Here is a 144,179-nt window from a genome sequence, read left to right on the forward strand (position 1 = left end):
TAAGATTTTTGATTTATGATTGAGAAATAATTTATAATCAATTAATTCAATAATTTGTGACTAAACAGTATAAAATGACGTTCTTAATATATTTTTAATTAATTATTTTATAAATAAAATTTAGTTAATATCTAACTTTTGAAGTTTTAGACATGTTACCAACCCATACAAATACGAACCGTCGCATCTGGTTGACATGCTTTGGCAACCAACCCGCCCTCAACTACCCAGGAGCCATTAATTCAAACCCTAGCTTTTCAACTCCGATTCGCGAAATACAGAAGCCAGAACAATCAGGTCAGTTATACATATGTTTTTTCGACTAATTTGAGATTAAAGAGGATGAAATTCGAAAAAGAACACCAGACATGCTGGTCATGTTTGGCCGTACTTATTTTCTAGGGTGCAGCAAGAAAAGCTCAAGCAGGGATCAGGCAGGGGCGGAGCTAGAAATTTTTTTCAGTGCGGGCATAAATTTTTTATCAAGACAAACATTTTTTTCCAATTTTCTCCCAAAGTGCAGGTTTTCCAATGGCCAATGTCCATGGATATCCAGCATAGAGTATATCCAACTTGCATGGCCAACTTTTCTTTTCCCAAATGCCTGCACTCAACCATACATGGCTCTGCCCCTGGGATCAGGGATGGTGCTGGACGAATATTATTCTTTTTGAAGTCTTGAACTATAATTCAAAATTTTATTATTTTTAGCATTAATTTTTGGTTGTGCTAATGTAAATAGTAAAGTAGACTTCTTTACACCATGCAGTTTCTGGATATCCGCGGCTATAAGTTAATTTTGATCATTGACTTGTCTACGAAACCTTCTCAAATCAGAGACAGCACTGTTTTTAGTATTTGGTAGGAATTTTAAATGGCTATTGATGGGAGTTTTCGCCTTGAAGTTGAGCTCCAAAGGTTTCTTTCTCGGTGTCCAAAGCTTGCTTCTGTTCCCTATTTTGATGACTTGCAAAAGAAGGTACTACATTAGTACATCCAGAGCCTTTGTTATTTGTGTTTGTTTGCACATGCTTTTATCTGGTACTTTTAATTCATTACGGGGGTTACAGGTAGAAAAGGTGACAGAAAAAGAGGTGGTGAATGCAGTGGTGGGGTTTTTTCTGCACCCGAATTATACAATCCCATTGGTGGGATGTTTTCGACCAATTGCACAGAATATCGTGGAGCAGGTGGTGTCTTCACTTCATTTGGTGCCAAATTTGAGGTCTGATGATTCGTCAGTGACATTTGATGAGGATAAATTTCTAAGGGAAGTGGAGAATGTGGAGAATGCGGAGGTTGTCAGCATTATTGAATCTTATGTAAGAAGTGGGAAGGGTTTATACCTTCATGAGCTTGCTTGCCTGGCCTTTTGTCGAGCTATTGATTTGGTTCCTTTTCTTCTGGGGTAAGCCAACTTGTTCAGTTTGTTTTTGCTGGCTCTCTGTTCTCTTCGTCTCTCATAAGTTTTCTGTACAATATAACAAATGTGAGTCACACACGAGTGTAAAAGTGAAGCCATGTTCATACTTTAATTTTAATCTAACAAGGGGTATATTTGATTTGTTATACAAACTAAGGATGTTTGAGAAAAGCAGTGGATACACAAGTTTGGAAGAGTAACTAAGTAATCTGTCATGGTAGGAGGAGGAGAAAATGATAAATGGATGGTGATCATGACGGGAGTGTATCTGTTACCAACCTTGAATAAGCAGTTGTGCTGAGTTAACTTTATTATCTGCGGATTAATTCAATTGTATAGGGATTTTATTGCATTCTCATATCACTATTTGTGTGTTATTGTTCTCAATCATCTTATAATTTCTTTTGTAATGCCGAATGGTTTGTGTTTTACTCTATTGCAGGCCAGTGCTGAACTACTTTAAAAGTGCTCCTCCTCCGTTTGAAAGAATTAGATCAAGTGAATCAGCTTCCAAGGCATTATCTATCGCATGTTATTTCTCTACTCTATTTTCCTTTTGTTCGCTAATGATAATTTTTTCTTTACAACAGTTTCTATTCCACTTAAAACATATTTCAATCATCCTCATGACCTAGATTTACTGAAGGGTTCATTCTTCTGATTTCTCCTCCTTCTGATGTTTGGGGAGATAATGAAAAGCGTTTGTGGCTATAACATGGAAATACAATTTTTTTGGAATGCATTGTAAGTTAACAAACACAAGCAGCAGTTATCTGTGTTGGGCATCGACCCTGTTTGCAACTACTATTATTTTAATTTGACTTCCTACTTTTCAGTGATGACTTAACAATCCATATAAACAAGTTGTGATGACTAACATAGTTACCTGGTGGAGGTAAAGCTAAAGTAGGAAATCTGCAGTGCCGATTTGTGTTCAAGTAGGTCATTGACATCAAGTAAATAGCGCTTTTAAATGTTAAAGTAATGAAACTTATACATTTGATATAGAAAAGATTGTACATGCACAAACATGTAGTAAAACATTTAAGTTCGTTAAACTAAAAAAAGAAATCAAATAAATATACAAAGTATTTGATCACCTGTATGTAATAGGCTGTTCAACTTAGCAAGAAAGAATTTACCATCTTTTCAGTATGATGCGATGGACCAAGACATATTATATATTCAGTTTTGCAGAAGTCTAATGCTTGTCACCAAACATTAGCAGTTCTTGCAAACTTATATGTTACACCAGCAAGCATGATGTCCTCGTGGTTCCAGCTATTTATTTTTCATGTTGCCAATTCATGATTCTGTCGCGCATTTTGATAATTACATGAGCTCACTGTCTTCTAGGGATCAACTAAAATATTGAATGTTGTACGAGCATCGTATCGCTTCCTTGCATTAGAGCCTGAGATTTTCACCAGATTGTGGGACTGGTCTTGTTTTCTGGACCTCGTATGGCAATCTGCAAACCTTGACCCAAGCAAGGACACAGAGTTGAGGATGAATGTCTCTGATATAAGATGGTGAGGTATACAAATACTCTTGGTGGTTTTGAAGTTGAGTTTTAAAGCGTCTACGAAGTTTAATCTCAACTCGGGAGTAGCTTTTCAGAGTTGGTTGCGGTATGTTTTCTTTACCTTATTGAAAGTTTGCATTACTTATATTATCAATTCCATTCTCTTTAGAATGAAAGTAACCATACAAAGGTCTGAAGGAGAGGAAGCATGAAAGAAGAAATGGAAATAGTTCAGTTCATGTCTTGAGAATAAAAGTTGCTGATTCTGTAGTTAGCATGCAATAACAAGTATAGGATGTCTCAAACTAAGACACAATTAACTTCATTCTGCTTCTCTAAATTTGTCTATGCTCACTCTCTTCTCCTCCCGACATTTCTTGCATTTTAAAATTTGCAGCTGGCAAGAATTTTGTATGGACGTATCATTGGAGAAAGCAGGATGGTATCTTGAATCTTCTGTAGAAGAAAAGATGGCTTCTTTTGGAAAATGCACTAATATCAATGACAGTCATTATTTAGAGCCTTGCAGCCTTAGTTCCATCTCTGCATCCTACAGAATGCTTCATGAGACTATGCCATCAAATTGTAGCAGAATGCTGGAGACATGGTAATTTTTATAAATATGAAATGTAGCAAAAGGTGATTGCGTTGTTATGCCCCTGTTTGGGCTCCATTAAAAATAGGTTTGAGGAAAATGTATTTTAGTATAGTATTTTTTGGAGAATGCGTGGTTAAAAATTAAGGAAAAATCTGGATTTATGTGTAATATTTTATTGGAGAACCTGTGGTTGAAAATAAGAAAGAGAAAAATGCATTTCCACAAAAATGGAGCCCGAACAGGGGCTATGTTACTATAGAAATGTTGATGATCTCTCATCAAATTTGTGAGAGTTAGTTCCTGAAATGGTGTCCTTTTCCAGTTTGGAATTCGTGGTTTGTTGAGCTTTTTCCTCTACTTCCATTTTCAGCTTTTTGTATGCTGAAGTTGCTTTTATCACACTCACCCCTTTTTTATTATACATTGTTATAATCTGATTCCCTCATTTATTCAGTAATTCTGGAAATCCCTTTATCTTGACATCTGCTGTGAAGAAAAGTTTTGAGATGGTCACGATAGCTGTGAGTCAGAGATGGCCAGTTCTTCTTTATGGTCCTGCTGGTGCCGGGAAAACGGCACTTATTTGCAAGTTGGCCGGGGATCTCGGTAGAAGAGGTACGTTCAAGCTGCCGTTTTTTGTTTTTCCAAATTACTCGTGCTTTTCTTTAAGAATTGGTATTTATTCCACGCTCTGTGCTCTACATATTTTTGTTTGGCGCATCATGCATAGAACACTGTTGGTACTGTTCCATTGCCTTTCCTTCTGCGATGCAAGGACCAAGGGAGTACGTCTTTTGTTTGTTTTCATGCATCCAAACTCTATATATTGTGGATAAAGCTTAGTTTGCTGATGTTTCTTGTTGCATGTTTGACCATTGCAATATGTGTTTCCAGCTGTGCAATTCTTTAGTTGCTGTTGATAAAATTTAGTTATTTCCTCATCAAAAATAGAAGGGTCTAGATATTGGCTCTCTTTCACCATAGAAACTAACCTTTAGAGGATACTATACAGAAATTTCCAGGTTTGTTTGGTTTCCACATGGCAGCATTAGATTGCAGCTACTAGGGCTACTCTACGTTACGCTGATTTCCTTAAGGATGAGTGAAATTTGTCCAAGTCAAGATGGTGGCATAAAAATACTAATCTAGTGCAAATCAGATTACTGTTTTATTTGTTTGTAATACTCAAACTGTATCTTCACGACGTGATCTTGCAACATTGGTGATCAGAGACTCCTTGTTGTGTAATTTTTCACTCTGTGTTTGTGAAAGCAATGACGGTTTAATCTTTAACAGGTGACAAGAATAAATTGAAGCAACACATGCTATATACTCAAAACTAGTCAATGATCTAGATGTGTACATGTCTTTTTGTACTTCCCCTTGTATTCTTTGGGAACGAGGATATATACACATGGTTTTCTAGATATATACCTGGGTATTGGTCGGACTCTTGCCACGCGACTTCCAAATAATAACTGTGATTGTTAAACACGTGACCATGCATGTATATAATAGTCTACCTGGTGATATTTCTGTATTTTGTTGAATTTCTTTTAGCATCCCTGATTGTTTAGGATAGACATGCCCTTCATGCTTTAAAGAGTTGTGGTCCTGTTTTTCTGTTTTTGTGTGGAATTTTTCTGATTTCTACTCCTCCCCTTGACACCAATCCAAAAAGTTCTATATATTCACATGGATGAGCAAATTGATGGGAAAACGTTAGTTGGGAGTTATGTTTCTACAGAACAACCTGGCGAATTCAGATGGCAACCTGGTTCTCTTACTCGGGTTAGTTCCCAATTTAGATAAAATAATAATATTGACTTTGCGCTACCATGTTATAACCTGTTAAAATCACGATTAACAGGCAGTTTCAGATGGTTTTTGGGTTGTCTTTGAGGATGTTGACAAAGCGCCTCCTGACATTCAATCTATCTTATTGCCTTTGTTAGAGGGTGCAACTACATTCTTAACTAGCCATGGGGAGGTATGACTTTTCCTTCTTCACGTTTAATTCCAAGGGGACTCTATATTGTTGTCTTGCATAATTCAGCATTTTGAAGTCTTTCTCCACATAACTTGTCATTTTTTTTGTTATGAAAAAGCTTTTTAGAACTCATGAAGCCAATCTTTCTGTATCAGTTCATCTGTTATTGTCAATTGAAACATAATTATGATATCCTCCAAGTGTGTTTTTGACAAGGTCTTATATTTCGTAAGGGTAGCAATATAAAATCTTTAAAAAGTTCACGAATGGAAAATGAGATTGCTTGTTAACTGTTATTTGGCTTTCAGACCGCTTTTCTTATATTTCAACAGATTTGTGTTTTTGGGTCCCTGATTTGAATTATATTCTAAGCAACTAAGCAATGTAACTAAAATGGGGATCCGACCTAGGATGAATTTAGATATTTCAGGATTAAAATGTAGATTCATAAGATATTTAAGAATATGGATACAGCTGCACTTGAAGTATTCCTAATTTTTTTCAGCTTGATTGGTAAGATATTATATTACTAAATGCAGCTAAAAATGTCAAAAGAAGATACACTTGTTTTTGTTACTTCTTGTTATTACTAAGTGCGCATAAAACAGGTTTCTGTCGACACACAGCCTTTGAACACATGCATTTCTTGAATCTTTTATTTCTCTTGCATGCTTATTCTACTAATTTGATTGTTATTTTGTGCAATGAAAGTCCCCTCGTTTTTCTCCCTCTTTCTACACACACAAAAGCTCTCACTAACGTGCACGTGCACGTGCACCCACTTCTGTGTTCACGTGGCCACTTTACTGTGCACCATGTGTTTCATTTAATGGAAACCAACTGCTACTGTGCATATTTTTTCTTTTTTCCATTCAATGTAAATTTCGAGATGTTTTGATGTCTAGAGTGTTGATGTTATGCAGGGAGTAAGAGTGAACGAAAGCTTTCGGCTATTTGCCACTGTGACAAGCTCAAAATTAGACACATCTCATTTTACTGAAGGTCTATCATGCAATTTTTTTTTATCTTTTTTGATGGTGATGCTGTTATTATTGTCTTTGTTCATAAACTGTTAACAACTTTCTGTTAGAATGTTATTATGCAATTGATAGGACCCTACTTGCAGTGACTGAAATCCCAGCAATTAGATGAACAAAAGGATGCAAAAAACAAAACAATAGAACAATTATAAGGTTGATTTGTATTGCTGTAATTGAAACAAGTACAGGAAAATAACAAACTTAGCTTTTTCTCGAGCCTAATATTCGTGATTAATTACGATCTATCCAACGAGCCTAATATTCATATACTCATCTTGGCTCTATCGAAATCTAAATAATTGACCCGAATAAAATTGGATTTAATGTATATATCATTTTAGTCCCCAACATCTCCAAAAATATAAAATATATAGCACATAAAATAATTAATTTTAGTCTATTACAAATTTGGGACTTTACAATCATTCTGCTCCCTCTCCTATTACATTTATACCCCCGTTTATTCCCCAAGCTACCCCTGATAACTAATTGAAATTGGAACACTCTAGAATATGACATAACAACTTGAATAACTTGGGGGTCTATCAGCAATTTTATCACTGTACAAACTGTTCAAGAAGTATTATGATGCTTGCACTTTGAAATTTGACCTTTTTCCTAGTTGCATTTTAATTAAACCCTCTTATCTGCTTACATTGCTTTACGACTTTACACTACTGGTTACTAATTTATCATGGGATCAATGTCTGTTTTGTTTTTTATAATTTTTAATGGGATTTGATCAGCAAAGCAGATTCGTTGTCAATCATTCGTGTATGGCACTGTGGACTTGCTAAATATTCTAATTGCCTGGTATCAAGAGTTGGAGCCTCTTGCAGAAAAACTCGTAGGTACGTTTAACTTTCATAGTATTCAGAGCAACCATCCTAGATGCATAAGCATTTTATCTTTTTATTTTTTGGTATTACATGTTTTTCGGGGCATGATCTACTTAAGCATTCTATGTTTTTTGTCCTCTATTGCAGAAACATTTGAAAGAGTCAACCAGCTTACTACAGCTCAATTTGGAATAGTCGCTTCTTCAAATCGTCATGGAAGATTCTCATTAAGGTATGTATAATTTGTGTCTATATTCTGAAGTTGTGTTTAAATAATCTCATTAAGCCACATTTGTTGGCAATGGCAGAGATCTTCTCAAACGGTGCAAGAGAATTTCGGGCTTGGGCTTTTCCTTTCATTGGGATGAGCTTTCAACTTATGCACGTGACAATATCTATAAAGAGGTCTGATAAAAGTGGTTGCATTTGTTAGAATTTCTTTTCTGAACGAACTTAGCTTGATGAGATCAGCTTGATTATAAGTTTGATAAGTTTGGTGATTCTGTTTTCAGGGTATAGATATTTTTGCATCCTTCTCAACCTCCGCCGAAAATCGCTTAGCTTGATAAGTTTGGTGATTCTGTTTTCAGGGTATAGATATTTTTGCATCCTTCTCAACCTCCGCTGAAAATCGCTTAGCTATAATGAAGGAGATTGCAAAGTTGTGGTCAGTTTCAATGGCAGAAACATTATATCCGGCTAACTGACCCATTATTCAGGTTCTGCTATTTCAATGATGATATTTATTTTACTCCGCGGCAGAAATAATTTATCACACATTAAAATTCTCCAGGAATTGCTCTCTGATTTCCGAATTGGACGTGTTACCCTTCAAAGCACTGCAATTGCAGCTAATGTGCGTTGGATTTTCTCTATTTCTTCCCTTCCTTTTTCCGAGACATTTATGCTTTTTGTTAAATGTTTCTATCTGCTTTTTACAGTTGCGTTCTCAGAAGAAACCCTTTGTTGAGATCCGTAGTTCTGTACATGTTTCTTGAGAAAATAGCTGGCTCTGTTAAGTATAATCAGCCGGTTCTCTTGGTTGGTGAGACTGGTACTGGAAAGACGACACTTGTACAGAGTCTTGCCACGAGGCTTGGTCAGACACTTACAGTTTTGGTATGTCCGAAGTGTAACTTCTAAAAGTCAGATGAATCTGTATTTGACTACAAATTGCTGTAGACACCCTTTCACATTAATTTTGTTTATGCTCCAGAACTTGAGTCAGCAAAGTGATGTTGCAGATTTGCTAGGAGGGTTCAAACCTATGGATGCCCGGTTTGTATGTGTTCCTCTGTATAAGGAGTTTGAGAACCTTTTTACTATCACGTTTTCCTCCAAGATATAGTTCACCAAAGTACATTATTATTCACGGCTCTTCAACGCCGTCTGCTTGCACATGGATTTACGTAATTCTTTCTTTTATATAGGATAATGAAGTCTTTCTCACTTATTTAAGGAGATTTATGACTGAAAAGAAATGGAAAATGCTATTAAGTGGCTTCCAGAAGGGTGTCCGGAAGATAGTTGAAACAGGAAATTCCAGTCTGGTAAGAAGCGGAAGAGACCCTTGAATGAAGAACTTTTAAAAGCTTGGGAGAATTTTTCAGTGAAGCTTGAAAGAGCTCGTACACAAGTCAATGCATTGGCTGGAATGCTATTTTCATTTGTAGAAGGAGCCTTCATTTCTGCCCTTAAGAATGGTGAATGGATATTGCTGGATGAAGTAATTTTGGCTCCTCCAGAGATTTTGCAGCGAGTTATTGGGGTCCTTGAAGAAGAGAAAGGATCACTGTGTTTGGCTGAGAGGGGTGATGTTGATTATGTGTGTAGGCATCCCAACTTCTGTATATTTGCTTGCATGAATCCTGCAACTGATGCTGGTAAAAGAGACTTGCCATTTTCCTTAAGGAGCAGATTCACAGAATACTTTGTTGACGATGTGTTGGATGATGAAGAATTAATTTTGTTTGTTAATCAATTTATGGCTGATGACCATTCAGATAGAGAGTTGGTTAGTAAGATTGTGCATTTCTATAAAGCAGCAAAAAAGGAATCTGATGAAACGCTGCAGTACAGTTTAAGGTCTCTCTATCGTGCACTGGAATACACTAAAAGGGCACAAAGGTGTTTTGGGGTTGAGAAATCCCTTTATGACGGTTTCTGTATGTTTTTTCTGACTTTATTGGACAAACCTAGTGCTAAGTTGATGCACAGTTTAATATCTTCTATTTTGTTTGGACGGAATATACCTCAAGAAGTCTCATATAAATCGTACTTGAAAGTTAAAGGATCTGATGAAGAATATGTTTTAACAAGTAGTGTTGAGAAGCATCTGGAAAATGTGGCTTGTGCCATTTTTATTGGAAGATATCCAGTCCTTCTACGGGGACCCACGTCTAGTGGAAAGACTAGCCTTGTTAAGTATCTTGCTACGATAACTGGTCATCAATTTGTACGAATAAATAATCATGACCATACTGATCTACAAGAGTACCTAGGTTCTTATATTACCGATGCAAGTGGAAAGCTCATTTTCCATGAGGGTGCCCTTGTTAAGGCTGTTCGAAATGGTTATTGGATTGTTTTAGATGAGCTTAACTTGGCTTCTTCTGATGTGCTTGAAGCATTGAACAGGTTGCTAGATGACAACATGGAACTTTTTGTTCCTGAATTGCGTGAAGTTATTCGTGCGCATCCAGATTTTATGCTGTTTGCGACTCAAAATCCACCCACCATCTATGGAGGGCGCAAAATGCTTTCGCGAGCATTCCGCAACCGTTTTGTAGAGATTCATGTTGATGAAATTCCACAAGAGGAGTTGAGCACGATATTGGAGAAAAGGTGCAAAATTCCCAAAAGCTATGCCAAAAAAATGGTTGATGTCATGAAGGATTTGCAATTTCACAGGCAGAGTAGTAAAGTTTTTGCTGGAAAACACGGGTTCATTACGCCCCGTGACTTGTTCCGATGGGCTGATCGTTTCAAGACATTCGGAAGATCCTATGAAGATCTAGCACGCGATGGTTATTACCTAATGGCGGAGAGGCTGCGAGATGATGGTGAAAAAAAAATTGTTCAAGATGTTCTGGAGAGGCAACTGCGAATCAAGCTTACTGTGGATGACTTATACATGCAAGTTAGGTTCTTTTTGCTTCGGTCCAAAATGCACAATCATCATCTCTCTCTCTCTCTCTCTGGTAATGAATGGCTAGGTTTCAAACTTGACATTTCATGTTGCACATGTTGTGCATATGCTCTAAAGTTTAATTACTAGACATTTCATGTTGTATTTTGTCGTGCATGTTATTGCTAGAAACTTGTGTGCATGGACTTGTTAATGTCATAAATACTACTAAGAGGGTTGACGAATATGGTGGCAAATAATTGTGATATAGATAAATATGTAAAAAGGGTATATGAGCATGTTATCTCTGGTGTATAATTTTTCTAGTTTTATTATGTGCAGCTTCTTCAATCTGAATAGTGCTCTACAGGGTATGTGGTGCAACTAAATGGAACTATTGTTCTATAAATCCAATATTTATGTATTTCATGAGTTACGATTAGCTTCTTAGATAACAATTCATTTTATAATTTATCCAGTGACGGTTGTTGATTGGGTTTTATACAAAGGGTATTGTTCATCAGAATTCATTGTAAGCTCCTTCTGTTAAAAAAAGTAATAAAATATTTGTTATGATTTGATTTAACTACATCTATGAGCATATTTTATGCTGATGACGCAGTTTTATAGAAAACTTTGAGTATATCGTCTCAATGCAGAATTGTAACAAAACCTTTAATCTATGAGACAATGAGATGTTAATATTGAAAGAACAGAAACTTTGCTTTCTCGTGAAATCTAACTTATATTATAGAGAATGCTTTTAGTCAACATAAATAAGCTGTTGAGACGAAACTTTTCTAAAAACCACAGCTAAATTTCCACTGTTCTTTATACCTAGGCAAGTCGCTTCTGTATTGAAGGATACTTAAAGTTAGCATTTTCTTTAATTAAATACATGCTGTAAAAAAATTAAAATAATGTGCTAAAACGTTATTTGTAATACAGGAGCCTGATGGTGGAGACATAGCTTTGACTGGTGGAAAATATTCGGGAGAATCTAAAGATATTGAGAAGTATGTATCTTTTTCGGTACTTGTGTATGTTCCAGGTTCCTTTGCCAATGGATATCGATTTCTCACCATATTTTTGTTTGCATTTCAGAATTATTTGGACAAGAAGTATGTGGAGGATGTACTTTCTAATCGAGCGTTGTTATAGGATGCGGGAACCTGTTCTCCTTGTTGGTGAAACTGGAGGAGAGAAAACGACTGTTGCTCAGTTGTTTAGTATTATTTTGAGTTCCAAATTACACATTTGGAATTGCCATCAGTACACAGAAAGTTCGGACTTTCTTGGGGTTTGTGCTTCTTTTCCTTCGCTGTCTTTGCTTTTCTGGTGATTTTATGTTGCCGCCTCTTTCACTGCTTGTTGACTTCGCCAAGTCCCTGTGACAAAGATTCCTTATGGAACATATGATGATTTTTTGCTGCTTTCAATGGATAGGGTTTCTATCCGGTGCGTGAGAGATCAAGAATTACTTCAGACTTCCAAAATCTGTGTGAGAAGTTGATGCAGTCGAAGACTTTTACGCACTTCCCTGGAGATGCTGTATGTTTTTCTCAACTATAGATTTTTAGTATTATTTTTCACTCTATTGATAATGTTCCTCTCTGGATTTGTTTATCTACAGACAATTTTGACGGATATTAATCAGGTCTCTCTTACTCTTAATAAAATTTCTGTAATCATCAATAGTTACAGACAAGGTCCAGTCTCGCATTCTGATGTCTCTGCACTAGACCTTGATTATGTTGAACAAATAACTATGGAGTTAGCTCAACTTCGTCAGAAGTGGCAGACCATTTTCATGTGGCAAGATGGTCCTCTTGTTGAAGCGATGAAGAACGGTGACCTGTTTATTGTGGATGAGATTTCTTTAGCTGATGACAGCGTACTTGAGAGATTAAACAGTGTTTTGGAACCAGAAAGGAAACTGGTGAGTCTGTGTTATAAGTCCATCCTCTTCATTTTTATGTATTCTTAATAGGACTTCATGATTTTTCTGGGTTCTGTAAAATAGTATTCCGTTGGGATGCCAATCACTTAATTCATAAAAAATAGAAAGTTGGTTGATAATGCGTGTGAATTATAATTTATCTCATCTCAAATAGAATTTCTTTTATTTCTCTCCAGTGATTTTATTGGCCTCTCTTGTAACGGTCTCTTGGATTTTTTTTGCTTCTTCTTATATGACTACCACGGTTGGGCTTTGGTTAAACCTCTTTTTTGTTTATTGTTTTGTCTTGCACAGTTCATAAACGTAACATAACATATGACTGTGTGGGGTTGAAGAGGGCTCTAAGCAGCAGCACCTAGGCACTTGTTCGCTAAGTTGGTCACCCAAACTTGAACACAATTGCATTTCGGAGGCTATTTCTGTGTGTTCAGTTGTAGCCCCTGGTTAATTTGATAAAAAATTTTTTTGATGACCATGGGTGTCCAGCCAGCTCAGGCGCACCTCGACTAATCCCACGGGGCCCTAAAGTTTACAGTCGGGTACCCACCTCAGTGGTCTTGAAAAGATTCGAACTGATGACCATTGGGAAACAAACCCAAGCCTGAACACTGAGCTACCTCTTAGGATTGGTTAATTTGATAATTTTGATTAGGTATCTTTAATAGATGTCCACTGATAGTTCTTTACTGCAATGTATACCAGAAGTTGAACAAGATTGTCACTTGAAGCCAGACTGTTGGTCACCCAATAAGACAAAAATAGCTATGAAACTTGTTCATTGTTAACGGTTTTAATGTTTGGTTTATTTATTTGAAAACACTGGATAACATATAGCTTTTGCACACACTGTTGGATTCTCCCGATTATGATTTGAATTTAATTTGGACTTAAGCTGTTATTACACCTTGGAAGTTGGTCAGTAATTCTATATATGAATTTTTTGCATAAGATCTTTTGTGAGTAATTAGTAATTTCGACATCTGATCGAGTTCTTTTTAACTTGGCATTAATAATAAACCTATATTCATGCCCTAGTATGGAACTTTTGATGATTACATTCAACTGAAAACGAGCTTTATCCATTAAAGTGCACATACACTTGTGCACAACATATATACTAAAATGCATCTATATAAACTCCCTCGCACATACACATGGGTTAACAGTTCTTTTTGCCCAAGATTTCCACTAAATTAGTGTTTTGACCTTGAATTATCACAAAATGTTATCCTTCAACTGGAGCGATCATGCCTGTGCTTCGAAATAATCAAAGACTATATACATAACAGTGTAGAATGGTTTGCCTTTTCTTAAGTATATGTGAATAATGCGTTTTTGGTGTCTTTTGTGAGCTAGAAAAGTGTACTTGAAACTGATGAGTCCCTTAAATGTTAATGTAGTTACTCGTTGAAGTTCTTTTGGGCTTTCCTGTTTGAACATTTGCATAATCTGTCTTCCTGGCTTCTGTTCTACTTTTGTCATGTTCTGCCTCCTCTTTATAATTTTGATAGCCTATATTACAATTTATTTTTTCTTCCTATTCATGTGTGGAAATAAAATTGCTTCATGATTGCTTCATTTTTGTGATAGCTTGCTCTAACCTAAAATATCACCTTCCAATCTTTGTTTAACCTGCTTCTCCAAGTTCAGGATAAGGATCAATATTTATGTTGTATCTTTCAGTTTTAAAGAAATAACTCAAAACAGTCTGGTTTCCTTGATTCCTTGAACTAGTTTTATGACGTTCAGGTTAATCTTCAATAACTTCTATAAACTGTTTTCTGCTCCCTATATTCTAGCATTATCTGATATTTTTTTTCTCAATATCTGCAGTCTTTGGCTGACAAAGGTGGGTCTGATCTTGAGAGTATAATTGCTCATCCAAACTTTTTCCTCCTCGCTACAATGAATCCTGGTGGAGATTATGGGAAGAAGGAACTATCACCTGCTCTTCGGAATAGGTTTACAGAGATATGGGTTCCTTCAGTTAGTGACACAGATGACCTCAAAAGTATTGCTCTGGAGAGGTAAATTTAGTAAACTTTCTTTTGGAAGCAAGTTCGCGATACATGTGTAATTTACATGCATATATGTTATTTCTTAATGATTTTTTTCCTCAATATTCTCCACAGGATTTTAAACCCACAAATTGCTGGTGTTGTGGATCCCATGCTTAATTTCTGGGAGGTACATTCTCATCCAGTTGTTCATAGATGACATTTGTTTTATCCGTTATAATTTGTTCAACAATATGCTTGTAAACTCATAGGATTGTTTCATGGTGAATGCAAGTCCATTAGGTTTATTTGCTAATTATCCAAACTATATGCCATGAAGTTAGGTTCCTTTTTTGTTGGAAGCGACTTCAGAACTTTCCTATTTGGAAAAGTATGTCCAGTAGAAATGGTTGATCAGGGTTTTCTATACTAAAAACATTCAATGCAGAATTTGATCCCTTGGTATTTGTTTGTTTTTCCGAAATCCTTTTTCTAAATTCATGGTGATATGATGGCCTAATGGCCTTCTTGAGTTCCAATTGTATTTAGGTATAGTTTTGTATTATGAATGATAACTAGTGTCATATTTCTCTAATCTTGAGAGGTAGTTGAGTATGGTCAGACCTTGGGTTTGTCCCCCAATGGTTACTAATTTGAGTCCTCTCAGGGCCATTGAGGTGAGTTCTCGACTGTAAACTTCAGGGTCCTGTGGAATTAGTCGAGGTGCGCTTGAGCTGGCCAGACACCTATGGTCATAAAAAAAATAAAAATAAAAATAAAAAATAATTTCTCTTCATACCTTTTGTACTTTGTTAAACAATTATCGTATATTCTTTTTTTGCCATGCAGTGGTTCAAACATTTACAAACAGGAAGAATGCTTACAGTGCGAGACCTCTTGTCTTGGGTATCATTTATCAATGCAACGGAGGGAAGTTTACAAGCTGAACCTGAATTTCTACATTGGGCATTCCTTGTTTTACTAGATGGACTTAGTTTAGGTATATCTCCGTGGTTTTGGCTGCATATTGTGTTTTTACGTATTTGTTAATGTTGTTCTTAATGGTAAAAGAATTTTTTGAGCTTTCTTGCAAGCTATTTGTTAACAACATTTTATTACTTCTTCAGATGAAATTACTTAATTTATAGTTACGTTCTCACAAAAAGCCGATTATCATCTCTAATTTATAGTTACGTTCTCACAAAAAGCCGATTATCATCTCTGTTGCTTTAGTGATGATAAAACTTGTTTTCTCATTTGAAATTTTCTTTGGGTACGTCAAAAAGAGACACACTGGTCAATATAGCGCGTACAAGTTTCATTGTCTTCTTGTGATTGACTTGAGCAGACTTTTTGTGACTTCTAATGAAATAGGTTGTATAACACTAATTTTTATGTCAGTCAGTCTTAACATGTTTCCGAGATCGAGATTGCTTATATAGCCCAGATTTTGCAAGTGTTCCTTCTCTATATTTGAAAATAGAGTTCATCTACATATTGAGGGGCCAGAAATTAAATCTGATACACACCTTGTTCTTTTGATGAGGGAGTAGAGTTACCTCAGAAGCTTTAAAGAGTTATGGAGAGGGACTGTAGTGAAGAATAGGATATTGTTATTTTTCAAGGGACTGTGTCAACTGATAATGAAAGAGATTCTGATTGAGGTTCAATGGGGAGAGAGAATGCAAAAAGGGCTAGGAGTTTGAGTTTTCAACTCAAATCAAAATGTCAGATTTGCAGTACCTAACCTGCCTAAAGATAATTAATCACTCTCTGTTGCTTAGATAGGACTGCATAGGTCTGCCTGAGTTAATTTTTAGATATCATTTCTAAATTGTTTTTATTTATTTACGGTCATTTGTTCATTATATACTGACCTTGCCTCTAAATTTTCTTTGTTGACCTTTCTACTTATGTGCTACATACAAATATTCCAAAAAGTGGCGCAACAGAGTTAAGGATGAAATGCCTTACTTTTCTTCTGGAAAAACTCAAGGTGGTGGTTTGTATATATCAGTCTGAATTTTGTTCCCTAAAAAGAAGAAATTAGATACACAGGCAAACATAAATATAATTTAAATGACATAAAAGCTATATGATATTTCCCTAATGTTTGACTCTTCAGAAAAGAAGAGGAAATTGAATATGTTGGCAAATAAAAAACATCTTACCTGTGCCATATGATACTATTCTTGAGTTGTACCTTTTGTTAGAGCTTATTCAAGTAGGCAGCAAAAAATTTGATTGCTGAATATCTCTTCTGAAAAGAAATAAAATATCATTAGTAAATCTTCCTTGTGAATATCAGTGATAGAGAAATTTTTTAGGAGTAAATATTGTCCTCTGTCAGTGGAGAGTATACGAGCTTTTAAACGTAACCTTACCTTCACATTTCATGCATAGAACCCAACCGAAAGTTGCTACAATGATCTTTGGCTGCACGCATATATTTATCATTCTTTTATTAGTCAATCTTTTGACGCAGCACAAATTTCTCTTTCTTGTTCAGTTGGATGCCTAACATGCATGTTCAGTTTGGCTTTGAAAACAAGCATATTTATAAAGAATATATTGGTGCTTTTGTTTCATTACTACAGGAGTACAAATATACACTCGATTTCTCCGAATTTTCCACTTTAGAATCTTATGGTTGGGCTAGTCTTGGAAGTTCAACAGTCTCAATATCTGCTGACAGCATGCAGCTTGACGACCACTTTGGAATTCATCCTTTCTATATTGAAAGAGGTGTATATTACTGTCTTCATGCTACATAAATCTTCAATGCAGTTCTCGCTAGATGGAATCAAAAGATTATCCACATATTCTTCCTCTTTTTGGTGGAGTAGATTTAGCCCTGTTTGAGCCTCATTCTCTAAAAAGTCATTTTCAACACACACTTCCAATAAAATAATTTTATACTTAAACCTAAAACTTTTTCCTACTTTTTAACAACACATTCTCCAAAACATTCACTATTACAAAATCTATTTTCCAAAATATGGGGCTCAAACAGAGCCTTTTAATCCTTTCTTAGTGAAATAGGATTTGTACAGTTTTATCTTTCGTAATCGTGCTTCTATCTTGCTAGCTTACAGCTTCATATTGTATAAAAAGTTATCTGCTCGTATCTTTTGTAGCATTGTTGCTTATTCTACATTGAAAAGATCCCTTTTCTGTTTTAAAATTGTTAAAACAGTTGATAATGTGAAAAAATATGGATTTAGATTGCCCAAGTCATCTGACTTTTGAGGAATTCAATTTGTTTTCATACTGTATCCTGACTTTTGAAGCATATTTCCAACTTCATGCGTCGTTATGTGTTAGACCGAATGCATTCGACTTATTGGCTAATCCAACCCGGCAGCAAACCACTGAACTTAATTTGCCACATTATTCGCGTATTACTTGCAGAACCTTTTTTAAACTTAGAAGATATGTAGTGTTGTTATTGGTGGTGTTCAGCACTATTCTTTACTCATCACCTAAATAATTGTTGTTGGAAGAAAATGCTCTATAAGTGATAGGGGATATTTTATGAGATTGGTTACTCGTATGTGTGGTTTTATTCAAATATCTCTGATGTGCCTTATCTATTTCTGGAGGAGCAGGGTAGTTGAATATACAACATAATCCTGATCTTGGTTTTTTTGGTCAAACAGAAGTTTTAAATTTTTTTTTGAGACTTTATTCTTTGATACAAAAATTTCAGGACGTGCCTAGTAAAAAATTTTCCTCAGTCCATTCACTATTGTTGCTATAATATATGGCTTCTGTTTTTAGGATGCCGGTTTTGGGAGTTAGTTTCTCAATTGAAGTTGTATGTTCTTTCAAAAAATATCATTTAGTAGTTTTAGGTAGAGGGAAACTTTCTATATTTTAGTTTTATATTGATGATAAATTGAAATACATCATGTCCTCGTTCCTTTGCTTCTTTCTATGTTCTGTTGTATTTTGATGATGAATAAAATTACATCATGCCCTTGTTCGTTTGCTTTTTTTGACTCAAGCAGTTTACGGTACATTAAAGAGACTTTTTAACTGAAACATCTTAAAGTAATTTACATGAATTTTAGTAGTTACAAAAAGTGGACAATGCTTTATTTTGACCTGAATTTATTACACAAGGTCAGGGCAAAAGCTTTCAGAATGTTAGATTATTTTGTTTGCATGAGTTTCGTCTTGAGAGTTAACTAGTACGTTATATCATTTACTGCCTGTTGGTTGATCTTGGTCCCTCATTGTGTGCTTTCCAATAAGCATTGTCTGCACCAGTACGTTATGGAGTATATGCTTGATTGCAAAGATCTTGTTTAATCTTGTGCAGGTGCTGAGACTATTGATGCTAAAGGATTTGAATTCCTTGCACCAACCACTTGTAGAAATGCGTCGCGGGTGCTGCGTGCTATGCAGCTTTCAAAGCCTGGTATTCTTTTTTGCAAGCTAATTATACTTGATTAACAATGATATATTTATGTGCGTGGATTTGTTGTCTGCGTATTCATTTGCGTGCATGTGGTATTTATTAAATAAGAAAGAAAATTCTATGATGAGTTTTCTGACATTTAGAATTTTCATGCTTCCAGTTCTGTTGGAAGGAAGTCCAGGTGTTGGGAAAACAAGTTTATTAAATATTCTGGGCACACCATTGTTCGAATCAACCTATCAGAACAGGTTACTGAGTGACCTCTTCTTAGTTAGTATTCCTTCATTTATTTCATTTCCCACACTGATTTCCTGATATTGTAGCCGCCCTTATATGAATATTGGCATTGCAAGATCTTAGTTGGCCGATTTGGTGCAGACCGACATAATGGACTTATTGGGATCAGATTTGCCAGTTGAGAGTGATGAAGGAATACAGTTTGCTTGGTCTGACGGAATCCTACTTCAGGTTGGAAAATTGTTATTTCTCTTGAAGTATGATTTGATTATGAAATATAATGATTTTCTGTATGTTTTGCAATCAGGCCCTAAAGAAGGGTTCATGGGTTCTGCTGGATGAACTTAATCTTGCTCCACAATCTGTGTTGGAGGTATCACTTTGTATTTGTCACTTGTCAGTACTTGCTATTTATCTTTCATGTAGAAAATATGTTTTGCTTATTATTAAATACTAGTTTTTTTATGCATAGATTTTGACAATTTAATTATGAAAATTAGGGTTTGAATGCTATATTGGACCATCGAGCTGAGGTTTTCATTCCTGAATTGTGTCGTTCTTTCAAGTGTCCAACATCTTTTAGGGTTTTTGCTTGTCAGAATCCTTCTTATCAGGGAGGAGGCCGGAAAGGCCTTCCGAAGTCCTTTCTCAACCGGTTCACCAAGGTATTACTTGTCAGTCATTAGATACACAGGCAGTGCGTCCGAGTTTTAATTCTGTTGTGAATGTTTTCTGGTGAATGTCGATGGCTTAACGATCTTTTCCTTCCAACTGGATTCAGGTTTTCGTTGATGAGCTAGTCGAGGAAGATTATCTTTCCATATGTAGTTCACTTTATCCATCAATACCAAAAGCCATTCTTTTGAAATTGGTATTATTCAATAGAAGATTACATGAAGACACGATGCTGTACCACAAATTTGGTCAAGATGGGTCCCCATGGGAGTTTAATCTGCGAGATGTGATCCGTTCATGTCAAATCATCCAGGGTTGATTATTACTTTATTTATTATAATGATATCAACATGACTTATTCTCTCACACGCTAAATATTTTTCAGGTGCTCTGGAAAAATCAAAACTTGATTGCTTTTTAAGCACTGTTTACCTGCAAAGAATGCGCATACCATCTGATAGAAGTGAAGTCATGAAGTTATATGAACAGGTTTTTGGACTGAACTCATTTATAAATCCACAACCAAGAGTTCAGCTCAATCCTTGTTACTTAACCATCAGAAACGTATCAATTGAGAGGAATCGCTATCAACCTTCTGGAGTATTTAATAATGAGCTTAAAATTTTGCCCAGCATACGTAAAAGCTTGGAAGCTGTAACACAATGTGTAAAGCATAATTGGTTATGCATATTAGTTGGCGCACCATCTTCAGGTAAAACTTCATTGATTAGATTACTCGCTCAGGTCACAGGAAATGTGCTGAATGAATTAAATCTTTCTTCTGCAACTGATATATCTGAACTGCTTGGATGCTTTGAGCAACACAATGCTTTCCGTGGCTTTCGACTTGCCATTGCTCGAGTTGAAAGCTATATAAATGAGTATTGCAGCTTGCAGTTGGAATCTTCCCTTGAGGTATTTTTTCGAAGAAAGGATTTGATTGCACGGTGGCTTGCCTTCTTATCAATTATTGAATATGGTCCTTCCGCTGGGTCTATGGCAACAGACTTTGAGAATCAAAGGATGAGATACTTTGAGTCCATCCCTATTTTAGTTGAGATTATTGAAATTTTAAGGTCGGATCAAGAGAGATATAGGCTGTGTGTCTCGTGGTCTCAGAAGAATCTGGAGAGTACTCTTAATACAATCAAAAAGTTGGAGGAAGATTACCGGAGAAGGAGATATTCTGTGAAGTTTGAATGGGTAACTGGATTACTTATAAAGGCTATAGAGAATGGGGAATGGATTGTTCTGGAGAATGCAAACCTTTGCAACCCAACGGTTCGTATGTTCTATTGTTTGTTGTCCCATAATTATTTTATTATTTATGGTACTATAGCTCTTTTTAGTATTAAAATGTATTCTATTCCAAAGTGTAAGCTGGTCTCTGTTTTGTGCTATCAGGTTCTTGATAGGATTAACTCCTTGGTTGAGCAATCTGGATCAATCACCATTAATGAGTGTGGGGCTGTGGAGGTGAGCCAGTGGTTCTCCATCCCCATTCTCAATTTAGGATGTTCCTCACAGTTAATCCTAGCTATGGTGAAGTTTCCCGAGCAATGCGGAATAGAGGGGTAGAAATATATGTAATGCAAAATTGGTTGCTTGACGAGAAATGCAGTGAAAATCTGGATGAGATTGAATTCAAGGATGTGCAAAGATTTATTACCCTCTCTGGAATCCCAGTTGGTAAGTTGGTTGATATGATGGCCAAAGCCCACATTTTTGCTAAGCATGAAGGAGTCCATCTTAATGTACGCATTACATATCTGGAACTTGCACGCTGGGTACAGCTATTCAAGAGGCTTGTCACAAATGGAAATCAACCCACATGGAGCCTCCAAATTAGTTGGGAGCATACATATCTTTCATCCCTTGGTGAGGGAGAAGGAAAAGATATTATTGCTCAAGCAACTATTTCTTATCTATCAATGTCGGAACTTGGAAGATTTCCTTCTCCTCAAGATGGCTTTTTATGTTTGCCTGGAGGATGGCCAATACCCTTGGAATTGAGGGATTTTGTGTGTTGCTCAAAAGAGGCTAGTGTGAAACAAAATTGTTTGCTTTTGGAGTCCTTGGGAGCTCAGTTTGCATGTCAATCATTTGGAAGTAGCTTGAGCGGTCATCAAAGAGAAAAAAATCTACTTGTTAGAGGCGCTGCAAATATTTACCTCATGGAAGTTAGGTTGCTACGTTCCACTATGTTTCCTAAGGCTTCAAATGATATGCTTGCAAACTGTGGCATGCAAAATGACTATGACTTGGTATTAGCGAAGAAAAAGCTGTCCTTTGCTGCTAATTGGGCATTTGAGCAGGCCACTGAAAGCGATTACTGCCATTATCTTTACTGGTTTGAGTGGCTTGGTTCTCAATTAGAGCCATTTGGTTCATTTTTCAATTGGTTTTCTGGTTTACTAAAAATGGAAATTGAACATCCTATTTGGAATCAGATACTTCATTCATGTAGAAAGCTTATGTCTTTAAGTTCAACTGAGAGAGATGTCATGTCTTTACCCATACTTTCCATGGAATTGGTTGATGCAACTGCATCTGTTGATATGTTAAGTTCCTGCCGTCGACTTCTAATAAACTCAATCAAGTGTATTCCCCTACTGAGACTTAGCTTTCAGCAGTGGAGTCATGAGACTGAGTACAGCTATGGTATCAGAACTCAACGCGTTTTAAGTTAGCTACGAAGGGTGGAAGAAAAAGTGCTTGAATTGATTGTCGAGTCATCTACTTTTGATGTGCTTTTTCAATCATACAATGACCTTCTTGAGCATCATATACTCTTTTGGAATTGTATCATTTCATCTCAGGTAGAAGAATGTTTGCTAGTTATTTGGCGCTCTTTGATGAAAGATGCTGTGAAATTGTGGGAATTTTGCCCAAGAGAAGTAGAAACTTTTCAGGTACTGACATGATCTTCGTTCTTTTGCCTTCCCCTTTGTCCAGTTCCCTTCTTCATCTCTCTGTTACATATGCTAGAGTTATGTTTTGGACTTTGTGTTGTATAGGAGGAAATGAAGAACCTGCAAGGAATTTTATACTTATCTTTTCATTCACAAAAGTCTTTGCTCTTTGCACATGGTGGACATCCGTCTCTGCCTTCGTCAGCTGAGTTGTACGACAAACAGATTCAACTTTCAAAACTTTGTGAATTGGAATGGCCCAGAAAAACGAAGTTTTGGAAGCTTGGTATGCTTTTACTTACTTATCTTCCCTATTCAGAAGAGCAGTTTGTATTAAGATGTTATCCTGGCTTTTTTTTTTTTTTTTTTCCCTCTCTTATTTTGTTATTTCTTTCTGTATTACCTCACATGTTTTCTACAGCTGCAAGTGAACCAAATGAGACGTCAATTTATGCTGCTTTGTCTTGCAATTCGGAACTTCGCTTCCTTGCTGTGCAAGGTAGAATCTTCATTTTCTTCTAAGACTTGTTGCTTTTATTCCAGTATTGGTCCTGTGAATTCTCGTACGCTCTTCTCAGGTGCTAAATATGTTAATTTTAATGGGGTGGACTAGTTAGACTTGTCCTGTGAATTATTGTTCTTTCTTCGCAGGTGCTGTAATATGTTAACTTTAATGGGGGTATTGTTGGACTTGAGAATTTCATAATCCAGTGATTGTAACAATGGCCACAATCTCCTAAAAAATTGATATCTTCAAATCATAATCTCATCAAATATAGGATTGATGACTTATATAGAGGTCGTCTTCATCTGTAGATTATTTGATACTTGGATTTGGTTTGTTATTGCATTCCAACTCGGATTCAGCATTGATCTCATTGTCACTACTATTTATTAGTTTCTTGTTAGATGTGCAATTTGATTTGAGCGGATGTTTACTTTTTTGAAGGTGTTTCCATGTCATCATATATTATTGGCAAAGCAGATGATGGGAATTTCACTATTCCACAGCAGTTGGAAGAAATGTATCAGGTATGCTTCATGATCTTCTGTTCTTATTTACATCAAAATGAAGTTCTTTGACATTTACATACATCATTCTTGTAGATGCTTTGGAGAAGATTGGATTTTGAGAAGCAGAAATTGAAAGACATTGCAGGAACAGCTAAGCAAGCATCTACACACACAGTTTCATCTGTTTGTCGTGTATTCTCTCCTGATATTTTATGTAGAAGATCTGGTGTAGACTGCTGGCTGGAAACACTACATATAACAGATGAGATAGGTTTTTTCCTTGATTTGGGGCTCCTCCAGCATCTAACAAAGATTACTTTCTTCCTTAACTTAATTAAGGGCTACTTGAAATCTTTTCTTCTTTTCTTATTGACTGATTTTCTGGTTGATATAGCAAGATGTTCTTCAACAAATTTCCCTAGAAAATTCTTTTTGTATATTTTAGACCTGTCTGTGACAGTGACATTTTCTTAATATAACAGGTTTTATCTAATCTGTCTGGTCTTCTTGAATCAACTTTGAACTTCTCATCAAGGCCTCCAACTGACCTTATACCTCATCAAAATATTTTGTGGACCCTGGATGCTTGGGAATCAGGTCATGCAGGTTCGTGTTTCTCTATATATCTGGTCACATCATTTTTTACTGGCATCTTTATAATTAGTGTATTCTTGTACACTGCAGCGAATGAAAAAATATCCAGTTCCATTCTTGATATGTGGTTTAGGTGGCATACAACACTGTGGGAACACTGCCCGCTTCTAGCAGAGGTATTGGTCAGACTATAACGTTGATTTACCTCAAGACAAATTTTTGGTTTGTGCTTGCTAGGCTTATTGTTTTGACTTTTATCTACTGGTCATGCAGAACCTCTCTGGGCATGATGGGCTGCCTCACAAGTTTTCTTTGACTTCGAAAATGGCAACAATCGACCAGATGTTGTAAGATTTATTCTAGCAAATTGACTTGATTTTCCACTGGTTCATATTTTATTTACATTTATCTCTTTTGATTATTCAAGTTCTCTCGTGATTTTTTTTCTTGATGTTCTAGTTTTGTATGGTAATATGACAGTCATCAGTTAAGCCCTTCAGAATTTTTGTTCTCTTTTCTCTTTCTTTCTTTTCTTTTCTTTTATTTATTTATTTATTTTTTGTAAAACCTGAAAAAGTTTCACTTACCAGTATAGATTTATTACTTGGAAAATGGTATCCACCTTTTGGGTCGAATTGGTCTCTTGTGCTTGTAACTTTTGGATCAAGCTCATATGTTTTGTCATGTCCAATGAACACCACTCCAAAAAGTGTGCCAGGAGCTATCAAAAGTGATCAATTATTTCCAACAAAGGAAAAGCTAGCTACTTTATCATGAATAGCAAATTGCACAAAGACAACAAAATTTCAGTATAATTATCATATTCAAGCCAACTTGAGACCTTAAAAGGGGGAATTCTAAACTTTTCCCAGTTAAATTCAAGCTAAATTAGGTAACAGTAAATACCGGCATCCATCAAAGTATATCAGCCAAATAATATTAGAAGTACGCAGAAATCTTGATAAACTTTGAAGAGTAAAACGCTGATGAAGAGGAAAAACCACTGTTGGAGGGTAGAGTCAGTTGTGGAAGGCAGTGCCAAGGTGGACAGCACTTGGACACCTTGCTAGCTAACTGTGTCTCGAGAATTCTATATCATTTATGCTCGTCTTTACACAAAGCCCATTCCTGAACCTTCCCTTTCCCCCAAGGTGTAGCCATGTCCAAATCATTATAATCTTAAACCTTGGTTAGCAAATAAGAGATGCCACATCATTTAGTGTTATGCTCATCCACATTGAAGATAGTGCTGTGTTACTTGTTTGTATATTTATGGAGATATAAAATTTTATTGATTTGTAAATCTCAGGCAAAATAGATTCTCTATCAGAGATTATCCACTCCACAGCTTCAAGCTTAGAGTTGCTTCCCGTAGTCTCTGGTAAAGTTCTGAAAATAAGAATCATGCATACGCTTTACTTCTTTCTGCTGCACGATCTCTCTTCCAGCAGGTTTTTTCCCCTTCTTTGACAAGTAATATGCATCTTTAATGGCCAAATCATGAATTTGGCAATTCTAATCTTTCATTTTTCTGTTTTCTCTACCTGTACTTGTAGATTGTTTATGCGCACAAAAAATCTTTCGAGGATGCCAAATTAAAATCAAGTCTGCTTTCCAGTCTATCAAGGAAATAAAGAATACGGTACATATCTTTCCTACCGTTTTTCATTTTAATGTGATATTTGGTTTCAGAAAAAAAGAGAAGTTTGTGATAATTTTTTGTTTTAGTTGCTCAACTCTAAATGGGAACTAGAGGTCGTGTGTTTATCATTATTAAAAAAAAAAAAAAACACTTGATCTATTTGCTTGCTGTATATGTGTTATCCAGTTTCTTGAATCACAAGTGACTTGGATAGCATTTTTCTGTTCCTATTGTTTATTTCGCTGTTTTGATGCTTACTTTCATGTCACAGCAGGAAACTATAAAGGCCCTGGTTTCCCTTCTTGCGTCATCAAACCACCCCATATTCACTTCCTTGATCGATACATTTATTGAGCAATTGCTTGGTGAACTTTATCCTGTACGCTCATCTACTGGTGAGTGCAGATATACCAACTACTAGTGCTTGGAGGTTTTCCAATTTTTGATTTAATTCTCAATTTTATTATTTCTTCACATTTACCTTGTACCTGTAGACATTGTGCGAAGACTCTGATGTGCTTGGTTACAAATTGGGGGTTTACGTTATAATCTTTTGACCTGCTGCGACGATTTGGACCCGACTGTAAAATACTCAATTAAGTATTCTCAATTGATGGAAAAGATTACTTCCCTTGAGGTCGAAATTCAGGTGAATTTTTCAATCAACACACACTTTTATCATGCACGTTCATGTGTGTCAACTATGCACACACGTTTAAGTACATCTGGATTTGAAGTGCTGATATCGTGAGATTGAGACTGTCTATCATTAGCTGGTTTGTGAGTGTATACTCTGAAGTAGTTAGTTAAATCTTAAAAAAGTGAAGGTGGAAATCCGTTATTGCCTCTCTCCAATTTAGAGAGAGATTAGGAAAATCCATTTGCCAATCTCTGTATGGTTGAGGGCATGGCGTTTCCTGATTATCTACTGATGATGCACAGAATAGTTTCATTCTATCTTTGTGATCACTCTACATTTGACTCTGTCTGCTTCTCAAAATGTTCATGCAAAACCTCAATTTGTTCTGATGTTTCATATGTCATGTCACCTACATGCACATGAGCAGCTAAAATGAATGTGAACAAAGGTCACTCTTCTTTATACACACACACACACACATATATATACACACACACACACATGTATATAACACACGTATGTGTAGGAATGTTTTCCTTGTGCTTTATTGGTACTTTATGTATTTTGTCCTTTTTTTCATCAATTTTTGAAATCGTTGGTTATTTGTTTTGATTTTGGGAACCAGTTTTGAAAATATATGTTTATCTTATAAGCTAAAGATTGATTCTGTTGAATATTTATTTATCATTTATAATGTTGTGTGGATGTATTTGTCAAATGTAATTGAACAATATACTAGTAATTTGTTGCCCAAAAATGAAAACTGACTGGGGGCAAGCACTAACTTGTGAATTGCTGGTTGCATGACAAAACTTAAAAGGAGGTTTGCGTTTTCCTTGCAATCATTATGAAGTACAAATCCTTGGGCTTGTAGGTTAATCTAGTCTGGTTAATTCATAGCTCATATTGTTGTTTCTACTCAGATATGTATTAATACTGCATCTTTACAGGTAAGGGAAGAGTGTGTCCATTTAGCAGGAAGTAGTGAGAAAGATGCTAATAATTACAAAGTGAAGTTGTTGGAAAATCTCAATGCTGAGCAGAGAAGGCTGCGAAGAAAGGTTCATGAGCTTCTTTCCAAAGTGTTATACTGAATCTCTTTTTTTGCTTGAAATTATTCTTGGAACCTTGCTACATTTACAATTTGGTGTACATTTTGGTTTGCACTTTGCCACGTGTCATTAACCAATTGGACAGTTTAAATTTTAACTAGATTTTTCATCCAATGCATTGTTGACAACAATGAAGTATCAACCAAAGTGTATAAATTTGATGTAAGTGTCCTTATTCTTGATGTGGCCATCATGTTGGAATCTACGAACACAGCAGATCACTTATGTCATGCCTGTAACTAATATTTTTGGGCATTTTAATATTATGTGGATTTGTGATTCTGGGTTGATGCTCTTTGTTCTCCAGACACTCCTTCCCAGTGTCAGTGGTTCGCTTATTTTCCTTGTTAAGAGCTGGGGGAATGGCACTTGTTTAATCCATAAATGATCTTTGTAGGTTGATAAAGATTTGATAGACAAACTCTGGAACATAAGTTAATTGAAGTCCTGGAGTCATTTACCTGTCTGACATTGTTTAATCCATGTATGATCTTTGTAGGTTGATAAAGATTTGATAGACAAATTCTGGAAGATAAGTTAACTGAAGTCCTTTAGTCATTTTACCTGTCTTACATTTGGTCTAAAATTCATTGATACTTGTGACATTGTTACTTCCAATAAGGAAATGTATGTTTAAAGAGTGAGGATATTAGTTTAAATTCTACTCCTTTTAGAATCTGTTTTCATTCTTTGAGACAATTATTGGAAATGAGATTCTGGATGTGGATATTTAAAACTTCAGGATAAGTATTTATTTTCCTGATGGTTTATAATTTTACACTAATTTTTTTTTTTTTTAATTTTTATTTTATTTTTATCTGTAATAAAATTGTTTTTTAGATTGTTTTTATCTACTTCCATGGGCACTGTTTATAAAATAAAGAAGCTGTTTGCTTATTAGTTAATGACATCAACTATTTGTAAATTGTATTCACATAGACAATTACTCTCATATCACATGAAGACACTTAAATTCTTTTCAGGTTTCATGTTTCTTTGTCCATTCAGTTTACTAAATCTGTTTGCATTGAAAATCGTTTAAATATTTATTATTTTCTTTATACACAAAGGAGATACTTGCACCCACCTAATTTTGTTTGCTCTTATGTCAGATTTCATTCCGCTCCGATCCAGGAAAATATGGGGAGTTGAAGCGTGAGTGTGATGATTTCCGTAAGTTGGTTTCAAGTTCTATTGATTGGATCATGAATGTCAAAAGCATGCGTATAGAAAAGGTTACCGACCAATTAAAAAATTGGCAGGTATAATTTGTTTGCCATCATTTAGATCAGTAAATTGTTTTGTCTTTAGATGCAATAGCGTGCAAAGTGTATAATTTCCTATCTCAAGGTTTCTTTTTCTTTAATGTCCTTGTATCTCAGGTGACAGCTTCGTGCTTTATTGAGCGCTTGTCAAATGTGTACTCTTCGTATGTTGATGTCGTTCAACCTGTTCAAGTTGCAATTTACGAAATGAAATTTGGCTTATCACTGATACTTTCTAGTTTATTGTCCAAAAAGTATCTTGAATATATTGGAGAGCACGATATGGAGATGGTTCTGGTAAATAAGTGATCCATTTTCCTACTTTTTATTTTGTTTTCCCTTAGCCGTTTGCACTTGACACTTGAAGTTTATTGGCAGCGCACAATTTATACTTTCATGAGATTCCCTCGAGGCTGTGCAGCGAGAACTGTTTCTATCAATGTTGACAATAAGCAGGCCAAACTGTCATCCAGTGATATTGAATTGCCAACAAGCATTGGTGCTGTAAATTTGAATTTGCTAGAGAAAATAATTGGTTTCACAAAAAATTCCATTAACAATAGAACGGTTAGTAATTCTGATTGCAATGACTTTCCTTTGTTTTAAAGCCTGGTATGCAACAAGACTTCTATGTTGTCCTTGGCTTCTTGTGAATTGCGTTTGTAATCTTTCTTCTACTACTTTACATTAGGTCTTGACCTCGCAACTTAGAATTTCCATTTATCAGAATGTTCTAGCACAAATCAAACATTCTGTTGCCGATGCACGTTTTCTGGATTATGCTACCTTCAAGGTGAGGACTTACTACATGAAATTTGACCATTCTCTCACATCAGCCATCTTAAAATAACGTTGTACTATAAACTTTGTCAGCTTTTGGATGAGATCTTTGATAAGTTTGCTAGAGAATGGATGCATATGAAACTCAAAGTGAAAGCTAGAGAAGATAACCAAGCACAACAGTTCAAGTTCAAGACACGTGCATTTAAGATCGAGAGCATTATTGAAATTGATATCTCAAACCTAGCAAGTTTGCTTCCAAACGAAAGCTTCTCCGAATGGGAAGAAATGCTTTCTGAAGAACATGTTGAAAAGTTAACATTGCCTAGTCTCATGCCCTGTGTGGTCATGGAAATGTGTACGTGTACGTGGATGTATATTAGGTGTGTATAGCAATATAGTGTGTGACAGTGTCTGTAACTGTGTTTGTAGACCAAAGCTGACGAGGAACATGAAAGTTTGGAGGAAGATTGGGATTCCACAGTGGAATTCAATTTGAATGACTTGGTCCAGGTTCACAATCAGTTATTTGGTTCACTGGACCTTGTTCGAAATGTAAGTTCACTTCAAATTCACCTTACCTGATTCCAGCATAAATTTTTAATAGCTTAGTATAAATTCGCCTGACATGATTCAAACACAAGTTTTACTAGCTTACAGGCTTGTGTTTGGTAGGGATTTTTCTTTAGAATAGGTTTTGTGAAAAAATATATAATTTTTATTTTTTATTTTTTTGTAGAATGTGTGGTTAAAAAGTGGGAAAAGCTATGGGTCCACCTGCAAAATTATTTATTAGGAGAATGTGTGGTTAAAAATGAGTTTTAGAAAATGGGGGCCAAACAAGGGCTAGACAAAGCTCTTAACTGCTGTATACCTGATCTTTCAATATCAATGCACACACACATCAGCACACACTAACATTCTCTAATAATAATTTATCTTGATGCCTGTGAAAGACCTTTCCTCTATAAGATTGTGCTATACTTAACCTTTCAAAAAAAAAGATAGTGCTAAACTTCATAAGAAACTTGTTATTATTTTTAATAAAATTGTATGTGATCAATATTTGTGGCATGCTCTCGTAATTAACTTTTGCTGAGCTATTAAGTAGGAGCAAGTCGAGCTTATCAAATAGCGGAATGAGGGATCTATAGAAAAATACTAGTTAATTCATAAAAGATTAGGACTTCGAATTTTGTTTCTACTTAGATTTTTCTGATCTCAGTGTCGTGTGTGAATTAGCTAAAATCATGGTGTTCCTTGCCCTCTAGATAATGCTGGAAAAGTAAAGAGTTTCTGTTACGCGTCTTGTTGTTGGGACCCTCACAAGTATCTTTCCTTTCTGGAGGAAAGTGATTTATAAGTTCTGTGAAACATATACGTTGTCATTGCTCTTAAGCTTAATGAGCATATTGAATTCTTCAGTCTTTGAGCATGGATGTGCTCATGGTGTTTCCGGAAGGCTCCACAATTGTATGTCTGCCGTACAATAAACTTATTGAAGATAGATTTTACATTCGTTAATCCTGGTTAATTCATAAAAGATTAGGACATCAAATCTTGTTTCTACTTAGATTGTTCTAATCTCAGTGTGATGTGTGTGAATAGCTAAAAATCATGGTGTTCCTTAACCTTTAAATAATGCTGGAAAAGTGAAGAGTTTCTATTACGCATCTTGTTTACGGGACCCTCACAAATATCTTGCCTTTCCGAAGCAAAGTCATTTATAAGTTCTGGGAAACATATACGTCGTCGTTACTCTTAAGCTTAATGAGCATATTGAATTCATCTTCTTTGAGCATGGATGTGCTCAATAGTGTTGCCGAAAGGCTCCACAATTGTATGTCTGCCGTACAATAAACTTATTGAAGATAGATTTTACATTCATTAATTCTGTATTGGACTCATTTAACATGCAATTTCTTAACATTTTTCTGTCATCAATCTGAGCTTTCATTTAAGAAACAATAACTATCATTGCTTTTCCTGTTCAGCCTGGAAATATGCACGTGTCTGATTTGGACAGATTATCTTCCTTCCTTGGCTCATATACTTTGGGAGTTCAAATGATTAAAGGCGTGTCTCCTATTTATCAATTTTTTTAATTTTTTTTTTTTTAATTTTGTTTAGGTAAAATTTCTCATTCCTTTCAATTTCCAGATTTAAAAGGTTTATTCTCCTCTCGTTTCGATGCTAAGGTTACGCCAGAACACTTACTTCGCCTCTGTATAGAGCATGATCACAAGTTTAAATTGTCTCACAAATTAACTCACACGTACAATTTTTACAAGGTTTGTCTTTTGTAAAATGCCTTTGTCTTTTTACATTTGCTTGTTTACACTTGAAAATGATCACTTATTAACTTCTTTTCTCTTTGATTCTTGTTTAGGATCCAAATTCATCCATGATGGTTAAATTGGTGGAGCCTGTTATGATTCTTAAGCGCCGAATTCTCGTGCTTTTGAACGAATGGGATGATCATCCTGCTCTTCAGAAAATCTTGGATGTAATTGAAATGATATTGGCTCTACCATTGAGCACTCCTCTCGCCAAGGTAGATTGTCTACTACAAGCGTAAGGTTTTTGAGATTTAATTTACCTTTTAAAAGCATTTTATGGGTGGAACTAAAATGAGCAAATAATGTGCTGTACATCCTATTGCTTTTTCTGTGATACCAAAAATATAATATATCAGGGTCTTAACCCAATTTATGTTCTTCTATGTTTTCTTTGTTTCTTATGATACTCTTGCTGTCAGACTTTTGAGTCGAAACTAGTTGAAGTTATAATTTTTCTTACCGCCACCTTACTACCTTCCTTCCCTGGTTTCCACCTTGTCAGTTAAAATATATAATCAGAAAACTAAAATCATTATTTGCCAAGGGAACTTAGTATCCTTGAATTTAGCTATCTGCTTGTGCTGATATGATATTTTATGGTTCACAGCAGGATATGCTTGTTGCAATACCTAAATACCTAACTCGTCTTGTTTTCCGTTGAAGGTTCTCTCGGGGTTGCAGTTCCTTCTTAACCGGGTGCAAATTTTACAGGAAACTGTTGCAAAATTCCCTCTCTGGGGTAAGCAATTAACCTTTTACTGCATATGGTTGTCTGTGATGGAATACGAGTAAATCTGTTTCTTATCCTCAAATATTTTCCTTTAGATGAATTGGACCCAATTCTCATGCTGGCGTCCTCATGGCATAAGTTGGAGTTCGAATCTTGGCCTGCTTTGCTGGATGAACTTCAGTTACAGTTTGAGATGAATGCTGCGAAGGTAACATTGGTCTTTTCCTCACATTTTATTTTCCTGCTAGAATATAGATCCTAGTTGAAGAAACCTAATTTTGTCAAACTGACATATTAATACATCCAACATAGATAGGAAGCCTACGGGGTATCTCAAAATGATACAGACACATTCACAATGGTTATAGTTTCAGTGTGCCTGGTATGAATTTGAATTCTATTTGACCGTTGTAAAGTTATCTAGGTTTCAATCTACAGAGTGTATTCCTTGTTGGAGGATCCTTATAATATAAATACACAATTAATATGTGTTCTGAAGAGAGGACTGGGTGCTATACATTATTCTTAATGCTTAAACTAACAATTTGCACAGTTCTATAGTAATGCAATACATTATCTGTAGTGCACAACCAAAGGTAGAACTGGATTGTGTGTTTCTCGATAGACCCCTTTTAATTTTAAATTTTAAGATTTAGTTGATGCAATCAATTGCCTGTTAAATTTTCGATCTTCAGGATTTTTAAATGCAATCAATTGTTTCTCGTGTGATATGCTCCTATCATATGAGTTCTTAACCTTTTACAATTTTATGCGGTTATGGTTTCCATTATATTCTGTTCTTCAACATAGACATGCTGCTGATAATGATATTGATGAATACAATCTATCTACAATTCAAAGGCTTGCATTAACTTTTCTCTACTGAAATTCAGCGTAGTTAATAAAGATTTCTAATCAACTTACTGTCACGAATGTCTAATGAAAAATGAACATGCAGCTTGGAAGAGTTTGTTCAGATGTCCAGCATTGGTGAATTTAAAAAGCGTCTTCAATTACTCCATGCTTTCCATGGACAAATTAGTAATGGTTTGAGCCGGGGGTCTTATTCTCGGTATAGCAGAATATTTTGTGCTTTGGCTACATGTTAAATTAGATACTGGAAAAGCAGTTAATTCTTCATCGGATAAAACTGAAAGCATGCCTTTTCTCATTTTGTATTGTATTAAACTGTTCCACCAATGATTTCGTAAAGTTGAGATGCTAATTTGCATTAAATTATGCAACCCTCACCATGCAGAGAATGTGAAAGTTCTCTACAACACATTTGGCTTCTATGTGCAATTCTTGCCACTGTAAGTTCTCTGTTGCCAACAATTGTGAAATTTATATACATCTTAATAGGTCGCTCGAGTTTTTTATTTTCAGGTTATATCAAAAGTAAATGTTTCTGGTGTTTTCAGAATTTTGGAACGCATCGAAGCTAGTAGAAGAAATATTGAGACCGAGTTGAAAGAAGTCCTTAAATTGTGCCGCTGGGATCGTGTTGAGATCCACTGGAATGCAGAAACCTCTAAAAGAACCAGGCAGAAGCTGAAAAAGATTATACAAAAGTATACTGTAAGTCAATAATGTAACGTGCCAAATCATCATAATTTAATTCGCTACAAATTTTTTTTATATTTATTTTTAAATCCTTTGATTTCTTATGAACGCGTAATAATTATCACTGAATCTCGACACAAGTAACGTGATAAATTGCTTTTACAATTATTGCACGTTCAATTTAAATTTGGTATGCATGGAAAACGGAAGCCACAAATTAATTCAAAATAAATAGGTACTCACAGCATGTATAGTGACTGTCATTCACCAACATTTAAATCTACCCAAGCAGTCATATAAAAAAAAGTGATGTGACGTTGCTTAGACAATACGTTTTCATTAATTTTGGGAATGTCACATAATTTACACAAAGATTATCTTTAACATGAACCAAATAGTAAAAGCATACCCAGTCATTTTTATAAGAATACTAGTAGTGAAATAAAAAATAATAATGTTTAATTCGAAATTTTATTTTAAAATGCAGACTACATATATCCATTTGCATATAAACATATACGAAAATTTATTTATAAATAAATGTTCATTGCAATAAATTTAAAATAAATTAAATTACGTGCTAACTTAGATCTTTAACCAGCGAAACAAGGCACCAACACACCAACGAACCACCACGCTCCGACATAACCCGATCTACCCTGTGAGGTGTAGAGAAAAAGGGTGAGTATATGGGAATATTCAGTAGGATGTAAAAATTTTAATGGTGCAATCCCGAATAAAAATTTTAAACACATGTATCAGAATATCATACCGTCTCATATCTTTAAAATCCGATAAGAGCTCATAACATATCGTATCATATCATATCATTGTACCGGAATGACCATATCATTCATATCATAGAACATCATATCATATCATTAACTTTCATGAGCATAAAATTTATCAACATGTAAGAATAATAATTAAACGAGACAAAAAACTTTGCACCTCAATATCCTACCTCGATTGATTAAAAGAGTTTTCTAGCAAAAAAGAAATAATTCCCACGTTCCACAATCTTTCTCTGATGTCCCGTGTGTATGTACGTTTTTGAATAAATAAAACATATCATAATTTTTATCCATAATATTTATATTATATTCTAAAATCACGTATTTTCCATAAAATGACTCAATGCGTGTCTTTAAATTTTGCACGTTTGAAAGTCGTTTCACAGTCAAACACGACAATTTGCTTAATTTCAAGCCAATGATGGTTGAAACATTGATAGTATAGGACCATGATTGCCGTGTACCATTATTTGCACTTTTAATTGATGAAAGTTGTCAATTTTCCAGAATGTGTGCAGACAAGAATTCAGCATTTCACTCACCAATTTCCCATATTTGTCCTTCACACCAAATCTTATCAAAAGTACACGTTATAAAAGTGAGGCAACAAAAAGGAAAATTCCTATATTCACACATTTTCCAAAATTATATATATATATATATATTCCTACGGGAAGTGGCCAACACTTTAAATTCAAATAGAATCCATACTAATTTATAATAAACTACAACTTCTTTAAACTTCGATATCTTGGGTTTAACTTATTCATATCAACTTTTCCTCAAGACTAACATATGTAATTAATTACGGGCTATCCAACGAGCCCAATATTGATAAATAAAATCTCATTCTATCGATACTTACTTATTTGGCCCAACTAAAATATGAATTTAAAATATATTTCGTTTTAGTCCTCAATTTTCCAAAATATATAAAAATAATAATATACCCTTTTATTCTAAAATTTTCGGGGCGTTACAATCTCCCCTACTTAAAAGAATTTCGTCCTCGAAATTTACCTTGGTTAAACGAAGAGTTCTGGATACTTGGTTTTAAGCTCATTTTCTTTCTCCCAAGTTGGCTCATCGGGTCCATGATTTTGCCATTGGAACTTGACCAGGGGAACTTCTCTATTTCTTAGCCGATGCACTTTTCTATCCAAAATCATCGTCGGAGTTTCTTCATATGACAAGTCCTTTTGTACGTTCAATGTTTGATAACTTATTACATGATTGGGGTCATGAACATATTTTTTGAGCATCGATATATGAAACACGTTATGCACTGCTGCACGTTCAGGTGGTAAGGCAAGTTGGTAAGCTACAACACTAATCCTTTCAAGGATCTCGAAAGGTCCAATAAATCGCGGTCTCAACATTCCCTTCTTGCCAAATCTCAATATACCTTTCATGGGTGCTACTTTAAGGAAAACTTTGTCGCCCACACTAAATTCCAAATCCTTTCTCCTACGATTTGCATAATTTTTCTGTCGGTCTTGTGCTGTCTTTATTCTAGCTCTAACTTTATCAACTACCCCAACTGTTCGTTCAATAATTTCAGGACCCAAAATTCTATTCTCTCCAACCTCATCCCAATGGATAGGGGATCTGCACTTCCTACCATAAAGAGCTTCGTATGGAGCCATACCTATAGTGGCCTGAAAACTATTGTTGTAAGCAAACTCCACTAAAGGCAAGTGTGTCTCCCAACTACCTCCAAGATCCAAAACACATGCCCTCAACATATCTTCCAGAGTTTGGATGGTTCTTTCTGATTGTCCATCTGTCTGAGGATGATAAGCAGTGCTAAACTTCAGTTTCGTCCCCATGGCTATGGAGGATTTTTCAGATTTCATTAGGGAAAATATGTTGGTGGATATGCCCATGATTGAAGGGGATTTTACCTGGTCATCTAATCGGGACCAACTTGTCCTCTCTCGTATTGACAGGCTCTTGATTTGTGGAGAGTGGGAGGGAGAAGATGTGGTTGAAAGTTGAAGGTTTTGGGGAGCGCTTACAGACTTGGTGGGCATCTTATCAAGTCACGCGATCTTCTAGTTATGTGTTGGATCAGAAGTTGAGGGCTTTGAACGGGGATTTAAAGAGATGGAATGAGGAGGTTGTGGGCTATGTGAATTGTTGTAAAATGCAGTGTCTTTCAGACATAGAAGAATTGGATAAGCGGGAGAAGAGCAGAGGGTTGGCTGGGGAGGAGGAGAGACGTAGATTATTAAGAGAAGAGTTGGAGAGGTTGGTGAAGATGGAGGAGATTGGTTGGCGCCAGAAATCTAGGGTCACGTGGTTGAAAGAGGAAGATAAGTGCATTAAGTTTTTTCACAGTCGGTAATTGTAATAGGCACAATAATTCCATTACAGTATTGGAGGTCGATGGGGTTAACCGCAGGATATTGGATTCTAGCTAGCAGCTTGTATCAGAATCTCTATCAGGAGCAGTTTGAGTGGAGGTCAGAGTTGGAGGGATTGAATTTTTCTACATCATGGAGGAGGATGCCGGTTGGTTAGAGAGACCATTTGGGAAGGATGAAGTTAAGGAGGTATAGTGTTTAGTATGAATGATGACAAGGCCCCTGGACCGAACGACTTCTCCTTTTCATTCTACAAGGCCTGTTGGGAAGTGGTGCGAGCGGATATTATGAATGTTCTTATTTTTTTGAACGTGGCAGGTTCCTGAAAAGTTCCAACACTACATTTATTGTGCAATCTCTAAGAAGTCGGGTGCGACTGATATTAAGGACTTTTGCCCTATTAGCCCAGTCAATAGGGTGTATAAGATTATTGCGAAAGATCTGGCTAACAGATTAAAGATGCTGGGGAAAGTAGTATCTAAGTTTCAGAATGCTTTTGTAAAAGGGCGCCTGATTTTGGACTCTGTAGTTATAGCGAATGAATACATTGACTTAAGATTGTGTCTAGAGGTTCCAAGAATGCTGTCTAAGCTCGATATTCAGAAGGCTTGTGATCATGTGAACTGGGGATTCCTGTTGTATATGCTTAGGCGATGTTGCTTTGGGGATTGGGAAAGTAGTATCTAAGTTTTAGAATGCTTTTGTAAAAGGGCGCCTGATTTTGGATTCTGTAGTTATAGTGAATGAATACATGGACTCAAGATTGTGTCTGAAGGTTCCAGGAATGCTATCTAAGCTCGATATTCAGAAGGCTTGTGATCATGTGAACTGGGGATTCCTCTTGTATATGCTTAGGCGATGTGGTTTTGGGGATAAGTGGTGCAAGTGGATTCAGTTTTGTACTTCTACGTTTTCGTTCTCAGTTTTGATCAATGGAACACCTGAGGGTTATTTTCAGAGCAGTGGAGGACTGAGGCAAGGGGATCCATTGTCTCCACTGCTAGTAGAATGGATGAAAAAGCTGTGGAGAGGGTTCGGGGCACTTATTGGTGTCCCATTTGTTATTTGCTCCTATGCTTTGAAGTGGTGTTTGGCTTGAAGATCAATTTGGGGAAATATGAGGCTATTCTAGTAGGAGAGGTCGTTAACGTGGAGGAGTTGGCTGGCATTTTGGGTTGTAAGGTTGCATAGTTTCGCATGTCATACCTAGGGCTCCCGCTAAGGGCATGGTTTAAAAGTACACATTTGGAATGGTATTGTGGAAAGGATGGAGAGGAGGCATATGTATCTCTCTAAGGGAGGCAGACTTACTCCCATTAAATCGACTCTCCAATCTCCCTATTTATTTTTTTCGTTGTTTCCTATTCCAGTTGCAGTGACAAACAGGTTAGAGAGACTTCAAAGGAAATTTCTATGGGCAGGGTTGGGAGAGGAGAGGAAACTTCATTTGGTTAATTGGGGTAGTGTTTGTTTGCCTATGAGGATGGGGGGCCTTGGAGTGAGGAGTCTTATTTTGTTTAATAGTCTTATTGGGTAAGTGGTCGTGGCGGAGTGAAGAGGGAAAGCTTTTGGAGAGAAAATCATTAGGGTGACGTATGGTGTGATGGAGGTGGGTTGGTGTACGGTTGAGGGTCGTGGTTCTTATGGGGTGAGCTTGTGGAGGTATATCTGATGGGGGATGGAGTGATATTCGGGACAAACTGAATTTTGTGGTGGGGAATGGTAATGATATTAGATTTTGGGATGATTGTTGGTGGGATACCAACCACTGAGGGAGCGGTTTCCTTCCTTGTACTGCATTGCTTCAATGCCCTCTGCTATGATGAGTGATGTATTAGTCATTCATAATGGGAGCTATGTTACCGTATATAACAATAAAGATCTTTCCATATTTATATTTTTTATATTCTTAGGGATTGTATAGCATATATAGGATTTAATTTCCTTGTGAAGCCAATTTTCAATTTGTATATATATTGAGAAGAGGGCAGCATGTAAGGGACGGTTTTTCTCAAGAAATCTCAAAAGCTATTTCTTCGTCTTGAATTCTGAATTAATCTAACATCGTATCAGAGCTTGGTACCTGATTCTTGCCGTCAATTCTCCTTGGGCGACTCCATCTGGGTTGTGTTCGGTGCTTCTAGTCGTCGATTCTTGGTGGACGATTCGGCGCTTCTCGTCGCCGGGTTCTAGTTCTGGGACTGGGTTGTGTTGGGCGCTTCTGGTCATCGATTCTTAGTGGGCGATTCGGGGCTTCTGGTCGTCGGGTTCTAGTTCTGGGACACTGTTCGGTTCTTCCCATTCGGATTCCAGTGGGTCTCTGTCGGGTTTTGTTGGGTTTCTTGGCTTCTCTTCCCGGTCGACTCTCTCAGTTGTTTGGGTCTCCTCTTCCGGCGAGGGTTCTTTGGTGTTGTTCGCTGTCTGGTGTGGGTCAGGTGCCTCTGCTCGCTGTCTGGTGTTTAGCTTGAAGGTTGCAGTCGGTTGAATTTAATAATCTGAGGTGTGAGTCGGGTGCCTCTGCTCGCTGTCTAGTGTTTGGCTTGAAGGCTGCAGTGGATTGAATTTAATAATCTACAAGAGTATTTTATTTGTTCAATAATAATATAGTGGGCTATTTATTTCATCATGTCTTCGGATTCATTTCACATTCATTTTACTGGAAAGAATTATTCTTCTTGGGAGTTTCAATGTCAATTATTTGTCAAAGGAAAGGAGTTATGGGGTCATATTGATGGAAGTGATCCCGCCCCTACAGATGCCGATGCTTTGTCTAAGTGGGAAATAAAGGATGCTTGGGTTATGACATGGATTCTTAGCTCGGTTGAGCCTCACATTGTACTCAATCTGAGATCGTATAAAACAGCCACTGACATGTGGAATTACTTGAGCAAGATTTTCAAGCAGGACAATACGGCTCGGCCTTTCCTATTGGAATATGAGATGGCTAATTTTACCCAAGGAGGTCTTTCAATTGAGGATTATTATTCGAGTTTCCAAAATCTCTGGACTGATTATTCGAATATTGTTTATGCTAATATTCCCGCTACAGCTCTTTCTGTTGTTCAAAAAGTGCATGAAACAAGTAAGAGAGACCAATTTTTGATGAAGCTGCGTTCAGATTTTGAGATTGCACGTTCTAATCTGATGAATCGTCATCCGGTACCATCTTTGGATGTATGTTTGAGTGAACTTTTCCTTGAAGAACAACGTATCTTAACTCAAGAAACCTTGGAACAAAGGACTGATGTTGACACTCCGATTCCTGTAGCTTACGCAGCACAAGGGAGGAATAGGAATCGGGACATGCGTAATATCCAGTGCTATAACTGTAAAGTTTTTGGTCATCTTGCTCAGGATTGTCCTAAGAAATCTTGTCATTACTGCAAGAAAGCGGGTCATATTCTCTCAGCTTGTCCCATTCGCCCTGAAAGAAAACACAGCACAGCATATCATGCCTCCACTGGTGCCTATAGTTCTGCTACATTGCATACGGCCTCGCAAGTTGCTCCTAGTCCAAATCCGAACACACTCACTCCTCAAATGGTACAACAAATGATTTTTTCTGCTTTTGGAATCTCAAGTAATCACTCCACTTCTTCTAAGCCATGGTTTTTTTACTCCAGTGCCTCTAATCATATGACTAATACAACTTATCTCCTTTCCAATGTCAAAAAATATGATGGCAATATGAAAATTAATACCGCCGATGGCAATTCTCTGCCTATAAGTGCTATTGGTGATCTTTCCCTGTCCTTACCCAATGTTTTTGTATCTCCTGCTCTTTCTACGAATCTTATCTCTGTTGGTCAATTGGTTGACAATAATTATAATGTCCATTTTTCTCGCTCTAGCTGTGTTGTGCAATATCCAGTGTCCGGGAAGATGATCGCGAAGGGGTCTAAAGTGGGACGGCTATTCCCTTTACATATTTTTCCTTCCCCAGTCATTCCCCGTTTTCCTTTACTTTCCTTAGCATGTAGTACTGATAATACTGGAAATAAAATGTGGCATAAACGTTTAGGCCACCCAAACTCGGATGTACTTCGTACTTTATTTAATTCTGGTTTATTAGGAAATAAAACAAGTTCTTTACTTAATCTTTCGTTGATTATACAACTTGCAAAATTGGCAAAAGTAAAGTTCTACCGTTTCCTTCTCATGCATCTCATGCTTCACAATGTTTTAATATTATCCATAGTGATGTTTGGGGGATTGCCCCTGTTGTTTCTCATGCACACTACAAGTATTTTGTTACTTTCATTGATGAATTTAGTCGCTTCACTTGGGTTTATTTTTTAAGGGCTAAGTCTGAAGTTTTCTTATGCTTTAAGCGCTTTCTTGCTCTTCTTGAGAATCAGTTTTTTGCCACTATTAAAATCCTACGATTTGACTCTGGGGGAGAGTATATGTCTAATGAGTTTCAAGCCTTTCTCCAAAGCAAAGGAATCATGTCTCAGCATTCTTGTCCTTCGACACCGCAACAGAATGGTGTTGCTGAACGAAAAAATCGCCATCTTCTGGATGTGGTACGGACTCTTTTACTTGAATCATCCGTTCCTCCTCGTTTTTTTGTGTGAAGCACTATCTACTGCTGTTCTTCTAATTAATCGTTTATCATCTCCTACATTAAATCATGATTCACCTTACTTTAGGTTGTTTGGTTGTCCTCCATCATATTTTGATCTTTGTACATTTGGTTGTGTATGCTTTGTGCATCTCTCTGCTCATGAATGACATAAACTTACTGCTCAGTCTATTAAATGTGCTTTTCTTGGCTATGCTACCTCACAAAAAGGATATGTTTGTTATGATCCTAATGCTCGTCATATTCATGTCTCGAGAGATGTGGTTTTCTTTGAAAATCAATATTTCTCTCTCTCATGTCGAGCCCCCATCTGCAATATTCTCTCCTTTGTCGAGTTTTTCTGATTCCCCTCCGGTTGTGGAAAGGTTTAAACATGGTTTTGCGCCGTCGTCCACACGAATCTGGTCGTACTCCCTCTATGCCCCCTCGTGATCTCGACTCAACACTTGATCCTGCTACAACTGTCACCAATCTTCATAGATCTACTCGTCCTTCTCGACCTCCTGATTGGTATGGTTTCTCTCCCCCTATTTCCCTCGTAACTACTTTATCATCTATTTCTATTCCCTTTTGCTACAAACAGGCTATGGAACATAAGTGTTGGCGGGATGCAATGCAAGCAGAACTTCATGCCCTTGAGGATAATCATACTTGGGACATTGTTCCTTATCCTTCTACAATCAAGCCTATTGGGAGTAAATGGGTTTTCTAAGTCAAACTTCGGCCTGATGGTTCTTTGGATCGATACAAAGCTAGACTTGTAGCTCTGGCTAACAAACAGGAATATGGGGTTGACTATGAGGAAACATTTGCCCGTGTTGCCAAAATGACCATGGTTCGAACACTCTTGGCTCTTGCTGCCTCCCAATCATGGCAACTACATCAGATGGATGTGAAGAACGTTTTTCTTCATGGTGATCTTCAAGAGGAGATTTATATGAAGGTTCCTTCTGGTTTACCTGCTACTTCTCCTCATGATGTTTGTAAGTTAAGGCGATCTTTGTATGGGCTCAAGCAGGCCCCTCGGGCATGGTTTGAAAAATTTCGTGGTACACTTCTTACATTCGATTTTACACAAAGTCAGTTTGATTCTTCTCTCTTCTTCCACAAGTCTGCGGTAGTCATTCTTCTCCTTTTGGTGTATGTAGATGATATAATTATTACTGGAACTGACTGTAGTGTGATTATTAAACTTCAAAATATGTTGCATGCCACTTTTCATATGAAGGACATGGGTCGCCTCACTTACTTCTTAGGGCTGGAAGTTCATCATCGAGACAATGGCATTTTCTTAAACCAGCTATGTATACTCAAGATCTTATCACATTAGCTGGTTTGGAGGATACCTCTTCGATAAATACTCCTATGGAGGTAAATGTGAAATTCAGAAGAGATGAAGGGGATCTCCTGGATGATCCCACACTCTATCGTCGCTTGGTTGGGAGTCTTATCTATCTGACCACTACTAGACCGGACATCTCATATGCCGTCCATCAAGTGAGCTAGTTTATGTCTTCTCCTCGGCATCTTCACCTTGCTGCAATTCGCCACATTATTCGCTATCTTCACGGGTCACCTTCTCGTAGGTTGTTCTTTCCTACAGGGTCATCTCTTCAGCTTGTTGCTTATAGTGATGCTGATTGGGCTGGTTGCCCGGATACATGTCGTTCTACTACGGGCTGGTGTGTGTTTTTTGGTGATGCATTGATCTCTTGGAAATGTAAGAAACAAGATCATGTCTCTAAGTCCTCTACTGAGGCTGAGTATCGTGCAATGTCTATGGCTTGCTCAGAAATTATATGGTTACACAGTATTCTGGAGGAGCTGGATTTTCCTCTAGCTAATTCTACACCTCTTCAGGCTGATAACACGAGTGCTATCCAAATTGCCAATAATCCTGTCTTTCATGAGCGCACCAAGCACATTGAAATTGATTGTCATTTTATCCGCGATACATTGGAGGGTCGGGTTATATCTCTTCCTTACATTTCTTCTAATCTTCAAGTGGCCGACACTTCACCAAGGCTTTGACTAGACAACGATATCAATTTCTTGTTAGCAAATTGTTGCTGGTTGACTTCCCCGCATCAATTTGAGGGGGGGTGTTACCGTATATAACAATGAAGATCTTTCCATATTTATATTTTTTATATTCTTAGGGATTGTATAGCATATATAGGATTTAATTTCCTTGTAAGGCCAATTTTCGATTTGTATATATATAAGAGATTTTACACAAGAATCACTCAAAGAAAATCACTCAAATCGCCAATCCTTTTTCTCTCTGAAAAAACCCTAGAGTCAAGAGTAAAAATGAAGGGTTCTACTAGACGTTCCAGAAGGCTCCAGTCTTTTAACACAAGTCAGATGAAACGATTTAATCCAACGTGCAGAAATAGTCCACGTGTTGGCCATCCAGTAAAGTGTCAAAGCTTACTAAGTCGTGTTTAATAAAACACGGTTTCATCAAGAAAATCAAATTATGGAAGCATTAAATAGGCGAACAGAGTTCGACTCCAACAATCTCCACCTTGCTGCCAGAATTTGAGCTATTTGTGCAGCTAGGAGCATAATCTTATGTCTTTTTCATTTGCTCCAAGTACCTGTATAAGAATCACAAAGAATCAACAGATAAAATTTTTAAGCAGTTTAAGAATTGGTTTAAAGGAATTACTTTTGTACCCATATCAGATGGATTAAACTGAGTAGAAACTTTTTCAATCTTAATTTCACCTTTCAAGATTATATCTCTTATAAAATGATATTTAACATCAATATGTTTTGATCTATCATGAAACATGAGATTTTTACTTAGGTGAATAGCACTTTGGTTATCAGAAAACAGTACAATTTGGTTATCATTAAAACCCATTTCAGACAATAAACCATTTAATCATATTCCTTCTTTAACACCATCAGTTGCAGCTATATATTCTACCCTAGTAGAGGAAAAAGTCACAACTTTCTGAAGTTGAGATTTCCAACTGATAGCAGTACCACACAGTGTATAAAAGTAAGATGAGGTTGATTTTCTGTTATCTCTATTTCCAGCAAAATCAGAATCAGTATACCCTTTTAAACTTATTCCATTTTTATCTGATTTAAACATTAAGCCTAAATTTAATGATCCCTTAAGATATCTCAATAACCATTTTAAGGCATACCAATGTTCTTCACCAGGGTTACTCATAAACCTACTTAAAATGCTAATACTAAATGCAAGATCGGGTCTGTGCATCACAGAGCCAATTACATTGGCATACGAAATTTTTGACATTCTGGCATATTCATCTTCAGATTTAGGACAAAATTCAGAAGACAATCTAAAATGACTAGCAAGAGGCAGTGTTACAGGCTTACAATCATGCATGTTGAATTTTTTCAAGATTTTAGACACATAGTTACATTGATTTAAAAATAACATATTTTTATCCTTGTTTATCCAAATCTGCATGCCCAATATTCTTTTAGCAGCACCAAGGTCTTTCATATCAAACTCAGAACTTAACTTTGATTTAATATCATCAATTTTTGATTTATCAGAACTAGCCAACAGCATATCATCCACATACAGGAGCAGATATAATGAGTTTTCAACTCCACTACCTTTGCAGTACAAGCAAGTATCATATTGGCTTCTTTTAAATCCAAGTTTCAAGACAAAAGTGTCAAATCTTTTGTACCACTGCATAGGTGCCTGTTTTAGGCCATACAAGGATTTCTTTAACAAACAAACAGTGTTTTCAGGATCATCTTCCTCAAAACCAATTGGTTGTCTCGTGTATATTATCTAATTGATCAAGTTCCCATTTAAATTGTGTAATAAGTGCAAGTAAGCATCTGATAGTAACATACTTAGCAACAAGAGAAAAAATTTCAGTATAGTCCACACCTTCTTTTTGTGTAAAACCCTTTGCTACAAGTCTAGCTTTATATCTAATGTTTTTATCATCACCTTCTCTAGATTTTATTTTATAAATCCACTTGCAATCAATTAATTTCTGTCCTTTGGGCTTATCAACTAGTATCCATATCTTATTTTTAAGGAGTGAAGACATTTCATCTTCGATGGCCATTTTCCAATTTTTTCTTTCTTTACATTTCATGGCTTCTTCAAAAGTGTTAGGCTCATTTTCAGTGAGGTCTTGGTTGGTAAATAAGGATACAAAGGTGTCACTATCAAACCTAGTGGAGGGTCTGATTTGCCTTCTCTCCCTATCTCTTGTGAGTTGATACTCATCAAAGGGAAGAGTTGCAGAATCAGCCTCTTCAACATATTTAGTTTCATCTTCAGTTTCAGGTAAAATAACATGTTCTTCATTTTCATTTTCTTCTGCAGTAATTACAGAAATATTCTGGTTACTTTAGGAAGGTTCCGCCTCAATTTGAACATCTTTTTCAGTCAAAATATTTTCTTTTCCTTCCAGACAGAAAATCAAAAACTCTAAAATCGCCAATCCTTTTTCTCTCTGAAAAAACCCTAGAGTCGAGAGTAAAAATGAAGGGTTCTGCCAGATGTTCTAGAAGGCTCCAGCCTTTTAACACAAGTCAGATGAAACGGTTTAATCCAACGTCCAGAAATAGTCCACGTGTTGGCCATCCAGTAAAGTGTCAAAACTTACTAAGTCGTGTTTCATAAAACACAGTTTCATCAAAAAAAATCATGGAAGCATTAAATAGGCGAACATGGTTCGACTCAAACAATCAACCATTTAATTCTCATGGTCTCAGTAGCACTACTCCCACGAAATTAATTTACACGGATGTTTGGAGTCCATATCATGAAATTGATATTGATGGTTCAAAAAGTATTTTGGCCCTACCCAGATCCATGAACAATATTTATAAGCCAAAAAAATCATTTGTAGTCACTAAGCATCCTCTTCTACCATCCTTAGAACCAACGAGTGTCACTGAAACACTCATTGATTCACAATGGCGTGATGCAATGTCCTCTGAATTAACTGCTTTAATGCGTTAGAATACACGACGACTTGTTCCACCACCGAATGATTGTAATATTGTTGGATGTAAGTGGGTGTTTCGGATTAAGAGGCATGCTGATGGATCTATTGATTGTGCTTGAAGGCCAGACTCCTGGCAAAAGGGTTCAATCAGAGACCAGGTTTGGATTACAAAGAGACATTCAGTCCTGTAGTAAAACCAGTCACCATACGTACTGTGTTAACCCTTGGAAGAGATTTAGGGCTTATATATGGTGTCATGTGCTGTCCCTTTGGATTTGATTGAGCTTGAGCTGGAAATTTCTCACGTTCTCCTACAGTTAAGGCATGTGTTCGAGAGATATCCGCAAGCGTACGAGATCGTTGACAAGTAATAGATTTAGTGAGTTAAGAGTATCGTCCCACTATGTAAATTTAATTGAGTAAACTAGTATTTAAGTAGATTCAAAGTAAATAAATAAAAGTGATTTTTGTGATTTTTAATTATTCTGATATAATCTACGAAAACGTGTAAAATGCGAATTTAATATGTATATGGGAAGAGTGTATTGGATTACAAATCCACCTATTATTATCTATTTCAATTCTTGACTACATAGCTAGTTTCGTTCTTGCATTCTTGACAATCGATAATTCTATTGTAATTAATTTTATTTTTCAAGACAAATTAATTCTATTCTATTCACGACCCGATCTCATTCCTAGTCCGAATTTATATGAATAGAACGCATTCAATTTCATAGTTATTTTAAATATTGCATAGGTGATAAATTTTATTCCTAAAATTTATTGCATGTATGTTAATCATGTAGTGTTCTAAACCTATTGTGAGTTTTTCAGCACTACAACAAACAACCATTTATTTAATTGGTGATCAAGCAATCAAATAATAAAATTAAGCATGCAATATTAATGAATAATTGCAAAAATTCAACTAAGCCATGTATCTTGAATTAAAAACAAATAATAAAGGGTTTCATCTTAATCCAATATATAAAAAGAGTTAGCCAAACATGATGTTGGAATCAGACAAATAAAATTGATAAGATATCACCGCGAAATTGACGAAACATGATTAATTCCAATTATGAACCGATCGTTTTCTGTGTATATCTTTCTGTCTTTTCAGCCCAAACATAGCTTCCAATTCCCCTATGCTTTAGCTTTCTGATGTATGTATATATTAGAAAGTTCCAACCACAAATTCTTTTTTTTTCTGCGTGTAGATGTGGCTATTCCAATGTGTATATATAATATAATTCAGCCAGAGGAGCCACTTTTTTCTGCCAATTTCCTCGACTTGTGGTTGCGTGTGAATGTATATGTACTTATATATATATATATATATATATATACATACCAAATGGGGGGGTATGTTGTTTTAATAGGCTGTTTTGTTTAAACTTTTACCTTTTAATAACTCTAATCCTACTCAATACTCTCCTTAGTTTTCTATAAATCTTTTATCATAATCATATATAAATCCCTTTTTTTTTCTTTTTTCACCACCTATGACATATAAACTTGAACCTGATTTCTTCCTATAAGGTCACCCTTGGCACTCCCTTATAAAATTCTTAGATTAATTTATCCCTTTCCTCAGCATCTTTGGAAAACATCAAAAGGCTCACTCCGGCCAAAAGTTTTCACCTATCTGAGTCACTCAGGATTAACCTAAAAACAGTATGACTTTTAGAAATCAAGTTATGCTTTTATTATATGCATAGGATGAAATGATAAACATAACAAATATTTACTTAACAAAAATATACAAAAACATAAGCATAAAAGAATAAAATATAAATCAGGGATTTATAAATTCATCTTTAAAAAGATTTACAACTAAGGATTTCCCTTTCGGGAAGTCCCTAAAGTTCTAAAATAAACTTAAAAAAGTAAAAGAATACCTTAAATATTCACAAGAGTGTTTCAGCTATACAATATTTTTTGGATTGAGAATTTTTCTAGAGGAAAGGTTTCAAAGGTTTTTTGGATAGCAGAGAATACACAGGTTGTAAACTTCTGCCTAAACCAAATGAAACTCATTCCTTAAATGGAAAAATTTTTGGGAGCAAAAAGTTTAAATTATCCTTGAAAAAGGCACACGTTTCACCGAGAAACTTCTGGCCATTCTAAAATCTAACAAGTGGCAAGGATAATTTCAAAAGTTCCTACGTCTTTTGCTAAGAGTTCAAAAGGTCTACAGTTGGGAATCTTTCTTTTACAAGATTTCTACCAACTTTACAAAAAAGTCTAAGAATTCTATCAATAAAAGAGAAAAAGTATAAAGTTAAATAGTGAACTTTTATCGCCACTTTGAGATAATCTTTCATCTTTTCTTCTTTTCTGCTGGCACATTTGTCTTGTTCTGCATTATTGAAAATCTTTATCATGTATCAAGATTATGGCGTGCTACTGATGAAAATGACATTCCACTGTCTGAATTATTGTATCCTTCGTTCTGTGGATCTTCGTCTTCATCTGAAAGTCTGGAATTACTGGTTTCATTTTTTTCTTTTTGATCTGGACATTCTGTAATTTCTTTCTCTTCTCCATGATTCTTTTTTAGAATTGTCTCAAATGCTTGATTGACTGCTTCTCTAATTTGTTCTTTTAATCCTTCATCATTTTTCTTCTTCTTAATCTTTTTACTTTTTCTGGAAGAAGTTCCTTCATCTTTTTTAGATTGCTTCTGAAATTCTTCAATTTTTTCAAAAATCTTTTCTAAAGAAAAAGTATCTGGATTGGGGTCTTGTACTTCTTGAAGAAATAAACAGTCTTGACTATCTTGGGCCACCATTTTTTCCTTTCCTTTACTAAGCTGAATTTCTTGGGCTTGTGAAAAATCTAGATTATTTGAAAAATGTTCTGGTGGACTATATTTAACTAAGTAATCAGATTTTCCACTCGGCTTTCCTAAAAGATCCCAAATCCCTTTACCTTTTTCTGTAGCAGATTTATCAGTCTGCTGAGTCTATTTATTTAATTTAGTAGAGGAATCAACAGTCCCCTGAGTCTATTGGGCTTTTGGTAAGTCCACAACTTTCAACGGATTTGATAAGTCTTTACCAGCTACCGTTTGGGCTGGACTAGCTATGGACTTCTTGGGCTCCATAGTACCTGTTGAATATTGGACTTTTAAATCAAAAATCTCTTTTTCAAGTTGGACCACTTTCTTTTGGAGTTGGGTTCTTTCTAATGAAAGGTTCTGATTGGCTTCATTGATAACTTTATAATTTCTTTGCATACACTCACAGTGTTGGCAAAAAATATTCTGATCTTTACTTGGAGAGAAGTCTAATGGAGGATCAGAGTAATTCTTTAAAGAAGGAGATAAATAAAAATTTATTCCTATATGCTGTCTTGCTGCATCTAATGCTTCTTGAAAATTTGTAAAACCTTTGTAAAGAGGATCTGAAAAATTTTTAATGCAGCCTAAAACTTCTATTCAAGAATGGAAAATTCCTGGATTTTTACATTTAATAACAACATAGAATTTAAATCTTTGCTTGTTCTGACTAAAATGTTCTGACAATGCATTCATGCATGCAAGAAAATACTTTTGGTCTTTTGGGTTCTTATCATATGAAGTCCATAAATTATCTAAAATACATTTTTCTTCTCTAGATAAAGAAATATGAGGTAAAATTTTGAAAGAAATATTACTATTTGGAAATATTATAAGTTCTTGGTTTCCAAACCTTAACCTGTCTTGTAACATTGGTCTGTTCTGATTAAATAGAGTCTATGGTAAAGAACTTGATGCAAATGAATTCCTAGGTGGAATTCCTGATCTTAAAGACCTTGGTCTTGTCATCTGTATAACAAAATCATGTTAAACAAATTTAGTAATTTCTATCTATTATTATTCTACTAAGTAGATCTGTCGCTTTATTATCACTACCTTTAATATGCTCAAATTCTATATTAATTCCTGTATTTGTAATTCTATCTATAAAGTTTAACCACCTTCTTCTGCTACTTCTTTTTGTTTCTATTTTCATTTTATTAATAAAAGAAACTATGGCTACACAATCTGTTCTTATAGTTATTTCTTTCTTAGATATAACAAATAGTTCAAAACTATCTAATGCATAGTTTATAGCTAATAATTCTGCATCTATGCTACTTAAATTTCCTATTTCCTTATAATTTTCACTATTGTGCCTACAAATTCTTTCTGTACTTTTATCAGTATATTTATTGGGTTTGCATATTAATATAGCTCCCCATCATGTCATACTTCCATCTTTCTCTATAATTAAATATTCTGAATCCAATGGCATAGCCAATTCTGGTAAAGTTTTTATTTTTTCTTTTATTTATTGAACTAATTTTATGTCTTCTTGATTAAAAAAATCTTTGTCCTGTAGGAGATGTCTTTGCATATAAGGGTCCTGTTATTTTTTTCCAAATCTTTTATAAATGGTCTAGCATAATTTACTAATCCTAAAAATTTTTGGATTTGTTTTAAATCTTCTAGTTTGTCTGAAAATTCTAAAGTTTTCTTAGCAATATGGGGTTGTAACTTAATTTTACCTTCTCCTATATTAACTCCTAAGAAATCTATAAATTCTTTAAATAAAATCATTTTCTTTTTACTAATTATTAAACAATGTTTAATAAATTCTAAAAATACTATTTGTAGATGTCCTCTATGTTCTTGTTTATTTTTACGAAATACTAAAATGTCCTTCTGGACAAGTAAAAGTTGTCCATTTAATACTTTCTGGATGCATTTTTACTTGCCAAAATCCTGACTTTAAATCAAATTTACTAAAAATTTTACAGTCTTGTATTTTATTTATTAAAACTGTCTTGTCTGGTATATTATAAGTATCATTTATAGTATTATCATTAAGTCTTTTATAATTAATAACCATTCTACTTTTTCCTCTAACAATTTCTGAATGTTTTCTAATTATAAAGGCTGCTGATCTATGAGGACTTTTTGATTTTCTAATTACTCCTAATTCCAAGAGTTCTTTTATATGTATTTTAAAATCTTTTAAATCTAAATTTGTAGCTTCTATATTCTTAGTTTTAATTATATATTCTGGATTTTTAATTTTTAATTCACATAAAATTTTATCTTTCTCCCAGTATTTTAAAATATTTTCTCCTATTATTTCTATCTTTTCTAATCTAGATATTAAATTTTCTATTTCTTGTTCTATTATTAACATATCATAGATTTTTTCATTATCAATTAATTCTATAATTCCAAAATCTAGATTATCTTCTTCTAAAATTTCATCTTCTAGAATTTCAAAATTTATTTCTTCTAAATTATCTTCTTCTATCAATTGACAGTCTATTTCTTTTTCACACTTACACTTATTACTATTACTATTACCACCACGCTTCTCTATGCACTCTGATGGAAAATAAGTAGTTTGTGTTGGTGTAAATAATGTATGTTTTTGTAAATGTAAAAAATCTTTAGTAATTGTAACACTTCCATTGTCTTTTAATAAAAAATTTAATCCTATAATAAAATCTGTATCTTTAATATTCAAAGATCTAACCCATATGGATTCTTTAGATAAAGTATATTCTATGATTCTACTACAATTTCTCTCAAAACTAATTTTACTATTTGATAGTAATAATTCTGTGTAAGTATAAAGTTCTTCATCCATTTGTTGTGCTTCTATTGGTTTGTCTGAATATATTATATATTGGTTTGGTATTAATTTCTTATTAATTATACAATTACTGCATCCTGAGTCTATTAATCTTAAACATTTTATTTCATATTATTCTATTCTTATGTAACATTTTACCTTAATACTTTTAAGTTTTTCTGGATTACATATTACTTGAACATATTCTTTCTCTTTATATTTTGTACTTTGACTTTGTCCTTCTATTTCTATTGTTTTATCCTTATTATTATATTCTAACATTTCTATTTTATTTATTATAAATTTTTGCATTTCTTCTAAATTTTCTATTCTTTTTCTAAGAACTTTCATTTCTGAAATTTCAATTTTTTCTTCTAGCATTTCTGAGTTAATTTCTTCTTTTTCAATAAGATTCTTTTCTTCTAAACATTTTATGCATACTTGTTTATAACATTCTAAACATTTGGCTCTAAGTTTTATACCAATTACATAAATAACAAACTATATTATCTGCTCCTTTATATTTTTGCCAATTATGTAAGCATTTTATAATTATATTATTCATTAAATTCAATTCTTCTTCTGATTCTGAGTCTTCTTGTAATCTTATATTAGAGAATTCATCTATTATTTCATAATCAGATTCTTTGTTTTCTTCTAAATTTTTATCTTCTATTGATATAATACTATAAATAGATTCTTTGTCTGAAATATATTCATATAATTGTATTAAATCCTCATTAGTACATTCTATTAATGTACTCTTCTTATCATAATTATTTATTCTTTTTGGACAGGTCTTAGATAAATATTCATTACTATTACAGACATAACAATTAAGTCTATTTTTATAAGTTCTTTCTGGTTTAAATTTCCTCACATGTCTTTTTTCATCTAAGTATGGTTTTCTTTTATTAGATTTTCTAAGAAATTATCTTTTCTTAAAAGGTCTTTTATTCTTTCTTTCTTTATTACCATATTTATTTTTTCTTGAATTAGAGGCTCCATAGGTTTGTGGGTAAAAATATCTTTACAGAATTTATAGTTTGTCTTTTTAAGTTGTTTTTGAATTTGTAACTCTACACATTTATCTTCTAAACATTTTATTACATGTTGTATTTTTTGTCCTATACTCCATTGTTTTTCTGGTTCTTCTTTTACCGCTGGTAAATTATTCCATTTATCTGTGATCTCTAATCCTAATGGTCTTGGTAATTTATGAAATAATTTATTACCAATTTCTTGATTGAATGTATTTCCTGATATTGAAGTTAAATAATGGTATTTATTTAAAAAGTTTTAACATATCTTCCTTTAGTCCATTTATAAAGATTAAGTTATTTTAAATCTCTCATAGCTTTTCTTTGTATACTCATATGTTCTGAATTTGGGTATGCTCCTGTTATTAATATCTGTATTTTATTAACAAAATTATAAGGATTGCTTCCCATATTAATTAATTGTTCAAATTCTTCTTTATTTTCTAATTTAAATGCTTCCCACATAACTTTAACACTTTTTCCTAAGAATGTTTCTAAGTATCTATACATATCTAAAGTTTCCATCTCTTGAAAATTTCTAATATAATGTCCTATTATAGTATTTTTTTCATACGTCTATAACATTATTCCATGTCTGAGGATCATGTGTTGTGATATTTAAGATTTGTGCTTTATGGTCTGTTTGGAATTCTATTTTCTTTTCTAAGGGTCTTTCACTTCCTTTTGCTATATATTTTCCTTCTGTATTATTATATAAAGGATAGGCTCCTCTTGGGGGAAATCCTCCACCATAAACTATTGACTCATGTTTAATTGTTTTATCAAAAGGAGTATCACTAAAAATTCTATATGTATTAGAATCTTCCATAAGTTCTTTTGTATAACTTAGATCTGAGTTTTCTGAATCGTTATCTTGTTTAATAATTTCTATTCTTATATTCTGTTCTTGATCATAATATAAATATTCAGATTCTGTAATTGTCTTATTAAGATACATTTGATCTTCTAGTTCTAATAATTCTTTATTGTCTAAATTCATTCCTAACTCTTTTGGATAAATGATTTTATCTAATTTTTCATCTATTAATTCTATATGAACTTGATTTTGAAATGGTTCATTTTGTTCTTCTTCAGGATTAGTTTCTTCTTCAAAATCATTCTGTCTTTGTACCTGATTATAATCTAAAAATCTTAAACTAGTTCTTCCATGAATATCTTTATAAGTTAATGCTTCCTGGGGTGCTATAATCATTTCTTGATTTTCTAAAAATTTATCCATATCCTATTCTAATCCTGCTAATTGTTCTGATGAATATTCTTTAGATTTAACCATATTAATTCCTTTGCTACTCATTAAGTTTACTACTTTATCTATATAAATTTTATATTTTGTTTGGGAATTATTTGAGCATCTTCCTAAAAATCCTATACTTATTAAGAAATTATCTCCACTTTCTACCTGTTCATATCCTTTTGTTTGGATTCCTATTTTAATTTTATCTGAAAAGTCTTTAATAGTTAATAAAAAATCTGGATTACAATAAATTATTCCATTATTATTATTATTCATATCAACTTCTGTACTAGCAATCATACTTTTATCTATATTATTAATTCTTTCATCATATATGGTAACTAAAATCTTACATCCTAAATTTTTTCTCATTAATTCTTTTATTCATATAACTATTAATCCTAAATGCATAAATCTAAAATTTTTCTTTTTTAATTCTCTCTTAGAATTTTCAGATATTAAATTTAACTTTCTTACTTGATTTCCTATACACTGAACAGATACTTCTCTACTATGTCTAAAAAATTGTGTTCTTGTCTAAAAAATTCCTCTATTATATAATATTTCTGGGTTAAGAATTCTTAGTCCATTAGTCTGAAATCTTAAATAATCCTGTTGAAGATCTATAATTTCTTCTATATTTTGATTATATTGGACTGGTCTATTTAAAACTATTTCTATTATATTTCTACTTATACTTGAAGTACTATTTCTAGATGTAGATGCTTCTTCATTTATTGTTCCAGATCTTCCTAAGAAAGGATTGGTATTCATCTTGAAAATTTATATTCCTTAGGTAATTTCTTAGTTACCTTTTCTTTTCCTGTTTCTCTAAAACTTAGATTTTCTAATGTAGTTGTTAAAGCTTTTATATCTTTTTCTACACTTGATGTGGATGCTATTTCTATTTCTTTAGATTTATTAGAATCTAAAATTCTCTTTATCTCTGTTAAATCTATTTTAGATGATATTTTTTCTAATTTAACAAGTCTTTCTAAAATAGTTGAATTTTGATTTTTAATATAATTTAAAGATTCTTTTATATTTTTAATTTCTTGATCTCTAACTATGATATTTTCTTTTATAATTTCTAAATAATTATTTTGCTTTTTATTTTCTAATTCTAAATTTTTTGATAAATTTATGATTAAGTCTACTAAACAATTCTGACTTGGATCTTCTGAAAATAAACTATGTAATTTATGCTTATTGTCTAAATTACACTTAATTATATTATTATCAACTGTTTATACCTTTTTACTGGTATTTCTTAAATCTAAGTCTAAGTATTCAAGGTTCCTATTTGTATCCAGAGTTCTAATATATAAGAGATTTCTATTAAAATATAAATATTTCTATATTCTTCTACTAAAACTCTTTTTACTATATTTTCTCTCAATTCAACAGGTAAATCTCTAACAATTCTTAAAATTTCTAAAATTTCAAGTAAATCTTTACTATATGTTCCTACTATATTATCTTCTTCAAAATAACCACAAATATCTATACTATATTTTATTTGATAAGTTAATTTTTTATTATCTCTTATACCTATAAGTTCTAATATCATATATATATATATATATATATATAGCAAATCTCTTCTTTTACTCAAAAGGAGAGTGAAACTTTATATCAAGCATGGGAAAGGAAAAAAGAATTGCAAGCCTTCTGCCCCCACCACAGTTGTGAAAGATGGCGTATTGTGAATTATTTTTATGAGGGATTATTGCCTAGGGAGCGTCAATTTGTTGAAATGATGTGTAATGGTGAATTTTTGCAAAAAGATCTGGATGATGCTATAGACTACTTAGATGTCTTAGCTGAGATGCCCATTCCTGGACTGGACCTAGTGCCACCGAAAGCACTAATAGGTCACAACCCACTGGAAACCCGAATAGCACAAGTATTTATCATCTTAGGAAGGAAGACAACCTCAGATCAAAGGTAAAAGCTCTCACTAGAGAACTTGAAGCCCTACGTGCTAAGGATTCAAAAACAACTCGACCTGTTTCTCGTGTTGAGTCTTCAGTGCCTTGTTTTATGTGTGGAGGGAGTCATCACCTAGCACAGGAGTGTGCCACTTATGCTAAGATAAGGGGACTTTATGGGGAATATTGTAATGCTCTAGGCTTATATCAAAAGACCTACACCCCTTACTCCGAGACTTACAACCCAGGGTGGCGAAATCATCTCAACTTTAGCTAAAAGTCTGAGAACCAACAACTTGCCTAACCCAATAGAGCTTACAATGCACCCCCATGTCAACTTGAATCTTCTAGGAATTCCTTAAAAGATACTTTACATGCATTTAGTGAGGCACATGGTGATAAACGCAATTTATGTATTTATTTACACCACATGATTAAACTTTTAAGTCGTCAAATTATTAATTTCTATTTAACTTAGGCTAATTTTCTTTTTGTTTTCAGTGAAGGACCCGTTTGAAGCAATTGGAAAGGACGAAGAATAAATTGGCTATTGGATGCAATATTGAAGATCAAATTCAACACTTGGAAAATTGAAGAGGACATTGATTGCACAATTGAGGAACTCAAGGACTACATTGCATTAACTTAAAAGTTTGATGACTTGGAGAAAATAAGTTATTAATTGGGCCTCAGTTTGGAATTAATTAAAGGGAAAAATTCATATGTCGGGTGTATTGTTTACATCAATTCACAAATCAGGTACGAAGTTTAAAAATTCAAAATTCAGGTTTTTGTATAATTAATTGAAAACATTTATTAATTAAATATAATAAAGTCACAGTTGCACGATTAATGGTCACATATTCATAATTATTGGTCATAGATTTACTAATTGGTCATATATCATTGAATTAATTGGTTACAAATTATTTATATATTACAAATCAAAAATTTTGTAGGTCACAAATGTCACAGATAAAAAATTTATAGGTCACAAATTATTTCATTGATCACAGATCCAAAAAATTACAAGTCACAGGGTCACATATGTTCAAATTTATTAGTCACATATTCTAATAGTTGGTCACATGTACCAAATACCCCCACCACCGATCCTGATCCACAACCGATCTTGGTCATAAATCACCACCACGTAATTGTGCTTGCACTACACCATCAATTGCACCACACCAACACTGTCAACAAAACAAACACCAATTCACTAAAAAATCCACCACCACCAATTCAAATTGTGTATAGTTAACACCACCACCACCAATCAGATCGGACAAACACCACCCATATCCCGCACCAATCCATCCACAACCACCGCCGCCACTTCTACGACCATCACCACCACCTTACCATCGCCAACCAACGTCACAACCAACATCACCCAAAAACCAACAACAAGTAGCCACCACCATGGCAAATCATTAACTGCATATCGAAAAAGAGAAAGAGATAACACATTAACACCCAAAAACCCCAAATCCACTCCTCGCCCTAGCACCAATCACCATTTATCGTCATTCGCACCTGTCGCCCTAGCAGCAGTCACTGAATCAGCAGCAGGCGCCGCTACCACAGAGCCTCAACCCACCGCATCCGACATCGCCACTGCTGAAAATCGCGCCGACACTCACAGCGATGGAAGAATTACCACGGCACTCACATTCGCGAGTCCAAGAGAAGAAGGCAACCGCATCGGAGAGGAGGTTTTACTGGCTGCTGTGGCAACTGGAGATGAATGGCGATCGGAGGCCATGGAGTTAGAGAGAGAGAGAGAGAGATTAGTAAGAGAATGAAGATTGGAAGAATGATGAAAATATTAGGGTTGGGGAATTAAATTTGAATATTAGGTGAAAATATAATGCATGATGGTGTAGACGTGCGTGTGGGGTGAAGATAATCATGCAAAGTCCAGTTGGTGCCTTTTCGTGTTCACTATCAGTCATTGTATTGTGTGATGTGATGTGTGTGCTAATAGATTCGGTATCAAAGAAAGGGTTAGAAAGAGATTCAAACACTGGTTGTGGCCTTGCAATGAATCGTCCCCGCTCGTACCGATCTTTGTCCATAAAGCACCAAAAAAATATGGAATTTTGTGAGAAATAACATAATAAAAACCAATGAAATTAAAATAACTAAAAAAATGTAAAAGAGGAACGAAGTCACACTTTTGCTTAAAGATCCTTTGATTATTTGTACCGTCTCCTCGGCAATGGCGCCAAAATTTGATTACGTCTAAAGTATAACGCTGTGATTGTAGTACATCTTTGGGGTGTCGATTCCACAGTGAGATGTAAATTTTCTCAAAGAATCCAACAAATTAGGGTTTTCGTGATTTTATGTGAAGATAACTTGTCAATTGGAATGAAAATTAATTATCAATATGCGACATTAGTGATGCATCCGAATTCCCTCAATTGGATTGGACCATCGACATCAACAATTCATGGCTTTTTACTCAATTAGAGGTTTCCATCACAACCCTATAATCGAAACATTTAACAATGAAGATCAATTAATTTTTAATTGTAATCCTAGGATCTAGACTTTTTCAAACCATTCCCACACACCTTTATTGGATTAGGTTAAGAAACAACCATATACACAATGCATAAGGCAGTAAATAATCCACTAATAAAATTTAATGAAATTGAAATTCAACAATTAGTTTAATTCTACAATAGAGAAAACGTGATTGAGTTTATGAAGAATATAGTAAAAATTAAATCAATTCCAAGCAATTTCATGAAATAAAATCTGGATCTAGAGGTGTTTGACAATAAAAGTACCAATTTGAATGAATAATGATGTGAAGTAGTCAAATCCAATGAGTTCCTCTATAGCTTCACCTAAGAATTTAGTTCTCCATGAATTTTTTGAGCCAAACTTGAGAGAACATTGATAGGAGATGAATAATAAATATTCTGGTGCAGAATAGGGTTAAAAACGAGTGCCAAAACGTGTTTCCATAATAGGTTAGACGAATTAAGTAAACTAAATTTTCAGCCAGAATTTATTTTATGTGTCTGCTTTCAGTATTTTTGCCATAACTTTCTGCAAATCAAAGTGCATTAGAAAGCTAACACAAATGGCTACAATTTTTCTGGAAGTAGCTCTTTCCAAATTCGAATGTTTACTCGGTTAAAAGTGGATCTTAATCTCCGATCGAAAATCTGAAAATCCTTATGCGGTTGGAATTTGATTTGTGAATATATTATGATTTTCCCTTTTTTTTACTTCTAATTGCACCCAATTGACTCCTAGCTTTGTCAAATCATCATTCCATCGCTCTTCTCATCTTTGGATTATTTGCAACTTGGTCCCTAAACTTTCACTTTCTTCCATTTTGGTCTTTTTTCGCTATTTTCTTCTGAATTTCAACTTTTAACCAAAATGAAATCTGAATCAAAGTATAAGCATAATGAGTGCATTTTGGTATCAAATAATCATACGAATGCAATAATTAAGAGGGAAAAATATTATATTTTACACTCTTATCATGAACGTCAAGCTAATGAGGTTAGATCGCTTCCATTTTTTATAAAGAGCATTGTTTGCCGAGGTACTGGCATTGATGATTTCAGGTGATTTCTCTTTCGTAATAATGTAATCAATATCCATCCACTCTAAATGGAGATAAATTATCTCCTTCCATACTTTGTAATTATTATCTTTAATTTGAGAATATCGCAATGAATACCAGAGAAATTATTAGGTTGTGAAACTGTATAATTTTAAAAATGATTATATTAAAATTGAGGCTCAATTGAGTAGATTGCATATTTTACCAATGTAAATCATGCTAAAATTGAATATAATGACATAAAAATTGCCCGTGAACTAAATTTTTAATTCAAGCATATTCAATTATTCCTTATGATAGAATTATCAAATTATGCACTTAATTTATATTTAAGTTAATTATGAAAAAAAAATTGATATTCTATCATAAAGTAAACTTTATAATAAAACTATCAAATTATATACTTATTCGTAATTCCTGTGGACAAATTATTAGATAATTTGATATTTAATTCTAATTAAATTTATAAATATAATAAAAGTTCATGTGGGATAAAATTTATCATATTAAGTACAATAATTGTAATTTTAACAATAATTGTAATTTTAATGTCTTTACTCTTTACGTGATCCTAAGCTTAATATATTATTTTATTTAATTAAAGATGCTGTGGCTAATCCCCCCAAATAAATAAAAATATATAGATCACAAGACATTAACTATTTTATGCATAAACGATTAACTAAATATGAGAGTAAGTCTAATAGCACAATCTTAACTATAATTTTATAATTATACACATAATATTCTCATAAAGAAATCTGCATTTTAATTTCAAATAATAATAATAATAATAATAATAATAATAATAATAATAATAATAATAATAATAATAATAATAGCAGCTAGAAAATTGATTTTCCTAGAATGCTTGCAAAATTTCAAGGCAAAGGTAATGGAACGCTCTGATTAGAAATATTATAGGATCAAGAAAAACGATAAATAACAGATCGAATGTATACCTCTAGCCATTGATATTATTTAGATGCTCCCATTTTGTTCCAGATAATGGCACTTTTAAGCTCTCTTAACACTCCGAATTTGATGGTGCATAATGTGTATAGAGGAAATTTTGCCCATCACCTGTTTTCATAAGTAATTTCAGAAAATACTATGGAATAAATTTTTTTCATATTTTACTTCAAAAATACAGTATTATGGATAAAAAATGGAAGGGGCATACCAATTTCTGAGGTGATTAGATGCCACCAAACATGCCCCTTCCATTTTTTAATCAGTCAATCAATTAGGCTTGATAAACTCGCCCCTTCCCAAAGCAATTCAGCATCTCTCTCAAATTGAGCCTTTAGATCAATCCCAGGAAAACGAAAAACCACAGCAAACGAATCCTTACCCACATTCACAGCACCAACTTTCGGCAGCAAATACATTACGGAATCATTGTTTGATTTTTCGGCACAGGCGTGATTCGAGGTTATCAGCCAATATATAAACCCTAATCACGATTGTGAAATCACCACTCTCAATCAAATCGAAGCTTCCCTTTTTATAGTAATCGTGATGGTGAAGCTCGATATTTATTAACCAAACATAGTTGATGGCATTGAATGTGTGGAGCCTCTTGATGTGAATATTGTAACTGGCATCCCTCAAGATGAGAATGGGTAAGCAATACTTATTGTGCGACGTAGGCTCTGAACATTTACATTACATGTGTATTTTGTCACAACCCGTGGTTTTTTTTATATCACATTTATCGTAAACATGAATGACATTCAGGCAGGGTAACACCCTGCTGCTTTTATGACATTTTTCGCTCTAAGCTGTTGAGATGTACAAGGTAGTCGTAATGTCATAATAACCAGCCATTGCTGAACCATTGGTATATTCCCAAATTCATTTTTAATGGTATTTTTTTTTTTGCTGAATTGCAGGCATGATTGCTGTTTGTTTGTCATAAAGTACGCCAAGTATATCATAACCGAGAAACTCGAAGATATGGCAGTCACTTTTGATCCGTTATATCGAGATCTAACCTGGCATGCCAACTTTTCAAGCACGGTTGTGAGAAGATTATTGAAGCATACGATACGGATTTCGACCTCATGCCACGTAGTGTTGGGCGGGACAGGAAGATGAAAGGTGTGGTGATTGAGTAGTCAAGTAGTAATTTGGGAAGAAGATTACTAAGGGCATGTTTGGTAGTGATTTTTTGACCGTCATTTTACTATTCCAATGATTATATTTGCCTTCTTCTCTCACAGGTAGATCTCACTTTTCTCCTAACGGTCAAAAAATCAATTCTCAAAATCACTCCCAAATAGGCTCTAAATCTGTCGTATTTTGCTGTTTTTAATTTGAATAGTATATGGGTAAAAGATGTCCATCGTTCAAGAATCGTAGCTATGGTCATCTTTTGTAGTGACATTTTCATTTATGGGAAGGCCAATGAACTGCCTTCAATGTTATTTTCGTTCGTGCTATGTGTTTTTTCCATCGTATTACCATATGTCTTTGTTAACTTTCAATTGCATTACAATGGACAAAGTAATCTCTCGTTGTGACTTGTAGCATGATTGCATTCTGTGTTTCTGTTGACAACTTTGTGATGTCACCACAATTGGCTTACTAGTATCCAGTGAATGCAGATTCTCCTGAGAGACATATGTCGTAGCTCAAGGTAAAATTGTGTGAATAGGATGACGATAGCGAGACTAAAATATCTTCATATTGAACTTTTTTCAATCACGGTAACAATATGGTAATGGTATGGTAATTCGGGTAATTCTAGAATGGATGTTTCGATAAAATCATTTATATATTGATTACATTGAATCGAGATATTCAATTTCAAGCATCAAAGACGAAAGCTAGACACATATTATCCAATTCAAATACTACTGTCTGCTCCACGCTTACGCTTTCTCAAATGGCATAACGGAAGTGGTTGCTTATAGGTTTTCTTATTATGGCCCTTCGCTCCACAACATCCACACATTGTTGGAATCAAGCACTCAAGTCTTGCACGACACCTAGAGTTCACATTACAAACACGTTCACATCATCCATTATCTGCAATACAGTTCAGAAAAAATTAAATTTCAGCATTGACGATTCTTTGGTGGCTTAACATTGTTGATGTGCACCATACCAACATCCGATTACATATACTACATGAAATATGAAACTCATCATCAAATATAGCATGAACACTGGCAAAATGAAACTATCGAAGGTGCTATTACAGTGTCTTGTATTACATAGTTATTCGTGGCTTATGGGGTTCCAATTTTGTTGGTATTTTTAACAAAGTGTTTGTTTGATTTTGAGAAATTAAAAACAAGATTTCAAAAAAGAACAAGAACACAGAGTATTTTTCACCCTTAAAGGGTCTGGATGTTCAGTCACAAAGACCTACTCACCCGTTGAGTATCGACTGCACGATTCAGCTCTAAATCTACTAAATCTCCAAGAAATCGTACAAATGTATGAAGAAATTATAGATTTCTTCAAGTTCTCTCTAGCCTCTCTATTTGAAATATGATAACAACAAATCTTACGCAAAGATTTTCTCAACACTCAACTCAGAGAAATCATCACAAAGATGAAGGTTACCAATTTCTGAAAACCCTAATTCACACACAGATAGAACAATCGAGAGAGAAAGACTAATTATCTGCTGAAAATGAAGAGCCCAAACTTAAATACTCAAGACTAATCGTCACAGATCAAAGGCTGCCAAGAAGCCATGTGTACGGCAGAAAAGCTTCCCTTGAGAGAGGCAGAAAACGTTATATACGAAAGAACGTTTTTGATAAATGGGCCGGGTACTAAACCAGTTAAGAGGCCCAGCTCTTTAGAAATAGCAAGGCAGCCCAAATATATAAAAAAACTTCACCTTGCTGAGCTATTTCTTGTTTCAATTAATGGATCTAGAGATTGCACTAGCTTCATTTGCTCCCATAACCTGTAAAAACAAAAATTAGAAATTAGTTTGAATTCTATACATAGCTTAAGATTCTAGTTTATCACTGATTGTTAATCTTATGTGATATTCAGAATCATTAAGTAATTTTTGAACTTGTTTAAGGGAAGAATCTTGGTACCTAAATCAGAGGGATTATATTCTGTAGGGATTTTGACTAAAGAAATCATAGATTTTTCAACCATGTTTCTTACAAAGTGGAATTTTATGTCAACATGCTTTGTTCTATCATGATAGACTGGATTTCTACTCAGATGTATAACACTTTGATTATCAGTAAATATTCTTACAGAATCATTTTGAAAACCAATTTCATTTCATAACCCTCTTAACCAAATACATTCTTTAACAGCATCACATGCAGCAATATATTCTGCCTCTGTTGAAGATAATGCAACTAATTTTTGCAGTTGTGATTTCCAATTGATACAACTATCACACAGAGTAAAAATATAGGATGAAGTAGATCTTCTTTTGTCTAAGTCTTCAGCAAAGTCTGAATCACAATAATCCTTCAGAATTATACCTTCATTGCATCTTTGAAAATTTATTCCTAAATGGCATGATCCTTTTAGATATCTAAGCATCCATTTAACTGCTAACCAATGGGTTTCACCTGGGTTTGTCATGAATCTAGTCAAAATACTTATTCCATGAGCTAGGTCTGGTCTAGTGCATACCACAAGATACATTATGGATCCTATTGCATTAGCATATGGAACATTTTTCATTCTATTAATTTCATCTTAAGTTTTGGGTGACTGATCACACGATAATTTGAAATGATTTGCAAAAGGCAGGGATACAGATTTACATTCAACCATAGAAAATTTATCTAAATTTTTCTTCACATTGTTTCCTTGTTTTAAACATAGCATGTAATTATTTCTGTCCCTTTCTATATCCATTCCTAGGATTCTTTTAGCTTTTCCTAAATCTTTCATTTCAAATTCTGATTTCAGTTTAAACTTAACAGATTCTATTTCAGATTTATCATGGCATGCAAGTAACATGTCATCAACTTATAACAGCAATTAAATGGATTCAGGACCACCAGAGCCCTTAAAGAAAAAACATGAATCATAATTACTTTTCATAAACCCCAAGGTTTTCACATAAGAGTAAAATTTTATATACCGTTGCCTAGGAAAGAAAGAATCATTTTGCTTTTATGTTTCTTTCTTAAAGGCTTGTAAATTCTCTAAAGTATTTGCCAAAAATCCTAAAAGCATACCAAAGGAGGCAATATCATATTTAGGATAGTGTATTATATACAAGTTCGAGCCTCATTCTTCTTTTCATGTTTCCATCTCCTTCTCCTCTTCGATATTTCCAAAATTCAGAACATGCCACTGGATTGAAAAATCAAGAAACGGTAAAAACTATCACTTAACAAGAGAAGACAGATTTTAGGGGTTGTATTTTAAGTGTTTTGACTACAAGAAGCCATATTGCCAAGTTCTCTTCTGATTCTTCACCCAGGGTTTCCTCTCTCTCATATTTACATTTTAGTGGTGATCGAAGGGATAAATCACTTTTTAATCAATCTCTCTTGTGGACCAAAAACTTTTTGTTTTTTTTATTTTTTTTCCAGTTCTTCTGTCCCTGACCAATTTGCATATGACATTTCACAATGACTCATGCTCGAATTTTATTAGGTTTACTACAACACCAATGGACATCAGTTTTGTTAAATTAAGGAAAATTGGCTAATTGGTTCCAAACTTTGTCCATCTTGCATTTTTTGTTCAAATCTTTAAATATTGATTAAACTTGATCCCAATCCTTTGGATTCTTGGCACAGTTGGTCTTTTTGGATGGATGCCCTTTATATAGTCAATTATTTTGGCACGTGGATTGCACCTTCTTTTACGGAAGAATTGCATATGCGGTTTCAACTTTGGTGAATGTAGCAATCATGTCCTTAACTAAATTTATCCCTAATCTTTCAGAAAAGCAACATGAGTCTCTTTTATCAATAAATTTGACCAAGGTATATGACAAGTGATCCAACTCTTAAAATCAAATTCAAGGTGTAGATCTAACAAAATAAAATAATTTGGAAAAATAAATAAAAAAACCTAGACATCTTCTTCATTCAGTCCTTGTACACTCCACCCTACATCACCTCCAAACCACCACCACCACCTCCCAAATTTTGCTATAACAAAGTGTCTTCTTGGCATTACTGTGATTATTTTTTTTTTATTTTTTTTTTTGGGGGGTGGGGGAGTTGTTCTCCCTCATTTCACAAAAATAGGAAGGATTTCTTGGCTTCGCGGGGAAAATAAATACCACCCAAACCTAAATTTGCAAATTTAGAGTTAAACCCTCCCCCTTTCCGCCCTTGGGTTTATAGATTACACTGGGAATTTAGATAGGAAAATTACCCCCCTAAATATGCAAATATCAAGGGATGGCGATTACTACATATAGAGAATGTTTGGTGGGGATTAAAATTAGATTTTTTAGCAGATTGTGACGAAAGTTTTTGAAATGTGTGGTTGATAAGTTGTGGGACCCGTGAAAAATGTGGTTAATATTAATTGTTTGTCGTTGACTTAGATTAAAATTAAATTTTAATTTGAACCAAACATGTTCATAAAACGTAAATCATTTTGTTTAGGATGAGAGCAGCCAGCTGCACAATGATTGAGCGTAGTAAATGATTTTCAATAGGTTGGTTAAAGATGGAGATGAATTTTTTATTTTATGATAAGCAACATTTGTGCCAAAATGAGGGGGTTACTTTTAATCTCTTAAAGGTTGGGGGCAAAAATAGGAAAACTTTTTAGAGACATGATTACTAATTTGCGAAATTTATCCTTAAAAGAAAGTGTAGTTCACCGCCAAAATAATGGTCTTTTTTTTGGATGAATTCATCCATCCAAAATGAACAATTGTGCCATTTGTCGTCCTCAAGTTGTAAATCTCTACCATAAAATACAAAAATTCTCTTGAAATAATAAGGATCGTCATAACTATACCATCAACGTGATATAATAAAGATCGCCAAAAATATTCAAATTCTTAATCATCAATGACAACCAATATGGCTTACCATACATGCATTTATTGCAAGATAATAACATTAATTACAATACAAGGTAACATTGACATCTCCTGAACAAGGGAATTAATACATAAAATAACAAGAGAAAAATTGAAAACAAAATGAAACTACAAAATTCTTATTTCATCACATATCCCACACTATAAACTTCTATTCTGGTAAAGAATAAAAATTTGAGGTGCCTATAGAAAGAGACACAACATGACAAGTAGATATAATTAGCTTCTTATCATATGGCAATTGATTCAGCTGACCACTTCCTTACCTCTTTCTTTGAAAAGATCTTTCCCCTCTCCGAAAAAATAGAAAAAAATAAAATATAACACGAAATTAATCTCGCCGTCCTCAAACATTACTTGCCTCCTTTCCAATGCTTTTTAAGGATTTCCGACAAATAGTTTGTAGGATTAAACAAGCCTTGACTAGAGGAATCACCAAAAAAGCAAAGGTGTTTCTTCACAATAAACAAATGAAAATGGAAGGATTATGTGATAAATTTTCTCAATATTGGAAGTGTATTTGGGGATAGATTTTAATGAAATTCAATATGTTTTTTCTTGCACTTGGATCACCTATTTATAGGCCTTGACAAGTTTTTCACGAAATTGTGCAAAACAAGAATGAAAAGCCACAATTTCAAATAAAAAATTGTCAAAAACTAACCCAACGGTAAGTTTTTATAACCATGCAACCACAAGGCTATATATGGGCTATAGCCATGCAGTCACATGGTTACAGCCTCCATGGCCCTCCCATTCTCGGGAGGGCCTCACGCGACCGCATGGGCTTAATCCATGCGGTCACATGGTTAAGCCCCCCTTATTTTATTTATTTATTTATTCTTTTGATTTTGAACAATAAACAAATAAATTTCCAACAATCCCATACTTGTTCAAAATCTATTTTAATCACATAATCAAATATCAATACTTATGCATAAGAATTAGATATATTTCGATTTAAATATATTCATAGTGTAAATTTCATAAAGTATTATCAGAATTCCAGGTGGCTAATGTGCCTTGAACTAATTATTCTTTGTGACAATACCGATGAAATCACACACACAATTGTTAAGTTTTTCACTAATTCTTCTAACTCGCTTAGTGCTAATATGGCCTTGCACTAATCCTATTTCATTGAACTTTTAAAGAGAGAAAACTTCAACTCTTTAATGAGGCGACACCACCTCGAAATTCACATAGGTGAAGTTCTTCTCGTATGTTTTGTTACTTTTATAGATACTTGTACTCCGTATTGAACTTTATTAAGAGTTTATTTAACTCATTCCTCTAACAGTAACAACCAACACTATTTTCAAAATATAATATTAGATATATTTAATAGTGTTGAATCCATCCACTTATCGAATAACTTCTTGCTACCTATTGAACTTCTATATACTAGTTTAGTATATTTTGGTGAGGTTGCTATTATTGGTGGATCTATTTGAGGAGTTTTAATCCCATTTTACTTGATGTTGATCTCACTAACTCTTTTGTGAGAGGTTTTATAAATGGATCAGCTAAGTTCTCACTAGACTTAACAAATGTAAGAGAAATTACTCCATGTTTGATTAATTTCCTTACATACTCATGTGTCTAGACTTTCATTGTATATTTCGTTATACGCTCAAGCTAGGGTGACTTGTCTATCACACAAGTAGGTATAGAAGAAATATCATTTATATCTAAAGGTGTTTCATATAATAAATCTCTTAGCCACTCAGCTTCTTTCCCGATTTCGGCCAATGCTACAAACTCCGATTCTAGAGTTGAATGAGTAATACAAGTTTGTTTCTTAGACTTCCAAGAAACTGCACCACCTCCAAGAGTGAATATCCAACCTGAAGTAGATTTATTCTCTCCCGCACTTGATATCCAACTTGCGTCGTATATCCTTTCAAGATTTTAGGAAATTTCGTATATTGTAGAACAAGATTTTTTGTTTTCTTTAGGTAACCAAGAACCCTACCGATGGCTTTCCAATGTTCTGAACTTGGATTGCTATTAAACCTACTTAGTTTACTTACAGCAAATGCTACATCAAGTCTTGTACATTGTGATGCATACATAAGACTTCCAATTGCACTTGCGTATTCTATTTGTGCAATTGCTCTACCTTCATTTTTTATCAATTTAATATTTGGATCTATAGAAGTGTTAGCCTTCTTAACATTCAAATGTTTGAATTTGTTTATCACACTCTCAACATAGTTTGATTGGCTTAATGTAAAACCCCCACTATCCCTTTTAACTTTGATACCAAGGATAGTATCAACTTCTCCAAGATCTTTCATTTTGAAAGTAGAGGATAGAAACAATTTTATTTCTTTGATCCCGTCTATATTATTGCTAATGATTAGCATATCACCAACGTATAGACATACTAACATGAATATATTTTCATTCACTTTCGTGTAGAGGCATTTATCTACCAAATTGTGATTAAATCCATTTGACATTATTTTAGAGTCAAATTTCTCATGCCACTTTTTTGGAGCTTGCTTTAGTCCATATAAGAATTTAATTAATTTGCACACTTTGTGTTTATTTCCCAATAGAATGAACCATTCTAGTTGTTCCATATAAACCTCTTCTTCGAGATCTCCATTTAGGAACGTCGTCTTGACGTCCATTTAATGAACATGTAAATCATAAATGGATGTTAACGCAAATAAGATCCTGATCGAGGTTATCCTAGCTATGGGTGCACACATATCAAAGTAATCAATTCCTTTTCTTTGACGATATCTTTTAGCCACTAATCTAGCTTTGTAGGTATTAAGTGATCCATCGAAATTGTATTTCTTCCTAAATACCCACTTGCAACCAATAGCCTTAGATCCTGCTGGCAAGTCAACTATTTTCCAAGTGTTATTTGAAATAATAGAATCAATTTCGTTGTTTATGGCTTCTTTCCAGAGCATGCAATCTCTAGATTGCACTGCTTCCTTATAAGTTTTAGGATCACTTTTCACTTGAAGAACAAAGAGAATTGTTCTTACAACATCCTTCCTATCTCTTTCTACTATGTAAAAAAAAATAAGTTGGGGATCTATTTTATCTTAACCTAAGTTCTTTTCTTTTCTAGTTCTTTTACTTCTTCGAGGTTCAATTTCAACATCCTTTATGGATGTCTCTTCTGGTGAGCTTCTAAAGGTTGAAATATATTTATCATTAATTTTAGATTTTCTAGCTGTCATTACATTCTCGAAGAATTTCACATCTCTTGATTCTATTATAACATCTGTTTCTAGATTTAATAATCTATAGGCTTTGCTGTTGAGAGCATATCCCATAAAAGTACACTTGATACCTCTAGGACCTAACTTGGTTCTCTTAGGATCCATATTCTTACAATATGCAAGGCACCCCCACACTTTTAAATAACTGATATTTGATTTTCTATTTTTTCAAATTTCATATGGAGAAATTTTATTCTTTTTCATAAGAATCCTATTTGTTATATGACAAGCACTAAGTAAGGCTTCACCCCATAGATTAAAGGGTAATTCAGAATTTAACAACATTGAATTTATCATTTCTAAAAGAGTTCTATTCTTTCTTTTTGCTAATCCATTTTGTTCTGGTGTTCTAGGTGCAGAAGATTGATGTATTATTCCATTTTGTTCACAAAATATGTTAAATTCATTAGAAAAATATTCACCACCTCTATCACTTATTAAAGTCTTTAATTTTCTTCCTAATTGATTTTTAACTTCAATCTTATAAGTCTTAAAGGCACTAAAGGCTTCATCTTTATGTTTTAATAAGTACACATAGGTATATGTAGAACAATCATCAATAAAAGTAATAAAATATCTATTAACGCCTCTAGTTAACATTCCATTCTATTCACATATGTCGGAATGAATAAGTTCAAGTAATCTTGTTGTTCTTACTACGCTATGAAATGGCTTCTTAATCATTTTTGATTTAATACATGTTTCACATTTTTCCAAGTTGTCAATTTCACATTATATTAATCCACATTTAATGATTCTTTTCATAGTATTAACTCCTATATGTGCTAATCTACCATACCATAAATTAAATGAATCAGTAACATAAGCAAAAAATTTAACTTTATTTGAGTTATCCTCAATGGTACGTAGTTTGACCATTCCTTCGGTGGAATAGCCACTTCCAACAAAGTTCCCATTATGGGTTAATATAAGCTTTCCAGATTCAAAAATAAATTTAATTACAGGTTTTCCCAAGAGTACACAACTTGCTAAGTTTCTATTCATTTTCGGTACATGCAAGACATTTGTCAAAGTGATCTTCTTTCCCGAAGAGAAAATGAGTTCCACATTTCCTTTGCCAATCACTTTTGATCTTCCTTTATTTCCCATTTGTATCTCTTGATTGTCTTCAATGTCATGATAGGTCATGAAGAGAGACTTATCATAACATACATAAATTGTAGTGCATCTATCATACCACCAGCCCGGAACTTTGCCTTCGATTACCGTGGCGATATTCTCATCAACGAAGTTCACTTGTCCTTCTTTCTTTTGTTGTTTCCTATGTCTATAATCCTTGGCAGTGTCCCGATTTCTTACAAACATAGCAAGGTCTTTTGGCCTTGTTTTTAAACTTTCCTTGATCCTTTATAGGATCAAGAAATTTTCATTTCTTTTTAAACTTGTTGGAGTTGTCCACATTGTCCACGGAATTAGCCTTTGAAGGGCCTTTATAAGAATTTTCAATCTTAACTCTTGCCTTTGATTCTTCCTCAATATGAAGATGTTTTTGTATATCTTCCAAAGAAAAGCCTTCAAAAATGTGAAGAATCATCTTCCTATGTCCTTTCCAAAAACCAGGAAGTTTAGTAATAATTGCTCCCACTTAGAAAGTTTCGAGAAGTTCGATTTTCACTGCTTTCAATTTGTTTACAATTAGTTGTAACTCATGTACTTGAGGCAATAATGGTATATTATCCAAAAATTTGAAATCAAAATACTTAGATATTAAGAACTTTTTCGTACCTTCCTCCTCGGCTTTGTATTTGCTTTCTAACGTGTACCAAATTCTTTTGCCGATATAGTGTTGGTGTAAATATCATAGAGGCGATCATATAGTGCATTTAGAATATGGTCATGACATATCAATTCCTCCTCTTCCCGTTTCTTCCTTTCTACGCAAATTTCTTCGATATCCTTGTTAGTTGCATCGGGAATGGGGCTCCAATTTTGGATCAAGCACATATAATAAGATCTTCAAGGCTATTAATAGAAATTTAAGTTTGTCTTGGCATCTTGTGAAATTTGCACCATCAAATCTGTCCAATCGTACCAGGTCTTGATTCATAATTTTGATAGTAGCAAGTGTAGATTCCGTCTCCATTGCAATAATAGTAACAAATAACGTTTGAGATTTTTGGAAAAATAATGGCAATGGAGAAGAAAATTATAAAAGTATATCAATAAAGGTTTGAACACGAAATTAATCTCGCTATCCTCAAACGTTATTTGCCTCCTTTCCAATGCTTTTTAAGGATTTATAGCAACTAGTTTGTAGGATTAAACAAGTCTTGACAAGAAGAATCACCAAAAAAACAAAGGTATTTTTTCACAATGAACAAGTGAAAATGAAAGGATTATGTGATAAATTTTCTCAATATTAGAAGTATATTTGGGAATAGATTTTAATGAAACTCAATATGTTTTTTCTTGCACTTGGATAATCTATTTATAGGCATTGGCAAGTTTTTCATGAAGTGGTGCAAAACAATGATAAAAAGTCACCAATTTCAAATAAAAAGGGTCAAAAACTAACTTAACGGTAAATTTTTATAACCATGCGATCGCATGGTTACAGCCTCCATGGCCTCCCATTCTCGGGAGGGCCTCATGCGACCTCATGGGCTTAATCCATGCGGTTGCATGGTTAAGCCACCCCCCCTTTTTTTATTTTCTTTTGATCTTGAACAATAAACAAATAAATTTCCAACACACATCAAATGAGCAACTAAAAAAATTGATGCAGTAATTAACTAAAGAATACATGTTCCTCGATGTGGGCACAAGTTGCTTCCAAGCTCCCATTTTCAATTGCCACCCAACCTAAAAATGAGAAAATCAACAAGATATATAACTCAAACCTTTTCGCACAAAAAGGTAAGACAGTGGTCAGAGGTTATTTATTTATTTATTTATTTTTTTTGAAGAAAACCTCGATTGTTTTATCCAGTGAGGATGACAAAAGGAACTGGTCCCAACACAATACATACATCACAACATCCGTATGTCCTGTCAAAGTTTGTAGACACTGCGAAGTTTCAAGGTTCCATACCTGAATACAGAAATCAACAATAAAATAAAGATAACAAATCGTCGAACAAAGTTATGATGTCAAGATATTGTGTGAGAAGAAGAAAAGCTGAGAAGAGAAGATAAGAAGAGAAGCTGAGAAGAGAAGAGAAGAGAAGAAGAGAAGCCGAGAAGGAGCAAGCAGCGCCTAGGCGCCCCGAGTGCAGAACCAAAACAGGAACATGGCGCCTAGGCGCCACTCTTGGGCGCCTAGGCGCCCCGATAGGCTATATATATAGCCAATTTTTCCTCCTTCCCATTCAAGACAAGACCTAGAAAGAAACTTGAGAGAAAATTTGGAGAGAATTTTACAAGATTGAAGGTTGTTCATCTTGGGTATAAATTTAAAGTTATTTTCTTTCTTGGGGATTAACTTGAGGCTTGTTCAAGTAATCCAAATACATTGTTATTCATATATTCCATTGAAATCATTTCTTCCTCATTTTCTTGTTCTTGAAGTGGTTTGGAAATTTTCACATTGTCAACTTTGTTTGATCCTTTGGCTATCTTTGGGAGGTGTTTTCCCAACATATTGCTTTTTCCATTTTTCTTACAATGAAACATAGATAGTAAGAAAAATCCATTTCTCATTTATTTACTTACTCTTATAGAATGGTCCATAGAACCAGAGTACAATCTGTTAGCTCCAACAACTAGGGTAACAACAGCAAGAGTGTGACCCTTAAGTGAGGCAGCGGGCTCAAAACAATTAGTGGCTACAATGAATTTCCATGCCAATATGGTCCCGTCCTAAAGTAAAATAGGTATGCTCAGGAAAATGGGAAAGATGATAGTATGTGGCATACAATTTTTGCACTTCAACACCGTAGGCAACCATCTAACCATGCATCTCAAAGGCACTAGAAACTAGCAAGCCTACGAGGAAACTAGCAAATACTTTTTTCACCCATCAAGATAAACATACATGAAGAAGCTAAAAAATAACGCAACACATCTGAAAATTGAAAGAAATAGGTTTGGCAAACCAAGGAAATTATAATGCTTTCAAAATTTTACCTGCGTACCGGCAAAAAGCATATCATTGCCAATGACACGGGAATATACTTGTCCAACAGGTCCATTTAAACTTAGGTCTGTAGATGTCTGAATGTTCCATTCGCATGGGTCTTTACTTAGCATAAAGCCTGCCGTACCTCCCACATTCACTACCCCAACAACCTGTAGCACAAACCAGAGTACAAGACAAATGAGTAAACAACAGCATTCCCAAGGGATCACCGATTAAATGAGCAAAACAATATATATAACATTTTATGAGGGGTTACAGAAGTACTCTGTGTATTCAATGAGATTTTCCCTTATTACCAACTTCTGTTCCTTGCAGTAACTTTTGCCAACTCTTACGCATATATTAATGTTCAAAACTCATAACAACTTCGTATCCTCTCCAACGTTTATTTCATTAGGAAAACCTCAGGCTTATGAGCATATATTAAATAATTTAATAAAATATTCTTTCATGAAATTATCTCCACAATACGTGATAAAATGCAAGCAAAACAATTTAAAAGAAAAATGATAACTATATAAACAACCTGACCGGGTTGACAGTCATCTTGACTCCCCATGTAAAGCTTATCCAGTCCCATAGGCAAAGCAATCCCGGTAACAACCTGTTGGAGAAATCCTATGGTTAACTGAGAAAGCACAACAACTAATCTTCCACAATCAAAAGTAAATTTGAGAAGTGTTTATAAACGATTTTGCTGTGAGTTCTACGAAATGTGTAGATAAAATTGATTAGAATTTCATAAACACGAGCCAAACACAAGCTTAATACAAAAACATGTATATAATGATAAAATTCTGGGTCCACCAAAATGTAACCTATGTAATAGCATATACTAAATGTAGGGAATTTACTTAAACATGCACAGCGGATTTTAACAAATTTCAATTCTCATTCAGGATTCAGCTTTGTATTTAGATAAAAACTGTGATAAGAAATATACCTTTATTTGTAATTTGCAAACTCCTTCGCGTTATTCCTTTCCAGCAGCTTGAATCTGCCTCCCACAGCTGTCCAATTGTCCAGCCTCCAATGAAATCCACACAGAGAATAGACTGCAACTGCTAGGGTTTCTCTTTTGTGCCAGCAAGAATAATGAAAACCTTATGGAGCTCAAACCCTAGCTATGTATATATATAAACCCAAACGGACCCGGCCTGATCCGATCCAATATTTAATTAATCCAATTAATTAAACCCGGTCCGTGAATTAATTAATCCAATTAATTAATTCAGGAATATAAATAACAAATTCAATTAATTAATTTATCCAACGATTGTTAAATTAACCAATTGACAATTTGCAATCTTCCAATTCTCTTTTGTGTGCGGCCCATTAGGTTCCCTACCACGATGCCTAACGTCGTGAAATATTATTTTGATCTAATCAAAATTAATAAATTAATACACCCTTTTAATTTATCGTCAATTCACACTCGCCGTCCCTGATTGGCATCTAACAATGTGTCAGGGCAATACATGTGACGGGAAATGTCACGTGGTATGACAAAACCAAATTCGTTCGTTTATCGTGAAACTATTATCCTTTTGTTAATACGATCTGATCAATTACGAGATATGGAATTGTGTCAATCTCGATCATTGATTATATCTTTCACTCCACTATTAAGTCAATATAAATCGAAAACTCCTTTTCGACTTATGAGTACACCTTGGCCAATGATTTCATCATCGACTTAATTGAATGAAACGCAGATCATAATCTCCTACTATTTAAGAGTGACGAATCATTTATTGATTAATCACAACCTTCATACGATTCTTGACGTACCCAAACGATGTCGTATTAGCGGCCCCTTTTAGAGCAACATCCAACACCGCGAAAGTATGACTGTCCTCATAAAAGGTACCATGACGACCTCAAGTCAAAGGACCAATTCCACTACCGAACGTTAGAGATTAGCCACTGACACTCAGATAGTTATCCATATGGAATCTCTTAGCGGGTCTCCAATGTTTTGTTCTACAACAAAATATCCACGTGTTCATTTAAGTGTCACCACACTTTAACTCGTGAGATCAACTACTTACTTCACAAGTAAGAAATGCCATACGTGATGGTCTAACTGTATTAACGATATCCGTATCTCGTTATTATTTACGACCATGGTTTATTCAAGATCCAATTATATGTAATTTGTATTTCACAACCACAACTCCTTGTGATTAACAGATTACCTAAAAATTGGATCTTCGGATTCTATTATTTAATATTATTTATTACAAAATTAATTTAAATAAATAATAGATCTCGCCAAAATCAAATGCATTAAATATATTAAAAGCATTTACAACCTAAATCGATTGGATTTAAGGCATAACACTTACACTAAACCCATACTTGACCAGCCGTATTTGATCGAAAACCCAACAAGCTAGACCTTGTTCCGATCCGGTTAGTATTTTTGGACTGGTTCTAGACTTGCCCTAACAGGCTGGGTTTCACGTAAAATTGACGAACTGGATCAACAAAACCCAGCGAGTCTTTGCACAATGGGCTGTTATTTGCAAAATGTGCAGATTTTGAGTCAAAGTCTCAATCCCAAGACCTAAACCTTGTTTAAAGGACACATTGCCACTAGGCCACCTCCATTGCTTTGGTACATAACCAACTAAAATTATATTTAACATCTTATTGGAGATTGTAATTATTTTAAGTAAAAATCTATATGTACAAAACCTTGTACAAAAGGGGTTACTAAATTGTCAAGTAGCGGCCCCTATTGGGATAACCCTTTTGTAACCTATTTCGTACCTGTAGACTGATCTTATTTTAAATATTTATTTTGTCTTCGAAAAAGAATCAACAAAAACATATAGATTTCAAGTCTATTAAATATATTTTGCAAAACATAATGGAAAAAGAATTGAAAAATAGATTAATAAAATGGATTGTGCTATGTGTACACAATGGTGTACACAAAGTATTACACCCCCCTTACATGAAGGGGGCCCACATACAATAAAATATTCTTGGACCATGTGAAGGGATGTAATCTATGTGTACACCATAAGATGTACACATAGAATAATCCTAAGAATATGGATACAACTATAAAAAAACATTTTCAAGAGACTTTTAATTTATAAAAAGTATCTTACGTATGATAGAGAACATATTTAAATTTCAATAGTAAAAAATTTTCTATACTCCAACAATGCCCCTCTATTTTGGCTTTTCATTTTGTTTTTTCCAAGTAATGTTTATTGATTTCTCATGATTTTACACTTTCAACATATCTTTTAATATGTTAACAATACAAACATAAAGTATTGAAATCTATAATTTATTAAATACAATCACTAAAATGTAAAAACAATTAAATAGAAAGTCCCTTTAAACTTATTTTTAAGCATCAACTCTCTAAAATAGAGATCATATTGTATTTAAAAAATATCTGGGGGATGCCCCAAAAGAAATAATTAAAATCTTCTATATGTATTAGATTAATCTTGAAAAAGGAGAAATTTTTTGAAGATCCTGTACTTTAGCTGGGTGCATGACCTGGCTGAATCTGATATGATAAGTACTTTATAAGTTTGATTCAGAGCTCAGCTAAGTAGCTTAATCAATTACATAAAACATTTTAAAACTTCGAAAAAATTCAACTTGATTAAATTAAAAGAAAGGCTAACAACCATACATTAACTTCAAAACCATTATAAACATGATCAGAGCATGCAAGATCAATATTAACACATGGCTGCATTTAGCAACAGGAATTCTAGAGATTGGGTATCAAAAAAGTCCAACAGGGTGAACAAATAGAACTCCTCAAAATCCGATCCCACAACACCAAACATAACTGTAAATCCACCAAAAACTTGAAAAAATAAAATACTAAGAATCTGCACAAAAGAATCCAACTTTGATCAATTCAAAACTATATCAATGATGAATTAAAGAAAAATCCACAAACAATGTTTCAATATTTGAATTAGATTTATTATCCCCCAATGGACTGGTTTGCCATGTCTCTCTCTCTCTCTCTTTATTATATGTTTAAATGGTTCAAGAGTACCTGCTGGTGGCCTTCAAGAGGAGTCAAAAGAGAGAAGCAATCCCCAGTAGACCACTGATGTAAGTACTTACAATTATCTCCAAATTTACAGTTCCCTTGTAACCAATGATTACACAATTTCTCCATCTTCTTAACCACCATATTACTATTGCTACCACTGCCACCCTGCCCTTGCACTCTACCCCCTTGTATTATTAAAATAAGAATTCCGGCTCCACGGCATCCCACTGGGGAAATATATGGAAATAACTTTTTCAAAAGAGTTACTTTTCCAAAACAGCCCTTAGGCAATTTACATACCAAAAATGCCCTCCATTTGAATATTACATAACAAGGCATCATAATATAGAACTTTACTATTTTAGTCCTTAAAATTAAATATTGAATGAAACTTGATAATTTTTATTTGATTTATTTGATTAATATTTTTATTTGATTTTTTTTCGCTCTAAGTAGCCCCCCTAATTGGTATCAGAGCCATAGAAATCATGGAAATTAAAATAAAGAAAATAGATAATTATTGGTGTTTAGAAGAAGAAAAAGGTAGTTATATATTTTTAAAACCTATTTATAATAAATTAAAAATATTGACTTTGACAATAATTAAAAAACTTCCTAAAGAAATAAAGGAACAAATATTAGAAAAATTAATAATAGAAAAAATAAAAGATATTTATACATATGAAAAAATTATTAATATATATGAAGATGAAGAAAATAATTTATATTATAGAGAAAAATACGAGTACAATTAATAATACACAACAAAAATTAAATAAATTACTTTTAAAAATGGATAAAATACAAGAAGAAATAAGAAATATAATGTTAATACCAGAAGGAGTAAGAATATCAAAAAATAGACAATTAACAAAATTAAAATGTGAAAGACTAAGATTTGAGAGCAAATATTTTACTATAGTAAAAGAAGGATTAGAATATCCAGAAACAACTGAGAGAAGATTTGAAAAAATAATAGATAAAAAAGAAGATAAAAGATGTAAATTAACTTATGAATTAGAAATAAGAAAAAATTAATATGTCAATAAGTGAATATATGGAAGAATTAAAATCATTAATAAAAATATTAATAAATGATATACAAGATTTGAGAAATGAAGTAAAAGAAATAAGAAACGATATAAATATATTAAAAATTGAGATTAGAGAATTAAAAGAAAATAATAAAAATGAAGATAAAAAAATAGATAAAAAATTTATAAAAAAAGAGATGACTCGAATAGGAAAGAAACATATAAAAAAAATATAGTGATATAAACAGGAAGTATAGATGATGAATTTAGAAAAAATATATTACCAAAAATGCTAGAAGAGGAAGAAAAATCTAGAGAAAAATCATTAGGAAAATTAGAAGTAGAAGAAAAATAAGATGAGTGAAGAATTAGATGTGTTAATAGAAATTTTTGATCAATTAAACTTAACTGATATAAGTGAATACCAAGTTTTAATGAATACTAGAGGAGGACCTAATCCAACAGGAATTTCTAAACAAGAATTACATGACACAGATGAAAGTTATGCACCTATATTTAATAAACCATATAGACAATTATATGATAAAGTAAGAGATAGACAACCACCTAAAGGAAATAAATATAAAGATAGGTTCGAATTAAATGATAATTATGATAAACCAATTAATCATGGAGGAACAAAACTAGATTTAAAGTGCAAAGTAGCTATTAAAAAGCCTTACTAACTTGGGTATATTCAATGATATTATTCTTTTTATATAACAAAAATGACACATGGGAAAATACTGAAAGAAGAATAGATTTTTTAATAGCATCATTTGAAGAAGATGGTAGAAATTGATGGAAAAGAATAAGCAATGATACAAAATATTAATAAAAAGAAATGTACAAACAAAAACAATCAAATCAGATAGACAAGGTATAGATAAATTAGTAGAATATATTTCAGATGAGTTTCTAGGAGAAAATTGGATAAGAAATGTTGAAAAATAATCAATAAGAGAAAAGGATAATGCTAAAATAAAATTAATAAACTTAACAATATGTGATATGTGTAAAATTAAAGAATATACTTGTGAATTTAAAAATTACTATTATGTTCAAATTTATAGTAATGAAAATCAAGAAGTATATCAAGACATGTATTATAATAAATTACCATGTTCATGGGGAATATATTTTAAAATAGAATTTGAAAAATATGTTAGAGATAATACTGGAATACATAAAACTTTAGATTCAAGAATAAAATTTTTATTTGAAAGACTTGCATATATATGTCAACAAAGACAATTAATGAAAAAATCAGAAAAATTTTAACTAAAATATGTTGTGAAGATATGGAAACCCCTGTGCAATGGGGATGTAATCCTGAAAGAAGAGTTAATAAAAGAAAATATAAAAATAAAAAATTTAGAAATTTTAATAAAAAATAATATAAAACATAGAAGAAGATATTATAAAAGAATAAATAACCCATATAACCAACAAAAAGATAAAAATAAAAATAAAAGCCAATGTAAATGTTGGAATTGTGGAGAAATATGTTATATAAGCTCTGATTGTGATAAAAAGAAAGTTAAAATATTACAAAAAGAATACTTAGAAATAAAAGATGAATTAAGTGAAATATCAGTTATTGAAGAATATTATAATCAAGAAGTATATATAAGTGAAACAGATGATAAATCAGGATCTGAATAAAGAAATTGAAGAAATAGAAAGTAATAATATAAATATACAAGAATATGAAGGAATAAAACGATATGGATTAAAAGTCACTTTTGACAATAACAAGTTTAGAAACTGCAAAAATTATCGTTAGACTTAAAAACAGGAAAATGAGAAGTCTTTGATAGAATTTGGAAAAGAGAAAGAATAGCAATAAATGAATATCACAAAATAGAAAAAATCATTGATGTAAAAACAACTTATGGGCAACATAAATTAAATCTTTTAACAAAAAATACAGTTGATGAACTATTAACAAAGATTAATAAAAAACAAAGTGAAAATATCCAATATGTTTAGGAGGAATACAAATAATGTTTAAATCACTATTTAGAGAAAAAATAGATTCACCATTAACATTAACTTTACATGATGGAAGAATAATAAATCTAAAAGATAGTCATTTAGGAACAATAGAAAGAAATTTAGTGTATCAAAAAATTAAGTTTACATTTTATCCAACATATTGTGTATCATTAAAAGATAGAAATTTTAATGAAATTTTAGGACTACATTTTAATCTTCATAGGGATGATATCATGCAACCAGGTGATCAAATCATGACTATAGAATATAGAGCTTTATACACATTTACCAATTCTAATTATGGGAATATTTATTCCAATAAACCATATATTGAAATTCATAAAGAATGTAAAGATATTAGTAAATTAATAGAACCAAATAAACAAATAAGTTTAATTCCAGAAGAATATGAATTTGGTATAACAAAAAATAAAACTGAAATAACAAAATTAAATTAAGGAGAATGTTCTAATAAACAAAATAATTATTTGATAATACTACAAATATCTTGTGGACACTTATTAAAAATTTCTAGAGAATTTAAACTTTATAGAGTTCAGCCAACCCAGCGTGGTGATAAATGGGAGAAAAAATCAATTCTTAATAATGAAATGAATATAGAAAAATCATTGAACACTTAGAAAAAGATTATGGAGAAAATCTATTATTATTTTGGAAACCATATCACCTAAAAGCCAAAATAGAATTAATAGAAAATGTTATAATAAGAGTTAGACCAATGATGTATACTATAGAAGATACACATGAATTTAAAAATCAGATAAAAGAATTGTTAGAACAAAAACTTATTAAACCTAGTAATAGACCTCATAGTAGTCCAACCTTTATGGTTATGAAACACTCTGAACAAGTTAGAGGAAAAGATAGAATGATTATAAATTATAAAGAATTAAACAAATATAATAAATTTGATGGTTACTTTCTACCAAATAAAAAAGTACTAATAAATCTTGTAAGAGAAAAACAATATTATTCTAAATTTGATTGTAAATCGGGATTTTGGCAAGTAAAAATGGAAAAAGATAGTATACTATATACTGCATTTAGCATACCTCAAGAAAAATATGAATAGTTAGTTATGTCATTTGTTTTGAAAAATGCACCACAGATATATTAAAGAAAGATGGATAATATATTTAAAAAAATTTAATGAATTTCTAATAGTTTATATTGATGATATATTAGTATGTTCTAATAGTAAAGAAGAGTATAGAAATCATTTAATCCAATTTATTAATGAATGTAAAAAAAAAAAAAAAAAAAGGAATTGTACTATCTAAAAAGAAATCTATAATAGAAAAACAAGAGATAGACTTTCTTGGATTATCAATAGATAAAAAAAGGGATAAAATTACAAACTCATATATCTAAAAAGATAGAAAGTTTTTCAAATAAATCAGAATCCAAGAAACAAATTCAAAATTTTTTATGATGTTTAAATTATGCAAAAAGATTTATTGAAAACATTTCTAAGAAAAGACATAAAATCCAAATTTTAATCAGAAAAAAATACTAAGGGATGGAATGAAGAACATACAGAATAGTTAAATCATTAAAAGAAGAATGCAAAAATTTACCAAAATTAAGATTACCAGATGAAAAAGATAATTTGATTGTTAATACTGATGTCTCAGATAAATATTGGGCAGCAATATTAAAAACAGGTCTTAATAAAATTGTAGATACTCAAGTGGAACATTTAACCAAGTAGAGATAAATTATACTACTCATGAAAAAGAATTACTAGCAATTATTGGAGGAATAAAAAATTTCTCATTGTTTTTATTATCCAAGAAATTTATTGTTGAAACTGATAATTCTCAAATTGTAGGATTAGTCAGGAATAAGTTATCCTTAGAACCACAATACAGAAGGTTTCATAGATGGCAAGCTTATTTACATTTTATAATTTTGATATAGTCCATATTAAAGGAGTTAATAATTTTCTTGCAGATTTTCTCAGTAGAAATATAGAATTTGCTGATGGATAAAGTCAAGGTCATGGAGTTATACCAATCTATTACACATATACAAGAAAGGACAAACTTTCTTAAAGAAGAATCTGAAGATATAAGTTCTGGAGCAACCCAGATCTCAGAGATGTTCAACTCAAATATGAAAATATTGTTGAATATCACTACTGAGCATCATAAATATGTCATTGAACTCAAAAATCAAGTTGATGCTATTGCAGCACAACTGAAAAATATACTGTTTGAAACGGATATACCAAAGAGTTCAAAAATGAGTTTTCCAAATCAATACCAAACAGGGACAGTTGGAAGCAGTAGTGGATCCAAACGTGACAACATACCAACTGATAATAAAAGAGATTCCTTTCTGTATCATCAACCAAGAAAGTAATGATACATGAAGATAAAAGAGATACAAAAACAATCAGTATCATAGACCAAGAAGATAAAATCCCTTTAGATCCAAACGAAAAAAAATATGCCGAAATAGTCAACATTGCTTATGAAATAAAAATAAGTGATTCATATTTCATTTCTCTGGGAAATAATGTTTACCCCAAAATTATAGCTATGGAAGGAGGTGACCCTTCATTTATAAAAATCATGAAAGATTATGGATTCATGGATTTGATTTATCTAAGAAAATATTTTATTGAAATCTCAAAGTTTGATGACATATTTGGTAAGGAAGTATCCAGATTTGCCAAGGGAAATAAGATATTTTAAAATTCTATTCAACAGTCCAGAATACGATGGAGTTGTTTTCTATCCAGTTGAACACACAATCTCAATTGGATATGTTGCGCAAATTTCCAAATTGATGTTACAGAGAATAATAGAAAAGTCCCAATAGTGACAAAATCATGGATCAAATATAGAAGAGCACTTGGAATTAAAGCCATCTACAACATTGTCAAAAACATGTTTGATAAAAAATTCTCGTGCCTCTGTCAATATGAAAATTGGATGTTGGTATCCAATGGAAGATATGCAAAATCAAAAATTTAAAAAAAACTATATTACAATATTTGATATACATCAATTTCCAGGATGTCCTACCACTATAAAAGAATCCTGCCAGTTAAGGGAGTGCCCCAACTGCATGTGAAAAATGGAAGAAGAAGACAAAGCACCTTTTTGATAAAGGTGTATGAAGGACAATAATACTATATGTGAAGACATTGAAGATAAAGATGCTCTTTGAAAATTGAACCAACATGTGAAGATGTAGGCCCAAGGAAGAAAATAGAGAGGAAAGAGTGCCTTTGTTGATGTAATCAATGATGTAATAGAGTCTCATAAACTTGTATAAATAGAGACATTGCCATAGAATAAAATCATCTCATCCTATCTTGAATTCTTGAGTTGTAAGCATTAGTCTATTCTTAGTTTGAAAGACCAGTTTTTCTGAAAATCCTTTCATACCAAATAAGAGTCTTGTATCAATCTTGATAGAAATAAAATTCCAATATTTTGATATTAATATGAGTTTCTAGATCTTTTTCCCATAGATTCTTGAAAGATCTAATAGAAAGTTTCCTTCTTATTTTAGCAAAAAGAGAGTTTTTTTTAACAGAAATCTAGAATTTTATTCTTTAGAAATTGATACAGTGAGAGCAAGTAGCTGAAATAGCAACAATTCCGTGAAGGCAGGAGGCCATTGAAGGAAGCAGTTTACAAATTCAGAGCTTGAAGGTCACTCGATTCTAAGCATATAGGTCTGGATCAAACCTAAGATAAAACTATTAAACTTTTGTTAAAATTAGAATGAATCTTTTTAAGATCTTAAAAGAATCGTAGGGACAATTGCATGATGATTATTTTGATAAATGACAGGATATACAGTTGAATAATTAGATAATTTATTAGAAAGAATGTTAGAATAAATAAAGAATATTATATCTCAACTAAAAAAATATAAATTTACCATTTGAAGAATATAGTACTTTAAGTAGAAAATATGAGATGAATGTTGCAGATTATTCTTATTTATTAGATCATAAAATGATTTTATATTCAAATATCCAAAATAGAGTAAACAGAGGATAAAATGTTTAAAAGATTAGGACCTATATTACAATATAGAAAGAATCATTTTATTAAGGATAATATAGACATTTCCATAAAAAAGAATAGTAGCAAGTCAAATAGAAAAATCTCCCATCCCATCGCCCTGACTAATGTCCGCCTCAAATCCCTGTTGAGCCCGCTTTGACGAATGACGATTCCCCATTGTTCACCCCCGATAACTCGGTATGTAGAAACGAACAAGGAAAGCATGAGCACTTGCATTGCCTCCAATGGTAACATAATTTCTGCTGCTTATTATTATTGTATCCACTCGAAGCCGACTAGCCGAGTATGTGATTAGCTCATCTTCCGCCATCCATATCTATAATTGCACTCAGTAACTAGAAATAAAGGAAGAATTTTTATATGGGATTTCAAATTAATGCACAATTATTTGGTACTTTGGATAATAAAATATGAAATTAGGAACCCTAATTTTTGGTCAGAGAGATCGATTTGGACAGTGAAGGAAAGGAAGAAATGGAAGACTGGGAGAGAGAGAGACAGAGGAACCAGGATCTATTTTTTATTAGTCTTTTGGTTTATTTTAGGGTAAGTGTTTCATCGTAAAAAGGTCATTATCTTTCATTTTTTTTTTTTTTTGATATTTTTGCATTTATTTCAACCTTTTTTTTGTGCTGAGCGTTCTTTTTACCCATTTTTAACTTAAAATGATCAAAATACCCGCCTATTTATACAAAACAAAAAACAGAAATTGCACCTATAGGCCCAAATTTTTAAAAACTACAAACGAGTCCAAGTTTCCAGAAAAGTCGTCACCTTCTTCCAGTAAGCTTCCCCCACTCCACCACCGGCTTCAACCTCAAAAACCACCACAAAAAAGCACTAAGGACTGTAAACTGGTAAGAAATGACAATCCAAATAAATAAATAAATAAATCCTTGAAACATCTTTATGCTCTCTCAGTATGGCGGATAAATATCGATTCCAACTCCGGCGAATTAAAGATTTCCCTAACACCATTAAAATGCACGTAGATGTAGGTCGGCACTTCCTCGGTGCCTGGGAGCAAGGCAATTTCTCCGGTATCTTCAATTCTCGTGACGTCGGAGTAGTAGAGCATCCACTATCATCTTCAGATTCCTCTTTGGGTTTTGTGGATATTGATTTTAATAGATCCCGGATATTAACCATTTTTTGCCTTCTGATTCTTTTCCGCATAAACCATGTTTAATACATTAAACCCAGGAAAAATAAGCTAGACTAGGAACAAATTTTTATAAGCTGAGAAAGAAGGGGAAAGTGAGTTTTCTGTGGTGCAAACTGCAAAATGAGTGAATAAACCAAAAGGTAAAGGAAAAGGGAAAGAAATGAAGCAAAATGAAAGATTACTATATAGAGATACTGAAATAGCAATTCAAATGAGAGAGTTCACTTATTTGAGATTGAAGCCGGTAGTGGAGGAGGTGGGAGCTTACTGGAAGAAGGTGACGGGTTTTTTGGAAATTTGGACTCATTAGCAGTTTTTAAAAATTTGGGCCTATAGGTGTAATTTCCTTTTTTTTTTTTGGTCATTTTAAATTAAAAATTGGTGAAAAAGACGTTCAGCGCAAAGAAATGTTGAAATAAGGGCAAAAATGAAAAAAAAAGAAAAAAAAGAAAAGAAGGGACATTTTCCATAATGTGCTTGAAAGGTAGGAACATTTTGTACCAATTATCCAATCCTAATATGTCTATTACGCTCCTGTTTAGTGTAGATTAAAATTAAACTTTTAGTAAATATTAATAAAAATTGATGAAATGTGTGGTTGAAAAGTTTTGGATCCCATAAAATATATGGTAAAAATTAATTTTTGACTTTAATTAGGGATATTTAGTAGATTTTAATCTACACCGAACACGTGCTACATCCAACTTGAACAAAATTTTCTTGTGTGTTTATTTTGTGAATAGGACAAGGGAAAAAAAGGAAAATTATCGAATTTTCTACATGTAATTTAAAAGGCATATTGTTTGAGTTTTGATTAAAAAATGTTAGTAATATGATTTCTGAGTTCATTTTTAATAATCTTGTTTTAATTTCATTTTTTTTTTTTTACGATAATGGTTTTGATCCTTAATTGTATCGAGTTTCTGGAGTGATTTTGATGTACTCACAATTTCCTAGAAGTTTATATTCATCTCAACATATAAACATTTGCAAGAGAGATGCTTACTAATTATACAAAATCATTGTACAATTAGTTTAATTCCAATTAACACCTTTCACAACCCTCGAATCAAAACATTATACGTGGTATGTGGTACTAGTTAAAGCTTGGCAGTGTAAAAGGCTAAACCCATGTTTGATGGTCAAAAATATAGAGAAATAGATATTTTGAATAGTGACTATTTGTTTCTATGAGTGTGTGGTTAAAAAGTAATAAAAAGTTTTGGATTTATGTGTAAAATATTTTATTGTGTAAATGAGTCATTGAAAATAAGTATGAGAAATAAAAAGTTTTGAAATAAAGAGAGTTAAATAGGGGCTAAATTTTAACATACTTCCCTTTTTTTTAGGGCTGTAAGCAAAAACCGCCAAATCGGAAAATCGAATCGAAATCACATTTTAGAAACCGTCGGTTTGTTGCCACGTGGATCCGGTCAACGAAATGGTTTTGACACAAACCAAACCGGTCAAAATGGTTTGGTTTAAGTTTGAGAATTTTAATTGTGGTTTAAAATCAAACCGGATCGGCGAAAAAATATATAAAAATAAAAAAATAAAAAAATGAAATTTTTTGAAAATTCATCTAAATATTTAAAATTCAATAGTTTTGTCAGTTGTGGGTATTTTTGTCAATTTCTATTTTTATAATACAGATATATTATTATTATCCAATAATCATAATTTATATCTAATAATCTCAAGACTAACATAATCTATCAAAAGCCCTTTTCCTCTTTAGAATTTAGATGAACTCCAGCCGACATCCAACATAGTCTTGAGCCACCGACACCACATACTTCTTTTTCATATTTTTCACGCCTCTTCAAAGTTAAATTGAAATCCATTATACCAAATCGGAGACAAAGAGATCTTACACCTTCAGTGATAAATATTTGTTATGAATAAAGTTTCAAATCAATAATTTTTTTGAAGCAAACTAAGGTAAGAATTTGAAATTAAATGCGTTTTGTAACATAATACAAACGTAAACTTGTGTAATTGTTATGTTTAGATACTATAAACAATTGCTTTATTAGTGTGGTTGGTTATTTTCTTTGTTTAATCAGTATCATTTTTTCAAATATGATGATCACGAGGTCTTGTTGGACATCATTATATTTTTTGGCCTTATATCTAGTTTACTAGATTTGTATTGTAATGTTATTGTATCATCATTAGCCTAAAAAATGTGAACAAAAATTAAGAAAAACTATGTTTTAGTTTATTTTAATTTCACATTAATTTAGTTGGTATTTAAATTTATAGTAGATATATTTAGCTCTGTTTGAGCCATATTTTCCCTATCATCATAATGAGAAAATTGATCGTTGGAAAGGAAGCTGGGTCCCACACATAAAATAGCAGGTCAACAAAGGCAGTTGAACTTGTAGGATAACGATCCAAATTTTCATTTTTTTCCCAAAAATTTTGTTCAAACAGGGGCTTATTTTAGTTTAGATTTATTGCTAATGAGATATAAATATATATTGAATTCAATGAATTAATGACATAAAAGTAGACGGGCAAAAAAATATATGGGGAAACCGACGGTTTAAAACCGGGCCAAACCGTTAGGTTTATGTTTGAGTTTTTTTCAAACCGTTTAGGTTTGAGTTTTTCTCAAACCGATTGAAATGGTTTGGTTTGAAAATTTGTCAAAAATCGGTAAAATCGGACTGCTTACACCCCTACTTTTTTTAATACTATTTGATATTATACAATTATACAATACGCCTTATTAATTCGAATTGTGTAAAACTACTCGAAAGGATTATGTGACAGTATATCCAAGAGACATTATATTTTAACAGAGTATCTTATGCATAATAGAGAATGTCTTTAAATTTAGAAAATAATTTAATGTTTTTAATTTTAACTCTTTATTTTTTTAATGAATATTTATTGATTTCTCCTCATATCTTATTTAAAGTAATTTTTTTTATATGTTAGTGACCAATCAATTCAAATGTAATTTGAATAATTTAAATTGTAAAGTATTTAAATTTGAAACTTATTAAATATATTTATTTTAAATTAAGAATAAAAAGTGAATTTGGTTCTCCAAAACTTAGTCTTTATTTTTAAAAAATTAAAAAATAATTTTTAGACATTGACTCTATTTTTTTAGAGATTATTTTGCTCTTAAAGAGACTCTCGAAAATACTCTAAACTTACATAAACTCGATATGAAAATTGATTTTCATTCACAATCATTTTTGTTTTCTAGACTATAAATAGAATGTGTAACTCCTATGGAAACCTAACTAGCATTGAGTAGCAATCGAGTCAATAAAAACTGAGTCAACCATTTCATCAGCTCCTCCACAAGAAAATAGAAAAATAAATATGGGATTAATTACCTAATAGTCACTGAACTTTGCCAAATGTTCCTGGGAGGTCACCGAGCTTCAAAATGTTCTTGGGAGGTCACTGAACTTTGCAAAATATTTCTAAGAGGCCACCAAACTTCAAAATGTTCCTAAGAAGTCACTGTACTTACAAAAAGTTCGTAGGAGGTCACAAAAATTAGTGATGTATGGGGTTACTTTTTGCAAAGTTCAGAGACCTTCTGGGAATATTTTGTAAGGTTTAGTGACCTCTTAGGAACATTTTGAAGTTCTGTGACCTTCTGGGAATATTTTGCAAAGTTCAGTGACCTTCCAAGAATATTTTGAAGTTCAGTAACCTCCTAGGATCATTTGGAAAAGTTCGGTGACTATTGCAGCAATTCATCTCACAATTTACATATAAAATAATTTCAACAAAGTATTAATTTTTCTAATTCTTACTTTGCCCTTCCAAACATATGGAATATTTCTTGTTCCCATTTCTTCTCGTCCCTTCAATCGACTTTTCTTCTCAATTCCTCTCTCAACCAAAGCTAAAATCTACAAATTAAATATAAGAAATTTCAAATACAACAATTTGCTCATCAAACCAGAAATTAACAGTGATATTCAACGTTGAGAAGAAAAAATCTCAAATCATTAGAGCTTTTCAAAAATCTTTGTGTTGTTTTCCTTTTACTTTGAGGTAAATTATATCTTTCTTCTTCAATTATATCTCTCTGTCATCTCTATCCCTCTTGATTCTTGCAATCTCTCTATCCTTCCAATCATCTTATACCTCCGCCTCATTCACATCATCATCAGTATCCTCCATATTTGCAATATTTGCTTCCGACTCCATATTCATCTAAATCTCCCGGTCTTCCTGAATTTTTTTCAACCACCATTTGCTTAGTCTCTACCCTCCTCTCTTCCATCCTCCTTTTCACAGCTTCCTCGAGTGCCATCTCTTCTACCTTAAGCCTCCGCAATTGTATGTCTCTCAGATTTAGGAACAAAAACCAGTTTCAACATCGCAATTCCTGTTGTGTCTTCTTCAGAATCATTCTCGTACTCTTCCTCTTCCTCAACTTCCTCCAGCATTAGTGCTGCCTCATCTTGTTGCCTTTGCAATAGCCTCTCCCTAATCCTTCTTCTCCATTCCTCGAATGCATCCTCATCCTCCAAATCTAATCCTTCTCCTTTCCTCCTTTTGTCCTCTATCTTTGAAATAATCTTTGCCTACCTAATGTGCCTATAGTCTTCCCTTACCTCCTCATGATTATCAATCCTACTCTCAGCCAAACGATGCATTCTAGCATCATCCTTCCACATAAAATAAATCTACTCATGACTCGGGGAGTGCTTTCTCGAGCTCAGGCATCCATTCCATCCTAATATCCCAGTCTTCATCATTATCATCCGCACACCCTGGTGCTTTTCCAGGCCAGAACCTTTTCACTTTTGTCTCCCCACTTTTACCTTTACACTTATCCCTTCACAATTATTGTATCACTAACCCTTGCAGACATGGCTACAGAACAAACGAGCACCCCTACCTAAAAAAATCATCTTAATTTCAAAGACTTTCACAGCAAGAAATTTTAAAATTTTCAAATGTCTTGCTAAAATAGTAAAAACGGGTATGAATTTGACACGATAGAATATAGGAAATTGAATCTTAAATTAATAGAAAAAATTGTAAGAGGATGAAAATATAAACCCGAGAACTTCGAATAGGACAAAGGAAAAAGGAAAAAAAAATATAGATATATTGAGTTACCAAATTTCTGACCGTGAATTAATAGGATGATCTTGGAGAACTGAGTTGGGACTTTTAAAAACTTGAGTTTTATGTGTGATGACTTTTGTGGGTTATAGACTTCTATACGGAGGAGGACCTCAGAGAGTATATTGTATTGAGACTCAAAGACTTACCTTTTTGTAAGAATGGTAAGAAAAGTCGTGGATGGAAACTTTTTTTAGCCCTTGAACACAATTTACATATAAAAATAATTTCAATAAATTATTAATATTGTCATTTCTTATTTTGCCCTTCCAAACCCATGAAAGATTTCTTGTTCCTATTTCTTTTCGTCCCTTCAATCGACTTTTCTTCTCAATTCATCTCTCAACTAAAGCTAAAATCTGCAAATTAAATAGAAGAAATTTCAAATACAACAATTTGCTCATCAATCCACAAATCAACAGTGATATTCAACGTTAAGAAGAAAAAATCTCAAATCATTAGAGCTATTCAAAAATCTCTGTGTTCCTTTCCTTTTACTTTGAGGTAAATTACATCTTTCTTCTTCAATTATATCTCTTTGTCATCTCTATCCCTCTTGATCCTCCTACCCTTCCAATCCTCATAGTCATTCGCCTCATTTACATCATCATCTGTATCCTCCACATCTGAATCTACTGGTCCTCCTAAATTTTTTCAACCACAATTTGCTCAGTCGCCACTCTCCTCTCTTCCATCCTCCTTTTCACAGCTTCCTCGAGTGCCATCTCTTCTACCTCAAGCCTCTCACATTCCACAATTGTATCTCTCTCAGATTCAGAAACAAAAAACCAGTTTCACCATCGCAATTCCTATTGTTTCTTCTTCAGCTGCAGTCTCATACTCCGACTCTGACTTCTCCTCCTCCTCAACTTCCTCTGGCATTAGTGCTGCCTCCTGTTGTTGCCTTTGCAACAACCTCTCCGTTACTTCTTCTCCGTTCCTGGAATGCATCCTCATCCTCCAAAACTATTCCTTCTTCCTTCATCCTTTTGTCCTCTATCGTCGAAACAATCTCAGTTTGCCTAATGCTCCTATGGTGATGCGAACCTGGTTAGCACGGTTGCTATCAAACCCACAGAATATTGACACCGGATCCCAAGAACGCCTAAATAATCAAGGTTTAGGATTTTACCCACAAATAATGAACCAAGCAACCAAAAGTATCTGAAACAATCGACCTCTTGATCACACTATAATTGAATATCACCTGGATTTGTGGATTTGACCTTGAAATAGTGAATTAAGCAACCAAAGGTATATTAAACTAATGACCTCTTAATTACAAGATTTGAGAATCGCCCCCGATTTGTTTGAATGCCACAAGATGATTAAATCTTGATAAGTTCAGTATTTTGAAGCATCATGCCTCGAGAGAGAAAATTCTCCATTCAATAATTCATAAAGCCTATTTATGCTAGAACTATAAAACCCTAGAAAATAATTTAAAAATAGAAATAAACTCCTAAGAATATGGAAAAGCGTAATTTAGAGTCCTGGAATAAAGAAATATCCAAATAACATGGAATCCTACCATAATTAAACTATTTCACGTATTTGGAAAATTTCATCCCAAATTATTACGTTGCCCGGATCATATCATCCACTCTCTCTTCGAAAGGATTCGACCTCGAATCCAAACCTTGATAGTCCAAATTGTAGCCTTTGTTTCCAATTAGATCAAGAACATGAAATGTTTCATTACCCCTCGGATGTAATTTGGATCGTTTTTGAACCCGTGTCATCTTCTTGCATATGTAAATCCAATCTCCTTTATATGGATTAAAATGTGTATGTTTTGACGACTTCCTCCTGCAAGTATAAGATGCTCCAAGATGGATTTCAATTGATTGATCACCATGTTTGTTCCTTGCTCTACTCGACCTAGACAATTTTAGCAATGACATTGCAATTGGATGCATGTTTCTCGGTATATCAATTTTGTAGCTCAACTCCTTGCTTAAGAATTCCTTCTAATGCCCTTGAAACTCCATCACTTCTTTAGGGATTACAAATTCAATGTTCGGTATTGAAGAGGTATTCTGATTGAGGCATTGTTGTTGTTGAGTGTCATCCACCAATTGATATCCAATTTGAGGCTCAATTCTTGGGTCGGGTGGTATTCCAATGAAATTAATTTCTGGATTCAAGTCTTCGTTAACCTGCAAAATAGAATTATCGAAAATGGGGAGGAACTTATTAGTTATCGCCAATGCCTCCTCAATTTTAACCTCATCTTCATGCAAGCTCACTTCCATAACTTCTTTTGTCTCCGAAGACCCTATTCCATTTTTCACTTGTAGCTCCACTTCTAATTTAACTACTTCGCTCTTTTCAATTTCTCATGGTTCTTCTCCCTTTTTCTCGCATTCAATCACCTCACTTTTACTCTTTTGTGCCTTTGGATGATTAATTTGAGAATTTATCAAGTCACGAATCTCCGCCAACTCCCATTTATAATCAAACCCCGTCCTCTTACTTGATGTACTACCCGCACATTTCGCAAAAGATGTTTTACCGCCCTTCAGATACTCAACCCCATAAGATGTTCTCGGCATCTCCCTAAATTCCATTTCTTGCCGATCCCTCCTATAATAGTTTGGTGTATATCGTATCCTCATAATATGCCTAAACTCATCTCAAGTCTCAATACGCATCTCACCATACCTTCGCCTAGATGTCGTCAACTCATCCCACCAAATTAAAGCATGATCCACGAATGAGCTCACAACCAACTTCAACTCTTTTTCCCAGGAATAATCATGACACCCAAACATCCATTCTACTTTTTCTTCCCATGCCACGTACGCCTCGAGATCTTTCCTACTCTTAAATTGTGAAATTTTCATTTTTATGTTTCCCAAACTCCTATTAACACCATCTGCATATGCATCACGAATTTCAATCCTAGGTTTCATTCTACTCACATTTAACACCTCAACACATTGATCCCTATGAATTTTTTTTTTTCAATTTCACATTCAGTCTGTCTAACTTATTTTCCATATCTCCAAGTATCTTCTTAAATCGTTGCATCATCTTCTCCAACATTTTGAATTGATTTTGACTTGAATTTGACTTTTTTGACTCTTTTTTTCACTTCATTTTTCGATTCTCTTTTTTTCTTTTACTCTCTTTTTTGACTCCTTTTCTAACTCTTTTTATACTCACTGGATAGAAAATCTGATTACAAATTTGATAAAACAAACAGAAGTTGTTTTGGATACCAAATCAGTCCAAAGATAACTTTTGAAATTTTAACAAGATTTAAATGGATTAAAGACTCAAACACAATTGAAAAATTACAAGAACATGAGAACGCTAAAAATAACAAAACAAAGCCTCAATAAAAAATGAAAAAAAAAAATATATATAACCTTGATTTTGGAGTCTGTGCTCTGATACCAAATGATGCGAGCTTGGTTAGCACGGTCGCTATCGAACCCACGGGATATTGACACCGGATCCCAAGAACGCCCAAATAATCAAGGTTTAGGATTCTACTCGCAAATAATGAACCAAGCAACAGAAAGTATATGAAACAATCCTCTTGATCACACTATAATTGAATATCACCCCGATTTATGAATTTGACCTCGAAATAGTGAATTAAGCAACGCACCCAATTTGTTTGAATGCCACAAGATGATTAAATCTTGATAAGTTCAGTATTTTGAAGCATGATGCCTCGAGAGAGAAAATTCTCCATTCACTAATTCATAATCAAAGTTGCAGAATACAATGAAAGAAATAAAAGCCTATTTATACTAGAACTATAAAACACTAGAAAAATAATTTAAAAAATAGAAATAAACTCCAAAGAATATGGAAAAACGTAATTTAGAGTCCTAGAATAAAGAAATATCCAAATAACATGGAACCCTACCATAATTAAACTATTTCGCGAATTTGGAAAATTTCATCCGGAATTATTGCCTTGCCCGGATCATATCATATGGCCTTCCCTCACCTCCTCACGATTATCAATCCTACTCTCGACCATATGACATAGTCTTGCATCATCCTTTCGCATAAAATAAGTCTCCTCGTGACTCGGGAATGCTTTCTCGAGCTTTGCCACCCTTTCCATCCTAATATCCCCATCTTCATCATTATCATCCGCCCACTTTGGTGCTTTTTCTAGGCCAGAACCTCTTCACTGTTGTCTGTCCACTTTTACCCTTAGGCTTATCCCTATTCGCAATTATTGTATCACTAACCCTTGTTGTTACAGACATGGCTACAAGAACAAACGAGTACCCCTACCTTAAAAAATCCTCTCAATTTCCAAGATTTTCACAGCAAGAAATTTGAAAATTTTCAAAGGTCTTGCATAAAACAGTAAAAAGGGGTATGAATTTGACACGATAGAATATAGAAAATTGAATCTTAAATTAATAGAAAAAAAATGTAAGAATGATGAAAATATAAACCCGAGAACTTCAAATAGGACAAACAAAGGAAAAAAGGAAACAAAAATGTACAGACATATTGAGTTACCAAATTTCTGACCATGAATTAATAGGAGGATCTTGGAGAATTGAATAGGGACTTAAAAACTTACGTTCTATGTGTGATGACTTTTGTGGGTTATAGACTTCTGTAGGGAGGAGGACCTTGGAGAGTATATTGAATTGAGACTCAAAGACTTACCTTTTTGTGAGAATGGTAGGAAAAGTCTTGGATGGAAACTTGTTTTGCCCTTCCAAACCTGTGAAAGATTTCATGTTCTCATTTCTTTTCGTCCCTTCAATTGACTTTTCTTCTCAATTCCTCTCTCAACTAAAGCTATACTCTGCAAATTAAATAGAAGAAATTTCAAATGCAACAATTTGCTCATCAAACCACAAATTAATAGTGATATTCAACGTTGAGAAGAAAAAATCTCAAATCATTAGAGCTCTTCAAAAATCTCAATGTTGATTTCCTTTTACTTTGAGGTAAATTATATCTTTTTTCTTGAATTATATCTTGACAATTGGTTAAACCGATTCCAATTGAAAATTGTAAAAATAGAAGTTTTACAGAAAAAGAACCGATTTGGTTAGGCGAGGTCCCTATTTTCTCATTAAATTGATTCTAGTTCGATTTTTATGCTTCAAAAATAAATGTTAAGTCTAAATTTTCTTATTTTTTTCACGATTTACATTTTAGCGAATAAAACACTCAATTAATTACTATTTCAATATGAGATTATAAAAAATTATCAAAATTGGATTTTGTAGCAAAAATCGTACCAAAACATTTGGTTCTCGAGTCTATGATTAAGGATCGAACTGATTATAAATTGAAAATCGAATCGATCCGACTAGTATGGGTTGAGTGATTGCAGGTAAAAATATCCACCTCCTACACAATTGCGCATCTCAAAAAATGGCTAGAATACGCATTATTGGTTTAATTTGAAAAATATAAAAATCATAGTTTCTCAATGATCATTAATATTTTGCATATTTCAGAAAAAGGTTAGAAATATTGGTAGTCTGTAATTCTGATATATATCGTTAATGATAAACTTAATTAAACTTTCTAAGTGATGTGATCTGCGTTAGGCCAAAGTCGGTTGAGAAATTAATGTTCCAGTCCAAGAGAGAAAGGGCAATCGAGGCCATTTGGAGTTGATTCAAGCTGTACAATTACCAACTTGAGATTCGGAGTTCAAGAGGTTGAAGTTAGCAAGCCAAGAGTGAGGTTTCATGTGGAGAACGTAGAGCAAAATCACTTGGAGCAAGGTGGATCAATGAACCAAAAATCGGACCCAAGAAGCAAGCTGTGCGTCCGCATAGCTTATTCCTCCATGCAGTCGCATGGAGGCGTGCAAGGAATCCAGATGCCGCATCTTAGCAAGCCATGCGACCGCATATAATCCTACCATGCGATCGCATAGGTAAAAATCCGGACCGAGATTTTTATTTTTTCGCGAGTTTCCCAATTCATTAGAACTCTAGTTTTATTATTTTGGTACCATAAGTTTCACGTTTTCCCTTTTAGAATTAGGTTTTCTAGGTTTCATAAAAATATGAATATTTCATTCTTTGTATTTTCAGACTTGAATTTGAGAATAAAATTCCGTGAGGCTTTGCTTCCAATCCATTGTTCTTAATTGAACAAAAATCGAACTTATTAAGATTCAACATCTTGTGGCGTTCAAAATTTTGGATAAGATTCAATTAATTGTGTAATCAAAACATCCTTCGTATCTCATTATCTTGGGGTTATTTGGTTCATTAATTGTTTGGGTTAAATCCACAATCCGAGTGAGATTTATAAGTTTCGTGATCAAGATGTCAATAGTTTAATATACTATTGGTTGCTTGGTTTGTAAAATTGTGAATTAAATCCTAAACTTTGAGTTTTGGCTTTCTTGGGGTTTGTGTCATTCTTTTGTGGTTTAATAGCGATCTAGCTATCCAGGTTCACATCAGTAAGTGTCAACCGAATCATCGCACTTATACATTAATTAAAAATGTAACGTTATTCATCTGTGTAATCCATACTCCATATCATTTAATTTGACTTTTGAAAGTTTTATGCCCAATCTAAGCAGAAAAAAAATAATAATAATGTCGTTGAGAGGTACAAACATATGAGTTGAAATTAAAAAAACGAAGCAAAATAAAGTTTAATGGCCCTATTAAATTTTCACTAGTAGTTCCATAACCTCCAACATTTTTACTTTAATAGGTTAATATTCAAAATCTAAGAAGTCCCGAAGGCTAAAATGTAATTTAATAATTTTAAAACGTAAATAACAAATTTTTTGTGTACTTGACATAGACGAAAAACTGAAGAGGCTCACAAATTAAAAATGTGAAGCAATTTCAATAAAATAATTGTAACAATTACGCACAATGAAAATTTCATTTATGATCACTGAACTTTCGGATAATTTTCATTTGGACCACTTAACTTTAACCTGATTCAATTAATTAATCAAACTTCAATTTAATTTCAATTTTCATCACACTGTCACCTGTCATCTCAAAATTTGTTGAAAATCCCCTAGTTGGATGCCAATAGACCTCTACTTAATTGCTGGAAGACATGTCAATTTGTCATCATGCAATATTAGTGCTATGAGAAAAAAAGGAGCACACACACATGTTGGAATTTTTTTTTATCGAAAATTGGTTGCGACCAATTTTAAATGATTATTTTAGTGAAATTTGTTATTTGGTGAATGAGAAATTAAGTCAAATGTAAACCGTTTAAATACTGAAAATTATTGGAAAAATCGTATAAAATATTGTGGAATATTCTAAAAATATATGGAGGAAAAAATGTGGCTTTTCGTATGAAAGATCATGACTCTTGGTATGTGTATGATTAATGTCCAATAATTATGAATTCCAATAGATGTGTCTCTCGGTATAGTTGCATCTTTTGACATACCTTTCCAACTATTATATATATAGACCCCATGTGTTTGAATTTTATTCATTCAAGAAAAGTTATAGATATCATATCATTTCATTTCAATTTACACTTTGGTTTTGCCTAAAACATTTGCATCAAAGTCATGGTCATGATCACGGTAGAGAGGAAATTCCATTCGAGTTCGCTGATCAAAGTCATTTGGAGTGCTCCTATGGCTCGACGTGGTCGTTGTATCTTGGGAGATGATTGCCGGAGAACTGTTAGCACCGATGCAGGGCAAATTCATCTTAATGACAAAGTGTCCAACACTTGTCTCGACCAAAAATCCATCATTTGCATCTTCTTTCTTTATTTTCTAATTCCTTTTATTATGATTTGATTTCAGAAAATGATTAACGTTATTTATATGTTTATCCTGCAATGTTTGATCCAAAGAATTATTTGCTTTTGATCATGAGTTGAAAGGGAAGAATCCATATTAAGGTATGTAGTTTCGATGAATTCTTATTTTGTCTTCTCAAATCCTATCTTTGTAATTCGAAATTGCATTTTGATTTCACACAATAAATGACATGATTTTGTGAATATAATATGCATAATATCGGTGTAATTTTCCAACAATCTTAAGATGAATTCTATATTTTCTTGCATCCTATATTCATGTTCAAAGAAATTTTGTTTGTCAAAATTGGAAATTTATTTCTAGCACCTTCTCCGTCGTATGAGTGTCTGTCCAATGTCAAAAGATGTTTGGGCCAAAAGGTTAATTGTAGCCTGTGAATGAGTTCATTGGTTGATCATAAGGTTTATATATATATATGGATTGAAAAACTACGCCAAAATTTTAAACCAAAATTAATTTGGGTAAGAATCAATTTCTGCCTACCCATGTGAACACTGGAATACCTTGCTGAATTATTATGGAATAGCGTGCCTGTTCGCGTTTAAGTTTCTGTAACCGCCTCGATTTCACAGTGGAACGACTTTGTACGTGTTTAAGATGACAAATTGTGAATTTAGTGGTGTCTTGTACATTTTATATGATGCTTTACGTGATATTAAATATATCAGTAATTTCCTTTCCGTAAAAATAACATTGAATATGTTTTGATTGGAATGAATTTGTATGTTTTGCCAATTGCCAAGTTGCCAACTGCTATTGTGTAATTAATGCATGTGTTTTGTTGAAGAAAATAACAATTTCATGCACTAGTGTGTATCTTTTCCAATTGTTGCCATGGTTGAATGGTACCAAAGAATATATATTAAATGCATATATTGACAACTGAACCCGTGACTTTGGCCATACTCTGAACATTTACGATTGTGCATAATTGTTTATTCATACAAATTAATATTGGTTAATGTTCATGGGCCGATGCCGTCATTTTAATGAATATGGTTGTGCATGTACATTTGAAACGTCCATTTCTGTCAATAGCATGAAGGGGTCCTTTATTGCATGTGTTGGGGATACGTTTTGATGTCTCCTTGAAAATTTTGTAACTGCCTCAATTTAAAGTAACCGATTGTTATAAGGATAATGCAAAATAACATGCATGTTTTATACGGATTTGTATAATTGAATGGTAGATGAGGTTACTGTAATTGAAAGGTATGGCTAATGGATGAAATCTGTTTTGACCAAACACTATTTAATTTGTTGATTTTGCAGTTTCATTTGCTAAGTTCTATTTGCTGGTGATCTTAATCCAAAGGGTGTGCCTATATTAAAAGAACTTGTGCCATAAGTTGTCTAAGGAATTTTATTATAATTTTTGAACTGTTTTGGGTATCTTTGCATGTTGAATCCGGAAATTGGAATAATAAGATTTTCATGTTAAATGCAATGAAAATAGTTTTGGTGGCTTTTGATTGGAAAGCATGAATTGACAGTTTTATTTGATGGTAAATTCCTTAAAGAATCGCAAATTTTCATTGGAATAAATACAAAAGCGGATATGGAATGTGACATTATTATGTCGTTTGTATAAATGTGAATTCCAAATAGTGAATTTATTTGGTGAATCCATACAAAAGTTTGGATTTTGGATAGACTTTTGGTTAGCATATGCAAATTCGGTATATGCATATATAGTAAGTTGCAAATACGGTAAGCTGTAAATATGGTAGACTGCAATACAATAAACAACAAATATGGTAGGTTCGCAAATACGGTAAGATGCAAATACGGTAGGTCGCATATACGATAAGTTGCATATACTGTAAGTCACATATACCGTAATTTGCATATACGGTATGCGTCAATCCGATAAGTGACATATATGGTATGAAGTTGTAAATTCGATATATGTCCATGGATTTTGGTTTAACAATTATACAAACCTTGATTAATGATGATAGCCCCAATTAATTTTATGAAATTAAATGAGACGACTTATGAAAAATTATAGTTGCATAAGAGTACGGCAAAAATGTGGTTTTGTCCTAATTATTTTAAAGTAAAAATTGCTTGCCCAATTATTTGGATATAAAAATAGTTTATAGAGCACAAATTATGTCTATAGTTGGCAGTTGTGCCAAATATCCTCAAAAATAATGATTGACAAATGACATTCATTTGTAAATGATAAAAACTATGTTAATGCAAAAATTGTGAAGACTACTATGAAATATTCTAAAATTAATTTCAAGAGATATGTCCTTTTCTAAGGTTGTGACTTTGAAAGCACAACTTATCAATCTATGGTTGCTTTATTCTTTCAACTGTGAATATGGTCAATAAGGTGAGATGTACCTTACTATTTGACGTGAATAATATTATTTGTGAAATATCACAAATGAGAAAGTTACATATATTTGAAGATGCCTAGTCTTCTTCATTGTTGAATTTGACTTCAATTGTGTAACCAATTAAATTGGTATATGCTTTAAAAGCATTGTTGGTCTATGTGATGACTTTGATTACTTTGGATGGTCAAATTAATATGGTTGATTGAAGTACAATTTCGAATGGAAAATCATTTTCATTTATGTGAATCAATGACCACTATTTAGACTTTCACCAAGCATTCGATACGGATATTATTTAAGTGATAAATGAATTGAACTATGAAAGAGTTGATAAACTCTAAGTTCAAGAATAATCCAAAAATGTGGGGGTTATCATAAATGCTTGAGAACTTATGTGGAAAGTTCAAGTCATGTGGGTACAACACTACTACTTGGATATATAATCCTAGTTTAGGAATTGTGGGGGTAACTTAGTTTAAAGTTACACTTTTCTACACCTCTCAAGAAAGTGGAAGAGACATCATATGAGTTATGGAAATGTCATCCTCCTTCCTACCAACACTTAAAAGTATGGGAGTGTTTGGCAAAAGTTGAGGTTCCTAAGCCCAAACAAATAAAGATTGGTCCAAAAATGATTGATTGCATATTTATTGGATACGCCAATAATAGTAGAGCATATCGTTTCCTTGTACACAAATCGATTGTAAACATGGTACCATAATTGAGTCAAGGAATGTGACATTCTTTGAGAATATGTTTCCTTGCAAAGATAAGGAAAATGTAAGTTTAAATAACTGAACATATGAAATTACAAATGGATCTTTAAATGAGGAGAAACTAAGGCGTAGCAAGAGGGCTAGAACATCCACTTCCTTTGGTCCGAATTTTCTAACATATATGATAGAAAATGACCTAAACTCTTCTGAAGAAGCAATGTTTATTCTGGAACATTGCATTGGAAGGAAGCTATCAATACCGAGATAGATTCCAGAATGCAAATTCATATATGGGAATTAGTAGATATACCTCTTGAAAATAAGCCCTAGGGTATAAATGGATTAAAACCTGATTGATCCATTGATAAATATAAGGTTAGATTGGTTACCAAAGGATATAGGCAGGAAGATGGATTTGACTTCTTTACCTACTCACCCGTGACCAGAATCACTTTAATAAGGTTACTAATTGCAACTACGACAATACATAACCTTGAGATTCACCAAATGGATGTGAAAACGGGATTCCTAAACGGTGAGTTAGAAGAAGAGATATACATGGAGCAACCTAAAGGTGTCTCCAAGTGAAAGTCACAAATTTTGTAAACTTGTTGAGTTCTTATATGGACTGAAACAAGCCCTGACACCAAAAGTTTGACAAAACGATGTTGTCAAATAAGTTCAAAATAAATGAATGTGACAAGAGTGTATGCGTGGAAAATACACCAGATGCCTATATATTTGTATGTAGTCAATATGTTGATGATGGGTAATAGTCACGAAGTGGTGCTAAACGCCATGAAAATGCTACGAAGCATTAGGACAGGAAAGACTTAGGTGTGGCAGATGTAATACTAGAGATAAAAATCTCTAGAACATTAAAAGGAATTGTACTTTCCCAATCTCATTTGTTGAGAAAATATTTAAAATGTTTGAAGCATTGACACAAGTCTACACTTTGTCAAAATAAGGGTGAAAGCGTGTCACAACTGAGATATTTACAAGTAATTAGCATTCTAATCTATATTACGAAATGCACTCAATTGGATAATGCTTTTGCTGTGAATAAACTTAGTAGATTCACGAGTAATCCAGGCCATGATTATTGGGTGGCATTGACAGGGGTCCTTAGGTATTTGAAATATACCATGACCTATGGATTACATTTCACAAAATATCCCGCAGTATTGAAAGGATATTGTGATGCGATGATATACACTAAGTCTAAAGTGGATGAAATGGGATAAAAACTGATCATGATGGTTGTTTGGATGTACAAGAACAATTGGAATATTAGAGAATATCCATAAAGTTCAAAATGCATTGCAATGCTTTAATGATGATATTGAATACGCATGTATGAAATCCACTAGTAAATATGATTGACTAGGGTAACGGTTTGTTAGAAATCCTCCAACATTGTTGTTTGGAATTGATATAACTTTAAATAAAGTTAATGAGAAGCATGTAGTTTCATGAGAGGATTTCTTAGTTGGTGACAATGTGTATCTATCAAATGAATCGATCGTTGGCTAGCTAAATTTGAAAATATACTAAGTCATATATAATAGTAAGTCTAGACATGTATGTCGTAGACATAATACCACAAGCAGTTGATCTCATTGGTGTAAACTTGTGGATCCATTTATATATGTTTACCAAGAGATCAAATATATTGCACATCGAAGGGAATAAGATTAAGCCTACTGAGTAAGATCTTTATAACGGTAACCCTACCATGTTGACTGGATATCCCAAGATCTTGGTTTAAAGGGACAACTAAGTTATGGAGATTCTATGAAGCACTTAGGAAACTAATTTTCTAACTCATTCCTATGATAACAAAGTACTTTCTTCAGAGTGGTTGGAGGTTAAGATAAATTTTTAATGATTCCTATATCTTAATTAAGTCAAGTGGAGTAAGGCAGAATACTCTTAATAGGAGATCACCTATGTAAGTGTGAAGTGGAGCCGCTTTAATGAGAATTATTCAAGGTTTGAATTCTCTAAATACTTGCAGAACCAAGATGGGTTCAAGACCAAAATGAACCAAGTCATGAGAACCTTGAACGGTTTATAGAAGACATTGTGTGAGTACTGTTGTCTTGGTTTACACCAATAGCTGATGGTTCAAGAATATCACGTTTATCAATTAGCTAGTAAATCTGATGATATTTCACTATGGAAAGTTCAAAGTCAGAAGCTACCTTACCTGATACAGTGTTTTTTCGCTCTCTCTACCAGTGTCTGCATAGACATTTGCATTAATTTTCATTCATGTGGGGGATTGTTGAAATCTTTTTATCGAAAATTGGTTGTGACCAATTTTAAATGATTATTTAAGTGGAATTCGTTGTTTGGTGAATAAAAAGTTAAGCTAAATGTAAACCGCTTAAATACTGAAAATTATTGGAAAAATCGTATAGAATATTGTGGAATATTCTAGAAATATATGAAGGAAAAAATGTGGCTTTTCGTATGAAGATCATGACTCTTGGTATGGGTATGATTAATGTCCAATAATTATGAGTTCCAATAGATGTGTCTCTTGGTATAGTTGTATCTTTTGACATATATTTCCAACAACTATATATATAGACCCCATGTGTTTGAATTTTATTCATTCAAGAAAAGTCATAGATACCATATCATTTCATTCCAATTTACACTTTGATTTTGTATAAAATATTTGCATCAAAGTCATGGTCATGTTCACGGTAGAGAGGAAATTCCGTTCGAGTTCGCTCGTCAAAGTCATTTGGAATGCTCCTATGGCTCGATGTGGTCGTTGTATCTTGGGATATGATTGCCGAAAAACCGTTAGCACTAACGTGAGGCAAATTCACCTTAAAGACAAAGTGTCCAACACTTGTCTCGACCAAAAATCCGTCATTTGCATCTTCTTTCTTCATTTTCTGATTCCTTTTATTATGATTTGATTTCAGAAAATGATTAACGTTATTTATATGTTTATTCTGCAAGGTTTGATCCAAAGAATTATTTACTTTTGATCATGAGTTGAAAGGGAAGAATCCATATTCAGATATTCGGATTCGATAAATTCTTATTTTGTCTTCTCAAATCCTATCTCTGTAAGTTGAAATTTCGTTTTGATTTCACGCAAATAAACGACATGATTTTGTGAATATAATATGCATAATATCGGTGTAATTTTCCAACAATACACACACACACTATCCCCTTCTAAAATTGCCATAATTCTAATTTTGCTATTTCCGCTTTTCATTCATCATGGGAGATCAATTTAGATGTAGATTTTTGAGAATAACTTTTGTGAAAAGTGAATTATTTAAAGATTGCGTGATTAAATAGTAATTTTATGGGTGTACGTGCAAAAATTATATATTGAAACAATATAAAATTGAAAATTAATTATAAAAAATTAAATTTTAAAAAATATTTATTTAACTTGAATATTTTCATTCCTTGGAAAATAAATTTTCAGTGGCAAAGAGTTAAAAAATAAATTAAATTTTTTTCCATGAGTTGAAGACAGAATCAAGATTCAAAGAAGCCAACATGAGATATAATAGAATTCATGCTCTATCCATAAATGCAGAATTTGAGCTTATACAGCTGTCCGCAATATTTGTACCATGCAAAATGGCAAAGTCCATCTCACAATCTCTCTCTCTCTCTCAAGTTGCTTTTCCTGCTTTCCAAATTTGTTACATTAGAAATTTCCATTTCAGTTTCAATTTCCCTTTTCTTTATCATTTCTCTCACTCTCATAGTGCAGTGCAGTTGCCAGTATGAGCAAGGCAAGTAGTAGCTGTGAAGTAGCCACAAGACCAGATTTCACTTGTCTGGCGCTTGAGCGGCAGAGCTGTCGCCCGTCTATCGCTCGAGCGACAATGGATATTCGGCTCAGGCGTTTCATGTTTTGAAGCGTCTTTGGACATCATCTTTTAAAATTTAAATTAAACAATTAAGGCATATCCCCTTAATATGTTTATGCTTGCTGGTCATGTTCATGAAAATTAAGGAGTCCTTAATTAAGAATATCAAAACATCTACAAGGAACCAATGAGTTTGTTAGCAAACACCTAATACATGGTCATATCGAGTGCAAGAAAATTGATATTGAAGTAAAAAATATGAAATATAGTGGCCCATGAGCATATTAATTTGACGATGAAAAATTGAAGAACAAAAAGAGAAAGGAGTCCCCAAGAAGAGAATAATTGAAAGCAAAGAATAAAATCAATATATTGTTAAAAACATCAATTGATTTAATAATCCATTCTCATTGTCATAGCATGAACCCACAATAATAATAGGAAAAAAAAACATACCTCCAATGGCTTGAGGTTGGCTTCCATGCTATTCCTTTGGCTGCAAAAGATCAAGAAGCATACAATGGAAAACTACTCTCTAACCCAAGCCGTAGAACCGTCCTCTTTTCTGTGGTCGAGATCATGAGGAGAAAAGGGGGCAACTTATATATATAGTATTCAATGGGCCAATATTATATCAATTAGGTTGAAAGTAGGGCCTCCAAATGTTTTAATAAAAAAGTCCATCCCATTATGGGCTCAAAATGACCAATGAAATGCTAGTCCATCAAGAATAAATATAACAATCTCCTACTTGACAACATTTCATTTAATCATTACATAAACGCAAACAAACATCTCGAAACCCAAAAAACCTTGTTCAAAATGTGCTTACCAGTTCAAGCCACTGAATGATATACCGACAGGATATATATCACATGACCAATACTTGAAATCATGTAACATGGACCAATTGAGATGTAAAAGCAGTATGGAAAAGATCAAAAGAGTGATAAACACCTGTTTCCACAAGAACCCCTAAAGATAAATCTGAAAGTCTTTAAAACGATAAGCCTTGCCCAAAATACAGTTGTAGCACATAGCCTAATGACCATACCGACAGGGTATATGACACCAAACATACACTCACAACTGCCAGACTTAAACTAAAAACATATTGTCTCTTATAGATAATACACCTTGTACATAATGCGCGTGACTAACCAAAATGTCTCAATACATATAATCATCACCTTATCCAAAATGCGCGTGACTCAGGCATGAGACTGAACAAAATGTCTCAATACATAAAGTATGCCTTATCCAAAATGCGCGTGACTCAGGCTTTCATTGATATTACAATATTACAAAGACAAAGCAAATACGAGCATATATAATATGGTAAAATAGCAATGATTACAGAACTCCCACTAACTAAATATAACAAAAGACTCTAACAATCCCAAATGAACCACATGCTCTTGAAACAATTTTGGAGCTAAACCTTTAGTTAGTGGGTCAGCTAACATATGTTCTGTCGAAACATGCTCAATACAAATATAGGACTCAGTTATTTTCTCTCTAACAAACAAATACTTAATATCAATATGCTTAGAGCGTGAAGAACTCCTAGTATTTCGAGAGAAAGCAACTGCTGCAGAATTATCACAAAATATCTTCAGCGGCCTCAAAATGGTGTTCACAACACTCAGTCCCAAGATAAAGTTCCGCAACCATATAGCTTGACATGTAGCCTCATAACAAGAAACATACTCTGCCTCCATTGTAGAGGAAGCTACAAGTGACTGCTAGACACTTTTCCAAGATATAGCTCCTTCCGCCATCATAAAAACATAACCTGAAGTAGATCTTCTGTCATCAACACAACCTGCAAAATCGGCATCAAAATATCTAACTACATCAAGAATGTCTGATCGTCAATATGAAAGCATCAGGTCTTTAGTGCCTTGCAAGTACCTAAGTACTTTCTTTATAGCTTTCCAATGAGCCAAACCAGGATCACTCAAGTATCTCCCAAGTACACTGACAATATAAGCTATGTCAGGCCATGTACATACTTGAGTATACATCAAACTACCCACAACTGAAGAATATGAAATTGTTTGCATTTGAGTCCTCTCAATATCATCTTTAGGGCATTGAGACTTAGAAAAACAATCCCAGAACGTCTCTAAATCTATCACGAATAATCTGAATCCCCAAAACATAAGAGGTTTTACCAAGATCCTTCATATCAAAATGAGATGACAACATCCGCTTTGTCTCAAGCAAAAGCTCAATATCATTTGTAGCGAGTAATATATCATCAACACAAAGAACAAGAAAAATATACTTACTCCCAGCAACTCTTAAGTATATGCATTGATCAACAACATTCTCCTTGAAACCGAAAGGGGTGACAATCTCATCAAATTTTAGGTACCATTGTCTCGACGCCTGCTTAAGCCCATAAATAGACTTCTTAAGCTTACACACCATGTGTTCCTTTCCATCTACCTGGAATCCATCTAGTTGCACCATGTACACATCCTCAATTAAATGCCCATTAAGAAAAGTTGTCTTAACATCCATTTGAAGCAACACGAGATCGAAATGTGCCACCAATGCCATAATAATCCAAAAAGAATCATTGGTAGAAATAGGCGAAAGAGTATCCTTATAATCAATGTCTTCTCTTTAATTAAAGCCCTTAGCAACAAGCCTAGCTTTATACCTTTCTACCTGACCTTCAGAATTATACTTGATCTTGAAATTCCATTTATAGCCAATTGGCCTATAGCCACAAGGTAGTTCAACTAAGTCCCATACTCCATTTGACACATTGATGCCATCTCCTCATGCATAGCGCCATCCAAAATGAAGATTTAGGACTATCAATGGTCTCCTTAAAAGAGGTTGGATCAAGAGATGTACGAACATCAAACTCATGCTCCTGCAAATAGACAACATAATCATCAGAAATTGTTGGTCTACAAATTCTCTGTGATCTCCTCAAAATAATATTGTCGGTCCCCATATCAACATCAACCCCAGTGTGAACAACAGGGTCTAGGATAGCAGCATTGGTTCCCTCCATCAATGGTGTTTCAACTACTGGTGGAAGAGTGACCTGAATAGGTATAACAACATGTTCCTCCCTAAACATAACTTCACATGGCGCGGAGCTCCCACTGTCACAAACATCCTCATAGAAAATGGCTCGATCAGATTCAACAATTCTAGTAACATTAGAAGGGCAATATAATCTAAAGCCTCTTGATCCCACACAATAGCCAACAAAATATCCAGTGATGGTCTTAGGATCAAGTTTCTTCTGCTGAGGATTATAAGACTTTATTTCTGCTTTACAGCCCCAAACACGGAAATGATGCAAACTAGGCCTTTTACCTGACCATAACTCATAAGGGATTTTAGGAACTGACTTGCTTGGTACTTGATTCAGAATGTGGGCAGCAGTTTTTAAGGCCTCGCCCCATAGAAAATCAGGCAAAGTGGAATGACTAAGCATACACCGTACCATATCTATAAGAGTACGATTTCTTCTTTCTGCAATACCATTCTGTTGATGAATTTCGGGCATTGTGTACTGAGCCTCAATACCACATGCCTCGAGAAAACTAGCAAAAGGTCCTGAATTTCTACCAGTTTCATCATATCTTCCATAAAACTCACCTCCTCTATCAGATCTTACTGCCTTGATTTTCTTGTTTTTCTGGAGTTCCACGATAGCCTTGAAAGCCTTAAAAGCTTCCAATGAGTCTGACTTTTCTCGTATAAGTTCAATGTAACCATAACGAGAATAATTATTAATAAAGGTAATGAAGTATCTATAATTTCCCAAAGCAGCAGGTGAAATGGGACCACAAATATCAGTATGAATTAAATCCACTATTTCCACCCTTCTACTAATCTTTTGTTTTCTGGTTTTCGCTGGAAGCTTCCCTTTGATACAAGCAACACAAGTTTCAAAATCAGAAAAATCCAAGTCAACTAGTATACCATCTTTAATCAACCTTTCTATTCCTTCTTTAGAAATATGACCTAGCCTTTTATGCCACAACATGGAAGAGTTTTCAATGGATCTGGTACGCTTAGAACCAATTACTGCATTCACAACAGATATACTAGAAGAAATAGAATCTAAAGTAGGAAACAAGTTAATTCTATACAAACCATCATATAATATAGCAGTACCAACCACAACAGAATTATAATAGATTGTAGCCTTTCCATTTCCAAAATGAAAAACATATCCATATTTATCCAAAATAGAAACAGAGACAAGATTTCTTCTAATAGAAGGTATAAAAGCAGTATTAGACAAGTTCAAACCATGCTTAGAAGCTAAAATAAGTTTGACTGTTCCAATATGTTCAACTTTAACCTTCACCCCATCGCCCATGTTTACTACTGACTCTGTGTCAATTGGCCTTCTGAGGTTCCTTAATTCCTGCAAATAATTTGTAGTGTGAATGGTTGCACCTGTATCTAGCCACCAAGTATCAGAAGACACATCGACTAGATTAGATTCAAAACACACTAGTATCGAATGTGTACCTTTCTTATCTAACCATGCCTTAAACTTCCTACAATCAACCTTCTTGTGCCCAAAAATATGATAGAAGTTACACTTGCCCTTGAAACCTTCATTCTTAGCCCCCACTTGGAACACTTATGGTAGCTTGTTGAGGAGGTCTCCCAGATTTCTTCATCTTACTGAAGTTGCTATTAAAGTTGCTACTATTACCTTTGAAAAATCTCTTCTTCCCTTTATCAGTAGTCACCATAAAAGCAGCATGAGACTTTGCCTTTTTCATCATCTCTTCTTCTTGAGTTACAATAGCAGTCATCTCACTCGAGTTCCATTCTTCTTTCGGAGCATTATAAGTAGTCTTGAGTGCATCAAACTGAGATGGCAAGGATTCAAGTACTTGCCATACAAGAAAACTGTTTGCTAACTCAACTTTCATCCCTTTCAGCTTGTTAAAGAAATGAGTAAGCTTCATAAGGTGCTCTCTAACTCCATTGACCCCATCGTAGGTTGTGGTAGTAAGAAGTTTCATCAAAGTTCCCTTTTCTACCTTGTCAAATTTAGTAAATTTCTTCCCAACAGCCTCAAGATACTCTTTGGCATTATTTGTATCAGATATGCTCTGCCTGATAGACTTGTCAATGGTGTACTTCATGATCATAAGGCAAGTCCTATTAGAATGCACCCATTGCTCATAATGAGTCTTTTCAGCTATAGTACTTTCACTAGTGGGTTTGGTAGGCACATCAACCCTCAAAGCTAAATCCAAATTCATAATGGCCTAATTAATAGTGAGAGACTCACGCCAATCCTCATAATTTGTTCCAGTTATACTTTTGATGGCAGATAAAGAGAGAGACATAGCTCCATTGCCATAAGTTGAGGAGAATACAATAAATAATTTATTAAACATATAGAATGACAGAAACATGCACCCCATAAATGTATCCAATATGCAACTTTATGTTCATGCTAGAGTTTTATTCAAAATAACTCTTACGCACTATGCTAGAGCCCAAGACACACTCAAGGCTCTCACACATGACAAAACAAAATAATTAAATACAAGGACTTAAGATGACCCACTATCGAGAGGATAAAATTTGACCACCAAGTGCCAAGCACTTAACTATTATCTTTGTCGTCGTAAACATCTTACCAAATAATGATTTACCGAGAGGGCAAATTCACTATCCGCATGGATCTTAGTAAAATGTGATTTAGCGGAAGCATAAACAATATAACAATCCCGATAATTTATCATAACTAGTCCCACGAGAGGTGAGTACATAACCACTCCAAACCATTGGCATACAACAAAATTATATAATCCACATGGACAAAATATTTATTCTACTCCAAAAAGGAAAGAAAAATAAACAAATAAAATTATCCATTTCTTTTCTCCAAAACAAATATGGAACAATATCACATAATTCATCCATGGACACCTTAAAAAAAACATTTGTCAATTATAATAATAATAGATCTATTATTAAAAAAAAAAAAAAAACTCCCAAATTTGTCTAGCATCAAGTGCACTCAAAACCTAATTGGGTGTTACCACAATTTCCACATTATTGGCTCATGTTTAGTTTTTCTTATTAAATGCTATTACTTTGGATCACTAGGGGGCAGTCTTTGTCCATCTTTTATTTACTTGTCCGCCGAAGGAGTTTCCAAGCGTTTCGTGGTTGTTGAACTTTAACCTCTTCCAGAAAACAAAGCATTATAATTTAAAAAAGCCATTGTCCCGTTTCAAATCTTCATTTTGTCATGATTATATAATCAACAAATTCCAATTAAAGGAAAATTATCAACGAAACCTCCAAAATAATTACCAACAGAGGTATTTTGTAATGTAGAATGTCAGCTGTGAAAATGAGAAGGTTTGCTCTGATACTATTTGTTAAAAACATCAATTGATTTAATAATCCATTCTCATTGTCATAGCATGAACCCACAATAATAATAGAAAAAAAAAAAACATATCTCCAATGGCTTGAGAGTGACTTTCCATGCTATTCCTTTGGCTACAAAAGATCAAGAAGCATACAATGGAAAATTATTTTCTAACCCAAGCCCTAGAACCGTCCTCTTTTCTATGGTCTAGATCATGAGGAGAAAAGGGAGCAACTTATATATATATATATAGTATTCAATGGGCCAATACTATATCAATTGGGTTGAAAGTAGGGCCTCCAAATGTTTTAATAAAAAGCCCAACCCATTATGGGCTCAAAAATGACCAATGAAATACTGGTCCATCAAGAATAAATATAACATATATTATATATTCAGTGGTACCTATTACAATTAATAAGCCCTCTTTATGTCGTTCAAATATTCTTCTAATAAACTAAAAACTTTATCTTATTATTAAAACTAATTTAAATAAATATATTGTAGATCAAATCCTTCTTTAACATCCTAATCTAATTCAACTCTATTTCCAGCACATAGCGATCATTTGACAAGACTTTTAAAATATTAAAAGTTGCTTCTGAAATTAAAAAGATGAGTTTGATCATGTTTAGATAATGTTGAGGAATCGAACCCTGGATGCTGCCAAAATGTGGTTAAAGTCGCATTACTTGATGCAACTCTTTTAGTAGTGGGGTTTAATTTGATGGCGACACTTGGCACTCTCATGGCCATGGGATGAAATTCTAGATGGTTCTATTGTTTTAACTCTTCACTCTATTTTCTGTTTTCGGTCTCGTGAGAGGGTTCTCCACTCTGGTTCTTACTGTAATCTTCAAGTGCCAAAATGAGCGAGGCAAGTGGAAGCGGTGAAGTAGCCGCAAGACCAGATTACGCTGTATGGGACTGCGTGATTCCGTACGTAAAGGAACCGCATGATCGGGCTTCGGTTTCTCTGGTGTGCAAACAGTGGCACAACATTGATTCCCTCACGCGAAAGCATGTCGCTATTTCACTGTGTTATGCCGCCACTCCGGACCTCCTCTTGCGGCGGTTCCCTAACCTCGAGTCGCTCAAGCTCAGGGGACAACCACACTTTGCTAAGTTCTTCCATATTCCTGATGACTGGGGCGGCTATGCTAAGCCCTGGATTGAGGAAATTGTCAAATCTTTCAAAAAAATGAAGGCGCTGCATCTTCGTAGAATGAGAGTTAAGGACTCGGACCTTAAATTGATTGCTGCTACAGCAATTGGAAAGGGTCTTGAAGTGTTGAAACTTGATACTGTCGCTCTCTCCGGTATTAATTTTGTTATGTCCTGGTTTCCTTTCCTATTTTTCACTAATTTTCTTTAAAACTTTAGGTATCACTAACTCTTGATGCACCGTATATATGTATGTATAGACGTGTGTACTCAAGTAACAGATCTATGTTAAGGAAGTCACTCAGATAGTTTAGTTCATCTAGAATCATGTCTAACACGTTTCGAAGCCTTATAAAAAAGTAAAGTTACTTCTACTTTGTAGTTAGACAAGGCTGCAATTCTCTAATTTTATTTATTTTTCTATCATATCTATGTTCTTTCTTGGCATTTCAAGATTAGCAAAATCTTGAATTGAAATTTCCGAGGAAGCAGGATTGTCTTAGATAAAGATAAAAGATAGTACTCATATGTATGATGAATCATTGCATTGATCAATGAATTAGTGTGTCGAAAATGACACATTTATAGTATTTTAGATATCTTGGTGTTTTTAATCCCAAGAAGGCCAATGGAAGGTACAGCAGGGGATTGCAGAGGAATTGGGGTTACTAGATGTAGAAAAAAAAAGAAAGAAAGCATCCAACTTGGAATGATGCAGACCTGTGGAAATAAGAAAATGACTTTAGCCTTATTGGAATGAGGGTCTGTTTTGCTTAGTTGTGAAAACAAGTTTTTGATGATGATGCATTATCGAAAATGATTAATCCCTTTCTGTTCTATCTTTATCTGCTAAAGTTAATGTACTTTGTCCATATCAATAGAAAATACTTGGATAATGCATGTTTCCTGTACTTCTGCTGAACTAAAATCAGACTCAACAAATTTCTCTTCGTATTATTTATTCTCTCTCTTTTCTTGTTATAAATGACTTGCTAATCTGTTGCTTTATCTGATATTATTTTATGCTGCAATATGATTTAAACAATATTATTTTTCCCCTTCTCTTCTTTAACCAAACTTTTCATTATATGAGCCGTGCTTCTGAAAGTTCGACCATAATCTCTAAATAAGATGTATTTCTTCAATAAATTATCATAGAATTATAACCAAGTGAATAAATAACTCGGACAGGTGGCCAAATACATGTCTATGAATATATATTGGTTTTGGAAATAGGGGTTATTGGCCTGAGTATAGTGATAATGAAGCACATATAGATGGATTAGATTATGTCTTTTATCTTTCCTCAAAACCATATGTATGAAGTGAATTTCCCTTAAATATATATATATCCCCTTTTGAAAATGTAATTTGAATGATATGTTGATGTCATTGGTTCCATTTTTTCAAATTTTTTTTTTTACTTCTTTGTAGGAGTTTGAGGACCTTGGATATGGAAGGGAGCGAAATAAGTGAGTATGATGGGAAATGGCTACATGAGCTTGCTCTGAACAATAAAGTTCTAGAAAATTTTAACTTGTTGAGCAACCTTGGAGTCGAATCTGGAGACCTTGAACTGATAGCCAAAAACTGTGCATCTCTTGTCAAGGTGAAAATTTGTACGGATACTGATATTGCTGACCTCGTTGGTTTCTTCTGCAATGCGGCTGCATTAGAAGAGTTTTGGGGGGGCTTTTTTGACATACCACAAGAAGATGGTGTAGGTGATCAAAATGCGCTCGGTGGTAGCATTTCCCCAAAAATCGTGCTCCTTGGGTATTATGCTCTTGGAGAATCAAGAATTACCGATTGTCTTTCATTTTGCTGCTCGACTTAAAAAATTGGATCTGCACTCAGTTCTGCTTGATATGGAAGGTCATTGTCAATTATTGGAAAGGTGTCCCAACTTGGAAATGCTCAAGGTAAAACTTATAAATTGTGTCTCTCCTATTTTGTGTAATCATGCATATGCATTTCCTTCATGTGGATGGAGGGTTCTATGTCCCAATTCTCTCCTGAAATTTAGTGTTTGTTGGTTTTCCTTAGATTGTTGAATGTAATATCTTCTTCGGCAGAATTGGCCATAAGTAATTTTGTAGGCCACACACGTCTTCTTTTTTGATGGATAAAGAAGTAAGAAGCATGGATACAAATATGCAAAAAGTATATGGTGTGAGAGTCACACACTGATACGTGATCTTTTAAAGAGGTAGAACATGAGACGTCGGGGAACATCAATAAACTTATATAAAAGTGAAATCTAATTCAGTAATTTGAATTAAAAAAAATGTCTATTTGTTGATGGATAAAGAAGTAAGAAGCATGGATAAAAATATGCAAAAAGTATATGGTGCGACAGTCACGCACTGATACGTGATCTTTTAAAGAGGTAGAACATGATATGTGGGGGAACATCAATAAACTTATATAAAAGTGAAATCTAATTCAGTAATTTGAATTAAAAAAAATGTCTATTTGTTGTATTAAGATTATTCGAGGTTCAAGATGAACTCTACATTATCCTTTTTTAGTCTCAAATTTACAAAATGGAGCTTTACGTATCCTTGATGATTTGTCGACATGTTTCTTGCATGCAAAAATTGTAAAGAATGTGAATAATAAAGGACGTCATATCGCACACGTGCCCAAGGTGTGTTCGTTGAGTGTTTCTCAAGCTTTTTCAAAATTTAAAAAAATATATAAAAAACAATATATCACATGGAGTGTCTGTAACTATCCTTGAATTTTCGAGAAGTGTCGGCATCTTAGACAGACAAGCCACCTAAGTAGAAGTTCGTGCTTCATGGATAAAATTTTTTTACTGTTGAGAACATTAGATATTACGACCTTATGATGTATGTGGAGAATCAGTCTAGTGTTAGAAATCTTGTCTAAGAATATCAACCATGCAGAATGTGATATATTTCGTGTTCATTAATAAAATTCTTAGGTTAAGTAATTAAACATGATTGTCTTTTTGAACAGGGAAGGGACATGATTGGATATAGAGGATTGGGAGTTGTTGCTCAGAATTTTAAGAAATTGAAAAGTCTATGGTTATGCGGGGATGAGAATTACAACTTAGAAGCCATGACTACAATGATTACACACGGGATTAATTCTTTTGTCACAGGGATTCCTTGAATTGGAATTCTTAGTTTTTACTGCATCCGACCTCACAAATGCATCCCTAGAAAGTGTAGGCACGCACTTGAAAAAGCTTTATAGATTCCGTTTGACATTACTTGAAAATAAAGAGACAATAGCAAAATTTCCGCTTGATAATGGAGTTCGATCATTGTTGATGGGTTATGATAAACTTACTGGCCTTGCTTTGCATCTTCAGCATGGTGTCCTAACATATGTGTGTTTCAGTTATATTGGAAAGTATAGTCAAAAAGTGGGATGCTTTTGAGTTTTGTGGAATCTGATAATGCGAGTAAGGAATTTTTCGAAGGCTTACCTAGCCTCCAAAAGTTAGAATTGAAGAGATGCTCCTTCAGTGAAGGTGCATTAGGAGATGATATACTACGACTACCTTCTTTGAGGTATTTGTGCGTTCAGGGATACATTAAGTCCTTGTTTATTTCATATTATTTACTCATTAAAATAAAAAATATGATTGTTATCCATCACATCAAGTCACCATATTTGAAAATTTATCTATTGTGTGAGGCTTGTAATGACTATATTTTTTATTCTCATTTTTATATTAATGCGGTTCAAACGGGACTTAAATCTGGAGCTGATTGGAATAACGTACATAAGAAGCGTCTAAAATGGATTACTAAGTTCATTTCAACAGCACAAGACTTCGCCATTCCTAATGAAAAAGGAGAGGATGCAACCATTGAGATTGAAGGCCAAATTCTGGCTTATTATTCGCTTGCTGATCGGAGAACAGATTTTTTATCTACAATTGTGGCTTTCATCCCCAAGGTTACAATCGATGAGTAAATGTGCAAACCTTTGAGATCCCTTCATGTAATTAAAACTCCTTACTAGTTGAGATACTTTCTGTTCTGAGTTCAGTGCAATAAGTTTGCTTTCTTAGGTGATAGGAATGTAATTGACCCATTGCCACTCTACCTTTCATTTGTATAGCATTTTGATGTGTTGGAATGTTTGATGTCTGGTAATACTTGGAATTGTGGATTGGTGCAGTAAAATCTTAGCTGCTAATGAACACTTGTGTAGTTTTAACATGTCGAATGAACATTTGTTGTGATCCAATATTTTGTCAATGAAGAAGCACACTGCACCGTATTTTCACAAGTGAACAAAGGCATTCTTACTGTCTTACTTTTCTACTGTATTGGTTAGCATATGCTCTAAAAAAACCTATTGTCCCATAGCTAGTTCTCAATATCATTGCTATTACTCAAACAAGCATGAAACGTATGCTTGGGAAAGGTACTTCCCTTTTGTTTTGGGTTGGTTGTGGGCGAGGAGGGATTTGAACCCCTGACACTGTGGTTCGTTCCAATATACGAGATCTTGTAGCACTTACCAATGAGGCCCTATCGATTAGTATTAATGAAACTATTTTAGTAAAATTTAATTGTCTCAATTCTTGGGGGATTGCACCAAAAATTCTAGTTCCTTTTGGATTTCCTTCAGAAAGAGCATTTTCAAGTTTGAATTTGTTCATTTGGAATCTGAGCGATTCGGGTGAGATCTAACTTTCGATTCATTTGTGGGATCTGGGGGATGGAGAGACAGAAGTTTTGAGAATTCAAGAGGTCACGGCGAGACGAGCCGTTTATCATTACCCCCAAGAGCTCACATCAACGGGAAGGTTTGGCACCTCGATGTCGGCTCTTCGCCATAGGAGGTCAATTTCTGGTTGTTGTGCAAATGAATGAATCTATTTCATTCTAATTCGATTTACGCCCAAATCAATCAATAATATCAGAATCTGACAAATCAGCTTGAACTGGCTTTGGAACATTTCGTTTCTGAGCAGAAGAGCTGTTTGCAAGTAGTATTCGATCAATTACTCCAATTATAGTCCCTCTAGGATGTAAAATATATCTCTTCTCACCATCCCTATAGTGTATGAGACAAATGTATGTTGCTTCTTCCTCTATCCAAGCTCCGTGTCTTTTCCAACCAAGAATGTTGTGAAAATTTTCACGGCAAAGAACTCATTAAAAAATAAAATAAAATAAAAAAATAAAATAAAATTAGAAAAATGTCATCCTCTTCAACTAATTTAATAAAATTGACTTCTTTTTTCTTTTATGATGTTGGTAATTTAATAAAATTAGTTGTGGCAATGAACGGAAGAAAATGGTTTATTTTATATATTTATGAGAACACTAATTATGTTATGCTTGACAAATGAGGATACTATAGGCCAAATATTTTCTCATAAAAACTAGTCATGCGGTATGCCAATGCAATGCACAGACTATGGTATTATGAAAGTATTGCTAGTCTATCGAACATCAATAGGAAGGTAAATTATTTTGAAAGTTCAATAAGTGTGTATATAAATTGACATAATAACTACTGAAATTTTATATTGTCAATGTTCTAGTAAGATTGGGAAAAAAGGGTCTTGGTAGCCAAATTCTTTTCAAGAAAGAAACTAATGAGGATAACATTGATCTTATCAAGCTTGCAAACATTTTACAAAAGAGTGGAAAAATTAGTCGATGGATGATAAAGCGAACGCAATGGAAATATAAATTTGACATCTGCGCAGGTAAGAATTCCCTCAGGAAGCACCTAATACCCATGGTTATTATTTGGCCAAATAAGAGTTTTGAATATTGAATTTTTGGAGAATATGCAGTTAAAAAGTATGGAAATATTTTAGGTTTACGTGCAAATTATTTTATTGTAGAAATGTATGATTTAAAGTGAATATGTAGAAAAAAGAGTTTTGAAATAATTGTTACCAAACATGAACTAAATTATGGTGACTCATTCTATTTAGAAAAGTCTCTACATTTGCATAACCATCTTGACAATGTCTAGACACTTTGTATTAGAATTGAACTTATGTAAACATTATCTATTTTATCTTATGTGACCACATTTTTTGTTTATTGTATCATATTTTAATTACAATGAAGATCTCAAACTTTGATTAACTATCGCGCTTATATCCCATCTTTTTTTTTTTTTCGGTGCATCCTTACCCTCAACATTCCAATAAATAGAACAACTTATTTTTAATGACAAATTTCATCCAAAAAATTCGTTAAATGAATTGAATGACTTGTTTGCCCTTCATATAATAAGCAAAAAAAGGAAAGACAAATACAGAAGTTTAACAAAATATTTAGCTTCATTCAAAACCTATTAGTATATTATTTAGACAGAAACTATCATCAAGGAAATGATTTGTTATTTTAATTGAAAAACAAGGATAAGCATGTGGTGAACAAAAAAAGTTGAGGAGATAAATTCAACAATAAATAAAGGTTGAAACCTTCATAGTATTTAAAACAATAAATAAGAATTATTCTTAACATAATTATTCATACTCTAAAAGAAATTGAATAATGAATTAGGATTTGTTAATATGGAATTTAAAAAAAATCCCTAGTGTTACGCCTCGCTGCACGTGGCTTCAAATGGTTGACCCACTGTACCTATGGACCCACCCTGTCAAGGCTTCCTGTGTAGGTGACAAGGCCCTAGGGTGTTTTCTGAGGCCCTCAATGTTTTGCCACTTGGAAAGAAACAACAACGAAGACAAGAGGCCTAACATAGAGGAGTGGCCGAAGTGATGAGGCCTTGTTCTGAGGCTATGTGGCATTGGCAAATTGACGGCTTGAATAAGAATATTCTACATTTATGTACGATATCTTTTGAAATGATTGATTTGACTTTTGTAATGAATATTAGTGTTTTGTCTTATCAATAGGGTGGTTACAAATTGCAAGAACATTTAATGCACTAGTCAAAGTGATAGCTGCGAGTAGATGTGTCAGTTGAGGAGATGAGGCCACGTGTGTTCTGATCCGAAGCCACCATTTGATTTGTAAAACTATAAATAGTCCCACCTTGTATTAGAATAGGGTAATGCTCAGTAGCGGATCCAGGTAGTGGCGACCTAGGGTGGCCGTCCTAGCTGGATCCCCAGAGTCTTCAATAGTCGTCGGGACGAATTGGAGTTGCAATCTCCAAGTATTTCTGGGTGCTGTTACTGCTGTATATACATAAAATGAATAGGCATGTATACATACACAAAACTCACAGAGAGAAAACTCACCATTTTTTATTTTCTTGGGCTTGGTGATGGGCAGCAGATCCTTGCCATTAGAGAAACTGAAGCCCCAGAACTTAGAAATTGTATCAAATTCAGCCCATAATTCTTTTGTGGTTAATTTTCCTCTCTTAGTAATGATGGGTTCAGGAAATAATTGTATTTTGTGTGTGTATGTGTTCAATTATTGAGATTTGAGAAGATGATAGATACATAAAGAAATGTGTATGACAGTGTCGTAAGTTGCTCTGAGAGAGAGAGAGAGAGAGTGGCTTTTCTTGATTTATAGAGAGAGACGATTACAATCTTTGAGAAAAGAAAAAGACAAAACTTTATTCTCGATTTATGATCGTATGGCAGAGATGAAATCTGATATATCCTATGGCGGATAATTAGGGTAGTGGGGCCCATTGAGAAGATATATTGTCCGTCTATGTTGAAAGAGTGTTCAGCTACTTTTGATTCGATAAAGGTAAAGGTTTGATCAAAACTAAGCCCCATTATTTGAATTTATAATGGGGGAATAATGTTTTTTTGAAGATTATGTGGTTGAAAAGTTTTCGATTTGAGTGTAATATTATTTTATTAAAAATTGTGTGGTTGAAAGTAAGAGAGAGATAAAATAAAATTAAGGGGGTGTTTAAGCCACATTATTTTGGTAATAATGTATTCTTGAATAGTGTATTGATGGAAAATATGTGGTTAAAAAATAAGAAATTTTTTTTGACCCGTGTGTAATATTATTTTATTGAAGAATGTGTAGTTAAAATGATGTCAAATCATTGTTTAAGAAATTATTTTTTTGGAATAATGTGGCTCAAACACCATCTAAATTGAAGAGTTTTAAAGGGGGCCAAATGGGGGCTAAATCGATGTTTTATATGTGAATCCAACTTCTTTATGACTTAAATTAATCTAATCAAAATTTGATCTTGAGAAATACAAGTCCAAAAGGAAGAGCCATAAATGTTCGATTAGCTAAAAACTAAGAATAATGTTATTTGTACATAATGGAGTTATATAATGATTTACATACACACGATGTGTCAAGAAGGGAGGAGAATTTTCTTACAGTCACTGTGAAATATGGAGATTTAATTCACTGGACATTGTGAAAATATTTGCCATTATACTTTAATATTGTTTCTTAATATTTGCTCAATTTAAAAGTTTAGAATTATTGTACTTTCAAATTAGTGTTAAAATATGTAAAATGAGTACCTATATGTGTTTTTTCTTAAAATTTGTTGAAGAAGGATAGAATTATGAAATTTATGAAATTTGATTTTGTGAGAAATTTGAGAATTTCAATGGTCAACAGTCCGTAGTCCGGCCTACGATCAACGGTCCGCCCTAGCTGACATTGGGCCCTGGATTTGCCCATGGTAATGCCACTTCAAATACTAAAATATTAACTTTATTCCCTATAAACAATATACTTCTACTCACTTGAACGATTTATACATAATTATCACAAATTTCTATCATCTTTACATTGTTCGATTGGTTCATATTTTACAATAGTCTCGTTGTTGTCTGGCCGGAGTCCGAACGTGATGCAAACTCGGTTAGCACGATCACTAGCAAACTCATAGGAATTGACAACGGATCCCAAGAACGCCCAAATAATCAAGATTTAGGAATTAACTCGCGAACAATGAACCAAGCAACCGAACGTATATTAAACGGATGACCTCTTGATCACAAGGCTTACGAATATCTTCCGAAATTTTGGATTTGAATTCCAAAATAATGAATTAAGCAACCAAAGGTCTATTAAACGAATGACCTCTTAATTACAATATTTGAGAATCATACCTGATGGTTTTGAACGCCACAAGATTTATTAAATCTTGATAAGTTCGATAAAACCCATGAATGAACAAAGGTAATTTTGAAGCCAAGCTTTAGAGAGAAAATTTCAATATTTCATGATAAAAGTCTTAGAAATACAAGAATGAAACAAAAATCCTATTTATACTAAAACCTAGAATAATATTAAAAAGGAAATAAAATTCTAAAAACCTAATTTAAAAAGGTAAAATACGTTCCCCATATTGTATAATATCATTCCAAATAGAATCCCATGTAGATAAGGAAATTCGCGTGAAAAATTCTGGAATTCTGGAATTCGGTCACAGTGTTTGTCTCTATGTAGATGACATCAGAACATGATCGTCTCGTGTTGTTGAGCCACTCCCACCCCCCTTCTTGTAGCCAAGTCAACCGGTGATCAATCTTAGTGTGTTGGACCCAACTCATGTGGATGCTAGTGGGCCCCGACATCTGTTGGCAGCATTTTTCAAGGTCTACACCTAGTTTACTTACACAATTCTGTCTATGCAACATTTTTTATATTTTCCAATCATATTGCTTCACAATTTTAAATAAAGAAAGAAATTATTGCATTACAAAGAATTTTTAATCATGGAATATAACTGATGGGAATTAGTAGGGATTTTATTATATTTAGTTTCTAATTTTAAGAAGTATTTTAGGAAATACTATTATGGTTGATTTACTAGCTTTTATTAGATAATTATTTCTTAGAATAGAATCTTTATAAACCCTAAATAAAGGGGGGATCTTATGCAATGTAAAAAACAACAATTTGATATATGAAATAAATTGATTTCTTCTTGCTTCAATTTGATTAATTGGATGAAGGGCGAAATTAACTGGGGAAGAAGAAGGTGGGTTGAGGTGGTAAGAAGTGACCGGCATGGCGGTGGATTTTCTGGTTTTTCATTTTTGGTTTGGGGATGAGGTGAGGTGAGGTGAGGTGAGGTGGGATTGGGAAGAAGATGAAGTTTGGCGTAGGTGGATGAGAGGGGGTGCAGATTTTTATTTATTTAACTAATTTGATTGTTTTTTTGAAAAAGTGTAAATTTATCATTTTATCATTTAAAATTAGCCAAAGTCAAATTTTCTGGTCAACTAAAGGGAACATGGACAAAAATCGTCAATTTGTCAAGTGGCTACAAACAATTGAAAGGTCTTGCGAGTGTCACTAACAAAATGTTAGAATAAAAGTTGCAGTTCAGTGAAAAGTTTGAAGCTGAAGCTACCATTTTCCCATTAACTAATGCACTTTGTGTTCCAACTGTGAAAAAAATTATCTTTTTCCAATTCTAAAGTTTTTCTTAATAACAATGCTTCTGTTCAACATTTTCCCTCCACATTTCAAGTGGAAATCTAAGCATAGGGGCATATCTTCTATGATGTAACATGCCGTAATTTTTTCGTGTCTTTTTATAGGATTTTTAGGAATTATTTGGAGATTTTAAGAGTTTTTAATAACAATCATGCTACATGTACATTCTCCTTTACACTAACTTTTACACTCTTATATGTGATAAGATCCACACTCTTGATTTTGAACACATCCATCACATTGCTTCACAGATTTCTTCCACTTAGGGGAGATGTGAACTACCATATCAATCATAATCTACGTATAGCTTAATTCTTTTAATAACTTTTGGGATAGAAAGTCAAATTAAAGAATTATTTACCTCATCCATGATAATATCTATGAGTCGGGCAGGAATTTTTATTCATAAAAAGAAAACCCAATCTCCTGGTCCATAGAGTCAATCCCTGTCATTTTTAGGAGTAAGCATCGGCCTCCTGAGATTGGACAGTAATGCAGCTCAGATGAAAATACCATAGCTTTTTGTAAGAAGCTTCGATTAAGATCCATAAAAGTTTGGACTCGAACTCGATAAGCTTTCTACCGATGTATTATATACCTTAAAGAAACCTATATATCAATCTTGGAACCTTAATTTTTCATGTGTTTAGCTTGTTGGTTATTAGGTATCAACTCAATCCATAGGTTCATTCGAAAACCTTATTTTTGGGATATTTATCTGAAAGCCCAAGAATGACTAATCAAGAGGGGGTAAATTGATTTTTAAAATTTTTTCGAAAATTAATTATATATTTAAACTAATATAATAGCAAATGAGACAATTAAACAAATATGCACAAATTTGAAAGCAAGTAAAGACTAAAAAGATAAATTCAAATAATAAAGGCAATATAAAAGCAATAAGTAAAAGGGAGAGATGATGCAAACGATATAATTGTGGATGTTCAATCGAAAACAATGATCTACGTCCTCCGTTACCAAACTCTCCGGCACAAGCAATGACTTTTTACTATATTGATTGACTTATGGTGCAATTCAACACTTTACAACACTTTCGGTGATTTGCAAATAAGAAGCACCGATCCTTATACAATATTGATCTTTACGGGACTTCAACACGATCCACACTTTATCAAAGTAATTTACAATGAAATCCTCTCTTGATAAATAATACAAAACAAATTAAGTACTAAGAGAGTCTAATACTTCAATGAATATAATAAATGATAGCTCAAGTGTTATATGGAAAATTTGATGAATATGATAATTAAAAATTAGATTCAATCAATCAAAGTGTTTCAATGAAAAGATGAAGAAGAAATAGACGTAATGTAAGTTCAAAAAATCTTCTCAAGAAATATCTATCTTGTAATGAATGATTGTAATAAATTAAGAACTAAGGAAAATGTGAAACTTTGATGAATATGATAATTTTACATATTTAATTTAATCAATCACAGTTTTCAATATGAAGAAGTAGAAAGATTTATGAAATATAAGTGCAGAGATTTTCTTCAAAAATATCTCTCTTTTAAGATTGATAAAAATAAGTGAAGCACAAAGAGAGACGAAAACCTTTGATGAGAGAAATGATTCAAGAAGTTTGATTCAATAATTAAAGTTTTTCTATGAAGAAATAAATGTAAAAACATAAGCTCAAAGAAGATTTTTCACAAATATATTTCACAAGAAAGCTCTCTTAAACTTATCGTCTTGATCTTTCTTTGAGGTCGTCTCTCATGCTCTTGATGTTGATCTTTCTTGACGTTTATCTTTTAAGCTTTCGTCTCTAATGATTTGACTGAATGCTTAACTTCCACTTTGATCTTCATTTCAAGTCCAATATGTAATGGTTGATTGGTTTTAGCATTGAACTATCATTATTCAAAATAAATTGTTACAATCAATATTAATCTTATTTGTTATGATCAAAACATTAAGGATGAAGTCAACCATAGGTCAACAATTTTCCCTTTTTTGATTGTGACAAACAAGATGATTTGCAAGGTAAGATTGAATAATTTATATCAAATTGATAAATGAATATACGTTATAAATTTATCATGTAATTCATATTCTCCCTATCTTTTACAAATCAATAACCATATATTCAAAGCATATCATATTTTCAATTCAACGCGCATGCATAATCATCTCACTTCAGTTTCCCCTTTTGGCATAAGCAAGAAAATATAACATTTAAGATTAAAACACGATCATAGGAAACAATAAAATATTTTCCCATTTAAATCAACCATAGAGAATAGTAATATATTTCCCATTAATCAAGCACAAGATGCCAAGTATATGCAAGTTTAAATAAGAGAATAATCATCACTTTATAATAAAAATATTAATCAAAACATGAGTGATGAAATGATGACAGTATAATCATTTGGGTAAAATATACATACATTCCAACCAATTATGCACACAGAATCAACCAGACATTTAGTATAAATTTAATTTAGCCACATACTTCAAATTCATTGATAATTCCCAAATTTTCTTTAGTGCTTAAGATAAAGCATTTGCAACCAAACAATTTTAAGTAAACTATTTTCATTTAGCATAGTCCTCTTCATTTCTTGCGATGTGCGATTCTTCCCTTTTACAATACCATTTTGTCGATGAGTTCTAGGAGCCAAGAAATAGCCATCAATTTGGAAAAAATCACCAAAATCAATGTTATCAAATTCTCCATCATGATCCCTTCAAACATATAATAGTGCATCTCTTTCATTTTGAACCTTTTTACAAAGATGTTTGAACGATTCAAAGATTTTATGCTTTAGGTTAAAAAATAGGACACAAGTGAATCTAGAAAAGTCATCTACAATGATGAAAGAATAATACTTACCATTTGAGCTTATGATTCTAGATGGTCGACCAAAGTGATTCACGCGAAGAAGTTGAACATGTTTTGTAGTCAAAGAGTATTGCTTAAGTTAGAAAGAACATTTCATTTGTTTTCCAAATTGACATGCATTACAAATTTTCTCTTTCTCAAATTTCAAATATGGAATACCTTTAACAAACAAATATTGGAAATATTTGAAAGTAGGTCCATGCAAACATGACCTAATCTTTTATCCCACAGTCGAGTATCTTTCAAATTTGATAAACACTTTTCTTTACTTTCAAACTCAATGTTTATGACATAAATATCCTTATTTCAGCTTTCTTTAACCATCAACTCTTTTCATATAGTATCCTCAATAAGGCATTTGGAAGAATGGAATTTGATATGATAACATTTATCACACAATTGACTAAAAACTAAATAGGTTATGTTTAATGCTATCTATTAAGAGAACATTTTTCAATAAAGGAGATGGGTGATTACCAATAATTTTAATGATTTTTCTTTTGTCATTATTTTCAAAAGTATCATGACCACCATCCTTCTTTTTGAAGCTCATCAATAAGATTGAACAATTGATATCAAAACATAATAGACCACATTATATATCATAAAACTTGATTTATGCTCAGCCGAATGTCCTTTTGAGAGATTCAGATGTCCGCATAGGAAAAGTTCCAACTTTCTGTCGATCCGAATGATGGAATCCGGATGCCCATTTTCCCATTTTTAATAAAATTTTGAATTTTGTGATCATAAAGGCATAATGCACCGTTTTATCTACCAAAGAACACATAAACATATTAACCACATATTTCAATTTCATCTAGAATTTCCAAACATCTTCGAATATGTGACAGTCTATCAAGAGCTATAGGTTTAGTAAAACTGTTGGTCAATTGATTTTCCATATAGCCAATAAATCAAAGTGGGTGCCTTTGGATGCTAAAAACCTAATGTCTTAAGTGCCACTAAGATATCTAAAAATTTGCTTTTCAGTACAAAGGTGCTATTCTTTACGATTAAAATAAAATATAGCATATAAGCGCATACTAAGCCCCCGTTTGGCCCCATTAGCTTCAATTCTTTCATTTTGAGCTCCATTCTTTCTTTTTGAGAATAGAGCTTGGGTTCCGGTCATGTGATCAAACATCCATTATCTAAAGACCATTTACTCTTTATTTTCCTTAGTACCTACAAATAAAATTAGTTTTCGTTCTTTGGTACCCATACAACTTTGGGTCATTCTTAGTTAGTGTTAGTGGACTTTTTAATCCACTTGTAGTTACCTTCAAAATGCAACATCTTTTTAATTGAACAATTGTAAGTTATATGCCCATTTTTATTACAAAATTACATGTGACATTTGAAATGGGGGGAAGTAGAGGCTTTAACAAAGAAATTTTTAGGAGACTTTTGTTTTAAAACAACTTTGTATCCAATTCCTTCTTTATTAAAAGCACATTTTTGTTCGCCAAGCATTAAATCAAAAATTTTCTTACTTTGAGTAAATTTGTAAACAATTTGAGTCAAATCTAAAATCTTTTCTCGTAAGAAGAATTCTCCTTAATTAAAGCATCATAATTGACTTTTTCTTTTTCAAAATCATTTTTAGTTTCCAAAAGTTTCTTTATCTCTTTCTCCAATAAATAATTTTTCTTCTTGGGAGTAGAGTGTTTGAGAGCAAAATTTTCAAATTCTTCAAGAAGTTCATCATAAGAGGTAGATAATTCATCATATGAACAATTTTCATTTGAATTTACCTCATCATCAATAGCCATGAAGCACATGTTTGCAATTTCCTCTTAAGTTCCATCTTCTTCATGGTCATCATTATCACTCTCATCCCATGTTGATTGAAGTTCTTTCTTTTTGATAAATCTATTCTTTTGTTCAACTTTTCTTTTTCCTTTTGGAATCGATGATTGTTGTGTAAACTTTTCCATTTCTTAACAAGAAGAACTAGATCATCAAGTTTTTCATCATTCACATTTTTGCTTGAAGTGCCTTCATCAACTATTTATTCCAAAGCAATTTGGTGCCTTTCTTCTTTTTTACTTTTCATTTTTTTCTCCTTTATCTCGATGCGATTTAGCTCATATGTCAACAATGTTCTATAGAGCTCTTCCAATGGATATGTGTCGATATCTTTGGTGTTTTCTATCAACATTCTCAATGGGCTCCATTCTTCCGAGAGTGACCTAAGCACTTTAGTCACATGTTCACCATTAGTGAATTTTTGATCAAAGCCTTTGAGGCCATTAAAAATATTAGTAAAATGAGTGATCATATCAACAATCGCTTCATTCTCTTTCATAAAGAAATTTTCAAAATATTTAACTAAGAGATTTATCTTAGTTTCTTTCTTTTTGTTAGTTCCAACATGAGTAATTTCTAAAGGATGCCAAATATCATAAGCGGAATCACATGTACTAATGCGATTAAATTTATTTCTATCTAAAGCACAATACAAAATATTTTTTGCTCTAGCATTTAAAGATAATTTTTGTTTATCTACTTCATCGTACTCCTCTCTAGGTTTTGAGATAATTTGATTGGGCTTACCATCAACTTTAATAACTTTTCTGGGTACATAAGGACCAAATTCAATCACTTCCCAAATATTATAGTCTATTGATTGAATAAATATCATCATTCTAGTATTCCAATAGTTATAATGAGTACCATCAAAGAAAGGAGGACGATTTGAAGAATAACCCTCAAAATTTTGAAAAATGTGGTTAGTCATTGTTCAAGATTGTAGAATCTTAATTTCAAAAGGAGCACCTTGCTCTGATACCAATTGAAAGCCCAAGATTGACTAATTAAAAGGGGGTGAATTTGTTTTTAAAACTTTTTCGAAATTTAATTCTAGATTTAAACCAATATGATAGCAAATGAGACAATTAAACAAATATGCACAAATACGAAAGCAAGTAAAGACTAAAAAGATAAATTGAAATAATAAAGGCAATGTAAAAGCAATAAATAAAAGGGAGAGATGATGTAAACGATATAATCATGGAGGTTCGATCCAAAACAATGATCTACATTCTCCGTTACCAAGATCTCTGACACAAGAAGGCCTTTTCACTATGTTGATTGACTTATGATGCAATCCAACCCTTTACAACGCTTTCGATGACTTATAAATAAGAGCACTGATCCTTATACAATGTTAATTTTTACGGGACTTCAACATGATCCACACGTTATCAAAGTGATTTTACAATGAAATTTTGTCTTGATAAATAATACAAAACAAATTAAGTACTAAGAGAGACTAACACTTCAATGAATAGTAATAAATGATAGCTCAAGTGTTAGATGAAAAACTTTGACGAATATGATAATTAAAAATTAGATTCAATCAATCAAAGTGTTTCAATGAAAAGATGAAGAAGAAATAAATGTAATGTAAGTTCAAAAATCTTCTCAAGAAATACCTCTCTTTTAATAAATGATTGTAATAAATTAAGTACTACGAGGGAAGTTTGAAACTTTGATGAATATGATAATTTTACAAATTTGATTCAATCAATCAAAGTTTTCAATATAAAGAAGTAGAAAGATTTATGTAATATAAGTGCAGAGATCTTCTTAAAAAATGTATCTCTTTTTTAAAATTGGAATAAATAAGTTAAGCACAAAGAGAAATGAAAACCTTTGGTGAGAGAAATGATTCAAGAAGTTTGATTTAATAATCAAAGTTTTTCTATGAAGAAATAAATGAAATGAATGTAACAATATAAGCTCAAAGAATATTTTTCACAAATATTTTTCACAGGAAAGTTCTTTTCTGGTTCTTATGATGAATGAAAGTGAAGTGGTATTTATTGCAATTAAAACGAAAAAGTTCTGCCCAACTAGACGACGCAATCGGATGTCCACTTGTGAACCAGACGACCAAATTAGCCATTGTGTATCAGAAGTCAGAACGGTTAAAAAATTTGATCGCACCATTGACTTTTTTTATATAATTGTGATTTAAATTCAAGTGTGACTTTGAAAAATTAATCTTACTTTTGATTAAAACATTTTATGCAAGTGATAGTGAAAAATAACTTTTCGTGCACAAAATGATTTTGAACTATTGTCATTCATTACTAAAAATCAAAGTGTTATACCTTTACATATGATCTAGAAGGCCTAGTCTTTGATCTTGCTTCGAAGTTTTCTTCAAGTTTGGCTCTTGCCTCTTAAACTTCTTGTCTTGATCTTTCTTTGATGTCATCTCTCATGCTCTTGATTTTGATCTTTCTTGACATTTATCTTTTAAGCTTTCGTCTTGAATGATTTGATTGAATACTTAACTTCCACTTTGCTTTTCATTTCAAGTCCGATATATAATGCTTGATTGATTTTAACATTGAACTATCATCACTCAAAATAAATTGTTACAAACAATATTAATCTTATTTGTTATGATCAAAACATTGATGATGAAGTCAAGTCAACCATTAGTCAACATTATCCCTTGTTGACATAAAAAAATGACTTGATCGATTTTGTCAACTTAAATTATAATTTGTGAAGGTAAATTGCTCAAATAGTAAAAGAGAAGAGTTTTCCTTTTTTATTAACCCAATTTTTTTGAAAGTGCATAGAGTTAATACATTAAATCTACCTTAAGTGGGGACCATTACATTCCTATTTATAGGGAGAATGAGCTCCTTGTTGATCGACCCTTGTCTTGTCAATCAAATCAATTATAGTGATGAGCTCGGAAGGCGTGCCAACGATCTTGTTTTCAATTGGCCATTGAGATTGGCTACTATTAGGTCGTCGTAATGTCAGCCTAATTGCATTATGAAAACATGATGACCTGTGGTACCGGCAGTACTTGCCCTGGTTGTTCATGAATTCTGCTTCCTCTCTTAAGTCCCTGTAATTATCCATATTGTTTCTTGTTGACCTGTGGTACCAACAATACTTACTCTGGTTATTCCCAGTTGAGTTCTTTTTCTGAGGTGGGGATTTGCAGAACGCCTCTTTATCTCCTAATTGTATGAAGATATTTTCTAAAGTAGCATTCCATCGGTGATACTCATGAAACCTCTCTGAATAATATTTAGGTTGCTCTCTGTCCCTCATATCTTTCTTTTTTCCCATGGGTGGATCCTTTATTCGGTTTTTTTTTCTCATTTTGTCTGGCCTGAGGTATTAGGTTCTATCTTAGCTTCTACCTGATATGAGGTTGCTTCCTTCGTACTTACATGCTTTCGGCTCGATTAAGGAATTCGTGGTATGTTTGAGGCTCGTCCTCATGTATGGACCTCCAGAACCTTGTTCTAAGCCTTAGCCTAGAAAGGACTACCATGAGGACGACATCTTTAGAGATTTTCTCAACCTCCATGGATTGCTTGTTGAATCTATTGAGGTAAATTTTAAGTGACTCGAATTTTCCTTGCTTGATGCTCACAAAGTGTTTTTTGGGTGTTGTTTTAGCTTTGGGGCCCATAACTGAGCTAGGACCACCGTGGTGAGGTCGGTCCAATTTTTTATAGACCTTTGATACATTCTCGTGAACCACCTTTGAGCTTTGTCTCCTAATGTTAATCAAAAAGTTTGGCACATGATGACATCACATGCTCCCTGTTGTTCCATCTTCGAAGTGTACTCATCTAGGTGACTAAATGTATCTCCTTCTCCTTCATTCCCAATTAGCTCTGGTATCTTCAATTTTTCAGGTAAAGGTTCGACGAGAATGTCTTCTGTGAAGGGAGAGTGGCGTTTAGTAAGGTATTCCTCAACAATTCCTTTGTTTTTAGCTTTAAAATTAGCAATACGCATCTTCAAGGCGCTCATTTTAGGTTTTACACTTTCTGATGGGTGTTTCAGATTGAGCTCAACGCATTTACTCTTGGGGTGTCAATGCTCCAAAATTCTTGGTGACAAGATCCATTGTTGGGGAAAGACGTCTAACCTCGTAAGTTCGGCTTTTGGAATATTCTTTCCTCGAAAAGTGAAAGGTCTCTTAGTGGGAACTCATCTAGCTCTTTCTCTGGTTGGGGACTCTACCTCAGTATCAGATGAAGGAACGTAAGCCTAGTTTCGTTCCAATCTGCATACTACATTTGTTAGCCTTTCAATAGTTTTTTTCATGATGATCATTTGAGGATCACATGCTTCAATTTGACCTTCCCTCTTCCAAAAGTTATGTAGGGCATTGCTTTTATTAAGATGAGTGTAGGATTGATTCTTGGATGCCGAACTGTGATTCATGATCATATTTCATCGTAGGTTGTCTTCGTGTGGGTTTTTGTAGAGAAATGAAGACGGCTTATAAAAGAGGGCCCTCCTTCAAGCTCCAAACTGTTGACATAAAAAAAATGACTTGGTTGATTTTGTCAACTTAATTGATAATTTGTGAGAGATAAATTGCTAGAATAGTAAAAGAAAAGAATTTTCCTTTTGTATTGACTGAATTTATTTGAAAGTGTGTAGAATAAATAAATTGAGTCTGCTCTGATGGGGGATAATTACATTCCTACTTATAGGGAGAACGAGCTCCTCATTGGCTGACCTCTATCTTATCAATCAAATCATATATAGTGAAGAGCTGAGGAGGCATGCCAACGATCTTGTTTCTGATTGGCCATTGAGATTGGCTACTATCAGGTAATCATGATAACGACACTATTACATTATCAAAATATGATGAGTTGCAATTGTATAAAGAGCTCTTGCGGCTGATTGGTGGAATATGAGGCATTGACGATATTTTTGCCATATGTCCTTCATTGATTGGTAGGCTAGGCGACTTGGCAGTATAACAGAAAATCTATAATTATTATGCTTTTTGGCTTTACGATGGTCATGAGGCCGAGCTGATCTTGCCAGTCCGACCTAAACTTTAAGAGTGGGCTAGTCGTTATGAAGATATCATATTCTATTGAGGCTAGATTTTGGTCTCCAACAACCTCAATGGACTCTATTATAATGTCATTTAACCCTAAATAAGATCTACACAGTGATTCTTTATCACTTATGATTTCATTTTTATATGTATGAAATGTGGACGAAAATCTAGAATGCTAGGTAGTAGTCCAAACTACAATGCAACACAATAGTCATTAATGTGCTCTTGTATGACTATGTAAGATGCACAATTAATGTTATTGATGAGTGATATTTGACTCATTAGATCAATGTCATTTAAGCTTGTTATTTTTTAATTCTTATGAGTTATGGATATTTTAACATACGATTTTAATTATTGTTTTGTAGATTGGATGAAGTGGTAAAAAGAAGGGATAGAAGATGCCAAGAAAAGAAGAGGCAAACGAAAAAGAAAACGAGGAAGAAACAGAACTCAGCTTGAGGCGCCCAGTCGAAACAGTAAAATGAAGCAGAATGTTGGGTGTTACAGTGCCTAGCGAAGTAGCAAGAAGAACAGAAATGCAGGCGCTACAGTGCCAACATGCATTATCATCGTGGCACTAGTGATGGACGTCCTCGTGCCGTCGGCTTGAGAAGAGGAAAACCCAGTTTTTAAAATAGATTCTTGGCCCAACCCGGTTCAAACTCTTCCCTAACTTCTAAACACTATAAATTCTAACCAAAAGACCTAATTTAAAGAAGATTTTTGGTGAGGAAAAATAAAGAGATGGCTGAGTAAAAATTGAAGAAAGCCAACCATCGAGAATTGAAGAAATCAAGCAAAGAAGTGTGGAAATCATCAAGGAGAACTCAATTAAAGCTTCAAAAAGTTTTTTTCTTTCCCTTCTTCCTTATATTTTCTATTTTAAATTGTATAGACCTTATAAATTTCTTCATGAACTAAACAATTTATCTAGGGCTTGATGTAGCCGAACTTGAGATTTTGGTTGATGATTTTATAATTATTTCGTTTGATTTTCCGGCATATATTTAATTGTGTCATTATTTTAATGCTTTCAATTAATTGGCCGCTGATTGAATGAATAGGTTCTAGTCAATTCTGACACTCAAGAGAGGGGAATTTAGGCACGGTCATAGGATTGCCACGACGTATATTTTATGGATTTCGAGAGAAAGTATAAAATCTATGAGGCTTACTCCATAAAAGAATCGTGGCTTTTGTAAATTCTAGATTTTAATTTCGAATAGAGATATTGAAATTGGAATCTAGGATTAATTTCTATCTGATACTCGAGAGAAGGGAGAGAAATAAATTAGGATTATTGCTTTTAAATATGGGAAAATTAATTAAAATAATTGGAAATCATTGAATCATAATTGAGAGTTAGATGAAATCATTCCTTAGGCTTTCTCAGCTTGAAATTTGCATTCATCAAATTTATCACAACAAATCACGTCAATTTAGTATAAAACATTCATTCGTCTAGATAAAATAAAAGCTAAATCATTATAGTATTTAGTAGAAATTAAATTACAATCCTTACGGGTTCGACACTCTACTTCCAATATTTTATTACAAAACTTGACACCATATACTTTCGGTAATTTCATGTTGAACAAAACACGTGACAGTTATCGTTGTTCTATGACATAGAGTATTTCATGATGTTGCTAAAGTGTTCACGTATCGTTTACCATGATCCTTCAATTAGAAAATTAGAGATATGTCATGATTATATGATATTGTTGATTAGTGTCTAAAAGTACTTCAAAGAAATAAAATTTACACGGCATTTTACATTCAATTTATGTAAGTTCACTCCTTTTAGCATCTAATTTCAATTCTCTTGCCATAAATACATGGTTAAAAGTGCAGTTAATCGAAATATGTATTTATATACATCTTGGCAAGTATTATATTCTAAAAAGAATATCTATTTGGTGTATTTCAAATGTAGAGCAAGAAAAGTAAGTGGAGGAAAATATTTTGAATAGTCAAAAGAATGAGCTATCTCATTAAAATAATCATAACTTGAGTTATAGAAGTCGGACTAAGGTGATTCAAGATGAGTTAGAAAAATAAGATATGTATCTACAACTTTAATATTTGTTGAAAAGTCAATTCTGCATCATAGGGTAGCCAAAATTACCTTTCAAAGTCTAAGTTGTTTCTTGTTTTGTACAACTTTTCAATTTGTGAGCAGCACTCATTGTTTTGGCTATATTTGGAGTTATAAAAATCCAATAGACCTAATATTTTTACCAATGAAAATATAACTCAAGTGGTAACAATCATTTTTTAATCAAAAGTCCAAATTCACTACACATAATATCTAAACATTGGCATTAAATTGCACATGCTGGCTATCTTCAAGCTAGACAGAATGTAAGTTATAATTGTCCACTTTCACATTGGATGTTTCTTTACCTATAAAAGGAGACATTGGCCAAGCATTTGAGAGCACCATTCTCTCTTCTTTATATTCTAGTTTCCTTCATTTTTTCTTTATTATATTTTTATCATGTATTTCTAAACTTTTAGCTAGAGGTAGGGGCGAAACTTTGATGAATTTGTAGCATTGCTTTTTGATCTATCTATTTGTTCTTCAATGTAGATTTATTACTTGGTTAAAATATGTGTTCTACAAATGATTTTGGTCTATTAAATATTTTTATTTACTATTGACAATTTTGGCACAATGATGACTTAGATAAACGTTTACATATCAACAACTTATTTTGACATATTCTATCAAATAATTATCAAGAACTATCTTTTAATGTATTTGAAATCAATGTTTTATCTTTTGTATAAGATCACCCTTTAGTTGATTTTCATATGAATTACGTAAAAGATCAAGAATAATTATTAATCATATATCTGAAATGAATCCCCTACGCTCTAGTATTCTTCTTTATCGTATTTTAACCAATCATTCACTACTAATAAATTAGTTGATTTCCTTCTAATTCTTTGTGGTTCAACCTCCGACTTTCGAGTTCATTACTTGAGACCACCTGCATTTGAGTTTCCAAACCTTAAAGTTATAGCAATTGTTGTCATAAGCTGCAATCTTGGACAATCTTGGAATTTATCAAGATTCAATTTCTTATGGCGTTCTAAACAATCGGATTGTGGGTTCTTTTAATTTTAATCAAGGGGTTTTAGGTTTTGTTTCTAATCTAGGGTTTCTTGGTTCAATTCTTGGGGTTCAAGATCCAAAATCGGGTTAGTATTGGCATTCTTGGGTTCCGCATCAATATCATTGTGGGATTCGTAGTTTCCGTTGCTGCGGGGTTCGCATCAGTTGGTATCAGAGCTTTGGCTCCAATTTAATCAGGTTATATCCTTTGTTTTCTATTTTTTTTCAATTCCTTGTGTTCTTGTGTCCAGAAGGTTTTCTTGATCCTTTGATCCAAAAGTTTCATAAAAAATCTTTAAATTTCGTTTCTGGGCTCAATTTTTGTCCAAATCAGTTTTCGTTTTCGTCGTTGATTTTGTAATTGATTTTCGGATTTAAAAAAAATTACTGTTCATCCGTACGGTACTTTTTATCCGTACAGTAATAAAAAAATTTGTTAAATATTATTGATCAGTCAAATACCAACTTTTGTTATTCAATATCGTTTCTAAATTACTTGGACACATTGAATCATTCCATTCCTTCAATTCAAGTCAAGTTTTAAAAGTTTTCTTTGAGTCATTTGTTACAATTATTGAGTCACATCCAGTTTGGGGAATTCTACACGATTTGATTGATTGATTGAGTTCATTGATTGTTCTTAGGAGCAATTGTTGAAAGAACTGAGTAGTAAAAGGTAGAGAGGTGAGCTTAATAGAGGGTAAAAGCCCTTGTGTTTTTTCGAGTGACTTTTGGTGAGGCAGTAAAATAAAATTTTTAGTGTTAGGATGTCAGAAAGGGCAGAATCAAACTTAAGCCGACAAGGCAATAATAACAATGCATCGGAGGATTTGGTGCAGAGGTTTGAAAGGGTGTTTGGAAATGTGAGAGATAGGTTGGAGAAGCAGGAGGCTTGGATGAATAGATTAAATACATAGGTGACTAATCTTAGTCGGGGCATCGAGTGGATGTATCCAATGTCAGAGGACCGGATAGATGGGAGTCTAGGAGGAAAAGGCGAGAGGAGTATGAATATGGGAGTGACATAGACGAAGATGAATTTCACGATGTTAAGATGGAAAGGATGAGGAATAGAGGCGATAGGTTCGATAGACGGGATCGGAATGATTGCGGGGAGGAGTTGGATGGAAACTTGGGAAATATAAAAAAATGATAGTTCCTTCATTCAAGGGAAGGAGTGATCCCGAGGCATACCTGGAGTGGGAAAGGAAGATTGAAATGATCTTCGAATGTTATAACTTCTCGGAGGAGAAAAAGGTGAAGTTAGCAGTTTTGGAGTTCAGTGACTATGCAATTTCATGGTGGGATCAAGTGATTACTTCACAACATAGGAGTGGGGGAAGACCAATCAGCACTTGGGAGGAATTGAAGTCATTGATGAGAAAGAGGTTTGTTCCTAGCCACTATTACAGAGAGATCCATCAAAAACTGCAAGGTCTATATCAAGGGTCGAAAAGTGTAGAGGACTATCATAAAGAGATGGAAATACTCATGATTAGGGCCAATGTGGTGGAGGATCGAGAGGCTACCATGGCACGATTCTTAAATGGGTTGAATAGGAAAATTGCCAATGTAGTGGAGTTACAACATTATGTGGAGTTGGAAGACATGTTGCATGTGGCTATGAAGGTAGAGAGACAACTGAAGAGGAAAGTGGCAGCTAGGCAGCCGTTAGGAACTTCGAGTGTTAATCCATCTTGGAAGCCAGGGTGGAGCAACAACAACAAAGGTGATAAAGCTGTACCTAAAGGTATGAATGAGTGGCAGAAAGGGAAAGAAGAAAGTGCTAGCAAAACAACACCCAAAACAAATTTACAAGCATCAAGAAATCAAGACATCAAGTGTTTTAGATGCTTGGGGTCAGGGCACATTGCTTCTCAATGCCTAAATAAACGGGTAATGGTGTTGTTGGATGATGGAGAGGTGGTGAGTGAAAGTGAAGGAGAGTTTGAGGACATGCCTGCATTGGAAGACGTTGAAGAAGAAAAATTGGAGTTTGCTGTTGGGGAATCGTTGGTGTCAAGGAGAGCTCTTAACACTCAAGTCAAAGTGGATGATTCGGAGCAGTAGCGAGAAAATATATTTTGCACACGTTGTTACGTCAACAATAAGGTATGTAGTATAATTATTGATGGTGGGAGTTGCACGAATGTAGCTAGCACAACTTTAGTTGAGAAATTAGGACTAGCATTGTTAAGACACCCTAGGCCTTATAAGTTGCAATGGTTGAACGAAAGTGGGAAAGTTAGGGTGAATAGAAGAGTTTTGATTAATTTCTCAATTGGGAGTTATAGTGACAAAGTAGTATGTGATGTGGTGCCTATGCATGTGGGTCATATCTTGTTAGGAAGACCATGACAATATGATAGAAGGGTCACACATGATGGATATATGAATCGTTATAGCTTTGTCAAGGATGGGAAGACTATTATTCTTGCGCCATTAACACCGGCACAAGTGTATGGAGATCAAATCAAGCTGAAAAGTGAGGAAGACGAGAGAATAAGAGAGTTAGGAAAAAGAGAGGCAATAGTGAAATCATCAATAAGAGAGAAAATAGTGAGGTGGCTGAGAGTGAAGAAAAGAGAGAGAAGCCACATGAGTGGAGAGAAAAAGAGAAAGTTGAGAGGAGAGAAAAAGAGTCAGTTGAGCGGAGAGAAAAGCCAAAGGTCAACTTCTATGCAAAAAAGAGTGAGTTGAAAAAGGCTATGAGCGACAAAAGGCAAATGATATTATTAGTGTATAAGGAGTCCCTCCTCAATTTTGAGGATTCTAACACATCCCTCCTTAATTTGGTTAAGTCTTTATTGCAGGAGTTTGATGATGTGTTTCTTGAGGAGATGCCAAGTGGATTGCCACCAATCAGAGGCATCGAGCACCAGATTGACTTTGTACCCGGAGCTGTCATACTGAATCGACCAGCTTACCGAAGCAATCCTGAGGAGACGAAGGAGCTTCAAAAGCAAGTGGAGGAGTTGACGAGCAAAGGTTATGTCAGGGAGAGCATGAGTCCATGTGCTGTACCTGTTTTGCTGGTGCCTAAGAAGGATGGGATTTGGAGAATGTGCGTGGAGTGCCGAGCTATCAACAATATCACGATAAAGTATCGTCACCCAATACCTAGGTTAGATGATATGCTTGATGAGTTGCATGGTGCTTGCATTTTTTGTAAAACTGATCTTAAGAGTGGGTATCATCAAATTCGCATGCGGTAGGGTGATGAATGGAAAACGACGTTTAAGACTAAGTACGGATTGTATGAATAGTTAGTTATGCTGTTTGGACTCATTAATGCACTGAGGAATTTTATGCATTTAATGAACCATGTTTTGCGTGCTTTTATTGGGAAATTTGTTATAGTTTATTTTGATGACATCTTAATCTATAGCAAAAACTTAGATGAGCATTTAGAACATTTAAATTGTGTGCTTATTGTGTTGCGAAAGGAACAACTGTATGCTAATTTCAAAAAGTGCACATTTTGCATAGATAGAGTTGTTTTCCTAGGATTTGTGGTTAGTGCTAATGGGGTGGAAGTCGATGAAGAAAAGATAAAAGCTATAAAAGAATGGCCAACACCTAAGACTATAATTGAAGTTAGGAGTTTTCATGGATTTGCCAGTTTTTATAGGCGAATTGTAAGAGATTTTAGCACCATCACCACACTGTTGACTGAAATAGTAAAAAAGAGTGTAGGTTTCCATTGGGGAGAATCTCAAGAAATTGCATTTAACACAATTAAGGATAAGCTATGTAAAGCACATGTTTTGGCATTACCAAATTTTGATAAAACATTCAAGGTTGAGTGTGATGCATCAGGAATAGGTATAGGAGCAGTGTTAATGCAGGAAAGGAGACATATCGCTTACTTTAGCGAAAAGTTGAGTGGGGCAGCATTGAATTATCCGACGTATGACAAGGAGTTGTATTCACTTGTTTGAGCATTGGAGACTTGGCAGCACTACTTATGGCCAAAGGAATTCGTGATACACACTGATCATGAATCTTTAAAGCATTTGCGAGGTCAAGGTAAGTTGAACAAAAGACATGCGAGATGGATGGAGTTTAACGAGACATTTCCCTATGTCATCAAGTACAAACAAGGTAACGAAAATATAGTTGCTGATGCGTTGTCTCGAAGGTACGTGCTTTTAAATTCATTAAGTACTAAATTACTTGGTTTTGAACATATTAAGGGCATGTATGAATCTGATTGTGAATTTTCTAGTATTTATGCTTCACGTGACAAAGGTGAATTTGATAAATTCTATAGGCATGAAGGATATTTATTTAGGGAAGATAAGTTGTGCATTCCTAATTGTTCTTTGCGTGAATTATTGGTAAGGGAAGCACATGGGTGGTGGTTTAATGGGACATTTCGGGGTTCAAAAGACTTTAAACATGTTAGGGGAACATTTTTATTGGCCTAAAATGCGACATGACGTAGAACAAATACGTGGAAAGTGCATAACTTATAAAAATGCTAAGTCTAAGGTTCAACCCCATGGTTTGTAAACTCCTTTGCCTGTACCTAGTGAACCTTGGGTAGACATATCTATGGACTTTGTGTTAGGTTTGCCTAGGACAAAAAGGGGTCGGGATTCAATATTCGTAGTGGTCGATAGGTTTAGTTAGATGGCGCACTTCATGCCATGTCATAAAACTGACGATGCTACTAATATTGCAGACTTATTCTTTAGGGAAATAGTACATTTACATGGAGTACCTAAAAGTATAGTGTCTGATCGGGACGTGAAGTTTTTGAGTCATTTTTGGCGTGTTCTGTGGAGTAAGTTAGGAACTAAGTTATTATTTTCTACAACTTGTCACCCACAAACAGATGGACAAACTGAGGTAGTTAATCGAACTATGACTCAACTACTTAGGACAGTGATCAATAAAAATTTGAAATCATGGGAAGAGTGTTTACCGTTTATAGAGTTTGCATATAATCGAGCTACACATTCTACTACTTCGTTTTCTCCTTTTGAAATTATTTATGGTTTTAATCCACTAACACCTATGGATTTAATGCCTTTGCCTGTGCATGAACGAGGTAGCTTGGATGGAAAACGAAAAGTCGAGATGATGAAAACACTCCATGAAAAGGTCAGGATGCAGATCGAAGAGAAAGGAAAGCTGATTGCATCAAAAGCAAATAAGAAAGAAGACGCATTACATTTGAGCCTGGAGATTGGGTCTGGGTGCATTTCAGAAAAGAGCGTTTTTCAGAACAGAGGAAGTCAAAATTGTAATCAAGAGGCGATGGACCGTTTCAAATCATTGAGAGGATCAATGACAATGCATACAAAGTGGATTTACCTGGTGAGTATAATGTTTTAGCTACTTTTAATGTCGCTGATCTTTCTCTTTTCGATGCAGGTTCAGATTCGAGGTCGAATCTTTTCAAAGAGGGAGGGGATGATATGAATCAAGGTGCGTCAACTACCAAGACAACTCAAGCGTCAATCACGGGAATGATCCGTTGATCGTCGAAGGTGGACCGATGACGCGATCGAGGATGAAGCAAGTGAAAGAAGAGATGGGATTGCTCGTCAAGCAAGTCAATGAAGACACAATGTTTGGGGCGCAAAATGGAGCAAGTTTCATGTTGGAATTGAGGGCCGAAAGGACTTGGATCAACGTGATAAAGACGGAAGAAAATGAAGCCGAAGATTGTTCCATGCGACCGCATGGTTAAACAACCTATGCGGTCGCATAGATGGCCTCAGGGATAATATTGGGGGTAGAGACTTGTTCTATGCGACTGCATAGATTAACACTATGCGGCCGCATACAACAAAAACATGAAAAAAAATTCATTTTTTTTTCCGAATTTTCTAGTTTCGATAGAATTCTTATGAAATCAGGGTTTTGGACATTTTTTACTCATTAGTATAAATAGGAGAATATTTTTTATTGTAAGGACTTTTTGCTTGAATAATATTATAGAGAGAGAATTTGTTCTTTCAATTTCTTGTTTTTCTTGCACAATCTTGGAACTTATCAAGATTCAATTTCTTGTGGCATTCTAAACAATCGGATTGTGAGTTCTTTTAAGGTTCTTCGCTAATCTAGGGTTTCTTGGTTCAATTCTTGGGGTTCAAGATCCAAAATCGAGTTAGTATTGACGTTCTTGGGTTCCGCATCAATCTCGTTGTGGATTTCGTAGTTTCCATTGCTACGAGGTTCGCATCACCCAGCCTACTTCCAATTCTACTGTTCTACTTTTCTCAAGAGCCAAAGCCTCTACAATGATTGGTAGAGTCACTTGGGTCATCCCTTTACCACCTCGATCATTTAATTTCTTCTAATAAAATGTAA

The 144,179-nt window shown here is 33.7% G+C and overlaps 3 protein-coding genes and 2 pseudogenes across 4 annotated transcripts; 2 read left to right on the top strand and 3 right to left on the bottom strand.

The window, feature by feature from the left end:
* The first annotated feature begins 215 nt into the window (after window positions 1-215).
* LOC111405803 (midasin-like) lies at window positions 216-34,529 on the top strand. Its single transcript, XM_023034861.1, is given in 66 exon segments — window positions 216-297; window positions 770-979; window positions 1,071-1,408; window positions 1,866-1,950; window positions 2,780-3,054; window positions 3,346-3,555; window positions 4,001-4,161; window positions 5,228-5,337; window positions 5,417-5,536; window positions 6,460-6,607; window positions 7,323-7,427; window positions 7,563-7,647; window positions 7,724-7,820; window positions 8,006-8,101; window positions 8,103-8,134; window positions 8,209-8,271; window positions 8,357-8,534; window positions 8,632-8,772; window positions 8,846-8,945; window positions 8,948-10,554; window positions 11,491-11,558; window positions 11,647-11,842; window positions 11,989-12,093; window positions 12,176-12,481; window positions 14,336-14,529; window positions 14,635-14,689; window positions 15,349-15,501; window positions 16,424-16,495; window positions 17,097-17,244; window positions 18,824-18,922; window positions 19,083-19,121; window positions 19,124-19,170; window positions 19,301-19,390; window positions 19,467-19,532; window positions 19,660-19,824; window positions 19,941-20,148; window positions 20,220-21,115; window positions 21,239-21,305; window positions 21,308-22,746; window positions 22,852-23,032; window positions 23,168-23,245; window positions 23,696-23,778; window positions 23,854-24,237; window positions 24,240-24,366; window positions 24,445-24,530; window positions 24,628-24,701; window positions 25,664-25,805; window positions 25,911-25,985; window positions 26,268-26,391; window positions 26,509-26,645; window positions 27,587-27,697; window positions 28,861-29,010; window positions 29,131-29,310; window positions 29,392-29,580; window positions 29,705-29,806; window positions 29,887-30,108; window positions 30,226-30,348; window positions 31,788-31,869; window positions 31,954-32,084; window positions 32,183-32,347; window positions 32,796-32,871; window positions 32,958-33,070; window positions 33,638-33,744; window positions 33,821-33,934; window positions 34,107-34,175; window positions 34,284-34,529. Coding segments are annotated over 65 exon segments (12,063 nt in total). The 5' UTR covers window positions 216-297; window positions 770-874; the 3' UTR covers window positions 34,453-34,529.
* A 29,933-nt stretch (window positions 34,530-64,462) lies between these two features.
* On the bottom strand, window positions 64,463-79,305 carry LOC111405843 (zinc finger CCCH domain-containing protein 63-like). Its single transcript, XM_023034913.1, has 8 exons — window positions 79,290-79,305; window positions 78,990-79,216; window positions 75,474-75,551; window positions 74,935-75,096; window positions 74,521-74,667; window positions 73,779-73,900; window positions 73,613-73,670; window positions 64,463-64,510 (listed from the first exon to the last, which is right to left on the bottom strand). The coding sequence occupies exons 1-8, from the start codon at window positions 79,303-79,305 to the stop codon at window positions 64,463-64,465; spliced, it is 858 nt and encodes a 285-aa protein (XP_022890681.1).
* An 11,492-nt stretch (window positions 79,306-90,797) lies between these two features.
* Window positions 90,798-92,650, bottom strand: LOC111405851 (annotated as a pseudogene).
* Window positions 92,651-92,839: 189 nt separating this feature from the next.
* On the bottom strand, window positions 92,840-97,055 carry LOC111405859 (annotated as a pseudogene).
* Window positions 97,056-114,261: 17,206 nt separating this feature from the next.
* On the top strand, window positions 114,262-118,863 carry LOC111397089 (coronatine-insensitive protein homolog 1b-like). Of its 2 annotated transcripts, none has more exons than XM_023023824.1 (3): window positions 114,262-114,785; window positions 116,065-116,552; window positions 117,616-118,863. In XM_023023824.1, the coding sequence occupies exons 1-2, from the start codon at window positions 114,335-114,337 to the stop codon at window positions 116,070-116,072; spliced, it is 459 nt and encodes a 152-aa protein (XP_022879592.1). In that variant the 5' UTR covers window positions 114,262-114,334; the 3' UTR covers window positions 116,073-116,552; window positions 117,616-118,863. The 2 variants fall into 2 exon arrangements, with proteins under 2 accessions (XP_022879592.1, XP_022879601.1); XM_023023833.1 differs by having other exon boundaries at window positions 118,006-118,863.
* Window positions 118,864-144,179: the final 25,316 nt, after the last annotated feature.

This window comes from Olea europaea, chromosome 1, assembly GCF_002742605.1.
Source record: "Olea europaea var. sylvestris chromosome 1, O_europaea_v1, whole genome shotgun sequence".
Classification (NCBI taxonomy): Eukaryota; Viridiplantae; Streptophyta; class Magnoliopsida; order Lamiales; family Oleaceae; genus Olea; species Olea europaea.

Coding starts and splice junctions, on each gene's coding strand:
- LOC111405843 (XM_023034913.1), bottom strand. Junction 75,552..78,989: donor CTCTTGAAGGCCACCAGCAG/GTACTCTTGAAC, acceptor TTTCTCCAACAG/GTTGTTACCGGGATTGCTTT. Junction 74,668..74,934: donor TGCTTTTTGCCGGTACGCAG/GTAAAATTTTGA, acceptor ATTTTACTTTAG/GACGGGACCATATTGGCATG.
- LOC111397089 (XM_023023824.1), top strand. CDS start 114,335: ATGAGCGAGGCAAGTGGAAGCGGTGAAGTAGCCGCAAGACCAGATTAC.